This window comes from Mobula hypostoma, chromosome 1, assembly GCF_963921235.1.
Source record: "Mobula hypostoma chromosome 1, sMobHyp1.1, whole genome shotgun sequence".
NCBI classification, from domain to species: domain Eukaryota; kingdom Metazoa; phylum Chordata; class Chondrichthyes; order Myliobatiformes; family Myliobatidae; genus Mobula; species Mobula hypostoma.
Window position 1 is genome coordinate 198,422,214 of NC_086097.1, and position 144,179 is coordinate 198,566,392.

At 41.8% G+C, this 144,179-nt stretch overlaps 1 pseudogene; it reads right to left on the bottom strand.

The window, feature by feature from the left end:
* Nucleotides 1–13,375: 13,375 nt before the first annotated feature.
* Nucleotides 13,376–82,750, bottom strand: LOC134348595 (uncharacterized; annotated as a pseudogene).
* Between the last annotated feature and the right edge of the window lie 61,429 nt (nucleotides 82,751–144,179).

Below are 144,179 nucleotides of genomic sequence, written 5' to 3' on the forward strand. Positions count from 1 at the left end.
AATGGGACAATGATTTTAATTAACAAAAAACTTAATTTTGTATTGCTTGGAGAATTTAAAGTCAAGGAAGGCAGGAGAATTTGTACAGATGCACTCATTAATGGGGTGAAAGTAGTACTTTGTAACGTATATGCACCTAATAAGGAAGACCCAGACTTTCTCAACAAGGTGAACGAAATTTTAGGCACCAAGGAAGGAAAAATAATTTTAGCAGGAGACTTTAACCAAGTAATGGACCCTGTTATTGATAAAAGCAAATTTCAGACATCACCAGTACCTAGGGACAGGGCTGCCTTACATCAACTTATTGAGGATATCGGTCTGGTGCATATATGGCGATTGGTGAATCCATCCGGAAAAGAATATACATTTTTTCTCTCATCAACATAAATCCTACTCTGGAATAGATTTTTTTCTAATATCCAACTCCATTGTTGAACAGGTGATAGACTGTAAAATTGGCCCGATAGCATTATCAGACCATGCACCGGTTGAAATTCAAATTGATTTAAATACTGAAAGGGGAAGGAGGGGTAGATGGCAAATGAATACTATGCTGTTAAAAGATGCGGATTTCAGTGATAAGCTGGCTGAGGATCTGACTTCGTTTTTTGAATCGAATGCAGGGACCACAGTAAAGCTGTCCTCGGTATGGGAGGCATCCAAGGCGTATATAAGAGGAAAATTAATAGCACAACATCTAAAAGGAAGAAAGAAAGTATGGAGCAAATAAAAATCTGGAGGCAGAAATAACCACATTGGAAAAGGTTTTTAGCAAGACAATATGCCAATGACTTATACAAAGATCTGTGCAATTTGAAATTCCAGCTAAATAAAATATATAACAAAGAAGCAGAATATGCATTACTGAATTTAGATTAAAAACAAGTTTCTATGAAGATGGTGACAAAGCTGGTAAGCTGCTGGCATGATATTTAAAGCAGCAGAATAGGAATAGTGTTTTACCTGTAATTAAGAAAGGGGATACATTAGTGTCATCATCTAAAGAAATAAATGAAGTCTTTCGACAGTTCTATGAACATCTATATGCATCACTGTTTAACCATGACCAGGAGGAACTGAATCAGTTTTTTGCTAACATAAAATTGCCTACATTATCCCCACAACAAGCTGAGTCCTTGGATGCCCCAATTACTGAGGATGTGGTCAGAGGAGCTATTGCGGCTATGAAAATGGGGAAATCTCCAGGTATGGATGGCTTCCCAGTTGAATATTATAAGAAATTTCTGGACATATTGGCTCCTATTCTAACAAAAATCTCTTCAGAAGCACTTAATTTGGAATCTTTACCAAATACATTTAATGAAGCATTAATATCATTGATCCCAAAAAAGGACAGGGAGGCAATAGACTTATAAGCTTAATTAATGTGGACTGTAAGATACTGACTAAAATACTGGCTTTGCAATTAGAGAATGTATTGCCATCTATAATTAATACTGACCAGGTTGGCTTCATTAAAGGCAGATCCTCAACTGGCAATTTAAGGAGATTACTGCACTTAACATGGCTGAACTCCCCAAGTAGTATCCCAGTTACTGCCATCTCCCTGGATGCTGAAAAGGCATTTGACAGGCTTGAGTGGAGATTTTTAACCATAGCCTTGTCATTCTTTGGGTTTGGCTCTATCTTTAAATCATGGATTAGAATTTTGTATAAAAACCCTAAGGCTGCAGTTATTACAAATGGTATCATATCCCCATTTTTCAACATTTCACGGGGTACACGCCAAGGCTGCCCCCTCTCCCCACTGTTGTTTATGATTTTTTTGGAACTGCTGGCAATCATGATTAGGGCAGACTCAAATATTAGAGGAGTGAAGGGAGGTGGAAAGGAGCTTAAGCTGATGTTATATGCTGACGATATTTTATTACTGATTAGTGACCCTTCTAACTCCTTACCCCCACTAATGAAAACAATTCAATTATGCTCTGAGGTATCTGGTTATAAAATCAACTGCAATAAATCTGAGGCTATGCCAATGTCAAAATTGTGTTTTTCAAATTCAGTATCTCAGTTTAATTTCAGATGGGTGCCAGTTGGAATGAAGTATCTAGGGGTCAAACTTAGTCAGAACTTGGATGAAATAATCACTTTAAATTATGACCCTGAAGCACCTTCAATTACTCCAAAAGACTGAAGTTTGGTAAAATACTGAAAGGCTTTTATTCGCTGTACAATACGACCTCCACAGTGAGTGTCTGCCCCCGGACTGAGGGGGAGGGGCAAGGCGAACATCTTTATACAGGACTCTGTGGGAGGAGCCACAGGGGCAGTCAGCAGAGGGGCGTGTCCAGACAGTTAACCCAGTTACAACATATATATATGGTTTACCACAGACCCATTATTGAGTAGGATAATAAACAATCTGGATAAGTGGGGGACACTGTGACTGTCACTCTGGGGTAAAGTCAATGTAGTTAAAATGGTCATAGCACCTCAGTTTAACTATCTTTCTATGATGCTTCCTTTAAATATATCAGATTGATCTACAAGCAATACAAAAAAATTATCAGGGATTTTCTATGGGATAAGAAGAAGCTCAGAATTAAAATGAGTAAGATGTGTATGTCCAGGGACATGGGTGGGCTCAGTCTACCAGACATCAGGGCATATAAATTATCCTTTGAAATGACCAAGTTAGCTAAACATTGGGACAGGGCTGATGTTGATTTAGATTGGGTAATTATAGAATGGAGCCTGGCTGCACCACATTCTCCCCTTAATATCCTCTCACAACATGTGGAAAACAAGACTAATCTAAATCCTATACTATCTCACTCAAGGAGTGTGTGGAGTACAATTCATAAAGCTTGTAGAATGTCACACTTAAACCAGTTATACTCCTTGCTCTGGAATAACCTTGAGATACGCATTGGGAAAAGAATGGTGTACTGGAAAGAATGGAAGATTAAAGGTGTAAATACAGTAGGAGATCTCTGAGAATGGGATTTTTATGTCATATGTGGATTTGCAGAGGAAATATAACCTTGTGGATAAAGAGAATTTTTGGAAGTATTTTCAAATAAGACATTGCATTAGTAGCATATTCAAGAACAAAGTAACCCTTTAACTGAATACTTTACATTACCACATGAAGTTCATAAAGCATCAGTGTTTTATAAAATGTTCAAGCATTCTGTGGGTGAATCATGTAACAATCTCAAAGCAGTATGGCAGAAGGATCTTGGAAGCGATATTGAGGATAATAAGTGGTCAAATATTTTATCAAATGTGGGTAGACATATTAGGGAAGCGAGAGGGAAATTTATTCAGTATAAGATAGTACGCAGATATTATTGGACACCAGCTGGACTCACAAAATGAGGATTGTTGATAATAATTTATGCTGGAAATGTAAAAAAATGAGGTGAGCACATATTTTCACATGATTTGGGAGTGTTCCATGGTTTGTCCATTTTGGTGTAAAGTTCTTGATTTGTTGGGGAGTTTGTCGGGTTCCACACTGCCCTTGTGCCCATGGCTATGTCTCCTGGGTGATAGGATAATGATACCTAATGTAAACAATGACAAGTTCACAATTTTAAAGGTAGGTCTCATCACAGCTGCAAGAATTATATTGCAAAAGTGGGAAAAACCCAGATATCCCACTGTGAAGGAATGGACTGAGGAAATGATTAAGATTTCATCATATGAACACATGTTGGGAAGAATTAACAGTGAGGGAAAAGTGCAAGACGCGTTAGATCAATTTTGGTTGTAAACTTAAATTAGAACTTCTTTCTGGTTCTGTTGTTAAAACAAGTTTTACTTGTTTTCCTGTCATGGGATGGCTGTGTAAATATGCTGTACTCTATCTGCTCTATGATATGCTATGCTGCTTTGTAAAATAAGAATAAATAATAATAAAAATTTGAATTACAAAAAAAAAGAAATTACATGAATTCCTTGGTGTCAGAATGCCTACAGCATGATTTATGGGGTTCTGGAAAGTCTAGAGTGGAGATGAATCCTGGGTATGATTAAGAATCTTGGCTTACAAATCATCCAGAAAATGTAAGAGCTCTCTTGATCACCCAGCCATCTTCTCTCCACCCTCACCAAGTCCAAACCACAGAATGAAATAAATCCCTAAAACAGTTTATAGAATTCTGGTGCACAGCATTGAGAATAAAGTAGAAAGAATATGTAAATGAAAGAATAAATAAATAGAAATTGCACACATATTTGTGTAAAGGGGGGAGGGGTCCAGTATTCATGCAGGCTTCTGGATATGGATTTTGGCAGCAACCATTGCCCAAGTATCACATAAAACTATGCATTAATCTTGTCCTTGATAGGTCATGTTGAATTTTTCAAAGTAGATTTGATTTCATGTTTGTCTGAACTCCTTCTGCTTGTGCGTTTAAAATGAGGTTGCCTTCTTTTAAAAAGGAGTAACTTTATCCCTGTGGTCTATGACTGGCTTAAGGAGAAAATTGTTGCTGGCAGTGTCTCTGGAATGGATCAATAAAAATAATCTAAGCAAACTTCAAAATAGGTTTGCTGAGGATCTTTTAGCAGCAGATGGCCCCACATTCTCCAGAAAATGGGTTGCAGCTTGTCATTTTCATACAAAGAATATGCCCCAACAATCAGCTATGCTGTTTGCAAACACTCTGAGACTGCAAGTTGAGTTCAACTCAATTTTAAAATTATTCGAATGACAAGTTATATATCTTTAATCACTACCCCCAGGGTTATCATATCCATACAGATGGGCTTGTCAGCTGTGGTTGCCAGCTTATCCAGGAGAAAGAAAACACTGATCTTAAACCTCTGCTGCCTTGCTACTATACCCACTTCTGGGGAAGGCTTTGGGGATAAACTCCAAGGAAAAATCTGGAGTTAGAGTCCCTAAGGCAATCCTCCATTGAGTTCAGTGTTGGCTGGCAACTCTTGTGGTGGTGCTAGTGTCAAATTGTATCAGTCCCTGCCATTCCTTTGGATTCATCAGCTGCATGGCGAGGGGGAGCCTGCTGCCTGGGCAACAGCTTGCTCCCCCATATTGTACTGTCCTGGCTTGCGTACTAGCATGCCTGTCGACTACGATGCAACATCCGTGGTTGACCTTGGCAATGGAGATCTCTCTGGTACTGAATCTATCCTTTTGGAGATTTCCCTCTGTGCCTTTGGACAGTCACACCCATTGTACAATTTTTCTGGTGAGATATCTGTTAATATTATGCAAACAGAATAGAATCTTACTGTCCTTCATACCTTAAAGGGACTCTGTCTGACAGACATATACAATGGTGACCTGTTCAAAAATTTGTCACACCAACTCTCTTTTTTTATGGAAGACTTTTCAATGATCATGTAGTCATTTTAGTAAGAAAAAGGCTGGGGATAATAGGTATTTCATACACTAATGAGTTGGCTTTGATGTTGTTTCTTTACAAACTGTAGATGAACACATCTTTAGTCTTGGCAGTTCAAAAACATATCTTGCAATTCTATTTTTCAGAAGTCTTTGATCATTATTTGTTAGTTGCAATTGAAGAGACACAGACATAGCGAAGTATTTTGTAAAAAGATCCTGTGTTAGGTACTCAGATGTTTACATGATATGCTGCAAGGGCACATGGGTCTGTACTGCCAGGGGAACAGTGAACAAAAAACCATCTGATCAAACAGGCTTCATGATATCAAGAGACCCACCTTTGTGAAAATATTTTCCTTAGGAGCAGCAGCTGGCCAATCGGCTCTCAAGCCTGCTCTGTCTTTTGTTATGATTGTAATCTCACCTACACATTTCCATTTACCTGTGATCATCTTTCAAACCCCCTCCTTATCAACTTTCTATCTTAAAAATACCCTGCCATCCTCTGAGGAAGCGAGTTCTAAAGACTCATGGGCCTCTGAGAGAAAAAGATGTTTCTCATTTCTTAAATGGACAGCCCTTTATTTTGACATGTGACAACCTTATTCAAGATTCTTCTTCAAGTGGAAACATTTTCTGCACTTCCACCTTGTCAAGACCTTTCATGATTCAGTAAAGTCCCTGTTCACCTCTAAACTCAAATGTATACAAATCAGGCTTATCCAAATTTTCCTCTAAAGACAATCCATCTATTCCAGGTGTATGTCCAATAGACCTTCTCTGAAGTGTTTCCATTGTATTAAAAATCTTCCATTCAAGAAGATTAATATTGTAAACAGTATCCTAGATGTGGTCTGACCAATACCCTATATAACTGAATCATAATCTCCCGACCTTCGTGTACAATTCTCCTAGCAGTAAACAGAAACATCCTGAGCTTCCCTTCCTGTTTCTCCTGAATACTAGCCTTTTGTTTCCGTCAAGTTAATTTCCCACTTTATGTTCACAAGAAGTTTTGTAATCATAGTTTTGGCCTCTTTATCCAAGTAATTTATAAAAATTATAAAAGACCAAGATCTCAGCAACAATCCCTACGGCACCACACTTGTTAGATCTTACCAACCAGAGAAAGACTCATATTTGCCCTACCCCCTGTTTAAATTACATAGTTATTAGGTGGCATAAAGGAGAATAGTTCTCCATAAATTTAAAAAAATCCTTTATTCTGATCTTCTCTGCAGGTAAAATCCTTGTTTTAAATACTGACCACACACAACGTAAAATGCAGCTAGAAAGTAAGGATCATAATAACTGAAAATAATCCACTTTACAACAAGTTGTTCAGATAATTATTCAAAGAATATATTCTCCTTTCAATCCAATTAATTCTACTTTCATTTACCAATGGAAAATCACTCATGGTACTTTATAGGATATACTAAATCATTGCTCAGATTAATTGCTTCAAAGGAGTATAACCGGGTAAAACTGTTGGTAATCAAAGATAGATGCACTGCTTCACAATGTCATTCCATCAATGTGCTGGGCTGATGCTTTACACAGTTGCTCATTTTATAATGGAGTCTCTCGTCTGAGCTTGTCCTTTTAGGAGGGGCAAATTACAGAATATTTTCCATCTGTGTGTGCAATGTTCCTCATATTTTATTGTTTCTGTTACAAGCCTTTGCCTCTAATGATGTATTTGCTAACTACGGGAACCAGAATGACTGCAGAAGAAACGGAAGAAAAGCCCCAAGGAACGAAACAACTTTGCTTTGGGCTCAAACTCTATCATTGCAGTAATATTATGAGCCACAAATCTTAAATAAAAAGAGTAGTGGCTACACAGCTTCAGTCTTTAACAAGGATGCACCAGTCAAATCAAGAATGGTTAATGACACATTCACATGGCACACAGTGCATTTGAATGTATCCATAAGACTCTAAGACATAAGAGCAGAGTTAAGTCATTTAGCCCATCAAGTCTGCTCTGTTATTCCCATCACAGCTACTTTATTATTCCTCTCAAATCTAGCTAACTGATGCCACAATATTTAATAGTTATTCCTATTTAATAACAAGTGATAACTGAACATTATGACAGTGTTTTTCACTATGCTTTCACGACTATTCATATTTAAGGATGACGATCAGATATTGTTGTAAAATATTTTGTCTTAAAATTATACATTTGTGTCCCCTGGGTTTCACCAAAGTTTCTGAACCCTGTTTCAATTTTCTCTATGTCACTATTGTCTGGCTACTGGATGGCTGCTTCCTATCACTTAGAATCAACATTGATGACGCAAGTAGCTCATAAAAAGGATTAAATTGATGAACAAGGACAATTAAAGAGGTAGAGTGAGATTGTGAGCCCTGAGGCAGAATTAAAAGTTCTGCCTAAAGTACTATAGAGGCAGTTGACTTGGTGTCCAGTTGAGGGGGAAGGGGCATTGATGTGCTGAACCTATGCACCACGCTATCTCCTAAGGACTCAACAAATGAAGCGCAACAATTGGATGGTGCTATTGAATCACCCTCTAGACCCTGACCACCAGTAATGAAAAATAAAAACAGCAGAATCTGGGAATCTGAAATATAAACAGAAGATAATGGAAATGCTCAGCAAGTCAGATATCACATGAAGGAGGGAAAAAAAGCTAACCTAACAGGTCAGGCCCTTTGTCAGAACTAACAAACTGAGGAAACAAGCTAATTTTATGCATTGGAGAGGGAGTTAGGTCATGGCTAGGACAGAGGATAAAATCTCAATAGACTGAGGCCACAGTTTCCTTCAGGCTAATTTTAAGCCATTTGGTTAACAGTTTAATGAGGAAACTTAGAGGGAAAAAAGCACAAATAAAAGATACATAAAAGCTGTGATATCCAGGGCTATAAGAAATTCTCAATAGGTCAGGGTGAATTGATGAAGAGAGCAGAATTGAGATAGTTACGTAAAGGGTGACTTACATTATGACTAAAACCAAATAAACTGAGTAACACAGGATTCTGCTCCTAATTAAGGTTTGTGGGAGTTGAAGACACATGTCTGCTCATTTATATGAGAAATTATCTTCCAAATACACTTTCTTTCCTTCAGTATAAGAGCAATCTGCCCCTAAGTGACATCTTTCTACATATGCAAGAGGCAATCTGCTGTGCTACATGGGTAACAGGTCTGTGTCAACTGAATACAGTATTATGCTTATGATTGTAACTTTAGTGGTTTACAAGAGCAACCCGTGGAATCCCTCTGCTCCATGGGAATATCAAACTGTTCCCTTGAAGTATGTTGCTGCTCTTCCTCGTGTCACAGAGTCTAGCGCCCTGCAATGAAATCATACCTTGCTCAGTGAGAAGATGACTCCATGACAAAGGGCCATGACTCCATGATGGACACTAGCCTCACCAACATCGAGGACATCTTCAAAAGGCGATGCCTCAAAAAGGCAGCATCCATCATTATGGACACCCATCACTTAGAACCTGCCCTATTCTCATTACTACCATCAGGAAGAATGGAGAAGATACTGGAGCCTGAGTGTCCAGCCTGCACGCGTCGGCACCTCCAAGTCTCCTCCAGCTAACAAGCGTCACTTGCCATTTGTTTCCAACTCATCCCTTGCAGCCTACTTAAACCAGGATCTCATACACAGTCCTTGTTCACCCCTTGAACCAGCCAGCCCCAGCCATTTGCTGTTAGTCTTCAGTTACCTTGTTGCCTGTGGTGTTTAGTACCTGTTCTCTTATTTTGTAGCCTCTCGTCACTTGTTATTTTTGCAGTCTATGACTGAGGTTATCATTGCTGAATCAACTCCACTGGTCTGCCTTTGGGTCAAGCCTCCCCTACATTTCCTGACACCTGAAGACACACAGTCAGCAATTTAGGAACAACTCTTTCCCCTCTGCCATCAGATTTATTAATGGTACATGAACTCATGAAAACTACCTCATTATTTTTGATCTCTTTTTCACTACTTGTATTTTATATCTGTATATTTCTTATTGTAATTTTGGTATTTTATGTACATGTTGCACTGTACTGCTGTGCAAAACAACAAATTTCACAACATATGTCAATGATAATAAACCTGATTCCGAATACTTAACTGGGGAGGAACAAGTGTCAGGTGTAAATGGTCGGTGATGAGTTGAAGGTGGCGGTTGGTTACGGAGAGCTTTCATGTATCAATGAAATTTACTTCGAGGTATCAGGACAAATCATGAAATTTCTTTTGACGTTACTCATTTTTAAGGATGTCCTCATGTCTTACATAGTCTAGTGTAGCCTCGTGTTGTCTCACTTGGTCTCGTGTAGTTTTGTGTTGTTTCATGTAGCACCATGGTCCTGGAGGAATGTTGTTTCATTTTTACTGTGTACTGTTCCAGCAGTTTATGGTCGAAACGACAATAAAAAGCGACTTGACTTGATTTGACTTGGTGACCAGGCAACAGTTGCCCTTACTCATCGAGTTCTGTGAACGGTAGCCCACAAGATGTGTTGGTCTCCTAAAGCACAGTAGATCTGATCTGGACCCAACTGCTCTTATTTTAAGCTAATGTCCTGTAGGGTGAGTGTAGTGTTCTACCCGTCTTTCTTGTTTCCTCGGCCTACTCTTTGGCAGCAGTAATGTGTGTTGCAGTTGTCTTTATGTGATGAAAAGTGGGCCCTATAGTGCTAAAGCTTTATTTAATATCCCAGTTTTTTTGTTACTGATTTTTCTACTGATTTTGAGTTTGGAAGGTAAAGATAGATGTCCGTTCCTGCCACACGGGACACTCACCAATATGCTTACTGACAGACTGCTCTATGACAGATGCCATAACATTTGTCATGCACCTGGCCCTGATACAGCTAGAGAACAAGGACACTTATGTTAGAATACTCTTACCGGATTTCAATTCGCCATTCAACACCATTGTCCCACAGACCTTGGAGAGCAAACTCCTACCCCTCGGTCTAAATAAACCACTGCACAACAGGGTGTTGGTCTTCCTAACCAGCAGACCTCAGACGGTCAGGATGCACAACTCATATCCCTATAATGCTCAGCACAGTTGTCCTCCAGGGCTTTGTACTGAGTCCACAGCTATATACTCTGCACACACACCACTGCATGGCCAAACTCCTGAGCAATCACATTGAAAAGTTCGCTGATAACGCAGTGGTGGTGGGGCTCATCACCAATAACAACGATACAGCCTGCAGAGAGGAGGTGGAAGAGCTCAAGGCCTGGTGCCAGGCAAATAACTTCTTCCTCAATGTCAACAAGACAACGGAGATGGTTATCAATTTCAGGAGAACTTGTATCATTCTCATTCCTCTTTCCATCAGCTTCACAGCAGTGGTAACTGCGAGCAGTTTCAAACTCCTGGCAGTGCACTTCTCGCTTGACCTCTCATGATCTCAGAACATATTACACACAATCAGGAAAGGACATCAATGCCTCTATTTTTTGAGGAGGCTGCAGAGAGCTGGACTGTGCACACCAATATTCGTCACTATCTACAGGTACACAGTAGAGAGCATCCTAACGTGCTGTGTCAATGCATGGTATGGAAACTGCACTGTGGTGGACAGGAAAGCTTTACAACAGGTGGTCAAACACTACCAGTGCATCATGACCACCAGCCTACCTGCCATCAAGGACATATATACAGAAATATTCTGGGAACAGGCCAGCAATATCGTGATGAATCCCACCCACTCTGCTCATGGGCGGCTTTCCCACTCTGATCAGGGAGGAGGCTACAGAGAAACCACGCCCGGCCTATCAGACTCAAAAACAGTAACTTTCCCCAAGAAGTAAGGTTTATCAACACCTCCATTCACACAACCCACTCCACCACACCCCCTAGCACCACTCTTTATCATTTCCTGTCAGATATACCTTATGTACAGACACTCTTGTACCTAACATCTCTTTCTGTACATACTGTATAATCAACCTATATGTACTGGATCAGCTATCTTATGAATTTATCTTTATTGCATGTTTTTATTATTGTATTCTTTATCTTCATGTGTTTTTACATGTTGCATCACATCTGAATTAACAATTATTTTGTCTCCTTTACATCTTGTGTACTGGAAATGATATTAAACAATCCTGAATTGTGAATTGTATGTCAGATTGGGTAAAATGGGTGGACTTTGCTCCTCTCATTCTGAGAAGCAAGAACAGAGATCATTAGTCCAAAGGACTGGGATCCATTGAAATGAAGGGAGGATATGCCCATAATTGCCCTGAACACTGAACAACTTTTATGGTACTTGCAAGAGAAACATGAAATTTTCTAATTTCAAGAATAGTGGAAGCATGTTTCTCCCATTAAAGAAGTTTGGACACTGGAGTTCATGATATGCTGTGTGCAACTTATCTCATAATATTGAGGGCATGGCCTTTTACAGGTCAAAATCAAAGTAAATTTTATCATCAGAGTACATGATGGCAGCAGTGAGAAAAGAACATTGCCTGGGAAGGCAGGATCTCTGATGACAGTTGCTGCTTTCCTGTGAGAGTGTTTCATGTAGATGTGCTCAGTGGTTGGGAGGGCTTTACCCGTGATGTAGTGGGCCAAATCCACTATCATTTGTAGGATTCTCCACTCAAATGCATTGGTGTTTGCATACCAGCCCCTGATGCACTCTCCACTACACATCTGTAGAAGTCCGTCAAAGTTTTAGATGTCATGCTGAACCTCTGCAGACTCTTAAGAAAGTAGAAGCACTATCATGTTTTCTTCACAAATACACTTACATGCTGGGTCCAGAACAGGTCCTCTGAAATAAGAACACCCAGGAATTTAAAATTGCTAACCCTCTCCACCTCTAATCCTCCAAGCTCAGGGACTCCGGTTTCCCTCTCCTGATGTCTACAATCAGTTCCTTCGTCTTATTGACATTGAGTGAGAGGTTGTTCCTATCACACCACTCAGACAAATTTTCAACCTCCTTCCTGTATGCTGATTTATCACCTCCTTTGATTCGGCCCACAACAGCAAACTTGAATATGATATTAGAGCTGTGCTTTGTCACCGTCATAGGTGTAAAGCGAGTAGAGCATGGGTCTAAGCACAAAGCCCTGTGGTGCACCTGTGCTGATAGAAATCATGAAAGAAATGTTGTGATCAAGCTGAACTGACTGGGGTCTACAAGTGAGGAAATCCAGGATCCAATTGCATAATAAGTTACCGAAGCCAAGGTCTTGGAGCTTATTAATTAGTTTTGAGGGGATGATGGCAAGAATGGTTAAATGCTGAGCTTCCTGATGTATGCAGCTTTGCTATCCAGATGTTCCAGGATTGGGTGAAAAGCCAACGAGGTGGCATCTGCTGTGGACCTGTTGCCGTAATAGGCGAATTGGAGTGGATCTAAGTCACTTCTCAGGTAAGAACTGGTATGTTTCATCACCAGCCTCTCAAAACACTTTAGCACTGTGGATGTAGGTGCAACTGGGTGATAGTCATTGAGACAGGTCATCACGCTTTTCTTGGGCACAGGTGTGATTGAAGCCAGCCTAAAGGAGGTGGGTACCACACACTGACAAAGCGAGAGGTTAAAGATCTCAGTGAGCACACCAGCCAGTTGATCAGCACAGGTATTTAGTATGTGGCCAGGTACCCCATCTGGTCCAGATGCTTTCCTTGGATTCACCCTCTTGAAGTTAGCCCGCACGTCAGCTTCAGATACTGAGACCGAAGGATTATTGGGAGATTTGGGAATTCGCGATGGTACCTCCATGTTCTGATGGTCAAAGCCAGCGTAGAAGTCTTTGAGCTCATCTGGAAGCAAAGTCCTGCTATCTCTCATTCTGCTTGCTTTAACTTTATAGGAATTTATAGCATTCGAACACCTGTAAACCTTTCAACAATGTTTCTTTGTGAAGTAGCTGCCAACTTGTCTTTTTGCAGAAAATCAATGCATATTGCTTTATAAGTTCTTTATTTAATAAATCACCTTTTCATTTAATTTCTTGATTAGAGTCAAGTATCATAGAGACAAATACTGAAGCAGAAATAAACAAACTGCTAGAAGAACTCCATTTCAGGGTAGCCCAAAATATCAGCAATCCCTTCCACCCTCAGCTCAACCTGTTGAGTTCTTCCTGCAGTTTGTTTGTTTTGATCCAGGTTCCACCATCTGCAGCCTTTTATGTCTCCAGAGAAATACTGATGATACGTTGTCAGAAAAGCAAATTCCTGAAAATCAGAATCAGAATCCAGATTCACAAACATGAGAAAATCTGCAGATGATTGATATACATAGCAACACACACAAAATGCTGGAGGAACTCAGCAGGCCAGGCAGCATCTATAGAACAGAGTAAACAGTCAACACTTCAGGCCAAGACCCTTCCTCAGGACTGGAAAGAAAGAGGAGAAGCCAGAGTAAGAAGGTGAGGGGAGTGGAGGAAGAAGAACAAGATGGTAGGTGATGGGTGAAACTTGGAGAAAGGGAGGAGGTGGAGTAAAAAGCTGGGAAGCTGATTGGTGAATTGAATTGAATTTACTTTATTTCTTACACCCTTCACATACATGAGGAGTAAAAATCTTTACATTATGTCTCCATCTACAGTCAATGTAAAATAGAAATACACTCAAATCAGTGTGACTTAATCAGTCTAATGGCCTGGTGGAAGAAGCTGTCCCGGAGCCTGTTGGACCTCGCTTTTATGCTGCAGTACCGTTTCCCGGATGGTAGCATCTGGAATAGACTGTGATTAGGGTGACTCAGGTCTCCAATGATCCTTCGGGTCCTTTTTGCACACCTGTCTTTGTAAACGTCCTGAATCGTGGGAAGTTCACATCTACAGATGCCCTGGGCTGTCCACACAACTCTCTGCAGAGTCCTGTGATTAAGGGAGGTACAGTTCCCATACCAGGCAGTGATGAAGGGCTGGAAAAAGGGGAATCTGATAGGAGAGGATAGAGGACCTTGGAATAAAGGAAGGAGAAGGAGCCCAGAGGGAGGTGCTGGGCAGGTAAGGAGATAAAGTAAGGGGGAAACAGAAATAGGGAATTATGAAGGAAGGGACAATTACCAGAAGTTTGAGAAATCAATGTTGATGCGAACAGTTGGAGGCTACCCAGACAGAATATAAGGTGTTGATAGTGGACAAAGGGAAACCCCTTTCTTTGAAGAAGGAGGACTTCTCAGTTGTTCTGGAATGAAAAGCCTCATCCTGAAAGCAGATTCTGTGAAGGTGGAGGAACTGAGAGAGGGGGATGACGTTTTTACAGATGACAGGGTGAGAAGAGGTATAGTCCAGGCCGCTGTGAAAATCAGTGGGTTTATAAAAGATAACAGTAGATATACTGATCCAGAAATGGGGACAGAGAGATTGAGAAGGGGAAGGGATGAGTCAGAAATGGACCAAGCAAGTTTGAGGGCTGGGTGGAAGTTGGAGGCAAAGTTGATGAGGTTGATAAGCTCAGCATGGGTCCAGGAGCAGCAACAATGCAGTCATTGATGTAGTGCAGGAACAGTTGGAGAGTGATACCAGTGTAGGCTTGGAACAAAAACTGTTCCACAAAGCCAGCAAAAAGGTAGGCATAGCTGGGACCCATGCGAGTGCCCACGACTATGTCTTTGGTTTGGAGGAAGTGGGAGGAGTTGAAGGATATATTATTAATGGTGAGGACCAGTTCCTCCAGACAGAGGAGAGTAGTGGCGGAGGGGAACTGGTTGAGTCAGTTGTCCAAAAAGAAGAGGAGAGTTTTAAGGCCTTCCTAATGGGGGATGGAGGTGCCTAGGAACTGGACAACAACAGTGAAAATAAGACAATTAGGGCCAGGGAACTTAAAGTTACTGAAAAGATCAAGAGTGTGTGAACTGTCAGGGATGTAGGTAGGAAGGGTCTGAACCGGGGGGGGTGAAGCTGAGTCAAGGTATGCAGGTATAATTTTGGTGAGGCAGGGACAAACAGCAACAATAAGTCTACCTGGACAGACAGGTTTATGGATCTTGTTTAGGAGGTAGAAACAGGAGGTGCAGGGTAAGGGAACTATGAGGTTGGTGGTGGTGGATGGGAAATCCCCAGAGTTGATAGGTTGGCGATGGTATGGGAAACAGTGGCCTGGTGTTCCTTAGTGGGGTCCTGTTCAAGGGATAAGAAAGAGGATGTGTCTGAGCATTGTTGCCTGACCTCAGCAAGGTAAAGGTCAGAATCTGGTTTATTACCACTGTCTATTATGATGTGAAATATGTCGTTTTGCGGCAACCCTAAAGTGCAAAGTCATATGTAAAATTACTATAAATTACTAAATAAAAACTGTGCAAACCAAGTAATAATGAAGTAGTGTTCATGGTAAATGGTGAAATATAAATCCCTTGCCTGAAAATTCAGATAGTGCAATGAGAAACAGTAAACTGTGCGGAATAGCTGTGTTACTGGATTTTCAGCCAATCAAACCAGCCCAAAGTTAGAGAGAGAGAGAGAGAGAGAGAGAGAGAGAGAGAGAAAGAGAGAGAGAGAGAGAGAGTGGGACATTTACACTAACTCCTCAAGGCAAAACAGAACAGACAAATATAAATACGCCATTATATCTCATTAGCCACAAGGGCTTACATAAAGCCCTCAAATGAGGCCCTAGGGAATGCATTGGATGCATTACAAGCACGCCGCAATCAACCTAGAAATGAAATGTTGAATGTTACAGGTTTTTTTTCTTGCAATTAGGAGCAAGGAGAATCCTTTGATACTTTCCTAATGATGCTAGGATTGTTAACAGTATTTGCCTAAAGCCATTTGCATTGTTTGTAGAATCTGAGAGCCCAGCATGAAGGAATGGTTGTTAAGTGATGCAGAGTTAACTGTTGAACAGTGTATACTGTATGCTGCCTCCCGGGTGCCAGGGCCCAAGACATTTCAGATAGAGTCCTCAGGGAGGGTGAACAGCCAGAAATCATGGTCCACGCAGGTACCAATGATATGGGTAGGATGAGTGTTGAGGTTCTGTATCCAGAGTTCAGGAAGGTAGGTGCTAAGTTAAAGGGCAAGACCTCCAGGTTTGCTATCCATGCCACATGCTAGTGAGGCGAGAACAAGGAAGATTATACAATTTAATACATGGCTAAGGAGTTGGTGTAGGAGGGAGGGCATAAGATTTTTTGGTCATTGGGCTCTCTTCCAGGGAAAGTAAGACCTGTACTGAAGGGATAGTTTGCACCTGAACTGGAAGGGGACTAATATCCTAATAGGAAGGTTTGTTAATGTTGACAGATGGGGTTTAAACTAGACTAGCAGGGGGATGGGAACCAGAGTGCCAAACATCTCATGGAGAGGCTGCGGAGGCAGATGTTGCGAAGACCTCTGACTAAGTTAGGAACCAAAAGGTTGAACATGGTGTGACTAGTGTCCTGAACTGTGTATATTTCAATGCAAGAAGTATCAAGGGAAAGGCAGAATGACTATGAGCTAATTGGTTTACAGAGACAATGTATAGTGAAGAGAGGTTGTTGATAAGGCAAAATTGCAGTCACCAGGATGAGTTCCAATGTAAAAGGGCGGCAAACTCATAAAGGGTGAATACAGGACTGAAGGTGTTGTATTTGAAAGCACACAGCATACGGGATAAGGTAAATGAACTTGTACACTGTTCAAGTTCAAGTGTAGAGTGAAGTTTATTGGCATTTAACTACATTTATGTATATAATGTATCTAACTATATAATGTACATAGAACTGAGATAACGTTTCTTTGAACCCAGGTGTAAAGCATATAACACACATAACACATGATAACTTTAAGACCATAAGACACAGGAGCAGAATTAGGCCATTCATCTCATCGAGTCTGCTCCACCATCCTATCTTAGCTGATCCCAGATTCAACTCAACCCTATTCACCTGCCTTCTCACCATATCTTTTGATGCCTTGACCAATCAGGAAACTATGAACTTCCGCTTTAAATATACCCATGGACTTGCCCTCCACAGCTGTCTGTGGCAGAGCATTCCACAGATTCACACTCTCTGGTTAAAAAAGTTCCTCCTTATCTCTGTTCTAAAAGATCGCCCCACAATTTTGAAGCTGTGCCCTATATTTCTGGATATCCCAACAATAAGAAACATCCTCTCCACATCCACCTTATCTGGTCCTTTCAACATTCAGTAGGTTTCAATGAGATCCCCCTGCGTTCTTCTAAATTCCAGTGAGTACAGGCCCAAAGCTGCCAAATGCTCCTTACGAAGGATAAAATCTACAGATGAATCACACATAAATATCAAACTAAAGTGCATTAATATTAAATATTGCAAGGTATGGAACAGATTAACCAGTGACACTTCACATTCAATGCGGCTGGGAGTTCAGAACCCTAATGACCTGGGGAAAAGAGTGTTTCTCATCCTGACCGTTCTTGATTTTATGCATTATCATTTCCTGGCAGATAGTAGAAAGTCAAAGAGGATGCTGGATGGATGGGTGGGATCCTTAATAATACTAAGGGACCTGTTATTCTGCGCTCCTGATAAATGTCCCTGATGGATGTTAGGGAGACACCTATGATCCTCTCAGCTGTTGTCACAGACCCTTGTAGGGACTTCTGGTCCAATACTTGACTGCTCCCAATTGGTGAAGCAGCTTGTCAGGACGCTCCTAATGGAGCTCCTGTAAAACACAGTTAAGATGAGGGGAGGGAGCCTTGCTTGCCTAAATCTTCTTAGGAAGTGGAGGCGCTGCTGTACTTTCTTGTGTAAAGAGGGGATATTAAGGGACCAAGTGAGGTCTTCCGTGATCTGAACGCCCAGAAACTTGGTGCATGTAACTCTCTCTACAGAGGAGTCATGTATTTGCAGAGGGAGTCGGTTTCTCTGCACCTTCCTGAAGTCCACAACGATTTCCTTTGTCTTCCCCACGTTCAGGCTGAGGATGTTCTTCTTACCCAAATCCACTAGCCACTCTACTTCCTCTCTATAATCCACCTCAACATTGCTCTTGATGAGGTGAACCACTGTTGTATCATCCACAAACCTGACGATACAGTTTGAGCTGGATCCTGCGACACAGCCATGCGTCAGCAGTGTGCAGCACTGTTGCAGATGGGCATGTATAATTTTGTAGACATCACTGAATCATGGCTGAAAGAAGACTATAGCTGAGATATCCAAGGATACACATTGTATTGAAAGGACAGCAGGAAGGCAGAGGGGGTGGTGTTGCTCTGTTCGTACAAATGAAATCAAATCATTAGAAAGAGATGACATGGGGTCGGTAGGTATTGGATCATTGTGGATAGAACTAAGGAACCACAAGGGTAAAAAGATCCTGATGGGAATAATATCCGGACCTCCAAGCAGTAGTGAAGATGAGGTTTACAAATTACAACAAGTGATAGAAAATGAATGCCAAAACAGCAATGTTACAATAGTCGTGGGTGATTTCAATATGCAGGTAGACTGGGAAAATCAGGTTTGTGCTGGATTTCAAGTGGGGAAGTTGCTAGAATGCCTATGAGATGACTTTTTAGAGCAGCTCGTGGTTGAGCCCACTAGGGAAACAGCTATTCTGGATTGGGTGTTGTGTAATAAAACAGAATTGATTAGAGAGTTTAAGGTAAAAGGACACTTAAGAGATGTTGCTCATCATATGATCGAACTCACCCTGAAATTTCAGGAGGAGAAACTAAAGTCAAACGTATCAGTGTTACAGTGGAGTTGAGGGAATTACAGAGGCATGAGAGAGGAGTTGGACAGAATTGATTGAAAAAGAATACTGGCAGAGACAACAGCAGAAAAGTAATGGCTGGAACTTCTGGAAAGAATTCTCACATGGATAAAGCACCGTCTGATTGGCACGAGGCAAAGAGTAGGAATAAAGGGAGCCTTTACTGGTTGACTGTGGTCACTAGTGGTGTTCCACAGTGGTCTGTGTTGGTTGGGACTGATACTTTTTAATGTTATATGTCAATGATTTGGATGATGGATTTGATGACTTTGTTGCAAAGTTTGAAGATGATATGAAGATAGGTGGAGGGGCAGGTAGTTTTGAGGAAGTAGAGAGGCTGCAGAAGGGCTTGTACAGATTAGGAGAACAGGCAAAGAAGTGGCAGATGAAATATAGTGTCCAGAAGTGTATGATCATGCACTTTAGTGGAAGAAATGAGAGGGTTGACTATTTTCTAGATGGAGAAAAAATACAAAAGAGAACTAAGGTTCAAGAGGACTTGGGGGGGGGTCCTTTGTACGGGATTCTCTAAAGGCTAATTTGCAGGTTGAGTCTGTGGTGAGGAAGACAAATTCAATGGTAGCATTCATTTCAAGAGGGCTAGATTATACAGTAAAAGCAAGTATGTAATGTTGAGACTTTATAAAGCACTGGTGAGTATTTTGAGCAGTTTTGGGCCCTTTATCTTAGAAACATTGTGCTGAAAATGGAGAAGGTTCAAAGGAGGTTCAAGAAAATGATTCCAGGATTGAATGGCTTGTCTTATGAAGAACATTTAGTGGCTCTGGGCCTGTATTCAGCAGAATTCAGAAGAATGAGGGGTGACCTAATTGAAACACAGTGAATGGTGAAAAGCCTTGATAGAGTGGATGTGAAGAGAATGCTTCCTATGGTGGGAGACTTTAAGACCAGAGGACACAGCCTCTGAATAGAAGGGCATCCTTCTTGAAAAGAGATGAGGAGGAATTTCTTTAGCCACAGAGTGGTGAATATGTGGAATTATTTGCCACAGGCAGCTGTGGAGGCCAAGTCTTTATGTATATATAAAGCAGAAGTTGTTAGATTCTTCCTTGTTTAGGGCATGAAGGGATACGGGGAGAAGGCAGGAGACTGGGGCTGAGAGGAAAATTGGAATAGCCATGATGAAATGGCAGAACAGACTCGATAGGCCAAATGGCCTAATCTGGTCCCATATCTTATGATTTTATGGCATAGATAGGCTAAATGAAAGTAGGCTTTTCCCACTGAGGTAAGGTAGGACTACAACTAGAGGTCATGGATTAAGTGTGAAAGGAGAAAAGTTTAAGGGACACATAAAGGGAAACTTCTTCACTCAGAAGGCTGTGAGAGTGTGGAGTGAGCTGCCAGCAAAAGTGGTGTGTGTGAGCTTGATTTCAACATTTAAAAGAAGTTTGGATAGGTACATGGATGGCAGGGGTATGGAGATCTATAGTGCATGTGCAGGTCAATGGGAGTAGGTAGTTTAAATGGTTTGGCACGGACTAGATGGGCTGAAGGGCCAGTTTCCGCACTGTACTTTTTTATGACTCTGTGACTCTGAACTCATTGTCTTCCATTATTTTATTCTGAGCATGTGTTATTACACAATGATACCTCCAGTTAATCCTCAGCTTATTCACTGAGATGCTCAAGGAAACAAAGTTGTGAAAAAAAAATCATCTTTGCCTGTGAAATTATTGTTCAGTCATATCCAATCTATTGTTAACAAGGTAGTCACTTCAGTCTTCTGAAAAAGGTTTCCTTTCCAAGGATAAACTGACAATCCATATCCATTGTTGTTTCTGATTGACTTTGGATTACATGTATTTTGCCACAAAGTTGTGTTTAAAATTAACTAACAGACACAAGTGAAATTGACATTTTAAGGTCATATTTGTTCATTTCAGAGCATCATATGCATTTATTGGTGGATCTGAGAGCAAGGGTTACAGTTTCATCTTGGTCAAATACTCCTTCAGAAATAATAACATGCACCATTCAAGCTTGCCTGAAGTCAAGTTAACCAGCTGTATTTTCTAAGGTTAAGCTAATTTTAATAATTATGCCAAACTTCCATTCATCTGTTTGCAAATTTGTCATTCAACGGGCAGGATCCTGGTAACTACAGCATCTTCAATGAGACAGATTTTGAGAAAAATCCAGAGATTCTTCAGAGTCCATAAATAGGATTCACCATCTCCCCCAGAAGTTTTCATGTTTTGTTGTTTTGCAACACTGGATCACAATGTATTTAATTTAGCTTTTTTGACACTGATCAACAGAAAAAGACTCTTCATGTCAAAGTGAAAACAGATCTCTACAAAGTGGTCTAAATTAATTAGAAGTATAAAACACAAAATAATTGATTGCATGAGTATTCACCCCCTTTAATATGACACACCAAATCATCACTGGTGTAGCCAATTGGTTTTAGAAGTCACAAAATTAGTTAAGTAGAGATCATGATGTGTAGTCAAGGTGTTTCAATTGATTGTAGTAAAAATACACCTGTATCTGGAAGATCCAACTGCTGGTGAGTTAGTATCCTGGCAAGAACTACAGCATAAACACAAAAGAACACCAAAGCAACCCTGTGAACAGCTTATTGAAAAGCACAAGTCAGGAGATGGGAACAAGAAAATTTTGAAGTCACTGAATATTACTTGGAGTACAGTTAAGTCATTCATCAAGAAATGGAAAGAATATAGCAAATTGTAAATCTACCCAGAGCAGGCCATCCTCAAAAACTTAATTACCATGTAAGAAGGGGTCTAGTGAGGGAGGCCAACAAGAGAGCTATGACAACTTTGGAGGAGTTACAACCTTCAGTGGCTGAGATGGGAGAGACTGCACACACTTTGCCCGGTTGCTTCATCAGTCTCAGCTTTATGGGAGAGTGGCAGAGAGAAAGTCACTGTTGAAAAAAACTCATATCAGATCTCAGCTATAGTTTGCTAAAAGGCATGTGGGAGACTTTGAAGTCAGCTGGAAGAAGGTTCTATGGTCTGATGAAACCAAAATTGAGCTTTTTGCCCATCAGACTGAATGCTATGTTTGGCATAAGCCAAACACCACACATCATCAAATACACACCATCCCTGCAGGGAAGTATGGTGGTGACTGCATTATGCTGTGGGGATGCTTCACTGCAGCAGGTCCCAGAAGGCTTGAAGATAGAGGGTAAAATGAATGCAGCAATATACAGGGAAATCCTGGAAGAAAACCTGATGCAGTCTGTAAGAGAACTGTGACTTGGGTGAAGATTTGTACATCAGCAAGACAATGACCCCAAGCATAAAGCCAAAGCTACATAGGAATGGCTTAAAAACAACAAAGTTAATGTCGTGGAGTGGCCAAGTCAGAGTCCAGAGTTCAATCCGATTGAGAACTTGTGGCTGGACTTGAAAAGGACTGAGGACTGTTCACTCATGATCCCAATGCAATCTGACAGAGGTCAGCAGTTTTGTAAAGAAGAATGGAAAAAGAATGGGGAAAAATTGCAGCGTCCAGATGTGCAAAGCTGAGAGAGACCTATCCACACAGACTCAAGGCTGTAATGAGTCTATCAACATAGACTCATTGCTGCCAAAAGAGCATCTACTAAATACTGATGTGAAGGGAGTGATTACTTATGCAATCAGTTAATTTGTATTTTATATTTGTAATTAATTTAGATCATTTTGTAAAGATCTGTTCTCATTTTGACACAAGAAAGTTTTTTGATCAATATCAAAAAAGCCAAATTAAATCCAATGTGATTCAGTGTTGTAAAACTATAAACTTCCAAGGGGGGGCAGGGTGAATACTTCTTTTAGGCACTGTATGGATTTGGACAATGGACTGTGGAATTTTTCAGTCTTACAATCTTTATATTCTGTGTTTTTTCTGTTCCTTCTCAGATTTTTTGTGCAGGAAAGGGAGGTATGCAGGTTGATGTTCTACTTGTGTTTTTGTGCATGGAGAGGGTATTTGGGGGTCAATGTTTTTGTTGGGTTTTGTGTGGGGGAGGTCATTTGGGGGAGTTTGATGATCATGTTGTCATTCATTTTTTTGTGCGGGGAGTCAGTTTGCTGTTTCTCTTTGAGTTGACCTTCATGGTTTTCTTTGTTTCATGACTATCTGGGGAAGAAGAATCTGAGTTGCATATTGCATACCTACTTTGATAATAAATGACCCCTTGAACCTTTGAATTCTCTATATACTGAAGAATCATAGAATCATTAGGCTGCAGAAGAGGTCATTCAGCACATTGATCTTATTCTGGTTCTTTGTTCAGCAACTGGAAGAGTACATTCTTTCCCTAAAAAATCCTTTCTGCAAATTACTTCAGACCAAATGCCTGTCAAATATCCTTTTGAAAGCTGCTGTTTGCTATATCCTTACATACTGTGTTCTAGATCAAAAATGTTTCTCTTATGATAATTTTTTGGCATTCCTCCTGTGCCTTGATCTTCATTTTAAATCCTAGTTCCCTGGCCCTTGAACTACTCATTGATGGGATTTGCCACTTAAACTGTCACAATCTTGTATACATTTTCAAAATCTCTTCTCAACCTTTTTCTTCAAGGAATAAAGTCCTCACCTAATCCCTGTCAAAACCCTCAGTCTGATCTTGTAACTGAAATATCTCATTCCAGTTGTCACAATGTGCGCTGTCAATGTCGGAACCCATGTATGGAGGAAAGACAGACTCGAATGGAGAGATAGCAGCACCGAGAGCTTATTCATAATAATTCCAACAGAACATCAGTGACTCAGCTGCGTCAGACCGTGAAATGTAGCAGTCTCAAAGCCAGGACCCCACGATTCACACTAATTGGGTGTCCACTTAAATAATACAAGTAACGTGGGATCCCCGAGCCTATCAAAATAAATTTAACAAGTTTAAACAGAAAGCACCAGGAGGTTGGATTATAAAGAGTGAGTCACTTGAGAAAAACACAAGGAACTTCAAATGATAAATAACTGTTATTTCCTGTGGTGGGATAGTCGAGGACCAGAGGACACCGCTTCAGAATAGAGAGGCATCCTTTGGGAATCTGTGGAATTCACTGCCTTAGGCAGCTGTGGAGGCCAAGCCTTTTTGTGTATTCAAAGCAGAGGTTGATAGATTCTTGATTGGTCAGGGCATGAAGGGATATGGGTAGAAGACAGGAAATTGGGGCTGAGAGAAAAATTGGATCAGCCATGATGAAATGGTGGAACAGACTTGATGGGCCAAATGGCCTGGTTCTGCTTCTGTAGCTTATGGTCTTATGGCTTTAAAGAACAATTAACCAATTCAAGTGCTTGAAAAAATCTCAGAGCCCAATGCTCTCTGGCTCACAGCACAAGCCCGAAGACCTCAATATACTAGTGTATTAGGGGAGTAAACACAGTTCCCTGTCACAAGCATCAAGAGTCCAAAAGGCTGTGTTGTCTGCCTAATACCTGGGTTCAAGACCTGCTGAGGAATTTGGACTAGAAGGGGAAAACTTCAATTGTCATGTTGCATATGGGTACCAATTTAACTTATGAAGAAAAAGGAAAGACGTTCTGTTGAGGAAATTTGAGCAGCTAGGAACTAAATTAAAACACAGAAACAAAATGGTAATAATGTCTGGGTTTTTTTTTGCCTGAGCCACATGCAAATTGACATAGGGGTAATAAAATCAGAGAGCTAAATATATGGCTAAAGACTGGTGTGGGAGAAATGGGTTTGAATTCATGGAAAACAAACTCAAAATTCTGGAGGAACTCTGTAGGTCAGGCAGCATTTTTAGAGGTGAATAAATAGTCCATTATTTTAGACTGAGACACTTCATCAGTAGTACTGCTGAAGGGTCTGAACCTAAAATGATGACAGTTTATTGTTCTCCATAGATGGTACCTGACCTGCAGTGTTCCTCCAGCATTTTGTGGTGATTTCCAGTGTCTGCAGAATCACGTGTTTTTGAATTTGTGTGACATTGGCTCCAGTACTGATGAACGAGAGAAGTGTACCAAAGGGATGAGCTCCACCTGAACATTGCTACGACTAGTTCCTGACGAATCACATACAGAGCTGTGGATAGGGCTTTGAACTAACTAGTAGAGAAGTGGGTTCAAAAGTTTGGAAAAGTATGGATAAAGTAAAAGGGAAGGAGAGTGCAGGAGATGCTTATTGAAGACTTTGGAATAAAAGTTAAGAAAAAAGTTTAGAAAGTGCTAAGGATTTAACTTCAGTCAACATGGAGACAAAGTTAAAAAGAAGGGTTGAATACAGGATTGAAAGTGTTAGATCTGAATGCATGCAGTATACGAAATAAGGTAAATGATCTTGTAGCGCGGTTAGAAATTGGCAGGTGGGCATCACGGAGCCGTGGTTGAAAGATCATACCTGTGAGCTTAACATCCCAGGAAACACATCATATCAAAAGCACAGGCAGGTGTTCAGAGGGGAAGTTAGCAAAATAATGAAATGGAATCTTTAGAAAGATGTGACATAGGATTAGAAGATGAAGACTACTTGTTTGTAGATTTGAACAAATGCGAGCAGAAAAAGACCCTTATTTGCATGCCACTGAACAGGAAGCAGGATGTGCAGTACAAATTACAACGGGAGTTAAAAAAGGCATGTGAGAAGGTAATGCCAGAATGATCAATGGGATTTCAGTATGTAGGATAATTGGGAATATCAGGGTGGTGCTGGATCCCAAGAGAAGGAATTTGTAGAATGTCAGACCATCTTACTCGATCGTAACCCTTGTATGGTGTATCTGGAAGGGCACTGAATATCTGTGCCAACCAAATGTCTGTAGTGTTTAAAGACATCATCAAACTTTCGCTGCTGCAGTTGGAGATTTCCATCTGCTTTAAAAGGGCATCAATCACACCAGTGCCCAAGAACAGTTGGGTGAGCTGCCTCAGTGACTAACACCCAGAGGCACTCACGCCTACCGTGATGAAGTGCTTTGAGAGGCTGGTCATGGCTAGATTTAACTCCTGCATAGGAAAAACCTGGATCCACTGCAATTTGCAACTGCCACAATAGGTCTACAGCAGAAGCAATCTCACTGTCTCTCCACTTGGCCTTAAACCAGCTGGACAACAGCAATACCTACTTAAGCCTGCTGTTAAAAACTCGGCATTGAACACCATAATCTCCTCAATACTAATCAACAAGCTTCAAAACCTGGATCTCTGTACTTTCCTCTCCAAATCGATCCTTGACTTCCTTATCGGGAGACCACAGTAAGTGTAGATCAAAAATAATATCTCCTCATCACTAACAATCAACAGAAGCACATCTCACAGATGTGTGCATAGCCCACTGCTCTTCTGTCTCTGCAATCATGACAACATGGTTAGGAACAGCTCAAACGCTATCTATAAATTCACCAATGACCCACTATTGTTGGTAGAATCTCAGATGGTAACAAGAAGGCATACAGGAGGAAGATAGACTGGCTGGTTGTCTCACCACAATATCCTTGCAATCAACAGGAGTAAGTTCAAGGAACCGATCGTGGACTTCAGGAAGTGAAAGTCAGGAGAACACATACTAGTCCTCAATGAAAGGTCAACAGTAAAAAAAATTAAAAGCTTCAAGTTCCTGGGTGTCAACGTCACTGAAGATGTATCCTGAGCCCAACATATTGATGCAACTATGAAGAAGGCATGCTAGCGGCTATATTTCATTAGGAGTTTGAGGAGATTTGGTATGTCACCAAGGACTAGCAAATTTCTACAGATGCACCATGGAAAGCATTCTGACTGGTTGTATCAATGGAGGAGCTGAGGCACAGAGGGTTGTAAACTCAGTCAGCTCCATGATGGGCACCAGTTTCCCCACCATTCAGGATTTCTTCAATAGGTGATGTCTCAAGACGGAGGCATTCACTATGAAGGACCTCACCATCTAGGACATACCTTCTTCTCATTACTATCATCAGGGAGGAGGTACAGTAGGCTGAAGGCAAATACCCAAAGTTTTAGGAACAGCTTCTTCACCTCCATCAGATTTCTGAATGGATCATGAACCCATGAACACTATCTCATTTATTGTTCTCTTTTAACACTATTTATTTATTTATCACTATAATTTATAGTAATTATTTATGTATTACACTGTTCTGTTGCTACTAAACAAGAAATTTCACAACATATGTCCATGATAATAAACTTATTTCGGATTCTGCTTCTGAAGATAGCTTTTTAGAGCAGCTTGTGGTTGATCCCATTAGGGAAGAGGCAAACAAGAAAATCTGCAGATGCTGGAGGAACTCAGTAGGCTAGGCATGGAAATCAGCAGGCTATGGAAAAGAGTACAATCAAAGATTCAGGCCGAGACCCTTCAGCAGGACTGGAGAAAAAAAGATGAGGAGTAGAGTAAAAAGATAGGGGGAGGGGAATGAGAAACACAAGGTGATAGGTGAAACTGGGAGGGGGAGGGCTTAAGTAAAGAGCTAGAATGTTGATTGGTGAAAGAGATACAGGGCTGGAAAGGGGGAGTCTGATAGGAGAGCTCAGAAGGCCATGGAAGAAAGAAAAGGGGGAAGGAGCACCAGAGGGAGGCAGTGGGCAGGCAAGGAGATAATGTGAGAGAAGGAAAAGGAGATGGGGAATGGTGAAGGGGGGGTCCAATACCGGAAGTTTGAGAAATCAACATTCATGCCATCAGGTCGAGGCTATCCAGATGGAATATAAGGTGTTGTCCCTCCAGCCTGAGTATGGCCTCATCACAACAGTGGAGGAGGCCATGGACAGACATATTGGAATGAGAATGGGGAGTAGAATTAAAATGGGTGGCCACTGGGAGAGGCAATTCTGTATTGGATGACGGATTGATTTGATGAAGGAGCTTAAAGTAAGGGAAACCTTAGGAGGCAGCGATCATAATATAAAAGTCTTCACCTTTTATTTTGAGAGGGAGAAGCTAAAACTGGGTGTTTTAGTATTACGGTTGAGTAGAAGTCATGACAGAAGCATGAGAGAGGAGCTGGCCAAAGTAGATTGAAAGAGGATATGAACAGGGAGGACAGTAGAGCAGCAATGGCTGGAGTTTCTGGAAGTAATTCAGAAGATGTAGGATCAGGTCATCCCAAGGATGAAGAATCCTCTGGCTGCAAGGGAGGTTGAAGACATCATGAAAGCAAGAGAGAGGACATAAAATACAGTCAGAATTAATGAGGAATTAGGGGATTGGGAAAATTTTTAAAACTAACAGAAAGAAACAAAAAAGCATAAGGAGAGAAAATATGAAATATGAAGGAAAGCTAGTCAATCATATAAAAGAATATACAAAAATTCTTTACAGATATATGAAGAGTAAAAGAGAGGTGAAAGTGGATATTGGACTGCTGGAGAGGTAGTAATAGGGGACAAAGAAATGGCGGATGAACTTAACAAGTATTTTGCATCAACCTTCACTGTGGAAGACACTAGCAGTATGCCAGACTTTCGAGAGTGTAGGGACAATAGTGTGTGTAGTGCTATTACTGAGGAGAAGGAGCTTGGGAAGCTGCAAGGTCACGTGGACCCGAAGGACTAGGGTTCAGAAAGAGGTCGCTGAAGAGATTGTGGGGGATCACAATCGGAATCAGAATCAGGTTTAATTTCACTGGCATATGTCGTGAAATTTGTTGTTATGTGGCAGCAGTGCATTGCAATACATAGTAGAAGCTGAGAATTACAGCAAATTTTATACATATACATACACACACACACACACACACACATATATACACACAGTATATTTAAATTAAATAAATAGTGCAGAAAGAGAAAAAAAGGGCTCAGGTAGTGTTCATGGATTTAATATCCATTCAGAAACCTGATGGCAGAGGGGAAGAAACTGTTCCTGAATTGTTGACTATGTGCCTTCAAGTTCCTGTACCACCTCCCTGATGGCAGCAATGAGAAGGGGGCATGTCCTAGGTGAAGGGGGTCCTTAATAAAGGATGCCGCCTTTTTGCAGCTCCACTCATTGAAGATGTTGGAGAGGCTAGTGCCCATGATGGAACTGACTGAGTTTACAACATTTTGCAGTTTATTTCAGTCTTGTGCGGTGCCCCCACCTCATACCAGAAAGTGACGTAGCCAGCTAGAATGCTCCCCATGGTACATCTGTAAAAACTTGCGAGTGTCTTTGTCACATACAAAATCTCCTCAAATGCCTAATGAAATATAGCCACTGTCATGCCTTCTTTGTAACTGCATCAATATGTTGGCCTCAGGATATTCTGCAGAGATGTTGACACCAGGAACTTGAAATTTCTGCCTCTTTCCATTTCTGATCCCTCTATGAGGACTGGAGTGTGTTCCCTTGTCTTACCCTTTCTGAAGCCCACTATCAATTATTTGGTCTGACTGATGTTGACTGCAAGGTTGTCGCTGCGACACCACTCAACTAGCTGTACGCTCTCTCACCACCATCTGAAATTCTGCCAACAAGAGTTGTATTGTTAGCAAATTTATAGGTGGCATTTGAGCAGTACCTAGCCACACAATGACTATATTTCAAGAGTCACTAGATTCTGGAATGGTTCTGGAGAACTTGAAAATTGTAAATGTCACTTCACTCTTTAAGAAGTCGTGGAGGCAGAAGAAAGAAAGTTATAGGTATGTTAGCCTGACTAGTTGTTTGGAAGATGTTGGAGCCCAGTATTAAGGATGAGGTTTTGGCATACATGGAGGTGCATGAGAAAGTAGGCCAAGGTTTTTCTTAAGGGGAAATTTTGTCTGACAAATCTGTTGGAATTCTTTGAGCGAATAACCAGCAAGTAACAGTGATTGAATGGTCAGATTATTAATTATCATGTACATATAAATACCAAATGTGGCACTTTGGACATTTATCGGCAAAGCTCATTTCTCTGAGTTTAGAAGAGATAAGGGCATAAGGGAGAGCAGAATGAGTGGACCATATAGTTCCTCATGTCTGGTCCACAATTCAACCTGATGATCATGGTTGGTCTGATCTTGGCTTCAACTTCTCACTTTCCTGTCTGGTCAACTTTACCATGGATTTTCTCTCTATTCAAAAAAATAGTTGCCTTTGCTTTGAAAGTATTTAACAAGAGGACCGTCACAGCTCTCTGGGGCTAGAATATTTCAAAAGTTCACAATTCTCTAAGGTAGTGGTCACCAACCTTTTTAAGCCCAAGATCCCCTACCTCGACCTCAGTGAAAGGCAAGATCTACCTACTAAATCATTTAGAGAAAAAACAGCTCAGATTGTATGTCCAATTTGAGGCCTTTTATTTGGGCGAATTGTGTTTGAATTACACAAAATACTTTTGTCAAACTTTCAAATTAATTCAAACAAGAAAACACTGTAACTAGCATATCAAACAGGCCATAGCTGTTTTTCTTTAAAGATATTACAATACTTCACACTTTTAATTCTAAGTTTCAGTATTTAATTTTATTTCAACATGAAAAATAAATGAATGAAAATTGACTGTTGCACTCAGTGTGATGACTGGGGCTGAATACTTTCTGCTAGTTCCCTGAAATTTGGCTCATAATTACAGACAGCCAGTCTGAGACAGTCTGTGAGGTGTAGGGTTGCCAACTGTCCCGTATTCCCCCCGCTAAGGTAGAGCTATGAAAGCTATGAAACCTTTCCTGCCGAAATGCTTTACACCGCAGAAACAATTACCATTAATTTATATGGAAAAAAATTTTGAGCGTTCACAGACCCAAAAAAAACCTACCAAATCATAGCAAATAACATACGAAACCTAAAATAACACTAACATATAGTAAAAGCAGGAATGATATGATAAATACACAGCCTATATAAAGTAGAAATAATGAAGATTAAGCCAAAACTGATTTGTGGGGTAAAAACAATTGGCTCGTACGCTCATGCGCACACAGGTGCCCGCGCAAGGATTCATGGTCATGGTAGTCTTTCTCGGGGTAAACACAAGTGTCCCGGGATTTGACTGATACTTTTGTCCCTTATTTGGGAGTGAGAAAGTTGGCAACCCTAGTGAGATGTCTGTCAGTAAGTCAGCTCCTGTACTTAGATTTAATAATTTTCATCTGTGAAAATGCAATACGTTGACCTGAAGTAGGCACTGACTTTTAGTGCTATAAATCCAAAGTGCACACCGTGCATTGCTGGGGCCCCATCAGTAGTAATTGCCACCAGTTTATGAATGGGGATGTCATTTTCACGGACATATTTTTTAAACTCATTATAGATATCCTCACCTCTCGTTCTTTCCTTTAATTGCAAAAGAGTGAGGAAGTCCTCCTTTGTTGTAAAATCCTGGAAAGCCATTCTGACAAATACAAGCTGAGCTGTTTGCATTACATCCAGGGATTCATCGAACTGTAGTGAAAAATATTCACGTCCTCTGACAGTGACCCTACCCTCCTTGTCACTGATGCAGGGCCAAGCGGTATATTATGTATTGCGGTTGTGATGTTGTTTTTGTTTTTAAAGTCATTAAAAACAGTCTCTGCGGTAATGGCCATTGCTTCCTTGAATAAATCGCCATCTGTAAAAGGCTTCTGGTGTTCAGCCAAAAGGTGACTTACACGAAATGATGCTTCAATAGCAGCCTTATTTTGAGCAGCATATTTTGTGGAAAACGATTGCTGGGCCTTCAACCCCGATTTCAGCTCAACTTTCCAAGCACGAATTGCACTGTTTGGGGGGGTAGGTGTCTTTAAATTTCTGGTGGTTGGTGTCGTGGTGGGCCGCTCCAGATTCCCTCTTTTAGTCAGTGCTTGTGTTTGGTGGCACAACATACATACACACTTGTCTTTCACCAAGGTAAATAGAAATTCCTCTTCCCATTCTGGATGGAATTTGTACATTTTTGCCTTCTTTCGTGGAGCCTCTGCCACGCTATCAGGATATCACGAGCGATTGCCGATTGCATCGCCTCTGATCTGGGCTGACATTTACGTGCCAGGTAGCACCTAATTAATTAGCTTGTTTATATTGGCTTTTCTTCTTAAAGATGTGCTGTGCGCATCCCGACTACCACTGCACCCCTGTATGCTTCGCGGCCCAGAGGTTGGGGACACTGCTGTATATTGATGTTTGTGACAGTCTGTACTCTTATCTAACCTGATTGGTCACTTTGATGCAGCACAGGCTATGCTGAAAATGCAGTGCAAGGCGGGGGAACTACCCACATACGCACTGGGCAGAAAGAACAGAACTAAACCCCCGCAACCTGGAAACAATTTCTCTTTACAAACAACTTTTTAGCGAAAATATTGCTATCTTACCATTATCCTAATTAGTATTACTTTTATAATGCTTACATTACAACAGTATTTGTGCATTTATTTTTGATTTTTCTTCGGGATCTACTGGGAAAATCTCAAAGATCGACCGGTCGATCGCTATCGACGGGTTGGCGACCCCTACTCTAAGGAAAGGTACTAATTCTCAACTATTAACATAGGTAGTCCATGACCCATGTGGAAAAACCTCCTCTTAGCTTCCACCCTTTCAAGTGTCTTCTGAATTATGTGTGTTTTAATAAGACCACTTCTCAGTGTTTTAAACTTCAGTGAAATATAGATATAATCTGCTCACTTGATCAAGATGATTTGAGAGGAGATTGGATGTGATCAAAATGGTTTCAAGGCTTCTTTTTTCAAGAGTTGATGATGGTGTTTTAGAATCGTCTTAATCTGTTCACAGTGTTGACCACATTAGGTTCTTCAGTCAAGATCGAACTAGTTTAGATTTAGTACACAAGTTTGCTGCTGTGTCTTTGGTGAAAAGTGAGGTGTTTGTTACCTAATGTATTGTTTTGATTAAATGCTTAGCCTTGAATGCCCTTAGTGAGCAAAACAGAAGCCACTATGCTTGTCAGCTATTCTACCCATCCCTGCTGACTCACCTATTAAGAGTTGTGTGTCTGCAATGTGTGGAATGAATGAAACTGGCTCTCTTTATCTTTGACAATGACTTCCAGAATTGTCAGTAGGCTTCAAAGCCAACTTCAAGAGTGTGTATTAAAGTAGTATTAGTATATCTCCTGTTCCACCAGAGGTCCAACCATCTGTGGCCATTGCTATAGAACCATCAACAATACCTACTGAGCCATTCTTTATTCATGCATTCCATCCAGATGTATCAAGGCTCAGTATGGTGACTGCTCTACCCATGACCATGAGAAATTGCAAAGAGTTGTGGACACAACTTAGCAAAGCATGGAAACCCATTTCCCCTCCATAGATGCTCAACATTTCATGCTACCTCAGTAAAGCAGCCAGTATAATCATAGACACAATACATGCCAGATTTTCTCCTTCCTCCCATCTGTCAGAAGATACAGAAGTCTGAAAGCATGTACCACCATCACAATGTTCCAGTATTTGCAGTATTTTACTTCTTCAGTGTTTTATTATTTCATTGTTCCAACCTTTTTGTTTCTGTCTCCTTTCCTGTTTCATTCATCCCATCAATTTACATCTCTTCCAAACAGATTGCTGAAAAACATTCACCATCCTCTCTTAATCTGTTCCACAGTGGCACGTCATTCTTCTTTTGATCTACAGAAACAGACCTTCCTAGTTTATTCTCCAGCGTGTCTACCTTTGCTGGAACTTAAAATTTATTTGATTTTAAAATTTCTGTTCCTCTTGCTGAAGATGCAGCCTGGTCCTCCATCCTCTGTTCCTATTTCAGATTTCAATCATCTGCAGGTTCAATTACTAGAGAAGTCATCCAGTGATCAGCATCTCATGGATGACTTCTCTAGTAAATTGTCTTTCAGTTAAATGATTGTCAAATTGTGATTGTTTTCCAAGAAGCAAATTTGAAAAATAGCTAACTCATCAGATACATTCTCACATCACGGTGATAGATATCTGACTTAGCTTGTGTCAACAATTGTTCTGTGACTTATTCAGAGCGAGTGTTGGTTTCTTGCTGGAAATCAGCACGTTCACACTCTGAACATGGCATCTAATCTCCCAATCAACACTGGTCAACAGATGATTTATCTTTTGTGTGAATGCAACTGTTCACTCCCCTCTGTGAGAAGTGAATGTGTTTCATTAAATCTTGGGGAACAATTGCATGTTTCCTTGAAAGTGCGAACACAAGTGCGAACACAAGTAGATAGGGTGGTAAAGAAGGCATATGGAATACCTGGCTTGATCAGCCGTGTGTTTGTCATGGTCCGGTCCGTGACGTCCACATTCCGGTTCACGGTCCGGTCCGTGGACTCAGGACTCTGAGTCTTCCAGCTGTCCCTTGTTTGACTAAATCAAAGGCACCTGATTCCCATCTTTGGGCTTGCAATATAAATAGCCTTAGGATTGAGTGTGGGCTGCTGGTTTGTCTCGTCAGTCCCCCTTGGAGCAACCTGCTGATGGAAGGCTAGTGAAACCATTTGTGATCTCTAGGCTTGGTTGGAGGACCACTGCTTCATGGAGCCTTGTTGCCACTCGTTGGAGTAGTCTTTGCGGTATGGATTCGGCTGTTTCTTGGGCCAGCTGAGTGACTGCCTGCCACTCCGAGCTAGGTAGGGATCTGGCTGTTTCCATAGCCAGCTGAGGTTGCTGGCCGAACTGAGACTTGGAGCTTTCCCAGAGCAGAGATGGAACTGTCTGTCATTCTTTGGTGTTTGTCTCCTCTTGTCCTTGCCTCTGTGAGGTAAGCCAGGCTGTTTTACCATTGCCCTGTTGGGGGAACCTGTCTTGTCTTGTCCTTGCCTCTGTTGGGTAAGTCTGGCTGTTCTGCCGTTACCTGACGGAGAGACCTGTCCCACCTTGGTGTGGAGATGAAGTTGAGTCCCGGCCCTATGTCTATGTTCTGTCCTGTCTCATGTTTGTGTTGTGTTAAAGATGAGTCCTGGCTTGTCGAAGGATAAGTCCCGGCTCTATGTTGATGTTCAGTTCCCAGTATGTCTCTCAGCTCCACGTCTCCGAGTTATCAGCCTCCACATTTCAAGATGAAGACCCCAAGCCTCAAGGATCACAAGCCAAGCTCAAGCTCCAAGAACCTAAGCCTCGATGATCCCAAGCCGCTCCAAGAACCCAAGCCTTGAGGATTCCAAGCCAAGCTCCAAGAACCCAAGCCTTGAGGGTCTCTAGCCAAGCTCAAGACCCAAGACCCCAAGCCTCAAGAATCCCAAGCCAAGCTCAAGACCCAAGACCCTAAGCCTCGAGGATCCCAAGCCAAGCTCAAGACCCAAGACCCCAAGCCTCGAGGATCCCAAGCCAAGCTCAAGACCCAAGACCCCAAGCCTCGAGGCTCCCAACCCAAGCTCAAGACCCAAGACGCCAGCCTCAAGCCATGTCACGTCCTTGCCTGGTTCTGGGGTCTGAGCCTGAGGCAAGACCCAGGTTCTGGGTCCTTGTTCAGTCTTGGGTTCGGAGTCCGAGCCTTGTCTTGTCTCCAAGCTCAGACCTCTAGTCCCCAGCCACATCCTGTCCTGCAGCCTTGTCATGTCCTTGCCTGGTTCCGGGGTCTGAGCCTGAGGCAGGACCCAGGTTCTGGGTCCTTGTCCAGTCTTGGGCTCCGAGTCCAAGCCTTGTCTCTTAGTCCATGGTTCCTAGTCCTGGTCCCGCTTTCCCTAGCCCAAGTCTGCATTCTTGTCCCTGCTCCTTGCCTGAATCCTGTTACGTCCCTACTCTAGTTAAGTCCTGTTCCTTGTACTTCAGTGTCTGTGTCTTGCATTTGGGTCCGTTCCCAGCACCCTATGTGACAGTTTTGGGTATGAAAAATTGGAAGGCATGTTGCATTGATTAGACTACATCTGATTAGATTGCATTTGATTTTATTAGACTGCATTTGGAGTGGTGAATACATTACAGGAAGGATATGAAGGTTTTGGAGAGGGTGCAGAAGAGGCACACTAGGATGTTACTTGGATTGGTGAAGTTTAGCTATTAGGAGAGGCTGGACAAATGCAAATTGTTTTCTCTGCAGTGTCAGAGGTTGAAAGGGCAACCGGACACAAGAATATACATTTATGAAAGACATAAATATGATAGGTAGTCAGAATCTTTTTTCCATTAGTGGAAATGTCAAATATTAGAATGCATAAGTTTAAGGGGAGGGGGAGATTTTAAAAGAGATTTACAAGACATTTTTTTTTACACAGGGAGTGTCAAAGATCTGGAACACACTGCCAGGGGAAGTAGAGGAGCAGATACACACATGCATGGAATAGAAGGATATGAACCATGTACACACAGGAGGGATTACTTTAGGTTGCCTTCGTGGTCAGTGCTGACATGGTAGGCTGGAGGGCTTGTTCCATTGTAGGTGTGCAAATTTCTCAACACATGACGGTGATAATAAACCTCATTCTGATTCTGAGGTGCTTGGAATGCAGGGGAGGTGGTGGATACAAATATGACAGCAATTTTTAAGAGACATTTAGGCCAGCACATAAACACAGGGAATGGAGAAATGTGCTTTCAGTGGCACTTCAATAGGTACACCTGCTTGTTAATGAAAATATCTAATAAGCCAATCACGTGGCAGCAACTCAATGCACAAAGTATGTAGACATAGTCAAGATGTTCAGTTGTTCATCAAACCAAAAATCAGAACGGGGGAGAAATCTGATCTAAGTGACTTTGACTGTGGGATGATTTTTGGTGACAGACAGAATGAATTAAGTATCTCAGAATCTGCTGATCTCTTGGGATTATCACACACAACAGTCTCTGTAGTTTATAGATGTGAAGGTATTGGGTTTGTTGACCATGAAGGTTCTAAACTCAAAAATCTTAAACCCTATCAGATGTAAATAGCCACAAATAATCTCACTAAAGAGAATTAATACTCTAACTACCCAATCTTCAAAGACAAGCTTATTTCCTTGTTTATTCTTCATGGCGAGCTTTAGCTGCCAATATCCACTATTTGATTAGAACATAGAAACATAGAAAACCTACAGCATAACACAGGCCCTTCGGCCGACAAAGCTGTGCCAAACATGTCCTTACCTTAGAACTACCAAGGCTTACCCATAGCCCTCTATTTTTCTAAGCTCCATGTACCTGTCTAGGAGTCTCTTAAAAGACTCTATTGTTTCCGCCTCCACCACCGCTGCCGGCAGCCCATTCCATGCACTCACCACTCTCTGCGTAAAAGACTTACCCTTGACATCTCCTCTGTACCTACTTCCAAGCACCTTAAAACTATGCCCTCTCATGCTAACCATTTCAGTCCTGGGAAAAACCCTCTTGACTATCCACATGATCAATGCCTCTCATTATCTTGTACAACTCTATCAGGTCAGATTGGTGGGACCTTCCTCCCTACCAAGGAGATTATACTTCCAGTAAACAAAGTAGTTTAAGATATAATTCATTTACTTACAGTGACAAGAGTTTGAATCCACACATTCTTAAAACTCATTTAAAACTCATTTAAAACTCACAGTGGATTTCTACCTTAAATATTTATTAGATTAGATTAGATTAGATTCAACTTTATTGTCATTGTGCTGAGTACAGATACAAAGCCAATGAAATGCAGTTAGCATCTAACCAGGAATGCAAAGAACAGTAAACACGAGGAAATATGCAGATGCTGGAATTTCAAGTAACACACATCAAAGTTGCTGGTGAACACAGCAGGCCAGGCAGCATCTCTAGGAAGAGGTACAGTCGATGTTTCAGGCCAAGACCCTTCGTCAGGACTAACTGAAAGAAGAGCTAGTAAGAGATTTGAAAGTTGGAGGGGGAGGGGGAGATCGGAAATGATAGGAGAAGACAGGAGGGGGAGGGATGGAGCCAAGAGCTGGACAGGTGATTAGCAAAAGGGATATGAGAGGATCATGGGGCAGGAGGCCTAGGAAGAAAGAAAAGGGGGAGGGGGGAAAAAGCCCAGAGGATGGGCAAGGGGTATAGTGAGAGGGACAGAGGGAGAAAAAGGAGAGAGAGAAAAAGAGTGTGTGTATATAAATAAATAATGGATGGGGTACCCCCCCCCACTTTCACATCTCTTACTAGTTCTTCTTTCAGTTAGCCCTGACGAAGGGTCTCGGCCTGAAACGTCAACTGTACCTCTTCCTAGAGATGCTGACTGGCCTGCTGTGTGCACCAGCAACTTTTAGGTGTGTTGATGCAAAGAATAGTGTTATTTACAAAATAACTCCGAATAAAAAATAAGTGCTACAGCACACAAATATAAAAGTACTGAGACTGTACAATATGGGTGCAATTCTGCTTAGCGCTGTGATGTGAGGTTCAGCATGGTCACAGCCTCAGGGAAGAAACTCTTCCTGTGCCTGCTGGTGCGGGAGCGGAGGCTCCTGTAGTGCCTACTGGATGGGAGGAGAGTAGAAAGTCCATGGTTAGGGTGAGATGCATCCTTGATAATGCTTTTCATCCTGCCCAGGCAGCGTTTATGGTAGATGTTCTCAATGGTGGGCATTAAGCAATGTTCTCAATGGTGGACATTGAGCAGTGGACAATGATTGTAATTTATTTCCCAATCACAACCATTTCAAAACAACAAGGCATCTCTGAAACTCCAAGGATTTCCAAAACACAGGTACAAATCCTATAAACTAAAAAGATATACCATGATGCGGATGAGCAAGTTGTCCATTACAGAAACTGAAGCTAGAGGAATGGAGTCTATTCATCCCAACTTCCTATCATTCTTGATGTTCTTCAACCACTCCTAATAAGCCTGAACGGCTCTCTACATTTATACCCTTTTTCTACAACTTTGGTGATTTCACATGCATATGATATTTCCTCAGATGTCCTTTCAATGCAAGTGGTCTAATAGCATTTTGGAGATAGAGTTTTTTTTAGCTACCTACCATTAATGCTGTAAAGCTGTGAAGCTAACTTCCTTGAGCCCATAAAACCATCCAAATGTAAACACATCATAGTTATTGATATGCTAAGTAATATTATCCATCTGTTCTTCAAGCTTCCATAAAGCTAGCAACTCAAAAGCCAGCTTATTTGTTTGAAAAAACCTGAATTAAACAACCTATTGTCTTATACTGCACCTTGAGCAGTAATAAAGCAGGTGTAGTGAGCTAAGCCTTACTTCTTCCAGACAGAATGTTTACTATCCACAAAGCTTGTTTACAAAGCTGATCTTCAGATACTACATTTTAACCACAAGGTGATTAATGCTTGCCATTTATATTTCAAGAACTGAGGGCCAACTTCTTTTACAACCAAAAGTCAAACAACCGTCAGTTGGAAGTTTACTTACATCTGTTTGTGGTCTTACAAGTGGCAGATGCCGTGTTTAGAAAACAAGATTAACAAGTAACCAAAAAAGAGAAAGAGGCCTGCATGCCAAGAAGTGAATATCCGTCAATACAGAGAATGGTGTGAAAAACAGAAGGAAAAAAATCCAGTGAACGGCAGTTCTGTGGGTGAAAATGCCCTGCTAATGAGAACGGTCAGAGGAGAATGGACAGACAAGTTCAAACTCACAGGAAGGCAATAATAACTCAAATAACCACACATTACAACAGTGCTGTGCAGAAGAACATCTCTGAATTTTTTAATAGATTTTAGAGAACGGTTCCAGAGGGATATGGCAGAACCAAAATGAATCAATGTTTTCTACAGAGAATTAAATAGGTACTTGAAAGAGAATAATTGGTAGGGAACTGTGGAAATATTTGGTGAATGGAACTGTTTCATTTGCTCCACAGGATCCCAATAAAAACTTGATGAGCTAAATGGTCTCCTTCTATGCCATAACAACTCCATAAATAACTTTTCTGAATCTCTCACTACCCTTACTCCTTTGATGCACTGCTTAAAAGCTAATTGTGAACAATACTTTGATCATTTTCCTGTTAGATCCTTATTCGGCTGGCCTCCAATTATTTCTTTAATAAATCTCTTCTGAAACATTTTGATATTTTGCTATGATAAAGTCACTGTGTAATTGGAAGCTGGTGTTGTCGTAACAGGCCATTGAACAAAACTGGAGTGTAGTCACTTTTGCAGTGTGAAAGATGTAGCAGCAAATTTGCCCAGAATCAGTCATTACTAACAGAGAATCCTGAGTATTCTGAGTGAGGATTAAATACGGATGGGGCACCAGGGATAATATTTATGTTTTTTTTGAGGTAATACCACAGGATCTTTTATATTCATATTTGGGAGCAGACCAGGCCATAGTTTAACATCTTGTCTGAAAGAATGTACTTCTAACAGAGGAGTCCTCAGAATCACACTGTGCTGTCATTTTAGCTTTCCGTGCTCAAATCTGTAAAGTGGGGTTAGAGAAAGATTCTGATTTGAAAGAGAGTGCCTGATGGGTGGGTGTGTGGCTACATTGCAAGGTATATTGTTCCTTCTACACACATAAAAATTGCTGGTGAACGTAGCAGGCCAGGCAGCATCTACAGGAAGAGGTACAGTTGATGTTTTGGGCCGACTGTCCCTTTTGCCAATCAACTTTTCAGCTCTTAGCTCCATCCCTCCCCCTCCTGTCTTCTCCTATCATTTTGGATCTCCTCCTCCCCCTCCCACTTTCAAATCTCTTACTATCTCTTCTTTCAGTTAGTCCTGACAAAGGGTCCCTGCCCAAAACATCGACTGTACCTCTTCCTATAGATGCTGCCTGGTCTGCTGCGTTCACCAGCAATTTTTACGTGTGTTGCTTGAAATTCCGGCATCTGCAGATTTCCTCGTGTTTACATTGTTCCTTCTGCAGTTTTTGCTTGGCTTTTATGGATTCCAGAGAAAAAAAAATAAGATTCTCAATGTCTTTCCAGATTATTTTCCTTCATTTTGAATGGCCATAGGCTAAATTTTCACAAGAATCAATGAGTATGATGCATTTTAGCAAGAAAGCTTTGAAAACGTACTTGGGGAATTTTCCCAGATATCTACTAATCTCTGCTCAGAGTAGAATGTTTAACTCAGGCAACTGATGTTCAGCCTGTGGAAAATCTGGCTGACCTGTTAGTACTGAGTGAGTGTTGTTAGCACTTTGATGTTGGGGAAGTTGGCTGGCAAAATAATGTTGATGTTTGTTCACTTATTGTGCAAGTTGCTTTAGAGGATTTTGCATGAACAGTACTGATGTACTCCTCCAGGTTTGAGATCTATGCTGGACAGGGATTAAAGTTAGCTGATAGATTGTGAGCTTGTTTCCAAGGTTTGAGGTCTTCATTCTAAATGCATTTTTCATCAGATCACCAAAGGCTGTGGGATACATTGGAAGATGATCAATGTCTTTCGTGCTCAATATCTGCCTTCGCAGAGATGTTGTTCTTAAAAGGTGAAAATGGCCCATGTTTTCGGGGTCTCAGCATTTTCCAATTTAACTTGTAGATTAGCTTGACTCTACTGGGAAGATTGTTGGCAGTGAAGTGCAATGTTGTGAGAAGAAGTTTAACACTGCCCTACTTGACTGCATTGGGATGAAGTCCTTACTGATCTGTAAGCATACTGAAGAAATGGTGATATCTACTGTGTTACAGTTGACATTTTATTTTGAATGCTATTAGTTACTCATAAATGGCAAAACTTCATGCCTATAGCTGAGTATGAAGAGTAAAGATCTCTGAAGTTATAGCTAAATAAAGTATGGAAGAAGGATCTCAAGTAGTGAAGTTATTCATAAAGGTATGCCTTCCAGAATAACTAAATAAATAATCAAACTTAACTGCATGGAAAAGATAGACATGAGTACCAACCCATTAGCTTATATTATTATAAATAAGGATTGATTAAAAGAAAAGACATTTTCAAAAGTGTTTAAGATCAAAAACTCTCAACAAAGTTAAAAATTACTAAATTTTACATTAAAAAATTGAAGTCTTAAGCCTGGAAAAACAAGTTTTTAAAATCTACCCTAAGAAATAAACATTTAATGTACTAATATTGAGGCAATCGCACACCAGTTTCCTAATTAGCTAAATATTCATAGGTAAGTTTCATCCTGACTCAACTGTTTAGTGAATGTGCTGCTGCAGTTGAAAGCTGTTTCAGGACAACAAAACAAGATGATCAAACATTCCACAAATGTCTTCTGGATTGTAACTAACCCATTAAAAGGATACAGGGCAATAAAAATATGAATTGGAAAATAGAATGAACGTTTCCCATGAAAAAAAAGCCTTCCATATTACAGAAATTTAGGAAGTTCCATGTATATAATACAAACTGGAGACAACACATGATGACAAGTCATGTGGTTCAACTCCATTTCCACCATAACATAAAGTCTTGCCAAAAGGACTAAATGAACACTACAGAGCCTAAACTTCAATTGATACTTAGTTGCCTTAATTTGAAAATATCAAAATGGGGCTGTATATTTTACTATCTAAATTCTATCTTTGGTGCTCAAAATAGGAGTTGTAAATGTTACATTAATTTTATGCAAGAACTATTATTATACTCTGCAGACTATTATTCAGGATCTCAACACAGGAGTCCATTACACTTTTAATTTCCTGAACTTCTAAGGTCTAGTTTGAAAAATATTTTAAATTGTCCCCTACCATTGTGATGTGTTGTATTAACCTACTGGGTCATTTATGGGATCTAGCATCCTGCAGTTTGGGCACTTTATTTTAGGGTTGGGGAGAACGTGAAATCCATCTCAAGAGGAATGACTTGATTGAGTCTAATTTAGCAAAAAAACTAAACACTGTGAATAGACTGGGGGACAGAAGAAAACTTGCTCCTCCCCAGTGAAATCTGGTTTTGCCATGGTTGCAAGAAACACTAAGCAGTGGGAGTGAGAAGAGGCAATGAGTATTCATCCACATCTACACATCTTCCCCAAACCTGTAACAGTACGATATTCCAGCAAAACACACAAAATGCTGAGAAACTCAGCAAGCCAGGCAGCATTTATGGAAAAGAGTAAACAGTCAACATTTTGGGTTGAGACCCTTCATGGCGACTGGAGAAAAAAGATGAGGAGTCAGAGCAAGGTGGTGAGTGGAGGGGAAGAAGGAACACAAGGTGAGAGGTGAAACCGGGAAGTGGGGGAGGGGTGGGTAAAGAGCTGCAAAGTTGATTTGTGAAAGAGATACAGGGCTGGAAAATGGAGATTCTGATAGAAGAGGACCGAAGGCCATAGAGGAAAGAAAGGGGAGAGGAGCACCCGAGGGAGGTGATGTGCAGGTAAGGAGATAAGATGAGAGAGGGAAAAGTAAATGGGGAATGGTGAAGGGGGGGCATTGCCAGAAGTTGGAGAAATCGAGAAATCGATGTTCATACAGTCAGGTTGGAGGCTATCCAGATGGAATATAAGGTGTTGCTGCTCCAACCTGAATATGGCTTCATCATGACAGTAGAGGAGGCCATGCACTGACATGTCGGAATGGGAATGGGAAGTCAAATTAAAATGGGTGGCCACTGGAAGATTCTACTTTTTCTGGTGGGCAGAGTGTAGGTGCTCAGCAAAGAGGTCTCACAATCTACATCGGGTCTCAACAATATACAGGAAGCCACATTGGGAGCACCAGATATGGTAGATGACCCCAACAGTCTCACAGGTGAAGTGTTGCCTCACCTAGAAGGACTGTTTGGGGCCATAAGACCATAAGATATAGGAGCAGAAGTAGGTCATTCAGCCCATCAAGTCTGCTTCACCATTCAATTCTTCCAGACACCCCCACTCCCCTGAATAAAGAACCTATCTAGCTCTGCCTTAAATGCTCCACAGCGGCTCGTAGCAACAAATTCCAGAGATTTACCACCCTCTGACTAAAGTAATTTCTTCATATTTCTGTTCTAAATGGACGTCCTTCAATCCTGAAGTCATGCTCTCTTGTCCTTGACTCCCCTACAATGGGAAATACTGTCATATTGAATCTGTTCAGGCCTTTTAACATGTGGAATGTTTCTAGGAGGTCCCCCCTCATTCTCCTGAACTTCAGAGCATACAGCCCAAGAGCTGCTAGACGTTCCTCATATGGTAACCCTTTCATTCCTGGAATCATTCTCGTGAGTGTTCTCTGAACCCTCTCCATTGTCAGTGTATCCTTTCTAAAATAAGGAGCCCAAAACTGCATACAATACTCCAAGTGTGGTCTCACGAGTGCCTTATAGAGCCTCAACATCACTTCCCTGCTCTTATATTCTATACCTCTCGAAAAGAATGCCAACATTACATTCGCCTTCTTCACATCCGACTCAACCTCGAGGTTAACCTTTATGGTATCTTTCACAAGGACTCCCAAGTCCCTTTGCATCTCTGGATTTTGAATTCTCTCCCCATCTAAATAATAGTCTTCCCCTTTTTTCCCTTCTACCAAAGTGCATGACCATACATTTTCCAACATTGTATCTCATCTACCATTTCTTTGCCCATTCTCCTAAACTATCTAAATCTCTCTGCAGGCTCTCTTTTCCTCAACACTACCTGCTCCTCCACCTATTTTTCTATCATCGACAAATTTAGCCACAAATCCATTCATCCCATATTCCAAATCATTGACATACATCATAATAAGCAGTGGTCCCAACACCAACCCCTGTAGAACTCCACTGGTAACCGGCAGCCAGCCAGAATACGATCCCTTTATTCCCAATGACAGTGAGGGAGGAGGTGCAGGGGAAGGTGTAGCACTTGTACCGCTTGCAAGGACAGGTGCCAAGAGGGAGATCAGTGGGGAGGGATGAATTGACAAGGGACTCACGTAGAGAGCGATCCCTGTGAAAAGCAGAAAGTGGGAGCAGGAAAAGATGAGTTTGATGGTGGGATCCCACTGGAGATGGCTGAAATTATGGAGAATTATGTGCTGGATGCAGAGGCTGGTGGGGTGGTAGATGAGGACAAGAGGAAACCCTATCCCTGGTGGGGTGAGAGCAGATGTTTACAAAATGGAAGAGATGTGGTTGAGGGCAGTGTTGATGGTGGAGGAAGAGAAGCCCTTTTCTTTGAAGGAGGACATCTCCTTCGTTCTAGAATGAAATGCCTCATCCTGAGAGCAGATGCAGTAGAGACGGAGGAATTGAAAGAAGAGGATAGTGTTTTTATATCATCAGATCTGTGAATAGGTTAGAAATTAGAATACCCAGAATCTACAAAGACAGAACATGAAGCATAAAAAAGAGCTCAGGAGAAGCTTTACTCTTTTATTTATAACAAAATTATTCAGGATTTTATTCGATGTTTTCTAAGTGAAAATCATTTTAAGTTTAATTTGCTATAATTGGTTATCAAATAACATTATCTTCAGCAATGCATTTAAGAGTACATAACATTGAAGAAATGCAATGTCCTATTATTAGATCAGTCATGGGTTCTCTATATAGGCAGGAGTTTTATACTGAACAAAGAACAGTCACATTTTCTAAATTTTCTGTCCTGACGAAGAGTCTTGGCCCGAAACGTTGACTGTACCTCTTCCTAGAGGTGCTGCCTGGCCTGCTGCGTTCACCAGCAACTTTGCTGTGTGTTGCTTACATTTTCTAAATACTCAGTTTTCCTTCCTAGTCACAGGTATGGAAGATTAGCATTGATGTCAAAATATTGCCACTTCTTAAGGGATTAGTAGTCTTCTATAATGTAACCAACAGCCTTAAATGTCTCTGTGAATTTGAAGATTGATCTTTATATGAAAGACGTGCAAACCAATTAACTCAGGTAATCAACAAAACCATTTTCCTTCCATCCACAGCTGACTTTTAAGCTTGAGTAGTTCAGGAAAACGCTGTTAATCCAGCAGCAAGAGAGGGGCACATGCAATAGACTGCCAACGCTAGAGTCTGCTGCAACAAACAATATGCTGGAGGAACATGCAGCATCCGTTGGAGGCAAGAAATTGTTGACATTTTGGGTTAAAACCTGCACCTGGACTAAGGGTGGGAGAGGCAAGATGGCCAGTATAAAGAGGAGAAAGGGAGCAGAGGATTCCAAAGTGATTGGGGGACTGAGGAGAGGTGTAAGATGACAGGAAGGTATTGCCCATTAGGGAAAGCGAGCAGGAATGAAATTGGAAGACTGATGGATGAGGCAGACAAAGATAGAGAGGTGAAAGAAAAAACACATAATGAGCAAGTGGGGGGCAAGAGGAGTGTGAAGATAGGACACAATTGCTGAAGGGAGATAAGCAGGAACATATTCTCACTGCTTAAAATGGGAACCATTAGGAGACAGATAAATGACATATGAACTCGATGGAAGTTGGTGGGTATGAAGTGGCTGGATGGTGCCAAGAGGGGGAATAGCATCTAGATAAGTGAGGATAGGCTAGGGATAGGTCAGAAAGGGTCACAAAAGGGAAGACCAGACAGTCAGTAAGTGAGGGGAGGGGAAGAGAAGAAAACAAAAGAAAACGGTTGGGGTGTGATCACCTAAAATCAGAAAACTCATTGTTCTTGCCATTATGTTGTGGACTACCCAAACACAATAGAAAGTGTTGTTCCTCAGCTTGTATAGGGCTTCATCGTGGCAGTAGAGAAGGGCAAAGCTAGACAGGTCAGTCAGTGTCGGAATGGGAAAGGGAGGTGAAATGGAACCTCAGGATGATCATCATGGACTGAGTGTAGGCGATCTATGAAATAGTCACCGAGTTTGCACTTGATCATGCCAATGTAGAGTGGACCACATCAAGACTGGGGGAGATGCATGTGAACTTATGCCTCACCTGGTAGGACTGTTCAGGTGTCTGGATAGTGGTGAGGCAGTAGGTGTAAGGACACACATTACCTCTACTGCAAGAGCAGTGGAAAGAGGCAGGGTGAGGACGGAATAGGTGTGGAGGGATGAACAGGCCATGGAGTCATGGATGGAGTGGCCCCTGCAGAAATCAGAAAGAGGTAGGGAGGACATGATTTAGCTGCTGGTGAGAGCTTGTTGCCACTGAAGGAAATGACAAAGGACATGATGGATGTGAAAGGTCATTGGATGAACAGTAAGGACCAGGGCAGTTCTACCTCTGTTCTGTCTGGGAGGTGTTGATGTGAGAGCAACAGTATGAGAAACGGAGGAGGTGCGAGTTTTGGGATACATCTGTTAGAGTGGATTTCTTTTTGGGTAGATGATTTGTTAACACTTAAATGACTTTGGCCACCAGACTTCTATTTTAACTGTTTGACAAAGGACTGTGGATTGAGTCGACCACAATGGGCTTCCTAAAAGGTGTAAATACCAGATGCTTCTGGTGCCTGATGCTGTAGTTTTGAAGACAGTCTTATCAATACATTATAAATATTAATTGTCTTCTATGTTAGCACGTAAAATGCCGAATAAATGTATTGTGGATTGAACTAAAGGCTGTGGATACCAACACAGACATGTTGGCGTCAGAAGGAAAGGATGAAATCCGAAGGTGTGATGTTTGTATGTAACTTCAAAAGGAAGCATTGTCTGTAACTTTTTAAGTAGCGATTGCCTTTGTGTTTAGCATATAAATATCGAGCCCACATTTAGCTAGCAGACATGTAGTTCTGAGTTGCAGGAAGTATGGGATACAGAGAGAGATGATGAGAAATAAATTAAGGGAGTTGGGGATGCAGGAATTCACATTAAAAGGGTTGCTGGGCATGGGTGAGGGAGCACAAGTCCGGGTATTTTTAGCGTTTTTAAGGGGTACAGGGGTTTTTTATAGAATATGATGAATAAACAGGAATAGGATACTAGGATGGTCAAAGATGGGAGGGTGAAGTGTAGGTTTGTATATATGTGTGTGTGTGTGTGTGTGTGTGTGCGCGCGCGCGCGCGATTGGGTGAAGGGATTTAGAATGTATGTCTCGTGCACATTCTGGAGCAGAGGGTGGCGGTAATGCACCATTAAGCTGGATGACAACCGCCGTAAAACAAGATACAGACAGACAGACAGCTAGCAGACCTTTCTGTGGAAAGCGTCTCCATCCGTAAGATGCCTACTGTACCTTGTTGTGTCGAATAAAGAAGCTGCTTTGTATCTACCAGTGACTCTGTCTCTCCGGTAATTTCATCCACGCTACAACAACATCCACCACAATGGAAAGGATGGCATGCTTTCTGGAAAAGAGGACATTTCAGATGTCCTAGAACACAAATCCTCCTCTTGAGAGTAGATGCAACAGTGATGAATAAATTGGGAGAAAGGAATTGCATCCCTATAAGAAACAGGTTGGGAAGAGATGAGGTCTAAGTAGCTGTGGGAATTGGTGAGTTTATAGTAAATATCAGTGAGTAATTTGTCTCTAGAAATATAGACAGCAGATTCAGAACTTTGGTGATTCTGGTCTGGGTGATTTTCCAAATAATCAGATTTTATTCTATTAATATTCCAACATACTTCCTATTTGCTTTTTCTTTAGATGTTACTCCTGGAAATTTTAAAGGGTGTGATAGAATTCAAGTGATTGAATATAATTAGGGCTTAATACTGGGGTACTGATCTAGGAGAGGACACTAACATTGGGGTGCTTACTTTTCCAGTGGATTTACACAATTTTACTGACAATGTTAGTGGCATATTTTTAGTGTCATCATTTGACTGCTTATGCTAGTTCAAGTCCCTGAAGCAAACAAGAAAGTGAGGAATGTTGCTGCCCTATAGACCCTGAGTTTTGTTTGCCAGGTCTGAGGTTTTAATACAAAAGAAATGTTTTTCATCAATCAACCAAACGATGCGCTGGTGTGTTGAAGCTGATGGATAATTTTCTCAACAATAACTGCCTTCAATGAAAAGTGTCTTTGAAGATCATGAGAAGAGATTTACATCCTCCAGTCTTGCTGTGAATCTTTATCATTGATGTGATTTTGTACAGCAAAATGCCACATTGTATGAAGGTGACCATGTTGTGCACTACTGAATAGAATTTGCAAAGATAAAGGCTTTTCCTTCACCCACCACTGTCATGGAGTATTCAAGATTATTTAATGTTATTTCCTGTACATAGTGTAAATGAGAATAAAATAACTGTTTCTACGGATCCGATGCCCCACAAAAAAAAACACAATAGATAAAGAACACAATAATAAAAAGAACAATAAATATAAATACTGTACGTAAGATAGCATATACATAAATTGATTGTATGTCCATAAAGTGACACTAGGCTTTACATAAGGTGACTGACAGGAAATGAAAAATCAGTGGTGGAATTAGTGGATGAAGGTGCTGATCAGCCTCACTGCTTGTGGAAAATAATTGTGACGCTACATAGCCTCCTCCCTGATGGGAATGAGACAAACAGTCCAGAAGCAGAGGGGGTTGGATCCTCCCTGATATTGCTGGCCTTTTTCAGACACCTTTCTGCTAATATTGTACGTCCTTGATGGTGGGTAGGTTGGTGCCAGTGATGCATTGAGCAGTTTTGGTTACCCACTGTAAAGTCTTCCTGTCCTCCACAGTGCGACTTCTGCACCAAACAGCAATGCAACTTCTCAGGGTGATCTCCACCACAAATCTGTAGAATGATGTGAGTATGGATGTGCAAAGTCCAGCTCTCTTCAGCCCCCTCAGAAAGTAGAGATGTTGGTGAGCTTTCTTGTCCGTGTAAGATGCATTTTGGGATCATGAAAGGTTGTGTGTGATGCACACCTCCAGGACTTTGAAAGCACTTGCAGCTTCCACTGCTGTGCTGCCAAGATAAAGAGGGGTTTGAGTAGTGCGAGTTCTCCTGAAGTAGTTAAGCACTTTTTTTGTCTTGTTGACACTAACTAGAGGTTATTTCCTCGGCACCAGGTTTTGAGCTCTTCCATTACCTCTCTGTAGGCTGTTTTATCGTTGTTGTTGATGAGCACCCTTCCTCAACCACCATCATGTCATTGGCATGCAAAGAATTAGGTCAAAATTGGGTCCAGATAGTGCTGAATAGTGGGACTCATGAGAAAGTTAGGCACGAGGTTCAGGATGGTTTAGTGACTTTGACAGATAGTGTAGATTGGTTGGTGAATGGGTAGGAAATTTGGGTTACCAATTGGTAGTGGTTTCAGGTTAGATTTGTCAGGCTCCTGATTGGAAAAGGGAGTCAGCTGCTAGAGAATAAAAATCTCATCTCTACCTTCACAAGGGCAATGAAGGATGGGCAATAAATAAATGCTGGTTTAGTTGGCAATGCCCACATCCCATAAATGAATAAATTGAAAAGAAGGTGGAGTCTGCTACTGAAAATTAGCAGCAGGTCTGGGGATAGGCAGGCGAGATGGTAAGCAAGGTATTCTTTATGGGGTTGGACCAGTACATGTGCAAAGTGGCTGGCTGTGGCAACTGGTAAAGGGCTGTTAGTCAGGGATCTAGGTTAGGGAACTGGTTTGGAAGATGATTTATGGTTACACTGTGAATTAGTAGTGGTTCTGGATGCTGGAGATAGGTAGTGGGGTTGAAATGAGCATTAGCACAGGATCGTATCAGGAGATAGCTGAAATGAGATAACAGTGTTACTGAATTAGATGATTTGGATTATTAATAGTGAGGTTGTAAGTATTATGTTCTGCAAATCTTTTCCATTATTATTCCTGGTTTCTGCACTATTTACACAGTACCACATGAAGTGATGAAGGAGATCCTTTGGGAATTTCAATACCATTGCATGATTTAGTTGAGAAAGGCAACTTCACAAGGCAAAAACAATTACGGATACAACACTGCCGGAGGTATTTTGTCAGCATTTTCTATTTTGCTGGAAAATGAATTTGTAACATATTTGCCTGTCACTATGTCAAAGGAAAACTGTTTTCCCTGCCTGTGGTTCACCACGCAGAAGGAGTTATATCTTTTATCGGCTTGCAGGATTGGGAGTGGGTTTTTGGAACTGAATCCAGAGCTCACGGCGTGGCCTAAACCTGATGTAGATTGGGAGACCGCTTCACCGAGCACCTATGCTCCATCCACCAGAGAAAGCAGGATCTCCTGGTGGCCGCTAATTCAAATTCTACTCCCATTTCAACATGTCAGTCTGTGGCCTCCTCTACTGCTACGATGAGGCCACACTCAGGTTGGAGGAACAATACTTGATATTCTGTCTGGGTAGCCTCCAACCTGATGGCATGAACATCGATTTCTCAAACTTCTCGAAAATGCATCCCCTTTCACCATTCCACCATTTCCATTTTCCTCTCTCATCTTATCTCTTACCTGCCCATCATCTCCCTCTGGTTATCCTCCTCTTCCCATCTTCCATGGTACTCTACCATCTCCTATCAGATTCTGTCTTCTCCAGCCCCTTTATCTCTTTACCTATCAACTTCCCAGCTCTTTACTTCACCCCTCCCTCTCTCCCAGTTTCACCCATCACCTTGTGTTTCTTCATCCCCTCCCCTCACCTTCTTACTCTGACTCCTCATCTTTTTTTCTCCAGTCCTGATGAAGGGTCTAAGCCCAAAACGTCAACTGTAGTGTTTTCCATAGATGCTGCCAGGCCTGCTGAGTTCCTTCAGCATTTGTGTGTGTGTTGCTTTGAATTTCCAGCATCTGCAGATTTTCTCATCAAAAGTTAGTGCACAACAGTGTCCAGTCAGGTTGAAAGGTGTTAATAAATAACATGCTCCCTCAACTGTTTCCTTGAGTGAAAATATTTCTTCAAAAGGGATGAATTTTGAGTTTGTTAACTTTGGTTTAATTTGCATTTACTACACACAAGAAGAACATAAGGAACAGACACAAAATGCTGGAGGAACTCGGCAGGTCAGGCAGCATCTATGGAAAAGAGTACAGTCATAGATACTGCCTGGCCTGCTGAGTTCCTCCAGCATTTTGTGTGTGTTGCTTGGATTTCCAGCATCTGCAGATTTTCTCTTGTTTGTGGAAGAACTTAAGAAATGTTGCCCACTTGCCTGGATAAATGCAGTTCCAACATTCAAGAAGCTTAGCATTATCCAGGATAAGGTAGCCCATTTGATTAGTATTCTTCTGCAAGCCTAATCATGTATTCCTCCACCAATAGAGCATAGTGACTGTAGTTTGCACCATCCACAACGTGCACCACAGTTACTTACTCCAAATGAAACTGGGTCTCAGTCAGAAATATTAACTGTCCCTCTTTTCCCACAGATGCTGCCTGACACACTGGCTTCCTTCAACAATGTGTTTTTTTGTTCTGAATTATAGACATTATGATGCAGCCAAGGACGGATGTAGATTAGGCAGTAGAGACTTCATTTGGGCAGCATTAAGTGCCAAGAGATGTTCATGTACAGGGACCTAAGATGCAGTGATGTCAGATTCTTTGATCTTATATGAAGTACCTTCTGCTTATATAGTTGTGAACAAGCTATCAGAGGGCACCGAAGTGAGTACAATTACAACATTTAAAAGTTGTTCGGATGGGTTCATGGAAGGGAAAGATTTAGATTGACTTGTCCCAAATGCAAGCAAGGAGGAGTGTTCAAGAGGCACTTTGTTTAGCATGAATGAGCTAGGGTGAAGGGTCTGTTTCTGTGCTGTGTAATTCCCCTGCATGGGTGTTAATCAATGTGATTATGGTACCGGCAGCCAGAATAATTCACAAGATCATAATTTGCTCTTTCCAGTGAGCATTATCATCTGAGGTGTCTGCAGTCATTTAATTTAGACCACATAGAACATAGAACAGTACAGCAGCACAGTACAGGCCCTTTGGCCCACAGTGTTGTGTCAACCCTTCAACCCTGCCTCCCATATAACCCCCACCTTAAATTCCTCCATATATCTGTCTAGTAGTCTCTTAAATTTCACTAGTGTATCTGCCTCCACCACTGACTCAGGCAGTTCATTTCACACACCAACCACTCTCTGAGTAAAAAACCTTCCTCTAATAATAGAACATGATCGCCTCTAAAATTCAACATGCCTTACCTTTCATTGCCTGAGCCCTCAGATCTCAAATTTTCCCTCCCAACCTTTACATTGGCCAGCCCCATCACCCCCTCATCTTTCTATCTTAATTAACGCCTAGGTATCTGATGAAACTTTTAATTATCTGCCTTAATATTTCCATGCATAACTCCGTGTCATATTTCATTTGACATACCTAAATAAAGCATTTGGGACACTGTTTTGAAAATCAAAAATTCTGCAGCTCGTGGAATTCTAAAATACAAACAGAAAATGCTGGAAAAACTGGAAAATTAGTCTGCATCTGAGGGAAGAGAAATAGAGTTAACATTTCAGGTGGAAAGCTCCTTTGACAGTCCAGTTCTGATGAAAGGTATTTGACCTGATATATTAACTCTGGTTCTGTGCTGTCTACGTGCAATTTGAACTGAATGAATTTTCCTCAGATCTGGAAGGCATGTTGATGGGGTTGAACTGCTACTGTAAATCAGTGGTAGTAGAAGTGAGGTGAGGGGATGGCATTTTAAAGAAAGTAGGTTACATGGAAAGAACTGGGGAAGTGGGACGTGTGGGATTTCTCTGATGAGCTAGATGGTCTCTTTCTATGTCATAAGGAAATATGAGACATATGGGCTCCCCACATGAAACATTTAGAGATCAACCTGAAACCAAGTTCCTTTTGTCACCCACAGTTTTCATATTAATGACCTTCATGTTCCTCCTTTCTCATCTGTGCTCTAACACTGTTCTCTGAAGTTTTGGGTCCTCTGAGAATGTGAATTTAGGAATACCAAACATAATTAATCCTCATTCCTTTAAGTAGTTGCCCTTCCAGAACATATTATCCACTGATATTATTAATATGAGCCCAGGTCCATAATGCCTCTGTACTAAAGCATCACACACAGAATGCTGGAAGACCTCAGCAAGTTAGGCAGCATCTATGGAGGGGAATAAACAATTGACATTTCAGACCCAGTACTCAGTTTATCTCTTCCTATAGATGCTGCCTGGCCTTGCTGAGGTCCTCCAGCATTCTGTGTATGTTGATTTAGATTTCCAACAGCTGCAGAGACTGTTGTGTTTCTGAATGTACTAGATTTTTTTTCTCAAGTTCCCTGACTTTTCCACTGATTTACAGGGAGTAACTATAACAAGAGATATGGAGTTTCAGTCTGCTTGAACCTTCCCTGATAATTGTGATGAGTTGTTGTTTTGTACCATTAATAATGAAATCTTTCATGAGCATATTAATCTATTTTATTTATACATGCATTGCAGTCATTGTATAATTGATCTTTGAAAATAACAAACACATATAATTGATCACAGCTAGTAGATTTATTTTGTACTTAGTTAGAATAAGCTGAAGAATATGCTGCTTTCAGCCTTCTGTTCTCAGTTTTGGATCTCAGTGTTCTTGGCCAAGTATTAAGGCATCTTTTCAGTTGCCCTTGTTTCCTGCAGGTCACCCTTTAAAAAAAAAGGCTTCATCTGCTCACTGTTTGATCCAATCTGTTGTTCATTTTCTCCATCTGTGTAAACCAAATTTTCTCATATTTAATAATGGCAACATTATCAAAGATTGTTCTGCTTTTCTACCATTTTGGCACTCTTTGACCATCAAAGATGTGAAGCTATCGGTCAAAGGGAAAATCACCACATTAAAGTTAAATCCGATTTGTTCTTTCTGAAAACTTCAGCTGCATCATTTAGTGTGTGTTTGGTGCAATGTTATTAATCTCAAATGATTCTCTTCATAATTCACTCATCATTCATGTCGAAACTAATAATAAAAAGATTATTCTCATGGAAACAGTGAATTTACTGCGCTATCCTAAGTGTCTCTTTGCAGACAAGTCTGAGAGGATTGGATAGAGACAACATGGATTTATAAAAGGGAAATCACATCTGATAAGTCTGTTGGAGCCTTTTGAGGCTGTCACTATCAGTATCAATGAGCACAACCCAGTTGATGTGTTGTGCTGTGACTTTCAGGTATTTGATAGGATCCCACACAAGAGTTATTAAGAGAGTGCAGGATATTGGGGGTAATATTCTGGTGTTGATTGAGGATTTGTTTGCAGGCAAAAATAGAGAGTTTGAATAAAAGGGTGATTTCCATTTAAGAGGCTATGATTCATGGGGTGCTCCAGGCATCATTGCTGGTCACTGTCTGTATCAGTGATTCAAATAAGAAAAACCAAGTTTGTTAACGTTAGTATGGGTGTAAGGAAATTGCAGAGAAGGATCACTTGCAAAAGAGAGATTGTAGCAAAAATTTGCCAGATTAATTTCTAGGATAGTGAGTTTATCATAACAGGACTGAATAAACAGATTGGGGCTATGTACTCTCCTGAGCTTAGAAGAATGAGATGGGTAAATTACAACATGATGAAAGATTGAAAGGTCTTCGTATTCAAAGGGAGGTGTCTGTCCTAATGCTCAGATTGTATGAAAGAACAACAAGCAATTTAGGAAAACAAACAAGAATGTTGGATTTGAGCACAAAGGTAGAGACAGTCTGATATGACGATCTGGAATTTTGCAAAGTATGAAAGACAAGCAGGAGTGCGGGAAATACTCAGCAGTTCAAGTAGCATTTGTGGGAAGAGAAACAGTTTCAGAGTTAGGAAAGTGAGGAAACAAGTTATTTCAAGTTGCAGAGAAGATTAAAAAGACAGGGTGGTAGATGTTCCTACATGGACTTTAGCAAGGCTCATGGTGGGCTGGTCCGGAAGTATAGATCACATGTGATCCAGTGTGAACTAGCCAATTGGATAGAAAATTGGCTTAGTAGTGGGAGGCAGAGGATAATATTGGAGAGTTGTTTTTCAGACTGGAAGCCTTCATCAGTGGTCTACCACAGAGATTGTACTGAATTCCCTGTTTGTCACGTATGTTAATGATTTGGATGAGACCATTGGTGGCATGTTTGGTAATTTTGCTGGTGACATCAAACTTTGTGGTGAAATGATCAAATAAGGTTGTTTAAGGTTGCAACAGGATTTATATTTACTGGGGTAGCGGGCAAAGGAATGGCAGATTGGTTGAAACCAGAGAGGTGTGAAGTAATGAATTTTGGGAAGTTAAACCAGAGCAGGGCATTTACTGGAAAGGTCATGGAGAGAGCTGTAGATCAAAGAGAGACTTAATGTACATGTACTGTACGTAGATTATCTGAAAGTAGTGACACGCGCAGAGATGGAGGTGAAGAAAGTATTTGGCAAGCTTGCCTTCATTAGTCAGGGCATTGAGAACAGGATTTGTGATGTCATGTTACAACTGTTCAAGATGTTGGTGAGACAGCAATTGGAATATTGTGTGCATTTCTGGTCACAATGCCATAGGAAAGATATAATTAAGCTAGAGAGGGTTACTGGGAGTGGAAGGCTTGAGCTATAAGAAAAGATTACATAAATGGAGCCTGTTTTTCTGGTGCAAAGGAGGCTGAAGGAAGACATTATTGAGGTTTATTAAATAAGGTAGATAGTTTCAGTTTTTTTCCTAGGGTCAAGGAGTTTAAAACTTGAGAGCTTTGTTTTAAGGTGAGAGGGAAGGATTTAAAGGAGATCAGAGGTGCAAGATTTTTTCCACACGGAGGGTGATGGGTATTTGAGGGAGAAAACTGCCGGAAGAAATGGTTAAAGGTATTTGGGCAGGTTTATGTATAGGAATGGTTTAGAGGGGTATGGGCCAAATGGAGGCAAATAAGACTTAACTGTCTCCTTGCTTGGTATGAGATGAAGTGTCTGTTCCTGGGTTGTACAATGCCATAGCTATTATGCATGGGTAGGACAATGGCAATATGTCTGGGGTGTGGGGGGTGAGGACAAGGATTCCATGTGATAAGCTATTGATTAAATCATCTAATGAATAAGATAACCAGGGTAGTTAGAGAGAAAAAACAAACAAATGAGCATGTAAAACAGAAAAGTTCGTATCAGAACTGTAGGAAGAGCAAGCAGTTTGCACAGAGTTAGTGCAATGAGAAAAATGAGTTATTATTGATGGATAAACTTTAACAGAACTGGGCAGTCGAGATACAAACAGAAAAAACAAATTATCTGAAATTGTTGAAGTTGATATTGAGTTGAAAAGATTGAAATGTGTCCAGTGGATAAATTGCTCTTTCTCAAGCTTACAATGATCTTTTTTTTTACCTTATTGTAGGAGGCTATAGACTGACAAATTAGAGTGGAAAAGAGATAGGAATTACAGTTGCAGTCAACTGGAAACTGTGGGTGTCTCTGGTGACAGAATGAAGATTTTCTGTAAAAAAAACACACACCCCAATCTGTGTTTAGCATCAGACGTATTCACAGTTATAGATGGAAAGGAACTATATTAAGAAAGGAAGGTTGGAGTCAAGGAGGGAAGAAGTAAGAACAGGTTGAAATAATGGGTCTGTCTGCAACAATATGGTAGATACTTTTTAGTAAAAGGTATCAGCTCTATTATACATTTATTATTTCAATTTCTATTGTGATTATGTTTGTGCCTTATTGCTCCTGTTTATCTTGCTTAGAAATAAATCTATCAATGGACCTAAGCATTAGTCATAACATTCGGTATTCAGCACCTTTTGAAGAGAAATAGCATAAATATACATAATTTTCTGTGGTCACTATCAAAGTAAATGAATAAATATTATTTGTGACCATACCGTCGAATAATAAGAAAAATATGCTTGAATGCTTTTCTGCAGAATAGGCTTTCAGATGTAAAATTGTTCACATTAACATTCCTTACACAGTCTTTGATAAGCTACTGGACTAGATCACGCTGACCTGGTCCCCATGTCGGGAAGTACCATCTGCTCAGAGTGCTTGAAAGTTCATTGTTGTGAAACTGAATGACTCGCATGATTATAAAGCAATTGAAGATTGATTACCTCAGAATTTGCATATATAGACTTTGTATTTTAATAAATACATTTCATTTATCATTCTGCATATGGATTTTAGCAAGGCATTTGACAAGGTTCCCTTTGGTAGAAAGTCAGGAGACATGAACCCAGGGAAACTTGGCGCATGGATTTGGAATTAGCTTGCTCACAGAAGGCAGAAGGTGGAAATAAATGGATTGTATTCTGCCAGGAGCTCTATCACTAGTGGTGTTCTGCAAGGATCTGTTCTGAGACCTCTGTTCTTCATGATTTTTACAAATGACTAAGATGAGGAAGTGGAAGGGTGAGCTAGTAAGTTTGCAGATGACATGAAGGTTAGTGGTGTAATGGAAGAGGAAAATGTTGTCATAGGTTACAGTGGGACATTGACAGGATGCAGGGCTGGGCTGAGAAGTGGCAGATGGAGTTCAACCTAGAAAAGTGAGATATAATTTACTTTGGAAGGTCGAACTTGATGGCAGAGTACAAAGTTAAGGATTCTTATCCATGTAGACTTGGGGTCCACATTCATAGATTGTTCAAAGTTGCTTTGCAAGTTGATAGGGTGTGTCATGGTCCAGACTGAACAGCAACAGGCATCCAAGTTTCAGTGCTCCAATTCCCCAGAGTACTGTTAGCTGCCGCTCTCCCTTTAAGACTTGGTCTGCAGTTATTTCCTGCCACATTTCTTCATGGTAAGTCTATACTTAAAGGCCTCGTGCTGAGCATTCAGTGCTCAATCATAGGAGTTATATTTCTATTGCTACAGATTGTGATTTTGCCTTTAGATTTCATTTGTGTTGTCTTGTTTACTTCAAGTCTGAGTGTCAGTCTATTCTAGACCTCACTCGACACTTGGGGACACATCATCCATAGTTCTCTCATCACAAGGGTGGTTAAGAAGGTATATAGTGTATTGGCCTTCATTAGTCACGAGATACATGTCAGGAACTGCAAGATAATGTTGCAGTTCTATAAAACTCTGCTTAGACAACATGGAGAATTGTATTTAGTTTTGGTTGCCTCATTATAGGAAGGATGTGGAAGCCTCAGAGAGAGTGCAAAGGAGACTTAAGAGGATGCTGCCTGGATTAGAGTGCATGTCTTATGAAGAAAGGTTGAATGAGTTAGGGTTTTTATCTTTGGAGCAAAGAATGGTGAGAGAAGACTATAAAAGAATATATTTTTAGTTGACTGGAGGAAAGTATGAGGCGGATGTTGGAGTTAGGTTATTTTACACAGTTAGTAGTAAGTTCATGGAGCACACTGCTGTGGGTAGTGGTAGAAGGCAAATACATTCGAAACCATAAGACATAAGAGCAGAATTAGGCCATTTGGTCCTTGGAGCCTTCTCTGCCATTCCATCATGGCTGATTTATTATCCCCCTTAACACCATTCTTTTGCCCTCTCCCTGTAACCTTTGACACCCTTACTAATAAAGAACCTAACAAACTTTAAATATAACCTATGTCTTGGCCTCTACAGCCATCTGTGGAAATCACAGGCTAAAGAAGTTCCTCTTCATATATGTTCTAAAGGGACATCCTTGCATTCTGAGACTGTGCCCTCTGGACCTAGACTCCCCTACTAAAGGAAACATCCTCTTCACATCCAATCTATCTAGCACTTTCAATGGAATCAGATCCAGAAACTAGTTTAATATCACTGGCATATTGAGTCACAGAAACAGGCCCTTTGGTGCATCTACTCAATGTCCAACCATCTGAACTGCCTAGTCCCATTGGCCTGCTCCCAGACCATAGCCCTCCATATCCCTCCCATCAATGTACCTATCCAAACTTCTCTTAAATATTGAAATCAAGCTCGCATGCATCACTTGTGCTGGCAGCTCGTTCCACACTCTCATGACCCTCTGAAAGAAGAAGATTCCCCTCATGTTCCCCTTAAAGATTTTACCTTTCACCCCTAGCACATGACCTCTAGTTGTAGTCCCACCCAAGCTCAGTGGAAAAAATTCTGCTTCCATTTACGCTAACTATACCCCTGATTATTTTGTATAGCTCCATCAAATATGTCATGAAATTTGTTGTTTTTCAGCTTTCAGTTACACATTTCAATGATATTCTCCCTCATTCTTCTAAACTCCAGCAAGTATAGGGCCAGAGCCATCATATGCTCCTTATATGTTAACCTATTCATTCCTGTGAACCTCCTCTGCAATGCCAGCACATTCTTTCTTAGATAAGGGCCCAGAACTGCTCAGAATATCCAAGCATGATCTGACCAATTTCTTATAAGGCCTCAGAATTACATCCTTGTTTTTATATTCTAGTCTTCTCAAAATGAATGCTAACATTTCATTTGCCTTCCCTACCACCGACTCAACCTGTAAATTAATCTTTAAGAAATCCAGAACAAAGACCCCCAAGTCCTTTTGCACCTCTGATTTCTGAAGTTTCTCCCCGTTCAGAAAATAGTCTATGCTTTTTTTTTGGCGGGCTGAAATCTGTGCAGGGCCAATAAAAAGAACAAATTTGTAAGCAGAGCTGCTATTGTTGAAGAGGCCTAGTGTTGGAGTGGTGTGACTTTGGCTCAACAGGCTTGAACAAGAAGAAGTGGAGGTTTTAACTAATTAAGTAAGAATGTTTTTCTGTTAGTACATAGCTAGAATTGATCCAGACGTAGTTGTATGTTCCTTGTATAAGATGTGGAAAATGTGGGAGACCTCCAGTCTCCCTGTTAACTACATCCTCACGAAGTGCATTGAGTTCGGCTCATTAGAGACTGTTAATAAAATGGAACTGCAGCTGGATAACCTTCGACACATACAGAAAAATGAGGTGATAGGAGCTACAGGGAGGTAGTCACCACTAAATTACAGGAGGAAGGTACCTGGGTGACGGTCAGGAGAGGGAAAGTGATTAGGCAACCAGTACAGAATACTCCTGTGGCTGTTCCCCTCGATAATACATATGCCACTTGAATACTGTTGGGAGGTGATGTGTCAGGAGGAAGCTACAGTGAACAGGCTCTGAGGCTCAAGTTGGAAGGGGGAAGAGGAGGAGTGGTGTAGTGATAAAGGATTCCATATTAGAGGAGCTGAAAGTAGAGTTGGTAGACATGAAAGAGACACCCATATGGTATGTTGCCTCCTGGGTGCCAGGGTCAGTGATGTCTCGGGTTGGTCTATGGCATTCTGAAGGGAAGGATGAACAACCAGAAGTCATGGTACATAAAGGTACCAATGACATAGGTAGGAAAATGGAGAAGCCCCTGAAGAGAGAATATAGGGAGTTAGAGAGAAAGCTGAAAAGCAGGACCTCCAGGATAGTAATCTCTGGATTACTGCCTGTGCCACATGTCAGTGAGGGTAAGAATAGGGTGATTTAGCAGATGAATGCATGGCTGAGGAATTGGTGCAGGGAGCAGGGTTTCAGATTTCTGAATGATTGGGAACTCTTCTGGGGAAGGTATGATCTCTACAAAAAACGATGGGTTACACCTGTACCAGAGGGTACCAATATCCTTGCGGACAGGTTTGAGAGAGATTTTGGGAAGGGTTTAAACTAATTTGGCAGGGAGATGGGAACTGGAGTGATAGGGCTGAGGATGGGGCAGTAGGTATACAACTAGATGGAGTGTGTAGTGCAGCTGTGAGGAAGAACAGGCAGATGATAGGGCGAAATTACAGTCAGTGCGATGAGTTACAGTATAACAGCGGGCCAAAATCAAAAAGGGTGATGAATATAGGACTGGAAGTGTTATATCTGAAAGCATGCAGTATAGGGAATATGGAAGATGATCTTGTGGTGCATTTAGAGATTGGTAGGTATGATGTTGTGGGCATCTCTGAGGCATGGCTGAAAGAAGATCATAGTTGGGAGCTGAATATCCAAGGATACACATTGTATTGAAATGACAGGCAGGTAGGCAGATGGGGTGGGATGGCTCTATTGGTAAAGAATGAAATCGAATCCTTGAAAAGAGGGTGCCACAGGATCAGAAGATGTAGAATCCCTGTGGGTAGAGTTAAGAAACAGCAAGGGTAAAAAGATCCTGAAGGGTGTTATATACAGGCCTCCAACAATAGCCGAGATGTGGGCTACAAATTACAATGGAAGGTAGAAGAGACTTGTAAAAAGGGCTATGTTGCAATTATCATGGGTGATTTCAATATGCTGGTTGATTTTGAAATTCTGGTTGGTGCTGGATCCCAAGAGAAGGAATTTGTAAAATGCCAATGAAATGGCTTTTTAGAGTAACTTAAGCCCAGTAGAGGGATGGCAATTCTGGATTGGGTGTGATGTAATGAACCAGGTTTGATTAGGAAGCCTAAGTAAAGGAATCCAAAAGAAGCAGTGATCATAATATGATACAATTCACCCTGCAGTTTGAGAAGAAGATGAAATTGAATGTATCATTACTACAGTGGAGTAAAGAGAGAGGCATGAAAGAGGAGCAGGCCAAAGTTGATTGGAAGGGGACAGTATCAGGAATAATGGCAGAACAGCAGTGGCTGGTGTTTTGGGGGAAAATTCAGAAGGTGCAGGAAAGATGATGCAACACACATATATTTCCAGCATCAGCAGGTTTTCTCTTGTTCGTGATTTCCCAAAGATGAAGAAGTATTCCAAAGGGAGGATGAGGCAATGGTGGCTGACAAGGGAAGTCAAAGACACTATAAAAGCAAAAGAAAGGGCATATAATGTAGCAAAATGTAGTGGGTAGATAGAGGATGAGCAAACTTTTAAAAGCCAACAGAAGACAACTACAAAATTTATAAAGTGACAAATGATGAAAAGAGTGAATATCAAACCACTGGAAAATGATGGTGCAGAGGTAGTAATAAGGGAAAAAGAAATCGCAGATGGACTTAATAAATATTTTGCATCAGTGTTCATTGTGGAAGTCACTAGCAGAATGCCAGGAATACGAAGAGCATCTGGGGGCAGATGAGTGTTGTTGTTGTTACTGAGGAGAAGGTGCTTGGGAAGCTGAAAAGCCTGAAGGTAGATAAGTCACATAGAACAGATGGACTACACCCCAAGTTCTGAAAGAGGTAGCTAATGAGATTGTGCAGGCATTAGTAACATTCTTTCAAAAATCACTAAATTCTGGAATGGTTCCTGAGGCCTGGAAATTTGCAAAGGTCACTTCACTCTAAGCAGAGAGGGAGACAAAAAAAGGGAAATCATAGGCCATTTAGCCTGACTTCAGTGGTTGGAAATATGTTGCAGTATGTTATTATGGATGATGTTTTGGGATACTTGAAGGTATGTGATAAAATAGGCCAAAGTTAGCCAATGGTTTTCTAAAGGGGATATCTTGTCTGTTGGAATTCTTTGAAGATATAACAGACAGGATAGACATAGGAGAGTCAGTGGATGTTCTTTATCTGGATTTGCAAAAGGCACTTGACAAGGTGCACATGAGGCTGCTTAACAAGATAAAAGCTGGAAAGGTATGAATAGAAGATTGGTTGATTGGCAGGAGGCAAAGAGGGAGAATAAAGGGAGCCTTTTATATCAGGCTACTGGTGACTAATGGTGCGCTACAGGGGCTGGTGTTGAGACTGCTTTTATCACATTATAAGTCAATGTCTTGGATGAAGGAATTGATAGCTTTGTGGCCAAGTTTGCAGATGATACAAAGATAGGTGGAGGGGCAGGTAGTTTTGAGGAAGCAGGGTATCTGCAGAAGGACTTAGACAACTTAAGGGAAATGGTCAAAGAAGTGGCAGATGGAATATAAAGTAGGGAATTGCATGGTCATGCAATTTAGCAGAAGGAATAAAGTTGTAGACTATTTTCCAAATGGGGAGAAAATTAGCTTGCAGATTGGCAAGCAAATGGAATGTTAGCATTTACGTATTTTGGGTAGACTAGAATATAAAACCAAGGATGTAATGCTGAGGCTCTATAAGGCATTGGTCAGAACATACTTGGAGTATTGTGAGCAGTTTGGGGCCCCTCATCTGAGAAAAGATGGGCTAGCATACAAAAGGATCCACGGAAGGTTCATGAGAATGATTCCAGGAATGAAATGGTTAATATATAAGTAGTGTTTGATAGCTCTGGGCCTGTACTCACTGGAGTTTAGAAGAATGAGGGAGGATCTCATTGCAGCCTATTGAATATTGAAAGTGGATGTGGAGAGGATGACTCCTATACTGGGGGAGTCTAGGATCAGAGGGCACGGCCTTGGAATCAAGAGACATTCATTTAGAACAGAGATGAAGAAAAGAATTCTTTAGCCAGAGGGTGGTGCATCTGTGGAATTCATTGGCACATTTGGCTGTGGAGGCCAAGTCATTGAGTATATTTAAAGCAGAGGCTGTTCTGTTCTTCATTAGTCAAGGTGTCAAAGGTTGCAGGGAAAAGGCAGGAGAATGGGGTTGAGAGAGATAGTAAATCAGTCATGATGGAATGGTGGAGCAGACTCAATGGGCTGAGTGGCATAATTCTGCTCCTATGTCTTGTGGTCTTTATTCCTTCTACCAAAGTGCATAACCATACACTTCCCTACACTGTTTTTCATTTGCCACTTACTTATCCATTCTCCTAATCTGACTAAATCCTTCAGCAAACTCCCTGCTTCCTTTGCTTGCAAACTTGGCCACAGGGTCATCAATTCCATCATGCAATTCATTGATATAGAAATTGAAAAGAAGCAGTCCATATACTGATTCCTGTGGAACACCACTCATCAGCAGCAGCCAACCAGAAGAAGCCCCTTTATTCTCACTCTTCGCCTCATATCTCCTGGATGTTTAAGCCTCTTAGGTAAGCATATGGATGAAAGAAAAATGGAAGGACATGTGGGAGGGAGGGGTTTGATTGATCTCGGAGTAGGTTAAAATGTTGGCACAACACTGTAGGCTGAAGGGCCTGTACTGTGCTGTAGTCTCCTATGTTCTACGTTCTATATTCTAATAAGTGTCTATACTTTTAAGTAATAATCTGCTCCCTAAATATCAAAGACTGAATTGCAAATGAGTACTCATTCCAAATCTTTCTGCAATTACTCACTCATTCTGAACCAAGCAGTGTGCAGTACTGATGTCCTGCTTGATCCTGAGCTGAAGTGAAGCAAGTATCCAATCAACCACTGAGTTAAACATTTGATGGCCCAACACTGCTTTCTTGCCTTCTTTTAAAAAAATAAAAAAAAAATGCAGATACTGGAAGTCTGAAATATACTTGAAAAACTGTCACCTACCCTTATCTAATCCTCATCCTTGTCAGCTTTGTCATCTTCTAGCTTGATTTCTTCCACACTGCTTTTCAGTTTCTCTCAGTCCTGAGTAATGAGAATTTCTAGTGATCTAAGTCTCTTCTGCTGGCATCCAACTCACAGTACTTATTACCGTTACATTTCTTTCCTATTCCATTTCATCCTGTTCCCTAAAAATGTTAATATTAACTCTGCCTGGTGCTCATAACATTGTCACTATTTGTTCACCCTCCTTATGTCTGCGACATCTAGACCTGAGGGTCATATCAAATCTTCTGATGTCCCATGCCTGATTTACTTTGTTTCCCTCCATCCATTATATCTTCCACAGTAGAGGCACAAAATGCTTGACTCCTACCTTCCACCTTGTTTTCTCTCTTTCTCCTCATTAAATGCCTTCTTAGATATTGACTATGTCGCCGCGAAGCTTTCCTAATCCTGCTTCTGTTGACCCTCAGCAACTGTTTTCTGCTCATAGGATGTTTGCTCTGTGTAAAGGTCCTATATCTGGTCAATTTACTTTGTTTTATAATTTTTAAAAATTATTTCCTCTATGCTCTGAGACTTCCATCCACACATAGAGCAGTAATGATGGTTGGCAGGCTATTTGACAATGAGGGACTACAATTGCTGAGCCCAAAATGAGTCACTGAAAGCCGACATGAATTATATAGAATTGCATATAATTCACAGCATTAAATGAAGATGCTATCCTCAACAATTCCAGGCCTGCATAAGTTTCTTAATCAAGCCTCCTCCTGTCCTTCCTTGCCTTACTCTATCAATATAATCCTTCTTACTGTTATTGACATCAACTTTAACCTCTGCTCATGACTACCACTTTTTTTTATCATTCTCTGGGAACAAAGTTTCTATTAATTCTGTATATCATTTCTTGATGAAACATTTGTATTGGTTGTCAACGATTTTACTCTTCCCTTCAAATATAAACACCCTCTGCAATTCACTTTAGCACATGCTCTCTCGAATTGACAACCTTGATTTTCCTTGCAAGAGGAATCGAATGTCTTTATCCTTTCTAAAATCATCCCAGTAATTCTTTATTCCATTCACTCTAGCAGTACTATATTATTCTCAGAGAACGGTGATGACAGCTGTTACATCAATTCCAATTGAAGCCTGACTGAAGCTTGACACAAACTTAACTTTATTTTGCCACCTCTTAATTATATCCTGGTAGAAATAAATTTTAACAATAAGTTTGCTCACTTCTGGCCTTACTAACCAATACTGTTACTTAATTTACATTTTGTGTTTTTGCATCTATAGAACATAGGACAGTACAGCACAGGAACAAGCACTTTGCCACACAATGTTGTGCCAAACCAGTTGAATCAGTAATCAAATGGACAACTAAACTGATCCCTTCTGTTTACACAATGTCCACATCTTTCCATTTCTTTCACATTCATGTCCCTATGTAAATGTTTCTTAAAAATCTCATATGAATCTGCAAATTATATCCTTGCTCTCTAAACTCTGTTTTAGATTATTTGCTGTAATATTTAACCATGGTAATTTTAAGAACATGCAACACTTGCATTTATCTATGAAGAAATTCATTGCCAAAGACCTGCCTATGCTGCAATTTTATTAATGCCTTCTTTTAATTTGTCAGCAGTCTTCTTCAGTCCCCCATCAAACTTGATGACAGGCACAAATACAGAGATTGCGCATTTGATTCCAAATAACTACTTTATATTCCTTCTCTCAGCTTTTGGTCTTGTAGCCAGCTGGCTAGCCATTCTGCTACTTGTCACCTGCGGATGATAAAAAATTGGCAGCATGGTTGACGGTGATAAAGAAAGTGCTAGACTGCAGGAAGATTTAGATGGTCTGGTCAGCCAGGCAGGGAAATGGTAAATAAACTTTAATGCAGAGAAATGTGAAGTAATGCATTTGGAGAGTTGTAACATGCAAATAAGTTTACAATAAATGGTATGATATTAAGTGATTTTGAGTGAAAAAAGTGAATTTATGATGAATTTAAAGGAGGAAGAACAGAGTGACAAAGTAATGATAAAGGCTCTCCTTATTCAGCAAGGATAAGAGCATAGGAACAAGAAAGCTAAGCTACAGCAGTATATGATTCTGGTCTGACTATAGTTTGAAAGCTGCCACATTACAAGAGAACAAAACTGAAGATTTAATAGGGATTTTACCAGCACTGGAAAATGTTAGCTGTGAGGAAAGATTAGATAAGATAGAATAGTTTTCTTTGGAACAGCAAAAGCTGAAGCTTAATGAGGTGTGAGAAATCATGAGCAGCAAAGATAGAGAATGTTGGAAAGACCTATTTCCCTCAGATGATGGTTCAATAATAGCAGGGCATAAGCTTGAAGTAATTTATAGAAAGGTTAGATGAAAGAGGAGGAGAAAATAATTAGAGAGTGTGAAAAGTCAGGAACTTACTCTATGAAAGAGTAGCAGAGGCAGGAATCATCATTTCGTTATGAAGTACTTGGATGTAACCTTGAAGAGCCACGATCTCCAGCACTACAGAAACGGTGCTGGAAGGTGGGAGAAGGTCAGGTAGTTCTTTTTCACCTGACGTGGACAAAATGATCCAAACAATCTCCTTCTGTGTTGTAAGTTATCATGATTTTGTCTATAACACAATCTAATCATGTGGTGTTATTTCAAAGCTGCTATATTTCACATTTCAGAATCAGGTTTATTATCACTGGCGTGTGACATGAAATTTGTTAACTTATCAGCAGCAGTTCAATGCAGTACATAACCTAGAAGAGAAGAAATAATAAATAAAATAAAAATAATAATAATAAATCAATAAATTGATCAATTACAGTATACATACATTGAATAGATTAAAAAACGTGCAAAAAACAGAAATAGTGTATATTTTAAAAAGTGAGGTCATGTCCAAGGGTTCAATGTCCATTTAGGAATCAGATGGTAGTGGGGAAAAAGCTGTTCCTGAAACGCTGAGTGTGTGCCTTCAGGCTTCTGTATCTCCTACCTGATGGTAACAGTGACAAAAGGGCATGGCCTGAGTGCTGAAGACCCCTAATAATGGGCACTTCCTTTCTGAGACACCGCTCCCTGAAGATGTCCTGGATACTTTGTAGGCTAGTCCCCAAGATGGAGCTGACTAAACTTACAACCCTCTGCAGCTTCTTTCGGTCCTGTGCAGTAGACCATACCACCCCATACCAGACAGTGATGCAGCCTGTCAGAATACTCTCCACAGTACAACTATAGAAGTTTTTGAGTGTATTTGTTGACATACCAAATCTCTTCAAACTTCTAATGAAGTATAGCTGCTGTTTTGCCTTCTTTATAACTACATCAATATGTTGGGACCAGGTTAGATCCTCAGAGATCTTGACACACAGGAACTTGAAACTCCTCACTCTCTCCATTTCTGATCCCTCTATGAGGATTGGTATGTGTTCCTTTGTCTTACCCTTCCTGAAGTCCACAATCAGCTCTTTCATCTTACTGACGTCGAGTGCCAGGTTGTAGCTGTGGCACCACTCCACTAGTTGGCATATCTCACTCCTGTACGCCCTCTCGTCACCACCTGAGATTTTACCAACAATAGTCGTATCGTCAGCAAATTTATAGATGGTGTTTGAGCCATGCCTAGCCACACAGTCATGTGTATATAGAGAGTAGAGCAGTGGGCTAAGCACACACCCCTGGGGTGCGCCAGTGTTGATCGTCAACAAGGTGGATACGTTATCACCAATCTGCACAGACTGTGGTCTTCCAGTTGGGAAGTCGAGGATCCAATTGCAGAGGGAGGTACAGAGGCCCAGGTTCGGCAACTTCGCAATGAGGATTGTGGGAATGATGGTATTAAATGCTGAGCTACAGTCGATGAACAGCATCCTGACGTAGTTTCTTGTGTTTGTCCGGGTGGTCTAAAGCTGTGTGGAGATCCATGGAGATTGCATCTGCCGTTGACCTGTTGTGGTGATAAGCAAATTGCAATGGGTCCACGTCCTTGCTGAGGCAATAATTCAGTCTAGTCATGACCAACCTCTTAAAACTTTTCACCATTGTCGATGTGAGTGCTATCGGGCGATAGTCATTAAGGCAGCTCACATTATTCTTCTTAGGCACTGGTATAATTGTTGCCTTTTTGAAGCAAGTGGGAACTTCTGCCTGTAGCAGTGAGAGGTTGAAAATGTCCTTGAAAACTTACTCCCACCAGTTTGTTGGCACAAGTTTTCAGAATCTTACTAGGTATTCCATCTGAATCTTTCACCTTGCGTAGGTTCACTCTCTTTAAAGACAATCTAACATCGGCCTCTGAGACAAGGATCACAGGGTCATCAGGTGCAGCAGGGATCTTCACAGCTGTAGTTGTGTTCTCCCTTTCAAAGTGTGCATAGAAGGCGTTGAGTTCATCTGGTAGTGAAGCATCACTGCCATTCATGCTATTGAGTTTGCTTTGTAGGAAATAATGTCTTGCAAACCCTGCCAGAGTTGTCGTGCATCTGTTGTCACCTCCAAACTCATTCAAAATTGTCTCTTTGCTTTGAAATAGCCCTCCAGAAATCATACCTGGTTTTCTCGTACAGTCCTGGGTTGCCAGACTTGAATGCCACAGATCTAGCCTTCAATAGACGACGTACCTCCTGGTTCATCCATGGCTTTTGGTTTGGGAATGTACAGTAGATCTTTGTAGGCACACTCTCATTCACACAGGTTTTAATGAAGTCGGTAACAACTGCGGCATACTCATCCAGGTTCAAAGATGAATACCTGAATACAGTCCAGTCCACTGATTCAAAGCAGTCCTGTAGGCGCTCCTGTGCTTCCCTTGTCCAAACCTTCTTGGTCCTCACTACTGGTGTTTCAGTCTTCAGTCTCTGCCTATAGTCAGGAAGTAGAAGTACAGCTAGGTGATCAGACTTCACTTCTACTACATTATCTTTGACCATTTCCTTCTTAGCACAGCAAAGAATTTCATGGTGTTGATCAAACATAACTTTTCTTTCCCCTTGGAGCTCTATATTGTATTGTATATATTTAATATCTATTTTTTCTGTTTATTTAGAAAATCCATTAACTTTCCTGCTACTTACATTGAGGCTAATGGTTTACAAGTTTCTGAATATACCCATATTTCTTCTTAAATACAGGTATTAACTATCCATTTGATCTCTGGCACTGCAGCATTTTTTTCTAATACAAGTCTTCACAATTTATTCCCTGTTTCCAACCAGTCTGTTCCAATGCAACTACGACACTGAAATCTGCCAAGCAATATGGAAAATTATCCAGATATGTTCTATTTACAGAAAGGAGAATAAATTCAGTCTGTTCACTGATTCCCAGTTTTGGTTTTAGCAGGTACACTTCGTTCCAGGGCTCACCTCAGCTCTGGAACAAAGAGCTGAATTCGAGAGATCAAGCGAGCGTGACTTCTCTTGAAGTAAACGCAGAATGTGATCAGGTGCAGCAGCAAAGTTCTCTCAGAAAACCAAAGACAATGGACATCAAGTGGAAAATATTCCAATGGTTGGAGTCATAATTAGCATAAAGGAAGATGGCAGTTGTTTATAAACATGAGAAAGTCTACAGAGCTGGAGATCGAAAGCAACGTACACAAAATGCTGGAGGAACTCAGCAGGTCAGGCAGCATCTATGGAAAACAGTAAACAGTCAATGTTTTAGGCTGAGATCCTTCTTTAGGACTGAAAAGGAAGGGGGGAGATGCTGGAATAAAAATGTGGGGGAGGGGAGGAGGCAGTGGTTGTTGGAGACCAATCATCCTAATTCCAATTCATCATTGCAGGAGATCCTCAGGCTATTATCTAGCTGTCTTCAGTTGTTTTATCAATTACTTCATCCAGTAATGGGGTCAGAAGCTGAAATGCTTGATGATGATTAAACCGTTTTGAATTCTATTCGCAGTGCCTTGTGGCAATTGAACTAGTCATGCCTGAATGCAGCAAAACTGAGCTATAATGTAGGCATGGGCTGATACATGAAACAGTTGTATCACAAAGGCACAAAGATGGCAGGCAGTAAGCACCTTCAACAAAGAGAATGTCTAAACATATATCCTTGATATTCAAATGCCTTTCCATTGCTGAGCCCTGCCATCGATATCCTTAGACATCATTGACAAGAAACTCAACTAAATTTGTCACATAAATACTGGTTACAAGAGCAGGTCATATTCTGGATGTACTGCAGTAAGTGCTTTCCAAACACCCCAGAGCTCTACCACTATCTGCCTTTGAGGTCAGGAGTATGATGGAATACTTTCTCTATGCCTGGATGAGTATTATTCCAGCAACACTCGACACCATCCAGGGCAAAAGAGCTCATTTGGTTGGTACCCTAAACTTCTTGTTTAAGCATTAATTGCCTCCACCACTGGTACACTGCAGCTGGATGGTGTACCTTCTACAAAATGCACTGATGTTACTTGCCTAGACTGCATCAACAGCATGTACGAGACCCATGACCTCAATCATCAAGAAGAGTGATTGCAGTCACATGAAAACACTGCCACCTACAGGCTCATTCCTAAGTCATACACCATCTCACACACTGACTGCCATTCTTTGTCATTGCTGAATCGAGATCCTGAAATCCCCTTGTCCAAAACATTATGCGATTACCTTCAGCAAAGCACTGCAGTAGTTCAAGGAGGCCATTCACCACCATGTTCTCATTGTCAATGAATGATGTGCAATGAATGTTAGCCTTGTCAGAAATGCTCACATAATCGAAAACATTTCACAAAATATATTTTATAATGCAAAATACTAGTTGTTCAGACCAGACGCTTTAAATGATTTTGATCAGTTTATTTAATCTTTTTCTATATCATAATGTTAGGCAATTATACGTTCCTAACCTCACTACAAGTTATGTTGACCTGACCTGTTTCCATGGTAAATAGTACAAAAAGTTTATATTTCCATTACTTCACATTGACAGTCTGCAATTGTTTCTTGCCTGCCCATTTAAAGTAGTATTTCCCTCCAGACTTTTGTTTTCTAATTATGCACTGGAAAAGTACCTTATTACATTGCGTTACTTTCCTTGATGTTCACCTTCCTTAAATCTCGGTATACAGTATTTCACACCTATTTACTTTGTACCTTCCCTTACTAAGTTTATCATTGCCCTAAATACTATATTACTTTTCTCATTGCTTGATTTCTCTTATCACTTCATGTGGATATGTTTCTAATTAGCTCGTTTGTTTTATTTTGTTTGTGACATGAATGTAATTTACCCGTTCTTTGTGGACATGGCGTTAATGTTTCCCATTTATTTTCTATGTGATTGTTGGCCAATCTTACCTCCTAAAGTTTTTGATATTTCTAATGTTTTATTCTGAATAGCCTTACATCAGTTTTACTCCAGCTGTTTGCCTTAGGCTTTGTCATGCTAATCTCCTCTGAATTACTATTTTAAACTTTACCAAAGTCATTATTGCCTTGAGGTGCCTCTGCTTTTACTTCCCTTACCAGTTCTGGCTCATTACTCTGCCTCTGGAACAACAGCATTAACAGGCTATTCATTTTTCCTGAAGGACACTGAGGCCAATGTAGCAATGCCTTGGGTACAATAAGCTAACTAACCTGCACAGGAAGAGGAATTCCCAGATGATGATCTGTGGTGCCATTCTGTGTATCTATCTATGGAATGCTTGTATCTCACTCCCTCCTTTCCAAATACACATGAATTGATTATTACATGTCCATGAAGTGATATATTGTCCCCTTATTGCTGTAAGATCAGCAATGTCCTTTTTAAAAGAGAAAGCATTTCCCCCTTCCTCCTCCTCTCTGTTGGTCTAATCATAGTTTCACCATATGAGCCCTTTGTTAACATTGATGTCCAGGAAGAACTAGAGTAACCATAGTGGCTGAGAGCAATGCATATAACAACAATGCACTCTGATTGGCATTCAAAGATTATTGGGATGCTTGGAGGGGTTAACATTTCCAGCCTGTTGAAATGCATCTCAATCACCAATTCTCTTATGAGATTCCATGCAAGGGTGTGCTACATCCATCACAGAAATGGATCATTTTGTGAGGTTTCAGGGAGGGGGCATGAATGTGCACAGTAACTGATTGTGATTGTTGGACACATATTGTTTCATATGACTCTCAGCAAAATGATTTAGCCAGTGTGCTCTGCCTTTTCCCTGCAAAGTCTAACACCTTGCACCCAAACGAGCCATCCCACTTAAATCCCATCCAATATGCACCCTCAACAAAAGGGGTGGATTGCAGAAGATTATACATCTCTGTAAATAAGATCCCTCAGAATTCCCTGTCTCCAGAGTGATTGATCAGTACAGTATAGAACAGAAAGGCATAGAATTTCAAGAAGGAGGAAATAATTCAGCAATGGGGCTGAGATGCAATCATGTGCATATAACCGATGGCGTGAGTATTTAACTCTCGCCGTGAAGAGAATAGCTGTCATTTAGCTGGAATCGTTGGTGGGAAGGCATCCCTCAAGTGAGTAATAGCTTGGAGCAGCATCATATGGCGTGCGTCCACAACAAATTTCCTGCATGTGGCACAACAGTCAATGCAGTTGTGGCAACACAGGACGCTGCATGGGCCACTTACACCTGACTGGTAATGAGTATAGTCACAAAAGATAGACATACACTACATATACAGTGTTTCAACAGAAAGTTATACATAAAAAGTCACAGGAATATAAAAGAGTTTTAAGACAATCTGCCTTTATGATGAACACCTTAATGACCGTCACAACTTGCACCTTGTGTGTGCGTTTACAGTTCCAGCGCTATGTCACATAGACTTCCTGGAGGGGCTCCTGACATGCTTCTGAGAGGCTGCTTTCTTTCAGCTGGTGTGTGAATTGAGAGTGAGCCTGGAAGATCCACGAGAAGCCCTTGTCTTTCAGAGTTCGACTTCGGGCTGCTGCCCACAGCTAACTGGTGGTATTCTGGGATTGCTGGCTATGGGATATGGAGGGCATTGTGGCTGCTTGAGTATGAAGATAACTGTCATAGAGTCATAGAGCTATACAGCATAGAAGCAAGCCTTCGGCCTATTGCTTCCATACCAACCATCATGCCTGATTTTACTATTCCTACAGCATCAACACAACCTTCTGCCAAGCTCTCCTATTAGTGACCCTGTGGAAACTGCTACCACATATGTACTCTCCTAATATTACTGAACACTGATAGTTCACATAGGGTAAATCAGGAAGTGCACTCCCTCCTTGTTGCAGCCTCACTTTCAACTCTTCCCACTATTGTATATGTTGCTTCTGTTGTTACTTGTAAAATGTGCCTTTCAGGGCTGACTTTGTATGATTAGTAGGCAGGATAGTTTGTGCTGATCCATTGAATTAGGTTGTGTCTTGTAGAACAAGACAGTTCCCATTATTCCTGGTGAAAACAACTGTCACTAAAGTGCTTTTCATCCAGTTTTACCATTTCCTATGGGTAACATCTCCATAAAACAAACCCCACTTAATGCACCAAAAATTCCTACAACACAACATCTGGGCACTTATCTCAGCTTTCTCTAGCCATTCCTCTGCCTGTGTTTTTCTATTCCTGTACCAGTAATAAATGCATGAATAAATAATTCAATGACTTCACAAAACTGTAAAAAAAAAGTCAGTAGCTGTTTCTGGAAAGATTTATTTGTTACCAATCAATAATGGTGGTGGGAGTTATGTTACTTTATGGTACAGTCCATCTATCTGAATACTGACAGTATGTGGTAGAATATAATAAGGCAGTCTCTTGGTAGTCATGAATCAATTGATTCCTGGCTGTCTAATGAAGGTGTCAGCAGGTGCCTTCATGACAGAGTGGCATTTGTATGATCAATGAAACCTGCTGTGGAGTGCTAATAAATATATGGCTTTGTGAAACCCAATATTTTTCACGTTCTAGACCAAACTTAAACACAAATGCTGAAGAAAATCAGGTTACCATCACTGGACCTTGCAACATATAATTAGATTCCATTCACGGATGGATAGACAAACAAATTCAATTTCTTGTAAGCCCTAAGAAAATAGACTAGGCTATTAAAGTTTCCTTCCAAGCTTGTTAGATATCTGCCTACCCATTTGTCTGTTTTTTGTCTGATGTTAAGATATGACAATTTCAACTTAATCTTCCTGGCTTGCACCTCCCTGAAGCTAATGTAGATAGAGTTAGAATATTCACACATTGTTAACTCCCACTGCCTGCAGAAGGCTGTTATGTAGGCTGAATCCCAAGAATGATTGTGAATAGAGATAGTAAAATCTGGATTTTTTTTTATCACATTGTCTTTCTAGTAATATTTCATCAATTAAAATGCTTAGTCAGAGAAGTTTGACATGCTCCACCCATCAGACTACATGCTTGTCCTTACTCTCCTGTGTTACTATTTCCACCTTAAAATATTGCATTTGAATTCTGTGCCTGGATATTATTAAACACCATGGTTGAAAATCAGTTTAACACAAATTATAATACTGGACTTGAAGAAATATTCTAGAACCTGTACTTTTCAGGCAATAAAGTTACACAGTGGTATACTTAACTACTTAAATTTGATAAGTGCCTGGACGCAACGGCTTTAATGGGGTCAACCAAAGGTGTTATTGTACATTTAAATGTATCTTTTACAATTGCAAGACCCTGCTGGACATTAGAAAGTTAATATACTGCAGCTCTACCCATCAGTGAGTTGCTTGGTTGGGGAGAAACTGAACTTGGTGTGGACAGTGATACTGCCTGTGCAGAGTCCAAAAGCAAGTGATTATCTTAGCCACTTTTCTTGTAATTGCAAGACCCAGCTAGAATGTTGCGAGACCAATTAATTGGTAAAAAGAGGAGGCAGATGGTGGGGGAGCTGCATGACCTTGGTTGTAGCAAGGACTAGGCCTGAAGCCACAGTGTCACCTGTTTGCAGCTACCCAGGGGGAGAGCAGAGTTGGATGCTCCACTGGAGTGCTGTAGACAGTGTGGCATAGTGTCTTTGTTGGAGTTGGTGCTACTCCCCCAACATTCGCTCAACAGAGGATAAGCTTCGTTGTGTTCAACTACAGACTGCTACAACATTCATAGACTCAGGGATTTGGACTATATTTTTTTATATGTGACTGTATTTTACTGCTACCTTATATGTGCTATATATGCCTTGTGCTGTGTGTGACTTTTGATACTGTGTTTTGCACCTTGGCCCTGGAGAAACACTATTTCATTTGGCTGTATTCATGGGTATTCATGATTGGTTGAATGATAATCAAAATTGAACTTCAGTTAGAATTTAAAAAGCTTCCTTGTTGAACTGCCAAGAGATTTTTTCATATTTTCTATGGCAAGAAACTTGAGATTTTGCAGTTATAGAACATCATAATATAATAATTACAACAAATTCTCCAAAAGATGGTGGACTGTAATGTAAAATAAATGCTGCTTCTAACAATGAAATAAAATTGGAAGTTAAAATATAAGAAAGTAGTCCAGAGCAAAGCTAAGACTACCAACTGTTCCTGAGCGGAAATTAACTTCTCATCACATTCTATGATATCTTTCTCTAAACCGGTTCTCCTATTTTACAGAAATGAATAATTAACATGAGTCCGTACTGCAGCAATATAATAACTTACCCTGCATCTCACATGCAAAACCCTTGTCACACCAACAGCTGAAAACAGCATTTACACAAATTTTCTCACAAAACTTAACTGTTACCAGTTTTCATCGTCAGGTGTAAACCAATGCTGAATGTTGTGTCATTGTCTTTACAGACACCTGAAACTCTTGTAAATTGTGCATAATTCCACATTCCAGGTGCAAACTCATATAGATTCAAAAATCATATAATTTAGTATATGGTATATATACACCCATGAACTGGGTGTAGATGTGGTATTTGATACACAGTTGTAGCTGTTGTTAGTTAGGTGTTGTAATCCAGCGTTTGCACATTTTTTCTGTTTACTAGCCTTACTAAATACCAAGGAAAATAAACTGCAAATGCTACACTGACAATATTAGGAATTTGCTACTGAGCAATTAACAAGGCTGTGACAAAGGCTGAGTGAAAAGAAAGTGTAATTGCCAACCTAGAGCAATAATGATGGAAGGTGCTGGGCACAGCCTTTGAGTTTTTATACCGCCCATACTTCCACTGGCATTTAGGGCGGCAATGAAGATTCTTCTCCCTTGGTGGTATTCAGGGTGCCAGTAGCTTCTTGGTTTTCACTTCTGTCAACCATGCAAGTCCAAGGTGGAGACTCAGGAGTACTGTCACACTCAAATGTAGAAGGATGCTTCATTGCTGCTTCCATAACAGTTTTGTTTGAACAGTCAGGCTTGCTAGCCCTGAGCCTGAAGCCCCGAACTTGGATGAAGGGTGGATCACTCTTAGTCTGGCCTCTACCCTTTCACCTGTTTGGCATGTGTGGCCCTACCTTAAAGCCCAGCACCACCAGCCAACATAGCTCTCTGGGTCACTGAGGCAAGCAAACCTCCCGGCCACTACAAGGTTGAAGTCCTCTTGGAGGAGCCTATAAGTTGGTGGAGGGAAAAGTGTGAGTGTTCATACATTTATACTTTATACTTTATTGTCACCAAACAATTGATACTAGAACGTACAATCATCACAGCGATATTTGATTCTGCACTTCCCGCTCCCTGGAGTACAAATCGATAGTAAATATTAAAAATTTAAATTATAAATCATAAATAGAAAATAGAAAACGGAAAGTAAGGTAGTGCAAAAAAACCGAGAGGCAGGTCTGGATATTTGGTGGGTACGGCCCAGATCCGGGTCAGGATCCGTTCAGCAGTCATATCACAGTTGGAAAGAAGCTGTTCTCAAATCTGGCCATACGAATCTTCAAGCTCCTGAGCCTTCTCCTGGAGGGAAAGGGGACAAAAAGTGTGTTGGCTGGGTGGGTCATATCCTTGATTATCCTGGCAGCACTGCTCCGACAGCGTGCAGTGTAAAGTGAGTCCAAGGACGGAAGATTGGTTTGCGTGATGTGCTGGGCTGTGTTCATGATCTTCTGCAGCTTCTTCCGGGGACAGGACAACTTCCATATCAGGTTGTGATGCACCCTAAAAGAATGCTTTTTACGGTGCACCTATAAAAATTAGTGAGGGTTTTAGGGGACGGGCCAAATTTCTTTAGCTTTCTCAGGAAGTAAATTGGTCTTTACATGGAATAAGCAGAGATGCTCTTGAAAGAAAATCAAGGTCCAGGGAGGCAACAGAGAGGAGAGCAACATAGACATACATGAAAAGAGGAAGTTAATAATACAAGGTATTCAAAATGCCAGTAAATACATTTGCATCACAAATCAACATGAGATCTCCTGCAAGGATGTTGCAAGAATTTTGATGTGACATTTAACTAGCATTTGCAGAGATTTTCAGGAGTTATATATATATTCATATACTGAACACTGTATATTCAGTATTTTCAGCCAGGAATAAAATTTCATAGGTGGCAAATATATTTTCAATTTAAAGGCAGTGACAATTTTAGATTGGGTCTGAAGATCTCATTTGGTTAGTCGGCTTTCAATCAAGAGGATTTAAGCAAAGTATTTGGGATACTGAACTTTGAGACAGCATGCAGAAAAAGCTGTGAGTATGAAAGGGCATTGACAACAACAATGAGCAGTTTCAGTCAGGAGATCAACCAGAGGCAAGCAGGGAACAGGGAACATGCCCACAGAAATTGTAACTAAGTCATGCAGATGCTATACACGTATTCAGTGGGAAGGTAGCTGGAACAGTTGTAGTGATATACATGGTACATTTGGGAGTGAAGCACCTTCAATTACTCCAAAAGACTGAGGTTTGGTAAAATACTGAAAGGCTTTTATTCGCTGTACAATACGACCTCCACAGTGAGTGTCTGCCCCCGGACTGAGGGGGAGAGGCAAGGCGAACACCTTTATACTGGACCCTGTGGGAGGAGCCACAGGGGCAGTCAGAGGAGCCACAGGGGCAGTCAGCAGAGGGGTGTGTCCAGACAGGTAACCGAGTTACAACATATATACATGGTTTACCACATTCACCCCTCCTTTTTTTAAAAAGAGTCCCGCGGGGTGAAGTGACTGACAATATTTACAAGAAGTATATTTACAGGTTAAGTCTATCAGGCGGTCGAGTCCGTCGCTGTGATCTACGTAGCACCGGCGATGGCGGTTGTGCTGGCTCCGGCCTGACTTCAGGTGCCAGCACGTTAGGCGTTGGTAATCCCTCGCGCGTGTGTGTCGCGCCCGGTATGGGAGTGTCGTGTGGTGTCTGTATAGAGTTTGGGGTGCACGGTGTCTTGTAGGTACATACATTGGTGGATATGGGGTCAATAGTCACCACGGAGTGTTCAGGGTAGGGGCCCAGAGCTCCTGCGGGCGCCAGGTCACGGATGGAGACCGTGTCCTCCCGCCCATCAGGTTAAACCATGTAGGCATACTGGGGGTTCGCATGAAGTAAGTGAACCCTCTCGACCATCGGGGAGTATTTATTGCTCCTCGCATGTTTCCGAAGCAGCACTGGCCCCGGGGACGTCAGCCAAGTTGGTAGGGTAGTTCCAGTGGTCGATTTTCTGGGAAAAGAAAAGAGCCGCTCATGAGGGGTGGCATTGGTGGCTGTGCATAACAGGGAGCGGATGGAGTGGAGTGCCTCGGGAAGGACCTCCTGCCAGCGGGAGACCGGCAGTCCCTTTGACCTGAGGGCTAAGAGTGTGGCTTTCCACACTGTGCCATTCTCCTTCTCCACCTGTCCATTCCCCCGGGGATTATAGCTCGTGGTCCTACTGGTTGCATTTCCCCTAGCCAGTAGGTATTGGCGCAGCTCGTCACTCGTAAACGAGGACCCTCTGTCACTGTGGATATAGCATGGGTATCCGAACAGAGTGAAGAGCTTGCGCAGGGCTTTTATAACTGACGTGGTAGTGGTGTCGGGGCAGGGCATGGCGAAGGGGAACCGCGAGTACTCGTCAATTATGTTAAGAAAGTACACATTGCGGTCGGTGGAGGGAAGGGGGCCCTTAAAGTCAACACTCAGTCGCTCAAAGGGGCGGGTGGCTTTGATTAGTTGGGCCTTTTCGGGTCGGTAGAAGTGTGGTTTGCACTCTGCGCAGACTTGGCAGTCCCTGGTCATCATCCTGATCTCCTCAAGGGAGTAAGGCAGGTTCCGGGCTTTCACGAAGTGGAAAAGCCGGGTGACTCCCGGGTGGCAAAGGTCTACATGTAGGGCATATAGCCGGTCGATCTGCACGTTGGCACATGTTCTCCGGGATAGGGCATCGGAGAGCTTGTTGAGCTTCCCAGGCCTGTACATGATGTCATAGTTGTAGGTGGAGAGTTCGATTCTCCACCTCAGAATTTTATCATTTTTGATTTTGCTCCACTGCTGATTATTAAACATGAACGTGACTGAGCGCTGGTCAGTTAGCAGGGTGAACCTTTAGCCGGCAAGATAGTGCCTCCAGTGCCTTATAGTTTCCACTATGGCCTGGGCCTCTTTCTCTACCACAGAGTGCCGAATTTCAGGGCCTTGAAGGGTACGGGAGAAGAACGCCACTGGTCTTCCTGCCTGGTTGAGGGTAGCAGCCAGCGCAAAGTCGGAGGCGTCACTCTGTACTTGGAAGGGAATGGCCTCATCCACCGCCTGCATTGCTGCTTTGGCAATGTCCCCTTTTATGCGGTTGAAGGCCGCGTGGGCCTCGGCAGAGAGGGGGAATGTGGTGGACTTAACCAGGGGGCGGGCCTTGTCTGCATAGTTAGAGACCCATTGAGCGTAATATGAAAAGAAGCCCAGGCACCTTTTGAGGGCTCTGAGGGTATTGGGAAGAGGGAGTTCCAACAGGGGGCGCATACGGTCAGGGTCAGGACCAATGACTCCATTCTCCACGACACACCCAAGGATAGCAAGTCGGGTGGTCCCAAATACACACTTGTCCTTGTTATAGGTGTGGTTGAAAGATTTGGCCGCTTGGAGAAATTTTTGGAGGTTGTTGTCGTGATCCTACTGGTCGTGACCGCAGATGATGATGTTATCCAGATATGGGAACGTGGCCTTCAGTTGGCACTGGTCCACCATCCGGTCCATTGCCCTCTGGAAGACAGATACACCATTCATGACACCAAAGGGGACGTGCAGGAATTGATAAAGCCTGCCGTCCGCCTCGAAGGCAGTGTAAGAGCGGTCCTCCCGGCGGATGGGGAGCTGATGGTAAGCGGATTTTAGGTCTATGGTCGAGTACACCTTGTACTGTGCTATCTGATTGACCATATCCGCGATGCGGGGTAGAGGGTACGCGTCGAGCTGCGTGAACCTATTGATGGTCTGGCTATAGTCCACGACCATCTTATTCTTCTCCCCGTTCCGAACAACCAGCACCTGCGCCCTCCAAGGACTTGTGCTTGCTTCAATGACCCCCTCCCTGAGCAGCCACTGCACCTCCGACTTAATGAAAGCTCTGTCCCCCGCGCTGTACCTCCTGCTTTTAGTTGCCACAGGTTTACAGTCTGGGGTCAGGTTGGTGAACAGCGGTGGGGGAGGGATCCTGAGGGTGGAGAGGCTGCAAGTGGTGTCGGTAGTGTGGCAGTTGGCATGATGTTGGGTGGGATGCGCAGGTCAGTGTGTGTGTGGGTGGTCAGTAGCGGGGTACATGACATATCTCTACAAAACAGGGGATTTACGACAGTAATTGGTGGGAGGGGCCTATCATACTTCATTGTCACGCTTTTCAGGTGGCTCTGGAAGTCCAACCCCAACAGCACAGGGGCACACAGTTGAGGCGAGACCAGTAACTTAAAGTCCCGATATTCTGTGCCCTGCACCACTAGCGTCGCGACACAACCCCCCCGGATGTCTGTTGTATGAGACCCGGAGGCCATGGTGACCCTTAGACTTACCAGCCGTATCATGAGTCCGCAATGCTGCACCGTGGCCTGGTGGATAAAACTCTCGGTGCTGCCTGTGTCAAACAGGTAGCTTGTCCTGTGCTCCTCCACCAGGATGTCCATCATTGACCTTGCAAGCTGGTGGGAAGCGCTTTGGTCGAGGGTCACGGAAGCCAGGGTGGGGTCGCTGTCTTGGTCCGGCGCGGTGGGGTGGCCCGTAAGCACCCGTTGGTCGTAGGCGGTGGGAGGTGGCGCCGACCAAGATGGCCGCCCCCATGTCTCGCACGTGGTGGCGGCGTGCAGGGAAGATGGCGGCAGGGAAGATGGTGGCCCCCATGTCTCGCACGTGGTGGCAGCGTGCAGGGAAGATGGCGACACCCACGTCTCGCATGCGGCGCTGCTCGATCCCGCTCGAGGTTTTGACTTACAGACCTTGGCGAAGAGGCCCTTCTTTCCGCAGCTGGAGCGGGTAGCTTGTCGGGCCGCGCAGCGTTTCTGGGGGTGCTTCTCCAGTCCGCAGAAGTAGCACTTCATGGACTCACGACTGGCTGCAGCCGAGGTCGATTCGCCAGTGGGTTGCGGGGTCTGCGGCACCCACGAGGCCATCGGGGGATCGCGTGCCTGGAGAGCCTCGGAGTTATGCAGAGCGGCCTCCAACGTATCAGCCAGCTCGATCACCGAACTTAGGGTAAGATTGGCTTTTTCCAGCAGCCGCTGGCGCATGTACACTGACCTGGTCCCCGTAACGAAGGCGTCTCTCACTAGGAGTTCTGCATGCTGCGCCGCCGTCAGCTCCTGACAATTGCAGGCTCGCACGAGTGTCCGTAGGGCCTGGATGAACTCAGCACTCGATTCCCCGGACCATTGTTGCCGTGTCGCTAAGCGATGCCGAGCATAGACGCTGTTTATCGGCCGCAGGTATTGTCTTTTGAGTGCGTTCATCGCGCCGTCGTAGTTCAGCTGGTCTCTGATCAGCGAATAGACCCGTGGACTGACCCTGGAGAGTAGAACTCTGCGCTTCGCTACGGGGTCGGTCGCTTTAATCTCCTCTAGATACGCTTCGAAGCAGGCCAGCCAGAGTTCGAAAGCGTTTCCAGCGTCAGGCACTTGCGGATTGAGGTCTAATTTGTCTGGTCTCAGGGACTGTTCCATGTTTTAAAATATACAGCGAATAAAATTGAAGCACCTTCAATTACTCCAAAAGACTGAGGTTTGGTAAAATACTGAAAGGCTTTTATTCGCTATACAATACGACCTGCACAGTGAGTGTCTGCCCCCGGACTGAGGGGGAAGGGCAAGGCGAACACCTTTATACAGGACTCTGTGAGAGGAGCCACAGGGGCAGTCAGAGGAGCCACAGGGGCAGTCAGCAGAGGTGTGTGTCCAGACAGGTAACTGAGTTACAACATATATACATGGTTTACCACAGGGAGGCCATGCCGTAGCTGAAACCATGGAGCTCAAACAACATGTTCAAGATGGAGTCCAGTGATTAGATTTCTGCCAGAAAGCTCACTTTACACAGGTGTGGAGGTCCCTAACGAAGGTAGCTCCTGGGAAGGAAGGTAATCATCATTTGTTCTGGGTACAAAATAGCGAAGTAGTAGAATACCTGTGCATGGGAAATGGAGATCAAGGAGACAGTATTAAGAGTGGTAAGGGGAAATACTGTACACAAACAGGGTGAGTTGCATTAGTGTCCTTTCAATCAAATGAAGACTTCATAACCACCACATGCAATGGCACTGTGGCCAACTGGTGAGTTATAGGGCAACATGTGTATTAAGAAGTATTTTCCAGATTAAGCTGAGGGGAAGCACTTACACAAGAGATATTATCTCCCAGTTTATAGGGGAGATGGACTGCTATATTATTAGCGGAGACAGAGAGGTCCAATTATCAGCTGTGGTGATGGGCTGGAACTATGTGCCTACAATCAGGGACAACAATTGTAGCAAGTTAGTTAAATTGAGACGTGGTGTGATTTAGGAATAAAACAGAAAACACTGGAACTATTCAACATATCAGGCTGCTTCATTTGGAAGATAAACAGAATTAATATCTCAGGATAGTTTGTTGAAATGGTTTTAAGGAACTGCATTGCACAATGATAAGCACCTAGGTCCATGCTGTTGTGTATTTAATATTTCGGTAATATTTGAGTAATATCATATGATTAACCATTCTTGTTAGTTTAATTAATTCATTATGAGTTATTGGTAAAAATACATGAATGGCATATGTTATCATGACAGCATATCAGATGTGTGCATCTTGCTTAAAGTAAAAACAAAACTAAGACACATTTTCTCACCTACTTGATTCCTTTCAATTAATCTTAATGTTTTGGAGTTACAAAATATAACAAATGGTGACGAAAAAGTTTTAAACAAACCCGGAATAGGGTGGATAAGTCGCCTGGACTAGGTGGACTACATTCCAGAGTTCTGAGAAAGGTTGCTGAAGAGATAACGGATGCATTGGTCATGATCTTTCAAGAATCACTTGATTCTGGCATGGTCCCAGAGAACAAGAAGATTGCAAATGTCACCCCACTCTTTAAAAAGGCAGGAAAGCAAAAGAATGGAAATTATATGTCAATTAGCCTAACCTCAGTGGTTGGGAACGTGTTAGAGTCCATTATTAATGATGAGGTTTCGAGGTACTTGGAGACTAATGATAAAATAATTCAAAGTCAGCATGGTTTTTGTAAAGGGAAATCTTGCCTGACAAATCTGTTAGACTTCTTTGAAGAAGTAACAAGCAGGGTGGACAAAGGAGAGGCAGAAGATGTCATTTAATTGGATTTTCAGAAGGTATTTGATCAGGTGCCACACATGAGTCTGCTTAACAAGATAAAATCCCATGGCATTACTGTAAAGATACTGGAAATGATAGAGAAATGGTTGACAGGTAGGAGACAATGAGTGGGTATAAAGGGAGCCTTTTCTGCTTGGCTGCCAGTGATTATTGGTGTTTCTCACGGGTGAGCATTGGGATCGCTACTTTTCACATTGTTTGTCAATGATTTAGATAATTTATTTGATGGCTTTGTTGCAAAGTTTACAGATGATACAAAGATAGGTGGAGGGGTAGTTAGTGCTGAGGAAGCAATGCGATTGCAGAAGGTCTTAGACAAATTGGAAGAACGGGCAAAAAAGTGGCAGGTGAAGTACAGTGTTGGGAAAGATATGATAATGCATTTTTGGTAAAAGGAACAATACTGCAGACTATTATCTAAATGGGGAGAAAATTCAAACATCGGAGGCACAAAGAGACTTAGAAGTCCTTGTGCAAGACTAGTGCCAGGTTAATTTACAGGTTGAGTCTGTGGTAAAGAAGGCAGTGCAATGTTGGCATTTATTTCAAGGGCAATTGAATATAAAAAACAAGGAGATAATGCTGGAGCTTTTATAAGACACTAGTCAGGCCGCATTTGAAGTATTGTCAACAGTTTTGGGCCCTATATCTCAGAAAGGATGTGTTGTCATTAGAGAGAGTCCAGAGGAGGTTCACAAAGATGATTCCGGAAATAAAGAAGTTAACATATGAAGAGCATCTGGCAGCTTTGGGCCTGTACTCACTGGAATTTAAAAGAATGTGGTGGGGGGAGGAATCTCATTGAAACCAGTTGTATGTTGAAAGGACAAGAGGATGTGGATGTGGAGAGGATGTTTCCTATGGTGAGAGTGTCCAGAACGAGAGGGTACAGCCTCAAAATTGAGGGACAATCCATTAGAATTGAATCCTTTAGAACAGAGGTAAGGAGGAATTATTTTGGCCAGAGAAGTAAACCTGTGAATGCTCTGCCACAGACAGCTGTGCAGGCCAAAACCATGGGTATATTTAAAGCAAAAATTGACAGTTTCCTAATTGGTCAGGGCATCAAAGGTTGTGAGCAGGCAGGCGTATAGAAACATAGAAACATAGAAACATAGAAAATAGGTGCAGGAGTAGGCCATTCAGCCCTTCGAGCCTGCACCGCCATTTATTATGATCATGGCTGATCATCCAACTCAGAACCCCGCCCCAGCCTTCCCTCCATACCCCCTGACCCCTGTAGCTACAAGGGCCATATCTAACACCCTCTTAAATATAGCCAATGAACTGGCCTCAACTGTTTCCTGTGGCAGAGAATTCCACAGATTCACCACTCTCTGTGTGAAGAAGTTTTTCCTAATCTCGGTCCTAAAAGGATTCCCCTCGATCCTCAAACTGTGGCCCCTCGTTCTGGACTTCCCCAACATCGGGAACCATCTTCCTGCATCTAGCCTGTCCAATCCCTTTAGGATCTTATACGTTTCAATCAGATCCCCCCTCAATCTTCTAAATTCCAACGAGTACAAGCCCAGTTCATCCAGTCTTTCTTCATATGAAAGTCCTGCCATCCCAGGAATCAATCTGGTGAACCTTCTTTGTACACCCTCTATGGCAAGGATGTCTTTCCTCAGATTAGGGGACCAAAACTACACACAATACTCCAGGTGTGGCCGCACCAAGGCCTTGTACAACTGCAGTAGTACCTCCCTGCTCCTGTACTCGAATCCTCTCGCTATAAATGCCAGCATACCATTCGCCTTTTTCACCGCCTGCTGTACCTGCATGCCCACTTTCAATGACTGGTGTATAATGACACCCAGGTCTCGTTGCACCTCCCCTTTTCCTAATCGGCCACCATTCAGATAATAATCTGTTTTCCTATTTTTGCCACCAAAGTGGATAACTTCACATTTATCCACACTAAATTGCATCTGCCATGAATTTGCCCACTCACCCAACCTATCCAAGTCACCCTGCATCCTCTTAGCATCCTCCTCACAGCTAACACTGCCACCCAGCTTCGTGTCATCCGCAAACTTGGAGATGCTGCATTTAATTCCCTCATCCAAGTCATTAATATATATTGTAAACAACTAGGGTCCCAGCACTGAGCCTTGCGGTACCCCACTAGTCACCGCCTGCCATTCTGAAAAGGTCCCGTTTATTCTCACTCTTTGCTTCCTGTCTGCTAACTAATTCTCCACCCACACCAATACCTTACCCCCAATACCGTGTGCTTTAAGTTTGCACACTAATCTCCTGTGTGGGACCTTGTCAAAAGCCTTTTGAAAATCCAAATATACCACATCCACTGGTTCTCCCCAATCCACTCTACTAGTTACATCCTCAAAAAATTCTATGAGATTCGTCAGACATGATTTTCCTTTCACAAATCCATGCTGACTTTGTCTGATCATTTCACCGCTTTCCAAATGTGCTGTTATCACATCCTTGGTAACTGACTCCAGCAGTTTCCCCACCACCGACGTTAGGCTAACCGGTCTATAATTCCCCGGTTTCTCTCTCCCTCCTTTTTTAAAAAATGGAGTTACATTAGCCACCTTCCAATCCTCAGGAACTAGTCCAGAATCTAACGAGTTTTGAAAAATTATCACTAATGCATCCACTATTTCTTGGACTACTTCCTTAAGCACTCTAGGATGCAGACCATCTGGCCCTGGGGATTTATCTGCCTTCAATCCCTTCAATTTACCTAACACCACTTCCCTACTAACATGTATTTCGCTCAGTTCCTCCATCTCACTGGACCCTCTGTCCCCTACTATTTCTGGAAGATTATTTATGTCCTCCTTAGTGAAGACAGAACCAAAGTAATTATTCAATTGGTCTGCCATGTCCTTGCTCCCCATAATCAATTCACCTGTTTCTGTCTGCAGAGGACCTACATTTGTCTTTACCAGTCTTTTCCTTTTTACATATCTATAAAAGCTTTTACAGTCCGTTTTTATGTTCCCTGCCAGTTTTCTCTCATAGTCTTTTTTCCCCTTCCTAATTAAGCCCTTTGTCCTCCTCTGCCGAACTCTGAATTTCTCCCAGTCCTCAGGTGAGCCACTTTCTCTGGCTAATTTGTATGCTTCTTCTTTGGAATTGATACTATCCCTAATTTCTCTTGTCAGCCACGGGTGCACTACCTTCCTTGATTTATTCTTTTGCCAAACTGGGATGAACAATTGTTGTAGTTCATCCATGCAACCTTTAAATGCTTGCCATTGCATATCCACCGTCAATCCTTTAAGTGTCATTTGCCAGTCTTTCTTAGCTAATTCACGTCTCATACCTTTAAAGTTACCCCTCTTTAAGTTCAGAACCTTTGTTTCTGAATTAACTATGTCACTCTCCATCTTAATGAAGAATTCCACCATATTATGGTCACTCTTACCCAAGGAGCCTCTCACGACAAGATCGCTAATTAACCCTTCCTCATTGCTCAAAACCCAGTCCAGAATAGCCTGCTCTCTAGTTGGTTCCTCGACATGTTGGTTCAAAAAACCATCCTGCATATATTCCAAGAAATCCTCTTCCTCAGCACCTTTACCAATTTGGTTCACCCAATCTACATGTAGATTGAAGTCACCCATTATAACTGCTGTTTCTTTATTGCACACATTTCTAATTTCCTGTTTAATACCATCTCCGACCTCACTACTACTGTTAGGTGGCCTGTACACAACTCCCACCAGCGTCTTCTGCCCCTTAGTGTTACGCAGCTCTACCCATATCGATTCCATATCTTCCCGGCTTATGTCCTTCCTTTCTATTGCGTTAATCTCTCCTTTAACCAGCAACACCACCCCACCTCCCCTTCCTTCATGTCTATCCCTCCTGAATATTGAATATCCCTGAACGTTGAGCTCCCATCCTTGGTCACCCTGGAGCCATGTCTCTGTGATCCCAACTATATCATAATCATTAATAACAATCTGCACTTTCAATTCATCCACCTTATTACAAATGCTCCTTGCATTGACACACAAAGCCTTCAGGCGCTCTTTTACAACTCTCTTAGCCCTTATACAATTATGCTGAAAAGTGGCCCTTTTTAATGCTTGCCCTGGATTTGTTGGCCTGCCACTTTTACTTTTCTCCTTAGTACTTTTTGCTTCTACCCTCACTTTACACCCCTCTGTCTCTCTGCACTGGTTCCCATCCCCCTGTTTGAACTAACCTCCTCACGCCTAGCCTCTTTAATTTGATTCCCACCCCCCCAACCATTCTAGTTTAAAGTCACCTCAGTAGCCCTCGCTAATTTCCCTGCCAGGATATTGGTCCCCCTAGGATTCAAGTGTAACCCGTCCTTTTAGGGTTGACTGAGATTCTGGAATCAGCCATGATGGAATGGTGGAGCAGACTTGATGAGCTGAATGGCTTAATTCTGCTCCTATGTCTTATGGACTACCTTCTGTCTTAAGGTCAGAAGTGGGGACGTTCACAGATGACTGTACTATGTTCTGCACCATTTGTAACTCCTCAGATAGTGAAGCAGTTCATACTCAAATGCAGCAGGAGCTGAACAATATCAGGCTTGGGTTGACAAGTGGCAAGTAACATTCGAGCCACGTAAGTGCCTGACAATGACCATCTCCAACGAGAGAGGCTCTAGCCATTGTGCCTTGACATTCAGTGGCATCACCATCACTGAATCCCCTACTATCAACATCCTGGGGATTTCCACTGACAGGAAACTGAACTGGTCTAGCCATACAAACACCATGGCTACCAGAACAGGTCAAAGGCTAGGAATCCTGTGTAACTTGCCTCCTGACTCCCCAAAGCTTATTCACCATCTACAAGGCTCAGGTCAGGAGTGTAATGGAATATTTGCCACTCACTTGGATGAGTGTAGCTCCATCAACACTCAGGAAGCTTGACACCATCCAATACAAGGCAGCGCACTTGACTGGTACCCCTTCCACAAGCATCCAATCCCTCCACCATCAACAAACAGGTGAAGCAGTGTGTACTATCTACAAGATGCACTGCAACAATACACCAAAGTTCCTAATGCAGCGTCTTCCAGCCCACGATCACTACCATCTAGAAGGACAAGAACAGCAGATACCTGGGAACACCACCCCTTGAAAATCCTCCTATAAATCACTCACCATCCTGACTTGGAAACATATTGCTGTTCCTTCATTGTTGCAGGGTCAAGATCATGGATTTCCCTCCCGAACAGCACTGTGGGTGTACCTACACCTCAGGGACTGAAGTGGTTCAAGAAGGCAGCTCATCGCCATTTTCTCAAGGGCAACTAGGGATGGGCAATAAACGCTGGTTTAGCTGGCAATGCCCACATCCTGTAAATGAATAAATTTAAAAAGTATCTGTTGAAGTGCAGTGAGACTTTTGAGTAAAATAAAACACAGCGAGTAACGGTTAAGTAAAAAATCAATGGAGCACATGTTTTTTCAGGAAAGGACAGAGACAGTTGAGTTAAAAAAAAAAGGCAGCAAATGTAAAAATTCATGGGTTCATAAACAGTGCGTATCAGGTAATAATAACCATAAAAAAGGGAGCAGAAATGCTGGCTATATTGGACGCATTTGATTGCACAAGAGATTACTGGATCGTGCACATTCAGCGAACTGGGCTGTAATTTAAGGCAAATGAAATAGGCAAGGTGAAGCATGTGCCAGTGTTGCTGAGTGCAATGGGTGGAAAAGCATACAGTTTGCTTAGAAGTTCAACTGCTCCAACCAAACTAGCCTAAATGAGCTTTGCTGTTATTGTGAATGTAATGCAGGAGCATTTAGAACTGAAAACATTGTTGATTACAGAATACTTTGGGTTTCAGAAGCGGATTCAAAAGCAAGGCAAATCTATTATCAAGTACATGGCTGAATTGAAGATGTTGTCTGAGCATTGTATCTTTGGTAATGTGCTTAATGATGCACTAAGAGACTGATTAGTTTGTGGAATCTCACAAGAAAGCATTCAAAAACTGCCCCAAACCAAAGCACAACTTACATTTAAAAGAGTAGTTGAACCAGCTGTATCAATGAACACAACAGACAGAGATGCAATTGAGTTGCATTCAGGAATGAATGTGTGGGTGAACAAAATTTCAGCGTTGAGACAGAAACAAGCCTGGCCAAACAAATTGTATTACCATTGTGGCAGGGGCTCACATACACCAGACTATTGCAAGTTTAAAAATAAAACTTGCAGAAAATGCAACAAATAAGGACACATACAAAGAGCGTGCCAGGCAGTCAAAAATAGATGGACTGCACAGGGAAGAGAGAAAGATAAAGAAAAAAGTCCAGTTACAGTTTCAAAAAAAGCATTAATCTGCGAGCTGCTGATGAAAAATTAGATCATGATTAGAATGACAAAGGACTGAGTAGCCTTGAGACTTACAGTGTGAAAACTATCAGGAGACAAGCAAAATAGCTTACACCAGAAGTAAACAGCAAATTAATTAAAATAGAATTGGACACTGGCTCAGCAATTTTAGCCATTCCACAAAATGAGTTTGAACGGCATTTCAAAGATACTGAACTGAAGTCTGTAGGTATCCAAATAAGAACTTATTCAGGAGAAAAGATAACTCCTTTGGTAATGACATTCATAAAAGCAAAATGCTACAACCAACATATTTCCATATGTGGTAAAAACAGGAGGACCAAAATTGTAGGGATGCAATTGGCTGAGACAACTACAACTCGATTGGCGATAAATCCATCATTTGTATGCCACATCCCTGCAATAGTGTCGATTGAAAGCAAATTCAGAAAGGTATTGGATGATGCCACAGCAGTGTTCAGGGATGGCATTAGAAAACCCATACATTCAAGGGTAAAATAGTGTTCCATGAAAATGCCACATTCAAGTTTTACAATGCCTATCTGGTTCCTTATTCCATTCGTGATAAATTAGCCAGTGAACCAGATCACATGGAGGCTGAAGGAATTCTTTTCAAGCTTGAGTAGAGCCCATGGGTAATGGCAGTGGTTCCAGTAGTGAAGAAGGGTGGGTCGTCAGTATCTGTGGTGATTTTAAGGTCACCATCAACTCAGTACTGAAAGTAGATCAGCAGTCTCTGCCCAGGATAGAGGATACAGTTACTTTGCAAACCTTTCTGGAGGAATACACTTCAGCAACATGGACCTGGCTGAGTCCTATCTTCATATGGCGATGAACGAAGAGTCCTAAGTGTTTCTCACAATAAACATTCACAAAAGACTTTATCACGATAATGGCAGAAAATCATAGACCAGGTACTGGAAGGCTACCCAAGCACTCAATTTTACCTGGATGACATTATTTTTACCAGTAAGGGTGACAGAAAATTCTCCAAAATATCAAGACAGTGTTAAAAAGATTAGAAGATTATGGGCTTAGAGTATGGTGCAGTAAGTGTGAGTTCTTTAAACCAAGCATCACTTACTGTGGTTACACCATTGATGCACAGGGTTTATGCAAGCGTGCTGAGAAAATTCAAGCAGTGGTGGATGCTCCAGGGTCAAAGGATGTCTCATAGTTGTGGTCCTTTTTTAAGATTTGTTAACTACTATAATCGGGTCCTGCCAAAAATGTGCTCCACCCTTTGAACTCATTACTACAGATCAGGAAGAAATGGTAATGGACAAAGCAGTGTGAGATTGCATGCAAGAAGGTAAAAGAAATGGTGACATCAGCCACTGTATGATCCACATTGTCCTGTTTACCCTTGGGAAAGGAAATACCTGAAAAACTTACAAAAGAGGACACTCCTCTTGACGTATTCTTCCTAATGCAAATCAAAAGTCTCCCTATTACAGCAGAACTGATCAAAAGAGCAACCAGAAAACACTCCACACTGCCTCAGCTCTACATGGCCATCCGAAATGCCTGAATGTGCAACAGAAATTCCAGTTTCACCATTTTTACTAGCACCATGTTGAACTTGGCCCTTGACAGAGTTTCCCTTTGGTGGGGATTGAGAGCTGTTGCACCATTGAAGCTGAGAGCTAAAGTGTGGGAGGAGCTACATGCTGATCATCTAGGTGTGGTCAAAATGAAAGCATTTGCTCAAAGTTGTGTCTCGTAGCCAGGAATAGATCAGCAGCTTGCCATGCCAACGCAACCAGAAGATGTCAAGAGCAACGCTTCTCCATTCCTGGGAATGGCTTGTATTGCCCTGACAGAGGATCCATAGAAATTTTGCCAGACCATTCACAGGCACAAATTTCTTGGTAGCAGTGGATGGAGCTACAAAGTGGCCGGAGGTGTTCCGAATAGCCTCCACTACAATCTTGCATACTGTTGATAGGACTGTAGGAAGATGATTCTAGCATCTTTCTCCTTCCTTCCCAATCCTGAAAAACGGGGTGAGCATGAAATTTCAACTGTCTATTCTTTTCTATAGATTCTGGCTGACCAGGTGAGTTCCTCCAATGTCTTGTGTGTGTTGCTCCAGAAAACTTAGTCAGTGACAATGGACCACAGTTTGTTGCAGAACAGTTTCAGTTACTGTCACAAAAGTAGGGAGCAAGGGTGGACCCAATTGCAATACACAAACATGTCTTGTGAGGTTAACTAAATTGAGTTTATTGCTCATTACAAGGAGAGCAAAGCAGAAGCAGGAATAGCGTAAGGGACAAGGACTCAGGCCCTGGGCTAGGCAGGGACAAAGGGTCTGGGCTAGGACTCGGAATCACGACCTCGGATCCAGGACTTGATACTTGAAACCTCGGAGCCAGGGACTCTTCTTCGTCATCGGACAGACTCAGACACAGGACACAAAACACTGAGCCAGGAACCCTCCTTAGACACAGGACATGGATACGGAGACCACACAACAATGGACAGTACTATAACTGGGCACAAGTACACTCCAAGCAGTGGCAAGCTCTTGACTCACTCCGGCGGGTTAACTTTGACTGACCCTCTCTGGCAAGGGAAGGTGGCTTGCTGGCACTTGCTTCGGGAGGAGACTAGGCTTGCTCCAGCAAGAAACTTAGTTGGCTTGAAACCTCCAGAGCCAGGACTTGATACTTGAAACCTCCGAGCCAGGGACTCTTCTTGTCACAGGGCCATGACTTTTCCAGGGTACAGGGCCGGGACCCCTTTTGGAGACAGGACATGGATACGGAGACCACACAACGATGGACAGTAACTGGGCACAACTGGGCACAAGTACGCTCCAAGCAGCGGCCAGCTCTTGACTCACCCCGGCAGGTTAACTTTGACTGACCCCCTCTGGGAAGGGAAGGCGGCTTGCTGGCACTTGCTTCGGGAGGAGACTAGGCTTGCTCCAGCAAGAAACTTAGTTGGCTCCGGCTAGATGACATTTGCTCGCACTACCTTCGGTGACTTCGTTAACGCCCTCATGCCGAACGGCTGAAAGCCGGAGACTTATAAACTGCTGGTTCAGCCGCGAGTAAATTGCCACTAATCACCAAGCCCAAGGGACACAGGAAGACGGGGAACCAAAGGGAAACCGGGAGTTGGCGGACCTGATCGTAACACAAACAAAGTAAATTTAAAGGGAACCCGATCCGGACCATGACAGTTACTCTTGAAAATGAATGGAATAAGACATTCTACATCTGCACCATACTACCCTACTACAAATGTCTAAAGAACGCACTGCAAGCAATTTCAGCAGAACACACTACACCGACACTGAATCCGAATTTCATCAATTTCCTCCTTTCAAATCACAATGCAGCACGCTCCACAACCAACAAATCACCAGCTATGCTGTTCCTGGGTCTTCCATTGAGCTCACACTTACACCTCCTCTAACCCCATCTCAGAAGGCGTATGCAGGACAAACAACTGAAACAAATTGAAAGCTTCTCAAACAAGAAGGTCCAATGTTTCACTCCTGGACAAGCAGTCCTGGTGAAGGACTACAGAGGTGATCAAAACTAGGTACTTGGAAAGATGAAGGACAGAACTGGACCATTTTCCTACATCATGGAGATTGTGTTTGATATCATATGGAGGCAACATGTCAATCAGTTGAGGAGAGCAGAGTCAGTCGTTAGAGGAGAAAGGTGGCCAAAGCTGCAGTCTCAGAGTCAGCTCATACAAACACCATGGAGGAGAGCCCAGAATTTAAAATAAAACAGGTCACAGAACCTGAGATCTTTTTTCCCCGCTACAAGTCTCACCTGCCACGCAGAGTGATCCCCCTTGTCATGAAAGACCTTATCCTATACGAGTAAAAAAGCCACCATAGTAATTTTGTCTTTAGGCCTGAATGGGACAATTTGTTGTACTCTTTATGTCTCTATAGTAGTTGAATTATATAGTATACTGTATATAAGTTGAGATGCATTCTATATTGACTTTGAGTTTATAGTTAAGCAGGGAGGAGTGTTGTGTATTTAACATTTCGGTAATATTTGAGTAATATTGTAAATGTATTGGTTTATTAAGCATTCATTAAATAATTCATTACAGGTTATATGTAAAACCATGTGAATGAGATACATCATCATGTCACCACGTCAGATGTCTGTGCCTCGCTTAAAGTAAAAATGAAACTTCCCTGCTCCATGTTTCCTTTCAATTAGTTTTATGTTTTGGATTTGCAAAACGTAACTTGCCCTACCGAAGGTGATCACTAGTCGGATGAGCTTCAGGAACACCAAAATATTTAGAGCTCACAGTCATAGCTACAACAGGAATAACAGCTACAGCTCTAACATGGTGACTATAGAGAGTGAGGAATCCATTGCTATTGTTCTCTTATCTAAGAAAGCAAGTGAAGTTGGCTGTGAAACGAAGCCCATGGCGAAGACAAGCATCTCTCTACATGGAAAAACATATGTGGATCAGGATGCAACTAGTAACGTACTGGCACTAGCACAGATGCATTCTGGGGAGAGGTCATCTGAAGCATTCCTGGCTTGGGCCATCAAGTGAGCAGAAAAGAAGGAGTGCAAGGTTTTGTAAGGAGAAGGGAACTCAGAAGTTTGTTCAGTGCATACAAATGTTGTTTGTACAGTGCACCCATGGAAATTGGGTGTTTCTATGTGAAGAATGATACTCTATGATGTATTTTTATGATGTGAGTTGGGAAAAAGTATTGATACATCTGCTGCAAAATTACGAAAGTTACGAGGAAGCGTATCCATCCTTTTCCCTACCTCTGCAACTTGAAACTAATTTGTTTTCTTATTTTTCTTGTTCTAATAGGGTGTCTTTCACATGAAACAATATTTCATTTACCGCCTGAGCTACTGAGTGTTGCTGGTATATTCTGTTTAAGACCATTAGACCATAAGATATAGGAGCTGTTTGAACCATCGAGTCTGCTCCATCATTTCATCATGGCTGTTCCATTTCCCTCTCAGCCCCAACCTCCTGCCTCGCCATGAATATCTTCATTCCTTAACTAACCTTAGATGTATAAGATGATGAAAGGCATTAATCATGTGGTTAGTCAGAGGCTTTTTCCCAGGGCTGAAATGGCTAGCATGAGGGCATAGTTATAAGGTGCTTGGAAGCAGGTACAAAGGAGGTGTCAGGGGTAAGTTTTTACCCAGAGAGTGGTGAGTGCATGGAATGGGCTGCCAACAATGGTGGTGGAGGCGGATATGTTAGGGTCTTTTAAAAGCCTTCTGGACAGGTACATGGAGCATAGAAAAATAGAGGGCTATGGGTAACCCTAGGTAATTTCTAAGGTAAGGACAGGTTCAGCACAGCTTTGTGGGCCGAAGGGCTTGTATTGTGCTGTAGGTTTTCTACGTTTCTATGTAATCAAGAATCTGTCAAGCTCTGCCTCGAATATACCCAAAGGCTTGGCCTCCTTTGCCACCTATGACAACAAATTCCACAGATTCACCACTCTCTAGCTAAAGAAATCCCTCCTCATCTCCATTCTAAAAGATGCCCCTTTATTCTAAGGCTGTGTCCTCTGGTCTTAGACTCCCCTACCATAGGAAACATGCTCTCCACATCCACTCTTTTGAGGCGTTTCAATATTTGATAGGTTTCAATGAGGTCACCACTCATTCTTCTGAATTCCAGAGAATACAGGCCCAGAGCCATCAAACACTCCCCATATGACAAGCCTTTCAATCCTGGAATAATTTTCATGAACCTCCTTTGAACCCTTTCCAACGTCAGCGCATCCTTTCTTAGATAATGGCCTTTTTTAGTCAGAGGGTGGTGAATCTATGGAATTTGTTGCCACGGGCAGCAGTGGAGGCCAAGTCATTGGGTGTATTTAAGGCAGAGATTGATAGGTATCTGAGTAGCCAGGGCATCAAAGGTTATGGTGAGAAGGCGGGGGAGTGGGACTAAATGGGAGAATGGATCAGCTCATGATAAAATGGCAGAGCAGACTCGATGGGCGGAATGGTTGACTTGTGCTCCTTTGTCTTATGGTCTCATAAGGGGTCCAAAATTGCTCACTATATTCCAAGTGAGATCTCACTAGTGCTTTATAAATCCTCAACATTACATCCTTGCTTTTATATTCTAGTTCTCTTGAAATGAATGCTAACATTGCATTTGCCTTCCTCACCACACAGACTCAACCTGCAAATTAACCTTTAGGGAATCCTGCACAGGGACTTCCAAGTCCCTTTGCACTCAGAATTTTGAATTTTCTCTCCAGTTTAAGAATAGTCTATCTTTTCATTTCTTTTACTGAAGTGCAAGACCATAATTTCCCACCACAGTATTCCATCTGCCACTTTTTTGCCCATTCTCTTAATCTGTCTAAGTCCTTCTATAGCCTTCCTACTTCCTCAAAACAACCTGCCCCTCCACCTATCTTTGTATCATCTGCAACTTAGCAACAAAGCCATCAATTCTTTCATCCAAGTGATTGACATTATAACATAAAAGGAAGCAGTTCCAACACCGAACCCTATGTAAAACAACTAGTCTCTGGTAGCCAACCAGAAAAGGCTGCCTTTAATCCCACTCATTGCTTCCCGCCAATCAGCCACAACTTTATCCATGCTAGTATCTTTCCTGTAATACCGTGGAAAGCAGCCTCTTACCATATTAAGCAGCCTCATGTGTGGCACCTTGTCAAAGGCCTTCTGAAAATCCAAGTACAAAACATCCACAATTCTGCTTGTAATTTCAATTTCTTCAATGATTTTTCAAGCAAGATTTTCATTTGAGGAAACCATGCTGACTCTGGTCTATTTTCTCATGTGCTCCCAAAACCGCATCCTTAACAATTGACTTCAATATCCTCCCAACCACTGAGGTCAGGCTAACTGGCCCATAGTGTCCTTTCTTCTGAGTCTCTCCCTTTTTGAACAGTGGAGTGACATTTGCAATTTTCCATTCTTCTGGAACCATGCCAGAATCAATTGATTCTTGAAACATCATTCCTAATGCCTCCACAATCTATTCAGCCAACTATTTCAGAACCCTGGGATGTATACCACCTGGTCCAGACTTATCTATTTTCAGACCTGTCAGTATCCGAGAACCTTCTACCTAGTAATGGCAACTTCCCACACTTCTGTACCCCTGACTCTCTTGAACTTCCGGCATACTGTTTGTGTCTTCCATGGTGATGCAAAATACTTGTTCAGTTTGTTTGTCATTTCCTTGTTCCCCAGTATCATTTTCCAGCAATCCGATATCCACTCTTGCCTCTCTTTTACACTTAACGTACCTGAAGAATCTTTTGTATCCTCATTAATATTATTGGCTAGTGTACCTTCATATTCCATCTTTCCCTGTTTAATGACCTTTTCAGTTGCTTTCTGTTGGTTTTTAATATCATCCCAATCTTCAAACTTTCCATTAATTTTTACTCTATTATATGCCCTTTCCTAAGCTTTTATGTTGGCTTTGACTTCTCTTGTTAGCCACGGTTGTGTCACCTTGACTTTAGAATACTTCTTCTGTAGTGGGATGTATATATCCTGCACCTTCCGAATTGCATCCAGAAATTCCAGCCATTACTGCTCTGCTGTCATCTCTGCCAGTGTTCTTTTCAAATCAATTTTGGCCAGATCCTCTCTCATGCCCCATAATTCTCTTTACTCCACTGTAATACTAATGCATCTGACTTTAGTTTCTCCTTCTCAAATTGTAGGGTGAATTCTATCATATTATGATCACTATCCCCTAAGGGTTCCTTTACCTTAAACACTATAATCAATTCCAGTTCATTGCAGAACACCAAGTCCAGAATAGCTGATTCCCTATTGGGCTCAACCATGAGCTGCTCTAAAAAGCCATCTCATAGGCACACTAGCAATTCCCCATTTTTAGATTCAGTACCAACCTGATTTTCCCAATCTACTTGCATATTGAAATCCCCCATGACTATTATAACGTTGCCCTTTTGGCATGTATTTTCTATCCTCCATTGTAATTTGTAGATCACCTCCTTACCACGATTTAGTGGTCTGTGTATAACTCCCCTCAGGTCTTTTTACCCTTCCACTTCCTTAGCTCTACCCACAATGATTCAACAACTTCTAATCTTATGTTACCTCTGTCTAATGACTTGATTTGATATTTTACTAACAGAGTTAAGCCGCCACTCTGCCTACCTGCCTGTCCTTTTGATACAATGTGTATCCTTGGACATTAAACTCCCAGCTAAAATCTTCTTTAGCCACGATTCAGTGATGCCCACAATGTCATACATGCCAATCTGTGTCTGTGCAACAAGTTAATCGGCCTTACTCTGTATATTGCGTGCTTTCAAATATAACACCTTCAGTCCTTTTACATTGCAGCTCATCCTGCTGACTGCAATTTAGCCCTATCATCAGCCTCTCCTTGCTAGCAGTCTCACTACACACTACCTCTCTTCGTAAACCAGCTACCGGCTACCTCTGCCAAATCAGTTTAAACCATCATGAACAACTCTAACAAACCTGTTCGCATGGGTATTGATCCTCCTCGGTGTAACCCGTCCCTTTTATTCAGGTTGTACCTTCATTTCAGGAGGTCTAGAAGACAAGACCGATAATGTGATGCTGAGGCTTTAGAAAGCATTAGTAAGATCTTACTTGGAATATTGTGAGCAATTTTGGACTCCTCATCTAAGAAAAGGTGTGCTGGCATTGGAGAGGGTTCAGAGGAGGTTCACAAGCATGATTCTGGGAATGAAAAGATTATCATACGAAGAGCGTTTGATAGCTCTGAGTCTGCACTCACTGGAATTTAGAAGGATGAGGGGGAATCGCATTGAAAGCTTTTGAATGTTGAAAGGCCTAGACAGAATAGATGTGGAAAGGATATTTCCCATGGTGGTGGAGTCTAGTACAAGAGAGGACAGCCTGAGGGTAGAGGGGCGCCCACTTAAAACAAAGATGCAGAGAAATTTCTTTAGTCAGAGGGTGGTGAATTTGTAGAATTTATTACTACAGGCCTTGTGGAGGCCAGGTCGTTGGGTGTATTCAAGGCAGAGATTGATAGGTTCTTGATTGGACATGGCATCAAAAGTTACGGGAAGAAGGCTGGGGAGTGGGGCTGAGGTGGGTAAAATGGATCAGCCATGATTGAATGGCGGAGCAGACTCCATGGGCCAAATGGCCTAATTTTGCTCCTATGTCTTATGGTCTTAAATGAAGGAAACAAAATGGTAGATAGATATATATGTAGGCAGACAAGTAGCAAAGACAGCCAGTACTCTGCCCTCTCTTTGGAAACTGATGAAGTTCAGATGCTGTCACACGAGTCTCTTTTAATGTAAAATCCAATATAAATACCTACATACACAGCAAGTTGGGCAGCATGTATGGAGAAAGGAACAGAGTTAACATTTCAAGCCATTGAAATTCAACTGTAATTAATTTCCTTGAAAATTAATTGCTTGGAATGTTAGTCCTATTTCTCTTTACACGGCTGCACTCTGATACGTTGAGCAGTTTTGTATTTGCTCTTGGAATTTAGATTTCCAACACCGGCTGTATTTTGCTTTTGGGTTTTTCTTTTACTTGTGTTAGCCTAACCACTTCTCCAGAGAACTGTTCATTGGCAAGAAGAACAGCTGTGCTTTGATAATTTTTTTGTTCTTCATGGCTTAGGCTAACATACTGTCAGGGGTTACTGTGACACACTTCACTGTGGAGATGGTATACTGGAAACTCTTGTGCATTTCCTTTGTGTTAATGTGTATAAATTCAGAATTATTTCCAAATCTTGAGCAGAATTCCAGAAGCAGAATTAACATCCTCTAGATCTACAGTAACCATGCCTGCTGTAGCCAGCTGACTGATGATGTAGCCCAGCTGTAAAAGTGCTTCTGTTCCCTTACTGCCATTTGTTGATGGACTGATCTTTTGCTCAATAGCATTTCTGGCTGCAACTTAAAATCAATCACTATGTTTTAGGAATATTAAATTTAGTGTGACAAATCTAATTTTGGATATTTGTCATGACACCTTTCAATGCATAGGCACACAATGTCCAGTACATTACAACAGGATCGTATCCATATAAGGGAATTGCTTGAACTCTCAGTGAAATATTTGACCAAAGTACTGGATGAGGAAGGAAAATTGGCATGAAGGAAATGATGGTGAATGCTGTGGGAATGTGGAAAACCAGATTGGGAGATCATGTTACAGATTAGCTCTGTTCAGTTTACAAGATTCTCTACTGCTAGATCACTGTCACTTTAATTCTCCTTCTCACTCCTATTTTGACTTCTGAGTCCTTGGCCTCTTACAGAATTTCAACAAGCTCAATGCCAACTCAAGGAACATCTTATTTTCTATCTAAGCACTCTAAAGCCCTTGGGATTTAATAATAAATTAGGGAATTCACATCAGCAAACAAGATACTTGAAGAACGCAGTTGTCAGGCACATAATTAGAAGTAAATTGACTATTCCGGCATCTACATTCTTGTGTCTCCATTTTTACAATTCAGATAAATTACTTTAAATTTGCATCAGTATTCAGCAGTTTTAATGTAAAGTCATCAATCTATAATACTGATTTATACTTTATCTTGCCATATGCTCTTGACCTGCTAGAATTCCAATTTTGTTTCTTTCACTTGTTTGTTCTCCCTCTACTTACACCTCCTTCAGACAGAGCAGTCACCATTAACAAGCCTTCACCATCTAATCCGTGTGATCCACTTTCTCCTAGTGTCCACTGTTTCCTTTCACTACAAGTTAAAATGTATATGTTATCAAATTTTCCCCATTCTGACAAAGAGCTACCAATCTGCTTTCCTCTTCATAGATACTATCTGAAAGCCTGAAACCACATACCACCAGGCTCAAGGACAACTTCTGCTCCAGTGCCATGAGACTATTGGATGTTTCTCCAGTATGATAAATGTACCCTTGACCTTATTTTATCTTGCACTTCATCACTTACCTGCACTGCACTTTCTCCATAGCTCTTATGCTTTATTCTGCATTGTTTTTTTTTACCTTGTTCTTCCTCAATAACTGAGTAATGATTTCATCTGTATGAACAGTATGCATGACAAGCTTTTCACTGTATTTGTATCTCAGTATATATGACAATAATAAACCAATTCCAATCCCAGTACCTGACCCCATGAGTAAATCCAGCAACGGTGGGGAATATTTGATATATCAGAAATAGCAGCTTGACTGCTTGAACCTCACAATCACTCACAAGCCAACAGCAACTTTAAGGGGGCTTGTCTCAAGAACCAAGGCACTGGTAAAGACAATTAACAAAAGCAATGTGGTGTACAGGACCATTTGTAGAGACTGCAACAAGAATTACGTCATCCAGACAGGATCTAAGCACTCAACCCATTTACGGGGACATGATCCACTGTCACTAATCTCGGAATATGAAGACCAAGAAGGACACCACTTTAAGTGGGGACACTGCGGAGGTTCTGGCACAGGCAATCATGAAGCGGGCAGAAGAAATTTTAGAAGCATGGTTCTCTTCTGATAATTCCATAAACAAACATATCAAAGTAGATGTCATCTGTGAACCCCTAAGAATCGATGAAATGCGAGCCAATAAATTCAAAGGTCAACTGAAGGGTAGCCAATCAGCAGATGCCAATGTTGCAAAACTTCAGTCTCTTGTGTCTCCAAATAGCTCTGCCTAGGACAAATTTTGGTCTATGCAGCTTGGAATATTTACAAGAGAAGTCTCTCAAATCACATCGCTGAGCTCTAGCAAATAAGACATTAAAAAAGGAAATAAAAACAAATAGCATATGGTAATGTTTTAATGAAATTCTCCATTATGTAACATAATAACTTGAAGGAAACATTTCAGCAAATACAGATTCTCAGTTGCATCTGATAAACTTTATGACCTCTTTTTAATTGAAGAAACTGCTATTAAAGGCATGTATGTACACAGTCTAACAGAACCTTTCAAAATTAACTCAAAGGATTTGTTTAAATTACTTATTTCCTTCCAGCTAATTTACTGTCGCAATAGTGATCTATTTTTACAGTGTTAATATAACTATAGTTGAAACTATTACAGTTATAGTAACGTTTCTTCGATTGAGGTCAGCCTTATCTGGTTAAATGCTTCTGTATTTATTCTCTCAGAAAGACTGAGCATCATTATGTGAGAAAAGAGCCGGCTGTATCCATTGAACAATAAAATATAGAGAAATGATTGTGTGTCTTTTCTGTGAGACCATCAGCCAATCTCGTTAGGAGCACTGGTCAGAAAGTAATAAATCCAGTTAAGGGGCAGAAATTTGGACAGAATACATGACCCAGGATTCCTATACTCTATCCCCACAATCTACCTTAGAACATAGAACTTAGAAGGGACAGCACAGGAACCGACACTATTAGTTCACAACAAGATGTTATGCTGAACTAATTAAGATAAAGAAATTTAATCCCTTTTGCATGCACATAATCACATTTGTCCATTCTCTGCATATTCATGTACCTATCTAAAAGCCTCTTAAATGACTTTATCATATTTGTCTCATCCACCACCCCCGGCAGCCCATTCCAGGCACTCCCTATTCCTGTGTAAAAGGCTTTCTTCTACACATCTTTGAATTTTCCATCTTTCATTTTGGGTGCATGATTTATAGTAATTTAGACATTTGAAATTGGGAGAAAGAAGTAAAGAAGAACGCCTCCCCAATACCCATGGGAGTTTTATCATTTACTTTTCATTCAAATATTCATTCACCCATGCATTTACCTAGTTCTATATAAGGACAATGGAACAAGTCATTGGAGGCAAAGGAGATTGGAGATGCTGGGAATAGGGAGCAACAAACAATCTGCTGGATGAACTTAGAAAGTCGAGCTGCATCTGTGGGAGGAAAGGAGTTTTTGATGTTCAGGTTGAAATCCCGCATCAGTCCTCTTGGGCTTGTTCTGCTATTCAGTAAGTTCATGGCTGATCTGTAACCTAAACTTCATTTGCTGCCTTTGTCCCATATCATCCCTTAACAAGTTTGACTAATTCAACCTTTCAACCTTTAAATGTAAATTTACTAATCGGACATCAACCTGCTTTGTGGGAGAGAGTTCTGTAATTTTGCCACCCAGTGCTGGCATGTGTTGCTCAATTTCATTGATGAAACACATGGCTCTAACATTTGGGCTCTGCCACTTTCAATCAGTGGAATAGGCTTCTTCCTCTCTGCCCTATTTAAATATTTTGGATTAAATAATTTCTTAATCTCCTAACTCCAGTGTAAATAAACCAAATTTTACCCAATCACTCCTTGGAAATTAATCATTCCTCAAGTATCAGATTGGCAAAATTATTTTGTGCTCTTGCCATGGTCAATAAATCATCCCTGTAGAGTGATGGTCAGAATTGAGTAGTGTTCTGGTGTGATCTAACTAGGGATTAAAACAGTTGAAGAGATCCATCAGTCTCTTGTAATCAGTACCCTGGATTTAAGGGCTTGCTGATTTCATAAAGAATATTGTTCACCCTTCTGTGACATGTCCCGTATGTATGAAACATCACAGCCAGAAACATAATCACAATACACTGTGCAAAATTGTATATAGAGCAATATTTCAAATTCAGCATTTCAAATTATACTCTTTGCTTATTTTTTTTTCATGGCCAAATGTAGGAAGAGCAAAACCCTAATGTTTTGTTTCAACTAAACACCATTCAGAAACCAGCATCACCCACTTTTACACAGGCAAGTAGCATCTGTGTCAGCACTTGGATGAGAGAAAGAAGATTTAATAAACTGAAAACTAAGGAAAAAGAACACAAAGAGTTGCAAGAGATGCAGCTTCCAAGCAGAAGTCAGCTCAAAGTCTGTAGTGTTTGCTGAGCTTACACTTTCAAAGTTTCTACAGCCTTCCTGTAGTTGAAAGCCTGGCATCAGCAGTAAATAACGCCTTTTGAAAATACCCTGGTAGCTTCAACGGGTGTGTCTATTCAGGAATATGCATTCAGCATCTTGAAAACTGTCATTTAACTACATTACCATTAGTAATCACTTTAAGGGTTTCTGCATTGAAAACACACCCCTTTTTCAAGCTTCTGTTTTTGTTTCTGACTTGACTGGGCACTAGAGCCTAGTACTCAGCTATAGCTCAACTTTGGATTGATCACATTGGGGAATGCATAAACTAGCCTATTCCAACATTCAATTAATGGATGCCTGATCTGAATCTTTCCTGGCTCAGCACTCCACAATACATCAATATTGTTTCCACAACCAGTAATATCCAGCCCATCAACATTAAGTGCAGTTTGAAATGCTGAATTCATCAGGTATCAATTTTTGGGAAGAGAATTCCTGTTTTCTCCTACTTCTTACATGAAGAATTGATTCCTGGCAGTGTCCCTGAGAGGCCCCTATATTTATCATTATGCATTCTCATCCTTCATCAACTTTAATCTCCTATGCTCACAGCAACCTGCTCTTGTAATTTGTCTTTTTACCTGATCATTTTGGTGAATCTGTGTTGCAGAATCACATATAGTATTCAATTTAGGGCCTAACCTAAGGTCTGTACAGCTCTAAAATAACTTCCATCCCTTTTGTATTCCATGTTTCTTGAAAAACAAACATTTTACTTGATGTTCTTAATGACTTTGTGTACCTGTCTGGCAGCTTGTAATGACTTTTGCACTTCAGCAGCTCATAGCTTCTTTCCATTTAGCTATCTTTCTCAAATCTAAAGTCGACGACCCCATACTTATATCAAGTAAAGCCCGTTACATTCCAATCGACTTTGAGATGTCCTTAACACAGATTCAAGAGTCTTATTGTTGCTCAGCAACCTGCCTCTTGTTGAGGGGAATGCTAGGCAGAATTCAATTGCTTGGCCCATGAATAATGGAGCTGCTGCAATAGTCAGGCACTTTTAGGAATAAAACTGTTTAAATTTGAAAATCGATATCCAATAAAGACTAAAATTCTGTCTGCAAAATTAAAGTACATATTTGATGCAAAAGTTGCTTGTATTGGGAAACAAAAAAGATTTATAAATAGACACACTCAAAAAGTATTTCTACTCTACTCACTCCAGTCTCTAACTCAGTCACATCCAGCATTACAAATATGATTTAAAAGACACACGGACATGCGTGGGAAAGGTTTAGAGTGATATGGGCCAAATGCAGACAAATTGGACTGGCTTAAGTGACATTTCAAATAACCTGGATGAGTTAGGCCAAATGGCCTGTTTTTATATGAGTATGACATTGAAACAAGAATGGATGCTTGAACAATAGGACATTTATTGATACCCTGTAATAACATTGATAATAACAGTGAGTAAAATGATCTTACAATTCTTTATTTAAGTACATCAGTGGTTTCTGCCACAATACACAAGAGGCAGCAGACTAGACAACAAGAGATAAGTGAAACCATGTGAGGTAGAAGGTAGAGGTGAGGGAGAGGGGAAGGAGTGAGAAGCTGGGCGGTGACGGGCTGAAGAAGGAGGAATCAGAAAGGAGAGGAGAGAGGACCTTGGATGAAAGGTAAGGAGGAAGAGCACCAAAGGGAGGTGAAGGATTGAGACAAAGAAGGTCTAGATATTCCCTGTTATATTTCAGTGGTATCCAAAGGACTTTGCTAATCACTTTAAGTCACATTCGTAGTACAGTCTTTCATTGTGAGATTAACAGCAAGTATCATGATACATGCAGCACTCATATAATTACTGAGGAGTGTTACTGTTTAGAGAATGCATGCTGCAAAGATAAGAGGAGAGTGGAGGAGTGCTGCAACAGGACCATAGCAGAACCTGCAGATACTGATGAAGAATAGTCACTGTAGAAGAAATGTTCTTTGTACAAAAGAGCCTCAGAGAAATCCCAAGGCTAAAGCCAGGAATTCCTCAACCGGAATGAATTTGCTGAGTTCCCTGAAAAGAACAATAGGCATGCAGTTAATGAATGCCAAAGCTTTTGTTTTAAAAAGGGACCTGAGGGGCAACTTCTTCATGCAGAAGTGGTGCCTATATGGAGAAAGTCGCTGAGGCAGGTACAATAACAACATTTAAAAGATATTTGGATAAATACATCAACAGAAAAAAGTAGCAAATGGGACTGACACAAGTAGAAACCAGAGGTTAGCATGGGTAAGTTGGGCCAATCAGTCTGTTTCCATGCTGCGAAGCTCTATGACTTGATGATATATGTAAAATTCTAGCCCTATCGCTCCAAAGAACACCTAAAAGGAAGTGAGACAGAGGCCAAATTCATTGCAGCAGTGCAATGGCAAAAGAGCTGCTGTGAATATTTTAATAAGGTAAGAGTAAATGTATTAAATATATTAAGCATAAATTAAACTGCATTCCTATCTGGGAGCAATACTCTCCATGGTGAGTGACTGTGCTCGAACAGCTTTGACTAAGGATTGGTGAATGTGCACAATATCAAATCACTGAGGGCATTTAATGAGAATGTGGGATTGAATTGTTGCAGAAGCAGCATGGTGCCTCCATGTGACACATACTGAAGCTGATAATTGTGCTATTCCATGTGCATAATACATATGCATTCAAAGCATGTTGAGTTAGTAATGATATTATAAATTATTGAAAAGGTACACTTGACACTGTTGCTGACATCTTTGTTTATGTATAAACCACCAACAAAAAGCATACTCTACCAGAAGCAAGCAATGTCCTTTAAGATCTGTATCTGTGCTTCCATCATTTTCAGGAAATTTATCGCTTTGGATACTAATGTGCAGTAGTTTAAATGAGCTGCAAAGATAGAACATACAGTACTTCTGTTTGTCATTCAGATAAAGGTCTTTTTTTATTTTGACTAGGGCTCCTGATCACTCTTCTCTTTTCCTCCAGCGTCCATATTTGCTGTCATAATCTCAAAGTCAGCATCAAAGACCGGTAACACGCAAAACACTGGAAGAACTCAATGAGCCAAGCAACATCTAGGGAGAGAACATTGAGACCCTTCATCTGGCCCTTTGTGTGTGTTGCTGCGGATTTCCAGCAGCTGCAGTCTCTTGTGTCTCCACTGAAGATTGTGTGCAAGGTCCTGTGGCCATCTGGTCAATTTTTCAAACAGTTCACTTCTTGTCCTTCAATGAATTACAGAAGCAGCTGCAGTTGAGCTGCTGTTCTATGTGGTCCAAGGATTACTTAAAATAGTTGAAGTTTGCTCATTGAGAAATGTTGTAAACTCCAGAGAAAAATTGTAAATAGTTGTTAAGGCTTCTGAATGATTTTTGGCAAAGCTATGTTGAAATTTTGCAGGAGATTGGAAGAATTCCTGTGAAAACTTTACTCTATAGACTTTTTTGATGCCAATTTTGAACTGGGCATTGAGTAACAGTACTTTGAAAGATGGATGCTAAGGCTAAAGGTCATGCTTTTACCTCAAGCACAATGTGAAATTCTCTGGCACCAAGTATACTTGGAAAATTGCCCTTTTCCTGGATTTTGAGAGGAAGTAAGAGCAGTTCTAAAGGTGTCTCTCAATTTAGAGAAAGAGGAGGAAGAGAACCTCTGAATAAAGACTCATTTTACTGCATGCTTACCAGCAGACCAAACATGCTGAAAGGACTCAGCAGCCAACTTCTTTTAATAAATTAATATTCCAGGTGCATAAGCCACACCTTTGTTTCAGGCCAACTCTAGAGACGTGTGGAACAAAAAATACCTAAAATAACTACTATGGAACTTTTTCACTTCTTCAACTAATTTAGGAACCCTCTTAAGACAAGCAGCTCTTTTCAGGCTCGTGAAAGTAACTGTTGTATAATGTTTTATAAATATAGATCTTTGGGTAACAGTGAACAATGCTTACCACCTTCCAATCTTCAGTGCATATTTGCACGACACAGATCAGTTTTCCTTTAAAAGTCAGCACCATCTTCGATCATACTACATTTCCTGAGTGGCATGAAATATAGTATGATCAAGGCGAATGCTGCATTTTGAAGTGTGGCATGTTAGTTTTATTGACTACACGCATGTGACCCTGTATGTCTCTACCTTTCTAATTGTGAACAGAAAGGGACTCACTCCATAGTGTGGATCTAGTTAGTGAACCAAAGTCAAAATAGACAATATCCACATACTATCCATTATGTTACCAAGCCTCTCATAAGATATAATGATTCAAATCTCTTTTACAAGTTCATATTTGTGTTCAGTTATCTCTAACCCCAGTACAAGATAAAAACTAAATTGGGTTCTAAAATAGAATATATAATTGGAAGTACTCTATTGCAAATAACATACTGGGAATACTCCCTATAAGTTTTGGCATCGAATTCTTCCCTTCTCACTTTGAAACTGTTCTCTGACTTTAACCCAACTTGCTACCTGGAAGTGGATGCTAAAATTGTTCTTGGACTTATGTTCTATTTTTATTGTGTAAAACTTCATGTTTGCATAATAATTTTACTTGCAGCATTTTCAAAAATTCAAGGGCTGCTGATGTCATCAGTCACTAACATTATCAGACTTACCAAAAAGAATGAAATTCATGTTGATTAGAATACTGATAGACTCATAAAATTTTACAAGATATGAAGGGATAATTTAATTCACCAAATCTATGAAGGTGCATTACTAGTTATTCTCCAAATTAATACTTCTACCTTGCTCTCTTCCTTTCATGTATTTAACATACACAGCATAAAACTATATTTTCACTTGGCAACATTTAAAAGTAATCAGTTTATGCAGTTGCTGAGAATCTGAATTACTGCTTTAAAATATTGATGGAGAACAATGATTGCTCAAATCAATAGAAACCTCAAATGCAGATTGTGCTGATAGCTGCAGAAGTATTTGTTTAACATAGAATTCTGATTGTAGAATGGTGGGGATTAAAAGGTATTTGCTTTAAAAAAATCCATAGGACTATTAAAACCAATGTAGATCCCACAGCTATCAATAGCACCCAGGACAATGGTAGGTTTATAAACATGGTATGATAGGTTGAGCAAAGTCCCTAGCAACACCTAGGAAGGCTACAAGTTGCAAGTACATCTTTGTAAAGAAATTACAATGTTGGATTGAATTGACCTGTGGGAAGTGGGTCCTGCTGCAGCTCCTGACTGACCATATCGAGCTGCTGTACTCAGTTGTACTCCCCCTCCAACTTTCAAATCCTATCATTTTGGATCTCCCCCTTCCCCTCCAACTTTCAAATCTCTTACTCACTCTTCCTTCAGTTAGTCCTGACGAAGGGTCTCGGCCTGAAACGTCGACTGCACCTCTTCCTATAGATGCTGCCTGGCCTGCTGCGTTCACCAGCAACTTTGATGTGTGTTGCTGGTACTCAGTTGTACATGGTGCTTAGAACAATATTGACAGAATCTTTAGTGAGGGGGTCACAAACAAGGTACAGGCAGCAGAGAGCTGTCTGACCATCAGGAAATGTAGAGGAGATGGACAAAAAATACTGAATTCCCCTTATTAACAAGTATATCACTCTGGATACTGTTGGCAGAGATGGCCTTTCAGAAGAGCGACTGGGGGCAGCCAGGTTTGTGCCACAACAACTATCTGTGATGCACTGCAGAGAAGGGTGAAGACAAGGAGAGGTGCATTGATGGGAATCTGTAATTGGGGGGAGGGGCAGACAGGAGATCCTATGGTTGTGAATGAGACTCCCAGATGCCAGGGTTAAGGATTTCTCCGAGTGGTTGCAGAATATTCTCGCGGGGAGGGGGCAGCCAGAGGTCATTGTTCACATTGGTACCAACAACATAGGGAGATAACGGGATGAGGTCCTGCAGGAAGTTAAGCAGGATAAAGAGCAGGATGTCAGGGGTTGTAATCTGTGGATTACGCATGGGACTGTCTGCTAGTGAGGGAAGGAATAAGGGATGGGGCAAATGAATGTGTAGCTGAGGAGTTGGTGCAAGAGGGAGGGATTCAGGATCTTAAACCATTGAGATCTGTTCCAGGACAGTGGTGACTTGCATAAGAGGAACAGGTTGCACTTGAACTGGAGCAGAACTAATATCCTGGTGGAGAGATTTGTTAGTGCTACTTTGGAGGGTTTAAACTGGTCTGGAAGGGGTTGGACCGAAAGCAGTCCTGTGAGGTAAACATGGCAGTTAAAGCAACAATGTTCAGTAGACAAGACAGACAGGAACAGGACTGGGAGCGAAGAAGGTCTTTTAAACTAAACTGCATTTATTTTAATACTAGAAGCCTGGTAGGTAAGGTAGTTGAGAACAGGGCATGGATAGGCACATTGAACTGTTATATTATAGCTGTTACAAATCTTGGTTAAAAGATGTGCAGGGTTGGCACCATGTTTCAGGGTATAGATACTCCAGGCCTGATAAAGGTAGAAAGTTGATTGGAGAGAACATCAGGGCAATAATTGGAGAGGATATTCCTGGGCAAATGTCCAGTCACACCGTACGGGTGGGACCTTGAACAAACGATTGATTTCTTTGATGTGATTGTACCACACGTGCCCCAATAATCAGAGGGAACTAGAGAAACAAACAGGTAGGGAGTTGGCAGGTAGCTGTAAATGAAATAAGATTGGAAGTTTGATTGTAAGGTGATTTTCAATTCCCTCATATTGACTGGGATTACCTGAATGTCAAGGGTCTGGATGGATCGCATCGGATAAGTGTGTCTAAGAAAGTTTTCATCTGTACTAGATAGATTGCCCTATTAGAGAGGGGACAGTACTGGACCTCCTATTGGGAAAGGAAGCAGGGAGAGTAAAGGAAACATCATTTCAGGAGAACTTAGAGACCTGTGACCATGAGACCTGTAAAAATAGTTAACGAAAAAGATAGAGACTGAGCCATAAGTTAAAACCCTAAATGAGGACAAGACAAATTAGGGAGGCTATTTGCAGATAAAGGAATGCCTTTGCAGTCAGGGAGAGCTCCCTTAACCCCCCCCCCCCACCCAGACCATGACAAGCCCCTCATTCCAGCACCATAGCTCAATTCACTCTCTCTTTTCTCCTCCACTCCCCGAAGCTTCTATGTGCACAGGAGGCTCTGGTGGATTCCTGTGCAGCAGACAACTTCAGGACCAGACGCTGTGTTGCAGCTTGTATTCCCTATCGAGCCTATCTCTCTCCCCTTCTGCATAATGGTCTTTGATGGATGTCTCTTGGGGTCTGGGATGGTTTGATCATGCACAAGGCCTGTGCACATGAGCATTGGAGAGTGCCACAACTCCATCCAATTTCTCCTTGTTGTCTCGCCCAACATTGCTCTCATTGTGGGTTACCTCGGGCTCTCCACTCATGACAAGAGGAGAGGCTGTACTTGATTTGGTATTGGGAAATGAACCTGGTCAGGTGTCAGATCTCACAGTGGGAGAGCATTTTGGAGATAGTGATCATAATTCTGTCTCCTTTACAATAACATTGGAGAGAGAGAGAGAGGAACAGACAAGTTAGAAAAGCGTTTAATTGGAGTAAGGGGAATTATGAGGCTATCAAGCAGGAAATTGGAAGCTTAAATTGGGAAGAGATGTTCTCAGGTAAAAGTACATAAGAAATTTGGCAAATGTTCAGGGGATATTTGTGTGGAGTTCTGCATAGGTATGTTCAAATGAGACAGGGAAGTTATGATAAGGTACAGGAACTGTGGTGTACAAAGGCTGTAACAAATCTAGTCAAGAAGAAAAGAAAAGCTTACAAAAGGTTCAGAGAGTTAGGTAATATTAGGGATCTAGAAGATTATAAGGCTAACAGGAAGGAGCTTAAAAAGGAAATTAGGAGATCCAGAAAGGGCCATGAGAAGGCCTTGGCAGGCAGGATTAAGGAAAACCCCAAGGCATTCTACAAGTATGTGAAGAGCAAAAGGATAAGATGTGAAAGAATAGGACCTATCAAATGTGACAGTGGGAAAATGTGTATGGAACAGGAGGAAATAGCAGGGGTACATAATGAATACTTCAATATTCACTATGGAAAAGGATCTTGGTGATTGTAGTGCTGACTTGCAGCAGACTGAAAAGCTTGAGCATGTAGATATTAAGAAAGAGGATGTGCTGGAGCTTTTGGAAAGCATCAAGTTGGATAGGTCACCGGGACAGGATGAGATGTACCCCAGGCTACTGTGGGAGGTGAGGGAGGAGATTGCTGAGCCTCTGGCGATGATCTTTGAATTTTCATTGGGGATGGGAGAGGTTCCGGAGGATTGGAGGGTTGCGGATGTTGTTCCTTTATTCAAGAAAGGGAGTAGAGATAGCCCAGGAAATTATGGACCAGTAAGTCTTACTTCAGTGGTTGGTAAGCTGATGGAGAAGATCCTGAGAGGCAGGATTTATGAACATTTGCAGAGGTATAATATGATTAGAAATAGTCAGCATGGCTTTGTCAAGGGCAGGTCATGCCTTACAAGCCTGATAGAATTTTTTGAGGATGTGGCTCAACCCATTGATGAAGGAAGAGCAGTGGATGTCGTGTATATGGATTTCAGCAAGGCATTTGATAAGGTACCCCATGCAAGGCTTATTGAGAAAGTAAGGAGGCATGGGATCCAAGGGGACATTGTTTTGTGGATGCACAACTGGCTTGCCCACAGAAGGCAAAGACTTGTTGTAGACAGGTCATATTCTGTATGGAGATTGGTGACCAGTGGTGTGCCTCAGGGATCTGTTCTGAGACCCTTACTCTTAGTGATTTTTATAAATGACCTGGATGAGGAAGTGAAGGGATGGGTTAGTAAGTTTGCTGATGACACAAAGGTTGGAGGTGTTGTGGATAGTGTGGAGGGCTGTCAGAGGTTACAGCGGGACATTGATAGAATGCAAAACTGGGTTGAGAAGTGGCAGATGGAGTTCAACCCAGATAAGTGTGAAGTAGTTCATTTTGGTAGGTCAAATATGATGGTAGAATATAGTATTAATGGTAAGACTCTTGGCAGTGTGGAGGATCAGAGGGATTTTGGGGTCTGAGTCCATAAGACGCTCAAAGCAGCTGCGCAGGTTGACGCTGTGGTTAAGAAGGCGAACGGTGTTTTGGCCTTCATTAATCATAGAATTGAATTTAGGAGCCGAGAGGTAATGTTTCAGCTATATAGAACCCTGGTCAGACTCCACTTGGAGTACTGTGCTCAAATCTGGTCGCCTGGCTACAGGAAGGATGTGGAAATGATAGAAAAGGTGCAGAGGTGATTTACGAGGATGTTGCCTGGATTGGGGAGCATGCCTTATGAGAATAGGTTGAGTGAACTCGGCCTTTTCTCCTTGGAGCAATGGAGGGTGAGAGGTGACCTGATAGAGGTGTATAAGATGATGAGAGGCATTGATGGTGTGGATAGTCAGAGGCTTTTTCCCAGGGCTGAAATGGTTGCCACAAGAGGACACAGGTTTAAGGTGCTGGGGAGTAGGTACAGAGGAGATGTCAGGGGTAAGTTTTTTACTCAGAGAGTGGTGAGTGCGTGGAATGGGCTGCCGGCAACGGTGATGGAGGCGGATATGGTAGGGTCTTTTAAGAGACTTTTAGTTAGGTACATGGAGCTTAGGCAAATAGAGGGCTATGGGGAAGTCCAGTAATTTCTAAGGTAGGGACATGTTCAGCACAACTTTGTGGGCAGAAGGGCCTGTATTATGCTGTAGGTTTTCTATGTTTCTATGTCCCTCACTTCACATGGTCACCTAGTTCACTGCTGAGTTGGAGACCTACCAGCCTGGCCAACTGCCTGCAACCTCAGTTGACTTCACCCTGTAAATCTGTGGAGATGCAGGAAGCCTTTGACCTCACTAAACTCCCACAGGAATATCACAACTTAGCCGTCACTTTCAGTAAGAGGGAAGCCAACACCTTGCTGCTGCACAGTATGTGATCAACTTCCTCCAGGGGTTGTCTCTTCCCCCTCTTCCCTCCTGAGACCTAAGCCACGAACAACTACGTTGCTGAAGCACTACAGTATGCTTTATTTGATCATCCCAATCTCCAGCAGGATTCCTCTTTGTCAAAAAGAAAGGTGAAACTCTCCATCCCTACCTTGACTATTGTAGACTGAACAAAATCAACATTCAGAACCACCACCCTCTCCCCTTGATGGAGAATGCAGTTGAACATGCTGAGTGGCCCATATCTTCACCAAACTGGATCCAAGGAGTGAGTACAACCTGATTTGTAACTGCTGAGGGATGAGTGGTGGAGGGCTTCATAACACCCACTAACCACTATGAATACTTGATGCCTTTTGAAATTTCCAACAGTCTAGCCATTTTCCAAGCCTTCTTTCATGAGATTCTCCATGACATATGACACAGGTATGTCTTCTTCTACCTCAACGACATCCTTATCTTTTCTATGGACATTCAGGATTACATCCATTCAGTCCTTCAGTGTCGCCACAAAGCCAAATGTACTGCAGCTCAGTTTTACACCCCAGTCATTTAATTTCAAGGATACGTCCTTTCATCAAGGCAACCAGGTTCCAGAGAAAATATGCACAGTCATTGAACAACCCCAGATGTACTCCCTGAAGCAGCTACAGCTCTTCTTGGGCTTCTCCAACTTCTACCGCCATTTCACCAGGAACTAAAACTAAATTGCCATTCCTCTCACCTCCCTCACCAAATCTCATATCTCACGGGTAACCTGGTCTGCTGCCCCAGACCAAGCTTTTGAGGAGATTGAGAGACGCTTCAGCACTGCTCCCATTCTTTGCCATTCAAAGATATAGGAGCAGAAGTAGGCCATTCGGCCCATCAAGTCTGCTTCGCCATTCAATCATGGATGATCCAATTCTTCCAGTCATCCCAACTCCCCTGCCTTCTCCCCATACCCTTTGATGCCCTGGCTAATCAAGAACCTATCTATCTTTGCCTTAAATGAGCCCAATGACTTGGCCTCCACAGCCACTCGTGGCAACAAATTCCACAGGTTTACCACCCTCTGACTGAAGTAATATTACCACATCTCTGTTCTAAATGGACGTCCTTCAATCCTGAAGTCATGCCCTCTTATTCTAGACTCCCCTATCATGGGAAATACTGCTATATCTAATCTGTTCAGGCTTTTAACATTCAGAATGTTCCTATGCGATCCCCCCTCATTCTTCTGACCTCCAGGGAATACATCCCAAGAGCTGCCAGATGTTTCTCATATCGTAACCCTTTCATTCCTGGAATCATTCTCGAGAATCTTCTCTGAACCCTCTCCAATGTCAGTATGTCCTTTCTAAAATAAAGACCCCAAAACAGCTCTATTAAACCTACTTGCTAGGATATTGGATCCCTTTGGGTTCAGGTGTAACCCGTCCTTTTGGTACAGGTCGTACTTCCTCCAGAAGAGGCCCCAATGATCCAGGAACACAAAGCCCTGCCCCCTACACCAGTCTCTATCCACACATTAATATGCCTGATCATGCTATTTTTGCACTCATTAGCACGTAGCACAGGCAGCAATCCTGAGATTACTACCCTGGAGGTTCCTGCTTTTCAGCTTCCCACCCAACTCCCTCAATTCTCTCTTCAGAACCTCCTCCCTTTTTCTAGCTATGTCATTGGGACCAAAATGTACCAAGATTTCTGGCTATTCACCTTCTCCCTTCAGAATACTCTGCACCTGATCCAAGACATCCTGTACCCTGGCTCCTGGGAGGCAACACACCCTACGGGTATCTCTATCAGGCTGACAGAACCTCCTGTCTGTTCCCCTCACTATGGAATCCCCTATGACTACCGCATTCTTCATCTTCCTCTTTCCCTTCTGCACCATGGAACCAGGCTCAGTGCTAGAGACCTGATCGCTGTGGTTGTCCTCTGTCAGGTCACCCCCCTCAACAGCATCCAAAATGAGATAACGATTACTGAGGGGGATGGCCACAGGATTGCTCCCTACTATCTCAGCTCTTCCCTTCACTTCCCTGACCGTCACCCATTATCTAAGTCCTACAGCCTCGGGGTGACTAACTCCTTATAGTTCCTCTCTATCTCCTGTTCACTCTCCCTAATAAGTTGTAGGTCATTGAGCCGTAGTTCCAGATCCCTAACACGGTCTCTCAGAAGCTGCATCTTGGTGTACCTGGCATGGATGTGGCCATCCGGGAGAGTGGAAGAATCCCAGGATCCCTACATCTGACTCTCTGATTCACGTCAGATTATCCACTTCTACCTCAAAAGATTTGAGGATTTCGACATTTTTTTCTAACTTGCAGTACAGTTGGCATTTTTCTAAGTTGCTGTACAGTTGGTTTTTGAGGAGATGCTGAAGGACTGAACAGACGTAGTCTTGGGGGTACTTGGAAAAGAAGAGGACATCGTCATGGTAGCATGTCTCCAAGGACCTCATGAATGAAGGCTTGGAAAACAGCTGGACTGTTGGGAAGTCAAAAGGTATCTCCAGGTGTTTGTAGTAGCCAGTGGGTGTTACGAACACTGTCTCTCACTCACCCCCCTGCAGATGCGGATCAGGTTGTACACACTCCAGTCCGGTGAAGTTCTGGACCCTGCAGAGCATTTTGAATGCTCTATCCATCAAGGGGAGGGGGCAGCAGTTCTTAATAGTGATTTTGTTGAGCCCACAGTAGTTGGTACAGGGTTAGATGTCCCCATTTTATCTTCTCACCAAGAAGAATCCTGCACCAGCTGGCAACTGAGATGGTCAAATGAAGCAGTGCTGTAGTGCTTCGGCGATGTGAAGTCAAGTCGAGTCACTTTTTATTGTCATTTCGACCATAACTGCTGGTACAGTACACAGTAAAAACAAGACAGCGTTTTTCAGGACCATGGTGCTACTTGAAACAATACAAAAACTACACTGAACTACATAAGACAACACAAAAATTACACTAGACTACAGACCTACCCAAGACTGCATAAAGTGCACAAAACAGTGCAGGCATTACAATAAATAATAAACAAGACGATAGGCACAGTAGAGGGTAGTAGGTTGGTGTCAGTCCAGGCTCTGGGTACTGATGGCTTGGGGGAAGAAACTATTACATAGTCTGGTCGTGAGAGCCCGAATGCTTTGTTGCCTTTTATCGGATGGCAGGAGGGTGAGGAGTTTATATGAGGGGTGCATGGGGTCCTTCACAATGCTGTTTGCTGTTTGCGGATGCAGCGTGTGGTGTGGTGTAGTCGTCCATAGCTTGAGTCTCAGGAGGGAAGGTCTCAGTGAGGTATGGTGCCTGGGAAGAAGTTGATCACGTAGCTGTGTGGTCTGTGAGGCAGCAGGGAAGCTGATGCCTATGTTCTGGTACTCCTGCGGGAGTTTGTGAGGTAAAGAGCTTCCACTGTCTCCAAGAATTTACGGGGTGAAGTCAATTGAGGTTGCAAGCAGGTGCGTCCCCAGTTCAGAAATAAACCGGATGACCAGGTGAAGTGAGGGTCATGAGTGGAGAGCCAGGGGTAACCCAAGATGAGAGGAGTGTTGGGTGAGTCTGTAAGGAGAATTGGATGGACTTGCGATGTCCTCTGATTTCCATGTGCAAAGGGCATGAGTGCACTTTGGCCATCAATGGCCATGACGCAGAAGGGGTGAGCGATAGGCTGTGTCGGGTCCAAGCTGCAAACACAGTCCGGTCCAGGAAGTTACCTGCTGCATCAGAATCCACCAGAGCCTCCTGTTCTCCTAGCCCACCAGGTTCTGGAGGACAGAGAAACTGAGTGGGGCTATGTTGCTGGAACAAGGGACCAGGACAGCCTACCAGATGGAAGGCCTCTTGTCTCTACCTGGTAGTGTTGTTTTCCCCAAGGCCTTGGACCTTTGATACTCTGCAGTAAGCGCACAAGTTGTATCTCCACCAAGGATCACACTCTTGGGGGATTAAGGGAGCTCTCGTAAACTGCATGGCTTCTGCTGATTAGAGTCTTGCAGCCTGAAATGATTTGTGGAATGGAACTGAGGTTCTGGCTGATGATCCGGAGGGTCATTCCTTAAGATGCTTACCAATTTGGATGGCTAGAGTGATGAGGCTTTTGTGTTTGGTGGGCATCTCCCAGGTAGACAGCTTCCCTTTCAAGTGCTCCCAGAGGCTGTGATGGTCATGGGCCAGCAGCCATTCTACACTCCACCATGAGGGTCCTCAATTCCACGGTGTAATCCAACACCTTGTGTGGGCCTTGGTGCCGGCCATGTACCTGACCTGTTGCCTCTCTGCCACTTCCCAGATGATCGAAAGCCAGAGCACCTCAGCAGTGAATTCCTCATATTTATGGTTTCATTGTCTCAGTTAGAGGTGGCTCAGGTCAGAGCCTGGCCCATCAAAAGAGAGATAATGAAGGCAATCTTGGCTCAGTCCATAGAATATACTGATAGCTGTGGCTCAAAGTGCAAGATGTACTGGGACAGGAAGTTGTGGCAGTGGGCTGGTAAGTGTTCAGGTACTAGAATCCAGGAGTCTAAGGGAGGAGGCTGAGTGGCAGAAGTTGCTGTAACAAGCCGGAAGGTTGGCTGAGGGTGGAGAGCAGATAATTAGTGCTTTCCTACTGCTTCTGGATCATTGACTCATGTCAGCAGACAACTTCCTTTAGTCAGGCAAACTCTGCTGGGTCAGTCACTCTTTCACCCGTCCTGTTAGGAAATGTAGAGGAAGCTTGACCCAAACACAAAATAGCGGAGATGACTTAGTGGTGACTGATCAATTTAATGATAAACTGCAAAATAACAAATCACGAGGTGCCACTAAACAAGACAGAGCAAATGCAGAACACCAAAAGGTAACAAAGTAACTGAAGACTAGGGGCAACTGGTGTGGCTGGCTGCTTCAATGGGTGAACAAGGGCATATGGATGAGAGCTCGGTTTAAATAGGCTGCAGGTGATTAGTTGGAAAACGAATGGCAGGTGACTCTTGTTAGCTGGGTGGACACTGGGATGTGCCTGCCTGTGCAGGCCTGACAGTTGCATTAGAATGCTACAGCTGGTTTTAATGCTTTCAAACCTGCAATGAAAGAAATCAGACTTGATTGAAATAGTTCTGGTTAAAATGACAGAGAATTTCCTACAGTTTATATTATCATATTTTGTCTGGTTTATTATAATGACATCTTCATTTTAGTGTGTATATGAGTTTTATTAATAACCTATCTTATTCACTTACGGTGTTAATTATTCAAAATAAATGACACAATTCAGTAGCACTAAGAAAATCCAAGACAGCCTCCTGGGAGGAGAGATCTGGTGCTACTTCTCCTCTGTAATACTTTGGAACTAACTGCTCACACGATGTCATGATGAGAAAAAAATAAGCCTCTTAAAATTTATATCTGGATAAGTCTTTTTTTAATATACAGTATTTCTGGTTTTTGCATTTTTTTAAAAATCCGTTCAATACAAGGATACTGCAATTGATTTACTTACTTACTTATTTATTTATTTATTTATTTATTTATTTATTTTCTCTTCTATATTATGTATTGCATTGAACTGCTGCTGGTAAGTTAACAAATTTCATGTTACATACCGGTGATAATAAACCTGATTTTGATTCTGATTCCGATTCGGTGTCTTCTAACAGTAAACATGGCACCTGCGTGACATGAATTTGTATTCCCTATGATCTATTAACTTTGCTGAATGACAAACTTTTTTGTAAATGATATTTCCTGAGGTAAGCTGGCTTGACTTCCTGGCAACCCTCTGCCTCCCCTTTCCACAAACACCCACGTGCACATTCATGCCCATTGCCTATGCTGACACTAGAACCATTGCAGCTAAAACCATTGATTCAGTTCTTCCCGCTTCCTGACTGAGATGGCAGCACGGGTGTGCTACTGGCAAGGAAACTCATAAAACTCCAAGGTTTCCGGCAGAAGTACAAAATATTTTTTGTTTACTCATATAAAGTATTCTTCTATTTTCTTCCTGAGCCAATTATCAAACCCTTAACCCAACCCAATCTTTGCCTTTTCTTAGACCTGGGAAAAAGAGGCATGGGGTGCTCTGATTTTTACAAGGAAAGGACTTGCATTTAAAGGTAGCCCTTTACAAAATCAAGACTTTGTAAAGCTCTTTGCTGCTAATGAGAGGTTTTTTAAACATTCATTGTTATACTGTAGGAATCATTGTGCCTGCAATGTAGACAGCACGATCCTTTGAGCAGAAGTGTGATAATGATGTTGCCTGTGGAATAATAATTGGGACAACTCCCTTGTTCTTCTCCAACTTTGTACAAGAAGATCTTTTGGCCTTTGTTTGGTGCCTCATGCTAAAGATGGCATTTGCAACAATCCAATTCTATGCTAGTTTCTTAGCCTAGATTTAACCTTCTGAGTTTGAGCTGACAATGGATAAGAGTTCTCACCACCAAATGTTTTGGGCTCTTTTGCATATGATTGAGGAGGTTTGTGCGTGTGTGTGTGTGTGTGTGTGTGTGTGTGTGTGTGTTGGGGGAATCCCCAGTTTTAATCTTTTCTGATTCATTTCATTAACATAGCATGTTTAATTTCCATTGTAGACAGGAGCCTATTGAGAGTGAGCACTAAGAAAATCCAAGGCAGCCTCCTGGGAGCAGAGATCTGGTGCACTTCTCCTCTGTAATACTTTGGACAGACTGCTCACTCGATGTCATGATGAGAAAAAAATGAGCCCCATAAAATTTACACACTGTGAAAAATATTTACTATAAAATGTTAAAAAGGTGCATAAATTATTAATGTTAAACAGTGAAACGCTCTCAGTATGCAACAGCACGAAGCAGGAGAGACAGGAACATATGTATTGATAGACTGACTTAAACTGCTACATCAATCCTAGTCAATGACCCCTGTAATGTTATGGGCCTATACAGTATCTATGGACTAATTTGGATGTTGAATGTGAGTTAGATTTGCACTAATAAAGCACCTTCATGACCTCAGGTAATCTCAAAGCAATCAATACAAAATAAATGCTCCAGAGTATCGTTATTGTTAATTCCTACACTACAATAGTGTCTACACTTGAAAAGTACTTCATTGGTTATAAAATGCTTCGGCACTTTCTGAAGCCATGTAAGGCACTATATCAACACCTATATTGTTCTTTCACATTTAACCCATCTCCTACTTCTGAACTAGTTTATAAATGTACCACGAACCTGAATCATTACTATGGCTTATTGGTTACGATTAATGCAGTTATAAAATTGGGCTTTGAACACTCTCGATTTGGATTTTTCTGTTTTATGCTGTCACAAAAGGAGAGCACTCTCCTTACAGAATATCAGTTCCTAATATTTTTCTGTAGATTCTGCTCACACTATGTACATTATAGAAAACTGATTCTGTGGTATACAAAATTGGATTCCAAGACAGTTGATATCCAAAGTTCAAAGTAAATTTATTATCAATGTACATTAGTGTCACCATTTACAATCCTAAGATTAATTTTCTTCCGGGCAATCATAGTAAATATAAGAGACAAAATAGAATCTATGAAAGACTGCACCTAACAGGACAGACAAACAACCAATGTGCAAAAAATAACAACAAACTGCAAATGCAAAAAGAAAGAGGAAAAAAAGAAATAATAAGAATAATAAATAAATAAGCAACAAATACAGAGAACATGAGATGAAGAGTCCCCGACAATGAGTCCATAGGTTGTGGGAACAGTTCAGTGGCGGGGCAAATGAAGTTGAGTGAAGTTATCCCCTCTGGTTCAAGCAGCTGATGGTTGAGAGTTAATATGTGATGGTTGTTCTTGACCCTGGTGGTCCTGAGGCTCCTGTACCTTCTTCCTGATGACAGCAGCGAGAAGAGAGCGTGGCCTGGATGGCGGGGGTGATTGATGCTGCTTTTCACATGACAGCTCTCCGTATAGGTGTGCTCAATGGTGGGGAGGGCTTTACCCATGATGGACTGGTATCCACTACTTTTTGTAGGATTTTCCGTACAAGGGCATTGGTGTTTCCATACCAGGCCATGATGCAACCGGTCAATATGCCTCCTCCACACGTCTATAGAAGTTTGTCAAAATTTTAGATGGCACGCCAAGTCTTCGCAAAGTTGTATGAAAGTAGCGTATGTTAGAAATAACAATAAAGTAAAAACTGAGTTGGGTTGGTGGAGGAGGGCTGATGATCAGCAGTGACATAGAGAGGATGTAAATATATAAGATAACCCTGGAAATGAAATATTACTCAAGGGAATTGTAGGGAATAATCATAAGACCATAAGACCATAAGACAAAGGAGCAGAAGTGGGCCATTTGGCCCATCGAGTCTGCTCCGCCATTTTATCATTTTCTCCTATTTAGTCCCACTCCCCTGCCTTCTCACCATAACCTTTGATGCCCTGGTTACTCAGATACATATCAATCTCTGCCTTAACCCAATGATTTGGCCTCCACTGCTGCCCGTGGCAACGAATTCCATAGATTCACCACCCTCTGACTAAAAAAATTTCTTCGCATTTCTGTTCTGAAAGGGCGCCCTTCAATCCTTAAGTTATGCCCTCTCGTACTAGACTCCCCCATCATGGGAAACAACTTTGCCACATCCACTCTGTCCATGCCTTTTAACGTTCGAAATGCTTCTATGAGGTCTCCCCTCATTCTTCTAAACTCCAAGGAATACAGCCCAAGAGCGGACAAATGTTCCTCATATGTTAACCCTTTCATTCCCGGAATCATTCTAGTGAATCTTCTCTGTACCCTCTCCAACGTCAGCACATCCTTTCTTAAATAAGGAGACCAAAACTGCCCACAGTACTCCAAGTGAGGTCTCACCAGCGCCTTATAGAGCCTCAACATCACATCCCTGCTCCTATACTCTATTCCTCTAGAAATGAATGCCAACATTGCATTCGCCTTCTTCACTACTGACTCAACCTGGAGGTTAACTTTAAGGGTATCCTGTATGAGGACTCCCAAGTCCCGTTGCATCTCAGAACTTTGAATTCTTTCCCCATTTAAATAATAGTCTGCCCGTTTATTTTTTCTGCCAAAGTGCATAACCATACACTTTCCAACATTGTACCTCATTTGCCACTTCTCTGCCCATTCTTCCAATCTATCCAAGTCTCTCTGCAGACTCTCCGTTTCCTCAGCACTACCGGCTCCTCCACCTATCTTCGTATCGTCAGCAAACTTAGCCACAAAGCCATCTATTCCGTAATCTAAATCGTTGATGTACAATGTAAAAAAAAGCGGCCCCAACACTGATCCCTGCGGAACACCACTGGTAACCGGCAGCCAACCAGAATAGGATCCCTTTATTCCCACTCTCTGTTTCCTGCCAATCAGCCAACACTCTATCCACGTATGTAACTTTCCCGTAATTCCATGGGCTCTTATCTTGTTAAGTAGCCTCATGTGTGGCACCTTGTCAAAGGCTTTCTGAAAATCCAAATATACAACATCCACTGCATCTCCCTTGTCTAGCCTACTGGTAATTTCCTCAAAAAATTGTAATAGGTTTGTCAGGCAGGATTTTCCTTTAAGGAATCAATGCTGAGTTCTGCCTATCTTGTCATATGCCTCCAGGTACTCCGTAACCTCATCCTTGAGAATCGACTCCAACAACTTCCCAACCACAGATATCAAGCTAATAGGTCTATAATTTCCTTTTTGCTTCCTTGCCCCCTTCTTAAATAGCGGAGTGACAATTGCAATCTTCCAGTCCTCCGGAACCATGCCAGAATCTATCGACTTTTGAAAGATCATCGCTAATGCCACCGCAATCTCCACAGCTACTTCCTTCAGAACACGTGGGTGCACTCCATCTGGTCCGGGAGAATTATCTACCTTTAGCCTATTCAACTTCCTGAGTACTTTCTCTGTCGTAATTGTGACTGCGCACACTTCTCTTCCCTGCCACCCTTGAGTGTCCGGTATCCTGCTGTCTTCCTCAGTGAAGACTGATGCAAAATACTGATGGCCTGGAGGAAATAGAAATTGCATAAATAAGGATAGGGATAAAGATGGAAAATGCAGCTAGTTGCAGTTCATTGGCCTTAGATCAAAGGTTAATCTCTTGGAACAAGTATTAGTTAAGATATAACAACAAAGTAGATGCAATGAAGTTACTACTTTATTCATATAAGCTAAGCAAGTAAAGTTTGCAGAGATAGTTTGGAAGATGTCCAGCTAATGAATTTCTGCAGTTAGTTATTATCTATATAATGACTTATGAGGCTTAGAATTTGCAGATAACACAAGGCTGAATGGGAAAGGGACCTGTGGAGATGCCAATATTCTGCAAAGGGATGCAGGCTGTTTGTTAAGTAGGTGGCACGAAGAAGGCAGTTGGCGTATATTGCAGGATAATGTTTCCCTCTTGGAAATATCCTTCCTGACCGTGTCTCATGCCACACATTCTATTTTCTCTTTTCCCTGCATCTGCATCTCTAAATTAGTTGTGTCTGCAGCTGTCAACTCATCAGCTTCTTTGTTGTGGAATATCCTCTGATGGAATGAGGAGTGGCCAGACACACAGGGACAAGTAATGCAAACTTATGATTTGTAGACCTCTTGAAGCCCATAATAACAACCTCCATGTGTTCAGGTTCTCCATTATTCCATTATTATATACATATGTGTGCCAGTTACCATTTTGAAGTGAAGAAATGTAACAAACTGTGCCTATCTGAACTGAGAATTATTATTGGAACCAGTTTCTTAAGAAGGTCATGTATCAAAACAACTGATTCTCAAACTCTTCCCCCGCCCCCCTTGATCTGTTCTATAATGGTGTAAGACCCAACTGGTCGGACACCAACTTTCCCGTGTCACTGTCAATTAAAAGGTGGAAGAATACTATTCGTGGCTGGAAGAAAGTCAATCTTTTGTTAGGGAGAGGTAGCCACATTCCCACTTGCAAAGGAGAAGTAGTAACATTTCAGGCCAGTAAGAAATCTCTAGCTATTACTTTCATATATAATGCTCATATGCTGGGCAGGACATCAATTAGGACATCTGGCTGCAGTAACTTCAAAGTTACCACCCTGTGGCCTCACTTTAAACAAATCTGACTCACCAATGATTCATGCCTCCTGCAGATGGGTCTGATCTTACTCACTCCTAGTTAGGATTCACTGCAATCTGATATGGTATACTCATATGGAGTGTTAACTTGCCATGCACCTTCAAGGACTGTTCTTTGATCTCATATGATATATTTGCAGGAGCTGATAGAATTAGCAGGATCAATAATATTTCATACGTCTCTCCTCCTGTCACTTCCTCTTCTCTTGCATCTCATGTTTTTTCTCTGCTCACTGTCCTCCCAAAGAGCCTTGATGATTGTCACTTGCCTTAAAAACTACTCCCACTTGTTCAATGTAGGGGGAAAATGGCTGAGTCTGCTCATACATCAAGTTCACTGACATATCTAACATATTCATTGCCTGCTAACATCATTGTTGTCCTCTCCACAGAGAACTCTGTTTCCAACTTCCCTTGCACTCAATCACTGTTCTGCTGCACTTCCAAGGAGTAACAGCCGATCTGCAGTGTTGGTATAGTGTTGTAAGCTCTTATTATGTTGCTGCAAATGAAAGAGAACGGACTGCGATGTTACCATTTGGCCACTTTCTGATTATTTCATTAAAGCACCAGAGGGGTTTGCGACAGTTTCATGTATCCTTTTGTACAGAACATTTAATGCTAATTGCCAAAGAAGTGTTGAGGATTAAAATAAATTAATTTCTCCACTGCCGTCACATTCCCAGGGAAATTGGCAGTCTAGGAGATTCCACAACCTCCCAGAATTGTGCAGACACCCACAAACAGAGTGATTAATAAGGCAGTATCGCTAGGTCAGGATAGCTGACTATACAATGAGCTCTAGACACAGAAGATTGTCTTTATTACCCTTAATCATTCAACGAAAGTACAAATGTCGCATAGCAAAAGCAATGACTATTTAAGTTTCTTCCTTTTAATAAATTTCCAAAAAAATTAATGTATATCTGGAAGGCTCTTGAAAAATCAAAACTATAAAATTTGCAATCGTTCTCCACATACGTTTTGATTTGGAAAATCCACATCCTTTGCACCCTCAAGCAATAGATTAAAGTGGAGTTTTTCACAATATTCATTTTTTTGATTTCCACATGCACAAATAATATTATTACTATCATAGCTAAATACCAGAGACAAATCAAGCAGATGTTCTTGAACGTGACCTCTGGTGAAAAGAGGTTATCTTTAACACAACATTTTAACAGAATGTTTATTGCTTATTTTAGAGTATAGCTTCTTGCTCCTGGTCTACAGCAAGTTCAATCCAAATCTATGAAAAAGGAGGTGTTGGCAATCTGAGGCACATAAAATTGAATGAATTTCTAGGGCCTGATCAGTTGTATCCCAAGGGATTATGCAAAACGAAAGATGAAATTGATGAAACTGACAACAGAGCAGCAATGGCTGGAATTTGTGGAAGCAATTTGGAAGGTGCAGGATATATACATCCCAAAGAGGAAGGATTCCAAAGGCAAGATGACACAACTGTGGCTAACAAGAGAAGTCAAAGCCAACATAGAATTCAAGGAGAGGGCATATAATAGAGTAAAAATTATTGGGATTTTAGAGGATTAGGAAGCTTTTAAAAATCAACAGAAGGGAACTAAAAAAAGCCATCAAGAAGGTAAGGATGGAATACAAAAATAAGCTAGCCAATAGTATTAAAGAAGGTACCAAAAGTTTCTTCACATACAGAAAGTGTAAAAGGAATGGCAAAAGGTATTTAACTCAGACAAATGTGAAATGGTACTTTTTGGCAAGTTAAACCAGGGTAGGGCATACTCAGTGAATGGCAGAGCAACGGGGAGTATTTTTGAACAGAGAGACTTCAGAGTGTAAGTACAGGGTCCTGTGAAAGTGACAATAAAGATAGATAGGCTAGTGAGAACAGATCAAGGCACTGAGTACAAGACTTAGGAAGTCACCTTATTATTGCACAAAATGTTGATTTAGCTGCTTGGGAATATTGTGTACTGTTATGGTCACCACAATATAAGAAGGATGTGATTTAGGTAAAGAGCAAGGTGAAAAGATTCATGTCGCCTAGTTTGGAGGTAATAAGTTATGACTATTTTGTTTAGAGTGAACGACGCTGAGAGATGAAATAAAATAATGACTGGCATGGATAGAGTAGTTTGTCACAGTCTTTAACCTGGGGTAGGAGAGTCTAAAAGAAGAAGCCATAGATTTCAGATGACAGGAGAAATGTTTAGATGACATCTGAGATGCATGTTTTCCACATGGGTACATTGAATGAGCTGCCAGAGATAGATACAATTAGCTGGTGCAGTGCATGGATAGGAAAGATTTGGTGGGGTAGAGGCCAAATGCAGGCAAATGAGATTAGCTGGATAAGAATCTTGATTGGCATGGACAAGTTGTGCCCAATAGAACTTAAATGTTTGTTCTGTACAACTCTATGAATCTCAATGAATTAGTATGTTAAAAACGCATGAGATCCAAATGCAAATCACTTAACAAGGATGTCTACTAATCATGCAACTTGTTATACAAGTAGTATAAGCCTAGGCTGTTTTTCTTTTCCAGCTGTTGAACAAACCTTAAGTGTTTCATATGTGGACATATTTAGAAAGTGTTTTCCCTAATAATTATGTAAATATAGAGTCATAGAACATGACAGCACAGAAACAAGCCGTTAGCCCATCTAATACATACCGAACTATTAATTTGCTGAGTCCCATCGAGCTGTACCTGGACCATAGCCTTCCACACCCCTCCCATCCACGTACCTATTCAAATTTCTCTTATATGTTGAACACGCACCCACCACTTCCTCATCCAGCTCATTCCACACTCTCACCACCATCTGATTGAAGAAGTTCCCACTCATGTTCCCTTTAAATATTTCACCTTTCATCTTTAACCCATGACTTCTAGTTCTAGTCTCAACCAACTTCAGTGGAAAATGCCTGACTGCATTTACCCTATCAATACCCCTCGTAATTCTGTATACCTCTATCGAATCTCCTCTCATTCTCCTATGCTCCATGGAATTAAGTCTTAACCTATTCACCCTTTCCTTATATCTCAGGTCTTCAAGTAATGGCAACATCCTTATAAATTTTCTCTGCACTCCTTGAATTTTATTGACATTTATCCTGTAGGTAAGTGACCAGAATTGCCCACAATACTCCAAATTAGTCCTCACCAATACATCTTCATATATCTTCATCTCCAATACGTCTCATACATCTTCAACATAACATCTCAGCTCCTGAACTTAATACTTTGATTGATAAAGTCAATGTGCCAAAAGCTTTCTTTATGACCCTATATCAGCACTTTCAACAAATTATGGATCTGTATTCCCAGATCCCTCTGTTCTACCACACTCAAGTTTAACATGTGGCTAGAGAATTGGTGGAGAAGGGAAGGCTTCAGATTTTTGGATCATTGGCCTCTGTTTCAGAGAAGGTGAGACCTGTTTGCATGTAAACCGGAGGGGGACTACTATCTGAGCAGAAAGGTTTGCTCGTTTTACATGGTGGGAGGGAGGGGATATGGTTTAAATTAGAGTTGCAGGGAAATTGGAACCCGATCACCAGAGCAGATAGTGGAGTGGTTATGGAGAAAGATGTTGTTAAGCCTACGTACAAGGTCAGAAATCAAAAGGTTGAGCAGGTTCTGAGTGGCATATGTTTTAATACAATGAGTGTTGCAGTGAGACGGGTGAGCTTAGGATATGGATCGGCGCATGGCATTATGACATTGTAGCCATTAATGAGACTTGATTGCAGGTAGGGCAGGATTGACAGCTCAGTGATCCAGGGTTTGTTGTTTTAGATGTGATGGAGCAGGAGGAATTAAAGGGAGATTGGTGGTATTACTAGCCAGGGAAACTGTACTCAGTCAGGATGGACTGGTGAGCTCATCTAATGAGGCTTGATGGGTGGAACTGTGGAGTTAATGGGGCTATATTGTAGTCCACCCAACAGTCTGCAGGATTTAAATGAACAAATTAGTAGAGAGATCGCAGATTGTTGCAAGAAACATAGGGGTGTGATAGTAGGTGATTTCAACTTTCCACATATTTACTGGCCCTACCATATTATAAAAGGACTAGTTGGGATAAAGTTTGTCATATGTGCTCAGGGAAGTACATTAAAGTCCCAATGAGAGAGTGTGCAGTACTTGATCTCCTATGGGGAATGAGACAAGGCAGGTGACAGAAGTGTGTGTAGGGGAACACATTGCATCTAGTGATCATTAAGCCAGTACTTTCAAGGTAAATATGGAAAAGGATAGGTCTGGACCTCAGACTGAGATTGTAAAAATTGGAGAAAGGGCAAGTTTGATGGTATCGGATAGGATCTGATAAGTGTGGCTGTTTCTGGCAAAGGTGTACTTGGTAAGTGGGTGGCCTTCAAAAAAGAAATCTGAGAGTGCAAAGCTTGTCTATGCCTGTCAGAATAAAAGGCAAGGATGACAGGTTTAAGGAACCTTGGTTTTCAAGAGATATTGAGGCCCCAGTTAAGAAAAAAATAAAGGAGATGCATAACAGGCAGGTAGGAGTAATTGAGGTGCTTGAAGAGTTTAAGAAATGCAAGACAATAAAGAAAAAACTCAGGAGGACTAAAAGAAAGCATGAGGTTGCTATAGCAAACACAGTGAAGGAGAATCCTAAGGGATTCTACAGAAATGTTAAGTGCAAAAGGATAGCAAGGGACAAAATTGGTCCTCAGGGTGATCAGAATGGTAATCCATGTGTGGAGCAAAAAGAGATGAGAGAGACTTTAATTGTACTTTTTGCATCTTTCTTTACTAGGAAGACAGACACAGAGTGTATAGAAGTGAGGAAAAGCAGCAGTGAGGTCATGGACCCTATACAGATTACAGAGGTGGAGGTGTTTGCTGTCTTGGAGCAAATCAGAGTAGACAAATCCCCAGGGTCTGATAAGGTGTTCCTTTGAACCCTGTGGGAGGAAAGTGCAGAAATTGCAGGGCCTCTAGCAGAGCTATTTAAATCATCCTTAGTGACAGCCTGAAGGATTGGAGGATAGCTAATGTTGTTCTGCTGTTTAAGAAAGGCTCTAAGCATAAACCAGGAAATTTTATGCCGATGGTCCTAACATCGGTTGTGGGTAAGTTATAGCAAGGTATTCTAAGGAGCTGGATATATGAGTATTGGATAGACAGGGCTTGATCTGGGATAGAAGAGGAACAATGTGCCTGGAGCTGGAGGAAGCAGAGGAGGTCCTTAATGAATACTTTGCTTCTGTATTCACCAGTGAGAGGCAGCTTGGGCAGTGTAAAACAGGCTGATATGCAGGAACTGTGAGGGCCATGGCAAAACCTTCAGCTTGCCCCTCTTGAGGTAGTCCATTGTGGATTTTGAGGTGTGTTTAGGATCATTATCCTGTTGTAGAAGCCATCCTCTTTTCATCTTCAGCTCTTTTTACAGACGGTGTGATGTTTGCTTCCAGAATTTCCTGGTATTTAATTGAATTCATTCTCCCCTCTACCGGTGAAATATTCCCCGTGCCACTGGCTGCAACACAAGCCCAAAGCATGATTGATCCACCCCCGTGCTTAACAGTTGGAGAGGTGTTCTTTTCATGAAATTCTACACCCTTCTTTCTCCAAACATACCTTTGCTCATTGCAGCCAAAAAGTTCTATTTTAACTTCATCAGCCCACAGGACTTGTTTCCAAAATGCATTAGGCTTGTTTAGCTGTTCCTTTGCAAACTTCTGACGCTGAATTTTGTGGTGAGGACACAGGAATGGTAGAACAGTGCACCACCACTCCAGAGTGCACTAAATCTTCCTGAAGGTCTTTTGCAGTCAGATGGGGGTTTTGATTTGCCTTTCTAGCAATCCTACGAGCAGTTCTCTCGAAAAATTTTCTTGGTCTTCCAGACCTCAACTTGACCTCCACCGTTCCTGTTAAGTGCCATTTCTTAATGACATTACAAACTGAGGAAACGGCTACCTGAAAACACTTTGCTATCTTCTTATAGCCTTCTCTTGCTTTGTGGGCATCATTTATTTTAATTTTCAGAGTGCTAGGCAGCTGCTTAGAGGAGCCCATGGCTGCTGATTGTTGGGACAGGGTTTGAGAGATCAGGATACTTATAAAGCTTTGAAATTTGCATCACCTGGCCTTTCCTAATGATGACTGTGAACAAGCCATAGCCCTAACAGGCTAATTAAGGTCTGGGACCTTGGTAAAAGTTATCTGAGAGTTCAAATCTCTTTGGGTGCCCAAACTTTTGCATGGTGCTCCTTTCCTTTTTTTCACTCTAAAATTGTACAAAACAAAAATAATACACTAATCTTGTTTAAAATGTTGAAAAGGATGTTTCATCTTTAACTTCATGACTTTTGGAGATCAGTTTATCTTCTACTCGCTTAGCTATTCACAGTAACAGAAATTTTGACCGGGGTGCCCAAACTTTTGCATACCACTGCACACTTTCGTAGGTTGGATGAAGCCAGAGTGCAGGGTTAATGGCAGGGTTCCTAGCAGGGGTCCTGGGGTCCACCATCCATAAGTGCCTTAGAGCTGCAGCAAAAGTTGAAAGCGTGCTTAAGAAGACGAATTGTGTGTTGGCCTTCAAAGGCTCATTTATTATCAAAGAAAACAATTCTGAAATTCTTCAGTTGTCTGGATAGCCATGAATCCAAGCAAGAAAAGAAAGGCAGAATGATCTTTCCCACCTTCCTGCAAAAAAAAAACGAACACAAACAGTGCTGGCACACCAACCCCCAAATCTCTACTCCTGCACAAAAGCCAAGCAAAATGGATCAGGCACATTGACCCTCAAATCCCTCTTCCCACACAAAAAATGAATAAAACAGATAGAAACCATAGAAACCATAGAAACTACAGTACAGAAACAGGCCTTTTGGCCCTTCTTGGTTGTGCCAAACCATTTTCTGCCTAGTCCCACTGACCTGCACACGGACCATATCCCTCCATACACCTCCCATCCATGTATCTGTCCAATTTATTCTTAAATGTTAAAAAAGAACCCGCATTTACCACCTCATCTGGCAGCTCATTCCATACTCCCACCACTCTCTGTGTGAAGAAGCCCCCCCTAATGTTCCCTTTAAACTTTCCCCCCTCACCCTTAACCCATGTCCTCTGGTTTTTTCTCCCCTTGCCTCAGTGGAAAAAGCCTGCTTGCATTCACTCTATCAGGTACATCAACCCCCAAATCCTCCCCATCACCCCCCCCCGCACAAAAAAAATAAAACAACGATCGAGTGAATAAATACAGAATATAAAAACTACACAACTGAAAAATGTCTATATTCCAAGTCCCCATCCAAAACAGAGAAGAAACCTGGGCAACACCCTTTGGGTGCAGTGGTAGGCTCTCCCCCTCTGATACAGAGCAACTGCTCAAAAGGCAAGCAGCCAACAGTCACGCTCTGCACTTGCTTTAGTCATAGTCATAGTCATAGTCATACTTTATTGATCCCGGGGGAAATTGGTTTTCGTTACAGTTGCACCATAAATAATTAAATAGTAATATGTAAATTATGCCAGTAAATAAGTTCAGGACCAGCCTATTGGCTCAGGGTGTCTGACCCTCCAAGGGAGAAGTTGTAAAGTTTGATGGCCACAGGCAGGAATGACTTCCTATGACGCTCTGTGTTGCATCTCGGTGGAATGAGTCTCTGGCTGAATGTACTCCTGTGCCCAACCAGTACATTATGTAGTGGATGGGAGACATTGTCCAAGATGGCATGCAACTTAGACAGCATCCTCTTTTCGGACACCACAGTGAGAGAGGCCAGTTCCATCCCCACAGCATCACTGGCCTTACGAATGAGTTTGTTGATTCATTTGCTACCCTCAGTCTGCTGCCCCAGCACACAACAGCAAACATGATCGCACTGGCCACCACAGACTCGTAGAACATCCTCAGCATCGTCCGGCAGATGTTAAAGGACCTCAGTCTCCTCAGGAAATAGAGATGGCTCTGACCCTTCTTGTAGACAGCCTCAGTGTTCTTTGACCAGTCCAGTTTATTGTCAATTCGTATCCCCAGGTATTTGTAATCCTCCACCATGTCCACACTGACCCCCTGGATGGAAACAGGGGTCACCGGTACCTTAGCTCTCCTCAGGTCTACCACCAGCTCCTTAGTCTTTTCCACATTAAGCTGCAGATAATTCTGCTCACACCATGTGACAAAGTTTCCTTCCATAGCCCTGTACTCAGTCTCATCTCCGTTGCTGATGCATCCAACTATGGCAGAGTCATCAGGAAACTTCTGAAGATGACAAGACTCTGTGCAGTAGTTGAAGTCCGAGGTGTAAATGGTGAAGAGAAAGGGAGACAAGACAGTCCCCTGTGGAGCCCCAGTGCTGCTGATCACTCTGTCGGACACACAGTGTTGCAAGCACACGTACTGTGGTCTGCCAGTCAGGTAATCAAGAATCCATGACACCAGGGAAGCATCCACCTGCATTGCTGTCAGCTTCTCCCGCAGCAGAGCAGGGCGGATGGTGTTGAACGCACTGGAGAAGTCAAAAAACATGACCCTCACAGTGCTCGCTGGCTTGTCCAGGTGGGTGCAGACACGGTTCAGCAGGTAGACAATGGCATCTTCAACTCCTAGTCGGGGCTGGTAGGCGAACTGGAGGAGATCTAAGTGTGGCCTGACCATGAATTGATGCATCAATTTCCATCGTCCCTTTAATCAGTGAACAATGGAAGTTATAATTGGTGAAATGGAAGCAAACATCAGCTTGAGTCCCACCCTGTAGCCTGCCCACTACGAGGTTTGCACACGTTGCCTCTGCCTCCCACAATCGTCTCAGAGACCGCAGAGTGCTGGAACACCCAAACGATCTCAAAATTTCCACACTCACCTTGATGGTTCAGTCACCCTCGTCACCTTAATCGGTGAACAATGGAAGCTATACTCGACAGAATGGGGTTAAGCGTCAGCTCGTCTGCCATCCTGTAGCTTTTCTGCCACGAGGTTCATTTATACTGCCTCTGCTTCCTGGAATCCACCCAGAGACTGCCGAGCAGTTAAGCACCCAAATGATCCCCAACAGCAAAACACAGACACTAGTAGTTCCAGAATCACAGTCAAGATGCATAACAAATATTCATTGGTTGGGGATTGAGTTCAAGGGCTCGGAGAGAATGTTGTACTTTTATAAAACTCTGGTCAGACTACACTTGGAATAATGTGTTCAGTTCTGGTCGCCTCATTTTGAGAAAGGATGTGGTAGCTCCACGGAGGGTTCAAGATTTGCCAGGATAGGAGAGCATATCTTATAAGAGGCTGAATGAGCTGCAGGTTTTTTCTCTTTGGAGCGAAGGAGGATGAGAGCTGACTTGATAGATGTGTACAAAATGATATATGGAGAATAAGCAGACAGCCAGACTTTACAGTATACCAGACAGGAAACAGTTAATATGAGGGGGCATAATTTTATGGTGATTGGAAGAAAGTATGGCGGAATGTCAGAGGTAAGGTGTTTACACAGAAAGTGGTAGGTACAGTATATGGAGTGTGCGGCCCAGGGTGATGGTAGAGACAGATGCAACAGAGAAATTTAAGATACTCTTAGATAGGCTCGTGGACGAAAGAAGAATATAGACCTATAAGGGAGGGAAGGGAGAGATTGAACTTCGAGTAGTTTTAAATGTTAGCACAACATTATTGGTCAAAGGGCCTGTACTGTGTTGCACTGTGCTACATTCTGTGGTTTATAGAGTTAAAGCAGAAGATGGTGAAAGCAGCAGCCTTCCTTTTCCCAATCTCTCTTTCCAAGTTCTGATGAAGAGTTCTGGATCTGAAATATTAACCATTCCTTTTCTCACTGATACTGCTAGACCTGATGAGTGATTCGAGCATTTTCTGTTTCGTTATGATATAATGTGGAATATGTTATGGGGCTGTCCTTAAGATATCTCATGGGTAGCCACTTAATTTCCTAGAGCTTTATCAATTGAAGCAGAATTTCTTCTTCTCTCTGTGCTTGTGAGTTCTCATCCACTGAAAATGCATTTATACAGAGCAGAACTCTGCTGATGCACAAACATGCGTATAGTTTTCTTCCAGCTGCAAGAGTGTTCTTCTGACCAGGCAGGGTAAATCAAATGTTGCCAACTGCAAATCAATCATCAGCTTGGCAAATCCACGTAAATGGTGCAGATCATTCAGATTGCTATTTATCTCCTTTGCACTTGGCATCTGCCCACACTGTGTGGAATCATCTTCCAAATTAATTAGTATATTCTAAGCAGCACTGAGGTGAAACCAACAGTTTCCAGACACAAAAGGTAGAGCTTGTTGTGTTAAATGCTACTGTTGCAGAGCAAAACTGTAACTCACACAGCTCTGCTCTCCAAGCAAACTGATCTACAAACATCTAAGCCTAGGACTCAACACCTCCTTGACCTGAACACCCCCTTGACCTGAACAAACCACAATCAGTAAGGAGAGGCAGCAATACCTCTGCCATGATTATTGGCAGTGCCCTTCAAGACTGTGTGCTTAGCCCTCTGCTGTACTCCCTTTACACTCACAGCTGCAGGGCTACATTCTGCCCTAATCCCTCTACAAGTCTGCGAATGATATCTTTGTGGTGGGTTGAATCTCAAATAATCAGAGTGAGAACAATCTTTCCTGCAATGTCAGCAGAACAAAAGAGCTCATCATTGATTTCAGGAAGGGGGACAGTGCACATGCTCTTGTCTAACAGCGCTGAAGTCGAGAGGGTTGAGAGTTTCAACTTCCTAGGCGTGAACGTCACATTGATGCCACAGTTCAGAAAGTGCACCAATGCCTCTACTTCCTCAACTGCTAAAGAAATTTGGCATGTCTGCTTTGTTCATCACTAATGTTTATAAATACACCTTAGAAAATATCCTATTATGACACATCCTGGCTTGGAATGGCAGCTGCTCTATCCAGGATTGCAAGAAGCTGCAGAGAGTTGAAGACAACAGCTGAGAACATCAAGGATACCAGCTTTCCCCTCACGGACTATATACTTCTCGCTGCATCAGTAAAGATTAAGATAAGATTAAGAATAGCTTTATTTGTCATATGTACATTGAAGTGTTGAAATGTAGAGTGAAACATGTTATTACGCCAATGACCAACACAGTCTGAGGATTGTGCTGGAGGGTGCAGCCCACAAGTGTCTCCTACTCAACTATGAAAGGGATAGATAAGATAGAGGCAGAAGAGTTGTTTCCACTGATAGGTGAGACTAGAACGAGGGTACTTAGCCTCAAGATTAGGGCGAGTAGATTTAGGGCAGAGATGAGGAGGAACTGCTTTTCCCAGAGAGTGGTGAATCTGTGGAATTCTCTGCCCAATGAAGTAGTGGAGGCTACCTCAGCAAATATATTTAAGACGAGGTTGGATAGATTTTTGCATTGTAGGGGAGTTAAGGGTTATAGGGAAAAGGCAGGTGGATGGAGATGAGTCCATGGCCAGATCAACCATGATCTTATTGAATGGTGGAGCAGATTCGACAGCCAGATGGTCTACTCCTGCTCCTATTTCTTATGCTTTTATGTTCTTACATTTTACTTTCTTACAGGTTTGCATAGATTTGGCATGTCACCAAAAAAGTTAAACTTCTATAGATGCACTGTGGAGTGTATCCTATACAGTTGCATCATGGCTTGGTTTGGCAAGATCAACACCCAGGAATGGAAATGGGAACAGAACCTCCATCACAGGTAAAGCCCTCTCTACCATTGAGTACATTTACATTGAGTGCAGCCACAAGAAAGCAGCATCTGTCATCAAAAACCTCCATCATCCACAACATCCCCCTTTCTCACTACTACTATCTAGCATTAGGTTCCACACCTCCAGCTCAGTACAGTTATTACCCTACAGCCATCAGGTCTCTTAACTATCTAACTTTATTCACCACTATTCTGAACTGATTCTATGACCTACAGAATCACTCTTCAGAACTCTTTCCAACTCATGTTCTTTGCCCTTTTTTCCCTTCTTTTTCATATTGGCTGTTTGTCAGTCTTTGTCTGTTTATGTATAGTTTTTTTCATAAAATTCTATTTCATTTCTTTTTTCCCTGTAAATGCCGGTAAGAAAATTAATCACAAGGTAGTCAATGGTAACACATAAATCTTTGATAATAAATTTCCTTTGAACTTTGAACATTTTAGAGATGGAAGGAGGAAGAATGGACAATAATATGGAGGTATCAATGGAAATGTACCAGCTCACAGAAATGGAGGAGTTCGGATGGAAAAACTTGATAAGATATTTTATTACACCCTCTCAGAAATCCAATTATAATAGTAACTCCCCTGCTTCCTGGAAAAATTGTGGAAATCAAAATGCAAATCATTATCATATTTTCTGGGAATTCCTCATTATCAAAGACTATTGGAGTGAGATACATAATGCCCTACAAGACATCTTCATATGTGAAATACCCTTAGAGAGTAAGACCATATATTTGGGGTATATAGTTCAAGAATGGTTGAAAAGTGATAAATATTTAATGAATGTACTGCTAGTGGCTGGTAAAAAGACCCTTACCAGGAAATGGTTATCCCAGGAGAGCCCCAACTTTAAATGTATGGATGGAAGTTACAATGGACATTTACAAAATGGAGAAGATAACAGCATCTGTTAATCATAAGTTGGAACAATTTTATTCATGCTGGAAAAATAGTTTAACTACATAACATCTCATAGGCCTGATTTTATTCTCACAAGTCAATGAATATGTTGTAAGAAAAAATCATTTATTACTCTGTACAGTTGTCTTTCGATTGTTCTTTCTTTCCTCTTTTCTATAAGTGTATACCTCAGATAAATATTATGTGGAGATTTGTGACAAATATGATTATATGATATATATGTACAGTATCTGAAATACATCTTATGGAAATGTTTCTTTGATGATGAAATTCAATAAAAAATAAATTACAAAAAAAAATTCTATTGCATTTCTTGATTCCCTGTAAATGCCTGAAAGAAAATTAATCACAAGGTAGTCAATGGTAACACATAAATCTTTGATAATAAATTTCCTTTGAACTTTGAACACTTTGTGCCATTGGCAAAGATAAATCAATTCAAAGTTTAACATTAACAATCAACCTGGCACCAATTACCATTTGTTGAATGTCATTCCAAGCTTTCATTATACTCTGCATGTAGAAACATTTCCCCATGTCTTCTGAAATGCTTGATGTCAATGTTTTGACTGTGCAGTCTAGATTTCTGAACTAGCAGAAATAGTTGGTCTCCATTTAGCCTGTTATGATTATTTTGAAACTTTGATCAAGTCTGCCCTAAAATGTATAAATCTTAGAAAAGACAACATTACCTTATAATCTACTTTGTAATATAGCCATTGGAATCTAGATATCATGCTGCACTCATTCTAGGAACTCCAAATCCACCAGTTGTGGTTGCAAGAATTGCTCAATACCACAGGCGTGATCCAATAATTTACATATATAGATAGATCACACTTTAAATACATGGAGCACCATGTCTGCACCTTCTGCTCCAATCATCTAAAGAGCAGCATTTCAATACATTTTTTTGGACTTTATTCTGTTCCTCGTCATCTGTGTACGTATATTCTAAACGATTTTTGGACCACCAATATCTCAGCTCCTAATAAATTAATGTTCTGGTATTTGATATCTTGTTTGAAAACTTTGGAAAGGATGAGTTTCTCACAGCTGACACTTAATATTGAGCTTTCAATCATTCAATTAATTATCTTCTTTTTCAAAGCTCTGAAATCCATGTATTATTCTATGCTCACAGTCCTTGCCTTCACTTAACTCAATTGTATGAATATATTTGAATTCTCCTTGTTCATTTTGGGCAATAATCCCGCAAGGGAATCATACCTTGTTTTTACTTGCTTTTGACTAATTTGTTAGTTAGTAATAGTTCACACCATCTTCAGATTCTGAAATGGCGTGTTTACCAGTAATGCATGTACTGATAGAGCAAATATTCTTACTATCATTGAAAGAAATGCAGAAATGCTGAAAATACTCACTGGGGCAGGCTGCAGCTGTGCGAAGAGAAAGAGAGATAATGTTTTCAGTCAAGAAGTGTGAGTGATCCCAGTATTTTCTACTATTTGTTTCAGAGTCTGAATTTTGTGTTTTTTTTCTCATTTTTCATTTATCATTTCTTGGAAGTTGATGATAATATTGTGATGTTCTGGGTGGGGGCATGGTCGACAGCCTGCCCCTGCATTTCTAATGACCAGTACCGTTTATTGTTCTTGTGTTAAAATGCTTTTGTGGGATTATGGTAGGAAGTTCCAGTTTGTTCATTGTTACATTTTACTTCGGGTTATACAGTTGTTTGCTTGTGTATTTGTGGGTCACCCTAACTGTAACCGGGGTGTGTGATGGTCACCTCCCTCGTCGGTGTGAGGCTGGTGGGGTTCACCCTCCAGGTCATAGTGCCCGGTCTGTTTTGTACCTAACACCATAAAACGGTTGTTGAGTTAAAGAGCTTCCTGTTCTGTCATTATGGACCAAATGCTTGCCACAATAATGAAATGTATGTTGGTTAATATATCAAAATGTAATTTTTCACTGCACAGTAACAATGGGAAGAGCTTTCAGCACTTATGAAATTTCTTCATTCAGGCTCCTGCATCTGAAGGTTAATCTATATCTTTCCACAGATACTGCCTGATCTGCTGAGTGTTTGCAATATTTTGTGTTTTACTTCAGATTTCCAGTATCAACTGTTTTTATTTAATTTTCTCCAATAAAAGTTAATCTGTTGAAGAATTACAAGTTCATTTAAATTAATGAAACGTATCTATAGTTAATGAAATCAATAGATGTGTGGTGGAGAGTATATTGACTGGTTGTATCACAGCCTGGTATGGAAACACCAATACCCTTGAATGGAAATTCCTACAAAAGGTAGTGGATATGGTCCAGTCCATCACAGGTAAAGTCCTCCCCACTGCTGAGCACATTTACACAGAGCGCTGTCACAGAAAAGCAGCAGCCATCATCAGGGACTCAGGGTCACGCTCTCTTCCCACTGTTGCCATAAGGAAGAAGGTGCAGAATCCTCAGAACTCACCCCACAAGGTTCAGAAACAGTTATTACCCCTCAACCATCGGGCTCTTGAACCAAAAGGGATAACTCCACTCAACTTTACTTGCCCCATCACTGTAATGCCACAGTCTATGGACTCACTTTTAAGGACTCTTCACCTCATGTTCTCAATATTTATTGCTTATTTATTTATTATCATTATTTCTTTCTTTTTGGATTTGCACAGTTTGTTGTCTTTTGTACACTGGTTGCATGCTCAGTTGGTGTGGCATTACATTGCTTCTATTACGGTTATTATTTTATTATGGATTTATTGAGTGTGCCTGCAAGAAAATGAATCTCAGGGCTGACATATATGTGCAGGTTTTTGTAAGTAAATGGCAGAGACATTTTAAGTTTAAGGGAAGCTAAGGTGGAGGGTGGCTAATGTTGTCCCTCTCTTCAAGAAGGGAGGAAGAGAGAAAACAGGGAATTATAGACTGGACAAACAACAGGAATTCTGCAGATGCTGGAAATTCAAGCAACACACATCAAAGTTGCTGGTGAACGCAGCAGGCCAGGCAGCATCTATAGGAAGAGGCGCAGTCGACGTTTCAGGCCGAGACCCTTCGTCAGGACTAACTGAAGGAAGAGTGAGTAAGGGATTATAGACTGGTTAGCCTGACGTTGGTGATGGGAAAGATGCTGGAGTCAATTATAAAAGATGAAATTACGACACATCTGGATAGTAGTAACAGGATTGGTCCGAGTCAGCATGGATTTATGAGGGGGAAATCATGCTTGACTAATCTTCTGGAATTTTTTGAGGATGTAACTATGAAAATGGACAAGGGAGAGCCAGTGGATGTGGCGTACCTGGACTTTTAGAAAGTCTTTGATAAAGTCCCATATAGGAGATTAGTGGGCAAAATTAGGGCACATGGTATTGGGGGCAGAGTACTGACATGGATTGAAAATTGGCTGGCTGACAGAAAACAAAGAGTAGCGATTAACAGGTCCCTTTCAGAATGGCAGGCGGTGACCAGTGGGGTACTGAAGGGTTTAGTGCTGGGACCGCAGCTGTTTACAATATATATTAATGATTTAGATGAGGGAATTAAAAGTAACATTAGCAAATTTGCCAATGACACAAAGCTGGGTGGCAGTGTGAAATGTGAGGAGGATGTTATGAGAATGCAGGGTGACTTGGACAGGCTGAGTGAGTGGGCAGATGCAGATTAATGTGATAAATGTGAGGTTATCCACTTTGGTGGTAAGAAGAGGAAGGCAGATTATTACCTAAATGGAGTCAAGTTAGGAAAAGAGGAAGCACAACGAGATCTAGGTGTTCTTGTACATCAGTCACTGAAAGCAAGCATGAAAGTACAGCGGGCAGTGAAGAAAGCTAATAGCATGCTGGCCTTCATAACAAGGGGAATTGAGTATAAGAGCAAAGAGGTCCTTCTGCAGCTGTACAGGGCCCTGGTGAGACCACACCTGGAGTACTGTGTGCAGTTTTGGTCTCCAAATTTGAGGAAGGACATTCTTGCTATTGAGGGAGTGCAGCATAGGTTCACAAGGTTAATTCCCGGGATGGTAGGACTGTCATATGTCGAAAGATTGGAGCGACTGGGCTTGTATACTCTGGAATTTAGAAGGCTGAGAGGGGATCTTATTGAAACATATAAGATTATTAAGGGATTGGACACGCTGCAGGCAGGAAGCATGTTCCCACTGATGGGTGAGTCCAGAAGCAGAGGCCACAGTTTAAGAATTAGGGGTAGGCCATTTAGAATGGAGTGAAGGAAAAACTTTTTCACCCAGAGAGTGGTGGGTATATGGAATGCTCTGCAGCAGAAGGCTGTGGAGGCCAAGTCTCTGCATGCTTTCAAAAAAGAGATGAATAGAGCTCTTAAAGATAGCGGAATCAAAGTTTATGGGACTAGGGCAGGAACTGGATACTGATAGTGGATGATCAGCCATGATCACAGTGAATGGCGGTGCTGGCTCGAAAGGCAGAATGGCCTACTCCTGCACCTATTGTCTATTAACTTCTTTATTGTCAACCAAACTGAGAACAAAAACTGTGGTTAAAAAAAACTTCACATCATTATGTCATCATGGCAGACCAGCCTCTGAAAGTGAACCCCAACTCGATGTCAGTGGTTGTGGATTAGGCACGTTTTCACCGATTACATTACCCTACACAGGTCCCCTGAAGGATTCCATTAAAACTGGCATTGTGAGCTGTCCGGAGCACAAGTGAGCCACCCAGCTTGGGTCCATGGGTGGAGTAACAGCAGGTGCCTCTGGCTCATCCAAAGGTGTGCTGACATGCTCATGGTCATGTTGTGACACCAGGGGCATGGTGGTGAAATCCTCCAAATCTTGATGGGCCAGCTTAAGTCAATCTCTCAGGTTTATCTCTCCTATAGATGATTAATTTCTTTTCTCTCCATTCCAAAACACGAATTGAGCCATCGTAAAGGGGCCTAAGGGTATGTTGGTGTGCATCGTGGCAGGCAAAAACAAATGAGGCAGAATGTAGATCGATAGGAATCCAAGAGTGCAGTACACCGTGTTGGGAGGTAGGAATGGGTGCAAAGAAACTAAGTTTACTGAGGAGGATGCAACACTGCTGTAAAGCTGACCAGGCAGTTGTGCGTGAGGAATAAAATCACCTGGCACTTGTAACGGCTGCCTGTATACCAACTCAGCTGTGGACGACTGCAAGTCCCCTTTTGGAGCTGTTCTGACCCCCAGTTGGACCCATGGGAGATGATCGTTGGTTTGGGAAGCCCTCAGAGAAGCCATTATAGAGCAGTGAAACCGCTTGCATAGGCCATTGGACTGCAGGTGCTACGCCGTGATGTGATGCAGCCTCATGCTGAGGTTCTGGGTCATCGCAGCCCAGAGGTCTGATATGAATTGGGGACTACTGTCAGAGGAAGTAACAGATGGGGTGCCAAACTGATCAACCCAGGTTCTGATGAACCCTAAAGCCATGTCTTTCACTATCACCAGTGGCCACCTGGTTGTGTGGTCCACCATGGTAAGGAGGTGTGTGAAACTGTGGCGGAGTGGGGAAAGGAGGCCCAACCAGGTGGCTAACCACCCCTCAGGGATCTCAAAAAGTGCCAGTGGTGACTGAACATGATGGTTAATTTTCGCCCACTAGCACTCAACACAAGCTGCACTCCAATCACACAGGTTCTTTCTAAGGCCATGCCACACAAATTTTAGTGCAACCAGTTTCTGTGCGGGTGTGAGAGGCTGTGAACAGAGTTAAAAACAGTACACCTCCAATTTATGTACTAGACCGAGGGCAATCAGTTGACACATCACACAGGAGAGGGCGAGAAACTCCAGGTTCACTGAACTTGATGTCAGCCAACTGTCAGTAGCTTAGTTGCATGGTTGGATACCATGCCGGTATAGTCAACCCCAATGTGTATCCCTGAACAACTGGCCCTGAGAGGCAATCAGCCACAGCATTATTTTCCCCTTGATGTGCTGTATGTAATTCATATGCTTTGCTATGTAGGCCA